This window comes from Pieris brassicae, chromosome 5 (genome assembly GCF_905147105.1).
Source record: "Pieris brassicae chromosome 5, ilPieBrab1.1, whole genome shotgun sequence".
NCBI lineage: Eukaryota > Metazoa > Arthropoda > Insecta > Lepidoptera > Pieridae > Pieris > Pieris brassicae.
The window spans coordinates 10,314,756-10,422,124 of NC_059669.1; the positions used below are offsets into that span (position 1 = coordinate 10,314,756).

Here is a 107,369-nt window from a genome sequence, read left to right on the forward strand (position 1 = left end):
TAATTCGTCCATGTGTTATAGGCCTACTGACAAATGATTTAGGGTCTAATATTTTTTTGTGCTAGATGTTTTTGTGTGCTTGCTTTACTGTGGGTCACTGCATGAAAGTTGCTGGCCGTAATCCTGCAAGGTCGATGGCTTTGCCATTCTGTAGATTGATACTGTTGTCTGGTACTTTTTTCAATGTCAAGTATTTTCTCCGGAGACGGGTTCTTTAACAGTAAGTCTGTAAGGAGTTCATCCTTTAAACTTTTCTGTGTATACTGATGGTCATTTTCAACAGCATATGTATTAGCTGGCCTGATCGTCTGTAGAATGGGCATGGTTGTGTTACCATAGGAAACTGCCATGTTTTTTATGTGGTCATTGTAGTTTTCCATCATGTCCTCTTCTTTAAGCGGCAAGTAGTTAACACTCCGTGTCCTTCTGCATGGCAGCTTTTGTGCTTGCTTGGGGGAGTCAAAATAGACCTTCCTGGGTCTTTTAAAGTCCATTAATTTTTGGGTGCAAACTTGATGTAATAGCATGGTTTTTGTACGTACCATGTCTTCAACTCCATGTAGTAGCACCAACACATGTTTGCAATGGGCCTCTACTCCGCTCCCAGCAGCACATTCGCAGTGGCTTTGCTCAATGGAACCATCGTGGTTTAGTTTAACGTCAACTACATAAAATATTTTCTTCATCTGTGCTTTGCACTGGCCTTGGATAAAGATGAAATCACCATCAGCTACAGCACGAGCGGTTAGCAGAAAACGTTCTTCATACATTTGTCTGCCTTTCAACTGTGCTTGAAATCTGAAACAATAGCATATAATTTAGGTGTTTTTGGAAAGTTCAGTGCCACTTACGCTATCCGAATATTCATAAATATAGTGGATCAAAGAAAAAATCCTGTAGTTCCATGTTTACCTTTCAACAAATGCTTGAATAAGTTGTTTTGTGATCGGAAGTAGAGGCGTGTTTCCGTTTATGTCACGGAAATATTCAGCTGGAGCATTGTAGACTTCGTCTTCCTCGACTTCTTCAGCGCCAAAATTGGCATTCCGGTCATAGGCTTCAAACCTATACCACAAAAAATCGTAGTTAGCATCCAAGAATGAAAAAAAATAAGATGAAAAGATACAAACAACAATATAACCAAAAATATTCAAAGTTTAATTTTGTCTACTGACCTTTAAATCAAAACAGCTTTTTTACCAGCTGCAGAAGCTTTTTAACTCATCCTTTAGCTGCGGCACCGTCATAAAGGAGTACATTTTCGTCACCAAAAAGCAAAAAGAGAACTCAATGCGAAAGGTAAACAAAACAATATGGCCGTGACAAGGATCTCGCTGGTGGCGACATCTATAATTAGGTCTGCGTTTTGTTCCCCATTGAATCTCGAGTCTGTAAATAATAGTAATAAAACTTTATTCATGACAGAAATGGTTGAGACAAAGTAGATAAAACGTGTGCGAGATTATAATTATTCCGTATTTAAATCAGAGAGTAAATTGAATCTCTAGACAGTTAATTGAATGTCGATATTCATTCAAGTCGCCAGCATTTTGATTTAAATAAAGCAGCGTCGAACACGTTTAACTATCTGTCTGACCGCAAGCCAGCGTGTTGATCAACAATGTAAAACAAGATGGTAAAACAAGACTCCGCCATGATTATATCATTTGTTATTGTTATTTCGGTGTGATCGTGAACAACTGAGAGCTTGGAAATTCCGTGTTTTGCTTTATTGTAAATGGTTAGGTTAGGTTAATCTTGTTGCCTAGCAATGTTTAGGAAACTCGTTAAACGTTTCGTTCACTCACTTATCTGACGGAACTTTAGCGACTTGATTGAATATCGATTTTTAATTAACTGTCTAGAGATTCAATTAATTCTCTGATTTAACTACTTTACTGCGACACATGGATCATGTTTTAAACATTTAAAAAAATATCTTAGTGTAACATCTAATCAAACAAAAGCCGTATAACAAGTGTGTCTGTGCAAATCCAAATCAAAATTATTATGCATTTGTGTAACATTTATATTTGTTATAAATATTTTTACGTACAGACCTGTTGACCTATTAATAACGAATACTCACTCAAAAAACCCGAAGTTTTTGTTTTTAAGTAACGTTTATGCAGACAATATATAATTAAGACGTCATGTGACGCTTTGTACAACTAACTTATACGTCATATGAAAACAAGCTGTATTACGTTCAACGACTGATAATTATTTAGTTATATTTATTGTCCTTGTATTAATTAGTATATATTTTCTTCAGTCACGTTTCTTTATTTTAGTTAGAAGCGCACAACTTCTTTCACTCTCCCTTCCTCTGTCTTCAGCTACCCCTCCGCGCCTGGGTTAATCAGGGTTGTCTGGTGTCAGCACAAGAAGTTTTTCTACATTTTCTGGAACTCTGCGTGTCCAAAAAAACTGATGTAACAAAGTCTTAAATGACTAGTTTTTACATTTGGAATTTATCAATAAATATTAATTCGAGCTTAATGAGAAACTAGACTCATAAAAGCCGGCAATGCACTTGTGAGCCGTCTGGCAATGTAAGTGTCCATGGGTATCACTTAACATCAGCTCCTACCCGTTTAACACCTGATATAAAGAAAAAAATATGATGTTACAAGTTTGATACACAAACCCATGGCTAATATAAAAAAATAAAAATTAAGAAATTTAAGTTATATTATGAGGTCTTTTACTTGATTCCTCTGTAAAACACGGTTTATATCATTCTCAATTTAGCATTAATTAATTCAGTGTTTTCAAATAATCAGCGTCCATGATGGCATTGGTTTTTGCAAAGATCGCAAAGCAGGAATGACTGTTAGTAACAAATTATAGAATACATAATCTTGACATGTATGCAAATATAATTTGTTCGGTAAAACCGAGCACCGTTGGGATATAAACCCACGTGTTAAACTGGTTTAAGGAAAACGTGTTGAATATAATGATTGGCTCGATATGCCAAAAATAGAACGAGTTAAGTATCACTTGCAGCGGTTAAGAGTTGGATGAGAGAGTCGAGATCGAGATCTGCATTTGTTTTTAAACACACATGTCTAAAGTTACATCTTGACCAAATGAAATTGGTTGGTGATCTAAATTTTCCACATTTTGTTATTTTTTATTTTATTTTATAATACTACAAACTGTCATTATTTTATTTTTATCGCACACACTGTTTTATTGATTTTTTGATCTTTAATGTATATATATATTCTACGGTTTCAATACATGTATGGAAGAAGTATACTAACATTACAATTGTTGACCTATGCGCTGCATTGCTTAATTTGTCAGAAATGTGCCTAAGTAAGTAGTTTTATTCTAGGAGTACATTGTCTTCACATATAATTATATAACTAATGTATACAATATATTGTAAGAACTATTTTAAAAGAGTAAGTTGAAGTCAAGTGTAAGTATGAAGTTTATTTCTCATTCTTCTCCACACGAAACTACCTTTTGGTAGGGGCAACTAGAATCATCTTTATTTTATTTTATTAAAGTATTCCTACAGCTACTCATTATTGAAAGATTTGCATACACGTTTGTCGAAGCCAAGTTGTTTATATGCTTTCTCTGTTATATTAGGTCCTTACATATGAAATTGGCGTATTTCGTACTGGCCACTTTAATCTCTTTAATCTCTTTGGTAAGGAATTCCAAATTCAAATTTGTACAGCTATTTACTCATATATTTGTACTTCGATGACCGTCATTCATTCGTTTTTTCTTCTGCTTTTTCTGTTTGCGTCACTCATTTTACAAAATGGAAAACTTAAAGTATCGCATAATTTACGAGTACGAGTTCCACCGTGGCACTAGTGCTGCGGAAACGACTCGAATGGTGAATGATGTGTATGGCGATCATGTTGCAAAAGAAAACACAGTTCGTTTTTGGTTCCAACGTTTTCGTTCTGGAAATTTCAAACACGAAGAACAAGCCCCGTGGACGGCCTGAGACCCAAGTTGATAATGAAGTATTGAAGGCTATTGTGGAAGCGGATCTATCGCAAACTACGTCCGAGTTAGCTGCAGGCTGCGGTGTTGATAAAACTGTTTTAATTCACTTGAAGCAAATTGGGAAGATTAAAAACCTTGAAAGGTGGGTACCTCACGAATTGACTGACGGCAAACCGGCAAACGCGCTTCGACTGTTGCGTTACATTACTGAACCGCCACAATAATGAAGGTATTTTAAACCGAATCATTACCTGTGATGAAAAATGGATTCTTTACGACAATCGGAAGAGCTCAGCGGTGGGTGGTCAATGGTTGGATCCTGGCCAGCCAGCCAAATCCTGCCCCAAGCGAAAATTAACCCCAAAAAAGTTACTTGTAAGCGTTTGGTGGACTAGTGCCGGTATTGTTAATTGCAGTTTTCTCAAATCTGGCCAGACTATTACGACTGATGTCTATTGTCAGCAATTGCAAATCATGATGGAAAAGCTAGCGGCTAAACAACCTAGGCTGGTCAATCGCTCCACGCCACTGATAATTCACGACAACGCTAGACCACTCACTACACAACAGACGGCTACCAAATTAGTAGAACTTTAATTGGAATGTCTAAGACATCCTCCGTACTCCCCGGACCTTGCTCCAACAGATTACCATTTTTTTCGAAATTTGGACAACTTCTTGCAAGGGAAAAAATTTAACTCTGATGGGGCAGTCCAAATCGCCTTCACAGATTTGATTGATTCCCGTCCGACTGTTTTTTTTAGTAAAGGGATCAATGAACTACCTATGAGATGGCAAAAGTGCATAGAAAACAATGGTTCATACTTTGATTAATTAAATATTATATATTATATTTAAAAATATTCGACTTTTTGTTCCTCCCATACAAAACGCCAATTTCATATGTAAGGACCTAATATTATCGATATGTTCTGAGAAGTTTTATTAAACGTTGAAATGTGCCATTTTAGGTGGTCTTATTGGAATAAATGATTTGGATGGACTTTCGTTACCTTATACAAAAAATAGGTTACATAAGTAATTAGGCAACGGGCGGCCTTATCGCTAACAAAAGATTTCTTCCAACCCTTAATGGAACAATAAAAAAAGGAACACCTACAGAGGGTGAAAGTACAGAAGCGCATAACTAAAACAAAAAAGAACAAATTAACATGGAACAATAACTACATATAACTAAAATAAAGTTAACCCTAAAGAAAAAAATCCATTAAAAAAATATATATATACTAATAATAATATGTATAAACAAAAATGTACAAGCTTATCCAAGTAAAATTTCACACAAACATTCCATAAACTACTGTTTTATCAAAAACGTGTTAACATTACATTTTCGGTGTCATAATATTAAGTAAGAGTTAAATAAAATAAAATAATATAATTCCAATGAGATGACTTTCAATGATTCAATTTCAGGGAAACACAGATGTCGCAAAAACGTATGCGCGTGCCGCGCACGCATACTAGTTACGGTTTTTCCCAACAATGTCTTAAACCAGCATTTAAATAATCGTGAGAAACTAGATACATTATTAAATTTAAAACTCTTATTTTTTCTTATTATTTTTGTCTACAAAGAATCCTCTTACGTTTAAGTTAATCATCATTTCAATCAATCGCGGGTCTTGTGTTTATTTCAAATTTATCAATTATTATTTTTATACAACAGGAGGAGGTTCATCTGATGTTAAGTACCGCCGCCCATGGACACTATCAATGCCAGAGGGCTCGCGTGCGTTTCCGGCCTTTTAAAAATTCAAGCCCTAAGTCAAAAACTGCCTTAAAAAATGCTCAGTTGTGGACAGGCGGATGTCGAGGTGATACGGGTGGAATTTGGTATTCTGCTTCGACTTCCGATAATGAAACTCAGCTGCAGGTATTAATCCTAACAACTTCTCTGAACACTCTCTATGGTAAATGCGGTAAAAGATGCACAATGACCCTACATCTCTAGGCAACGGCAAAGCCACTCGGCGAAGGATTAGTCGACAATTCGAACCGCTTTTCGTTAAATTTAACTAAACAAGTATAAAGCTAGTATTTCGTTTCTCGTACTTTACAAATCCAGAAATAAATTCGCGATATTGGGATAATATACAATTTAATCAGTTGAATTTAACGACTCGGTCATGTAGAATAAATAACATGGATGTCGGTTATGTTCTATATATCAAAATTCGAGAATGGCTGGAGCGATTTGGCTAATTATAGTCTTGAAATATTTGTGGAAGTTCACGGAAGGTTTAAACAAAAATACTAAAACGAAACATTGCATTTTCCAATGAACACCGTTCCTGTGAAATTAAAACTCACATTTAAACGCCTTCTGAAATGTGTGTTTCATAGCTGTAGGTATGAGGTCTGATATTTTTGGTCTGATTTAAAAACTTTTTATATAGATTTGTCACAGAAATATTCAGGTGGTACGAAGTTCACCGGGTCATCCAGTTATTAATAAAACGAATGAAAAATTCTGATGATAACCTTCCTATACATGCGTTTATATATTCTAGGCGTGTGTTTTCTTTTAGACATTAAAGTTTGACATGTTTGAAAACTGTTTAACAACTATGAATGAATTGTTGTAAACGGTTGTTTTTGTGCCAAAGGGTAATTTACCTTATCATTACTAATAAGGGATTCCCGTTAAATTACCGACTTACTCACATATGTACTTTTATTAAGGAAAGTGCTCACAAATAGGACAAGCTATCTAAGTTTTTAGTTTTAGGAACCATCGCCTTTGTATTTACTATGCCAAGTTCCATTATGAGCTAGGTTAAGATTGTTGGCCTTATATCCGTAATATCTACACAAATTATGTGGTACAATTAAAGAAATAAAGAAAATATAAACTTTATTATACGCAATATACAGAAAATTCTGGTAAAATAAAGTGCATCAGCCTCGACACTCAGATTTCCTGTGTTGTGGGCAATCTCTTTCTTTTGACATGTAAACTGTCTTTTACTTTATGATTTCTACATGACACAAATTGACTTGCTTTTTTATTAAAAAAGGGGCGAGCTTTACTTTACATTTATATATTAAGCTGAAACGTAGGTGTTTTCATTTAAGACAATAATCTAGTCTTACTATTATATATATATAAAACAAGGTAAATTAACGGAGTTAGAGCTACGGATTCTCGTTACGTCAGTATTACGACAAATACTGACTCATAAATGACTTAAATATTCAAGTCATATTGATGTTGCTCCAGACGAGTTCTTAACGCTCACAATGAAGACGTGTGTTGTGTTATTCACCTGCTTTGCGATCGTTCAATCGCGGAACATCGGTTCGATTGAATCGAGTAGTGTGAAAGTGATCCATAGAAATATAGATAGTGTAGACTTAAGTCTCCAAGAAATGAAATCAGAACCTTTACATAAAGTTGATGATGGGTTTGTGAAATTGCATTTATTGGAGAAGATGAGAAAGTATAGAGATTTAAAAGTGATTCTTGAGAAATCGGATACCAAGAAGCTTTTACGAAGGAAGAGGGCAGGTATGGTTGTTGGGCGATGTGCAAGAGGATACAAAAGAATGGGACCTTCTTGTAAAAAAAATTAAGTAGGTATTTTATTGTTTACTGTTAAACTTCATGATTTAATTACTTTTATCATTAATTCATCTCGAATTTATTGAGTAGTCAATTTGTAAGCTTTACGCGTATAGCGCAACTTTTAAATTTAAAATTTTCGCTCACTCCAATTATAGTAATTATCTATTTTTGATTTAGTTTTTCTTCATTCTCTTTAAACTTAAAAACATAGTCTATGCATCACATATTAGTAATACTAATTAAACGTTTGCAATTGTATAGAAATAAATGAGACAAAACATTTAACTGGGGCAGTTATGTTTTTAAAATATGCTATTTATATTTTGAAATATATAATATTGATAACAACAACTTCTTTTAAATTATAGAAGCGTTCTCTTCAAATCACTAACCAATTATTTATTATTTCTTTCCAGACAATGATGGATTATCAAACTTTTTCTAGTCATACTATCACGCCTCTGCTAGAACTATCTTAATTAATTTATTTATTTAATATTTATTGAGTAGTCATTACTGGAGATGTGTTCATAACATACTAGTTTATATTGTTATTTAATTATATTTATTTTATTTGTTTAAGATGCTAAAAAAGACAATTCATTAATAATTCTATATCATCGATTAATTATATATCTTTTAAGTTGTAGTTAATCGTTTTAGCATTTCGTCATTGTTATGTATAAATAATTATTTTGAGTTGCTTGAAAGACATTAGCGGCTTTACTAGTTGAGAAAACTTTTATACTTTTTATTTTACTTGTCTCAAGTGTAAATAAATCTATAAAATTGTAACGTGATTGTCTAATTGATAATTGTGTGTGATTTACGTTGTGTTGAAAGGTCGTGATAAAAATCTGTGATTTTAATTACTTTATAGTTAATTTTTTAATATTTATTCAAAAGAAAATACTCTCATATAGTAAGTTAAGTCCTGCCAATACATTGTAAGTTTTTGAAAGTATTTATTATGTGGTAAATGGAATAATTACATTTTTTTGTGATTATCTTTAATCCTTAGTAAATGGCTAATATAAACAATCAACAATACTTATTTGCTTAAAGATTAATAATTATTGTTGATTGCAGACTCTACGCCTTGTTAACATTACATAGTGGTCTTGATAGTTGATAATATATTATTTTAAACATAACAATTATTTTATTTCTGTAACCTACAATAGTTTAACATATAACCATACTTTTAAATAAACTATAGACCTCATACAAAATTTGTGGTCTACAGTGGGTCCTGGAGGACACTTAGGCCTCTTCTAGCTCTCGCCACTTATTTCTATCCCAGGAAGCTCTAATCCATACACGTTCACCGTGGTTTTTCCATTCCCATTCAATGTTGACCTAACAACCTCTTTTTCTTCTTGGATCTCGATGCTGCTATTCAGTAGAATCACGGCCATTTCTCACGACTTGCTCTTGTCACGTGCCTGACCATGGCCATTTAAGCCACGTCTTATATATATGAATACCATCTTCCACTCTTGTAATAATTCTAACATTGTCTGCACTTACATGCTCTTTAAGTTGTTCGTGAAACGCCAAACGCAAATAATGTATTCTCGTATTAAAAAAATAAAATCGCCATATTTAATATCTATAAAATAAATCACTGTATTTTTCTGCATAGTTTATGGAACAATAATATTGAATGCCCCTAAACAATTAATCGCTTTAAATATTAAACTTAAATGTACCCGATTATAGAACTCGTACTGAGCTTTTTCATATCTTGGTACAAACTATGCTTGAAATAATATTATTTTTAATCTATATAATAAGGATTACGCGTGCCTTGACTTACGCCCAAAAGTAATAATGTATCCTCAATCTAAGATTATAGGCAATCTTGAATTCATATCGAAACATCGATCTCCTATCTGCATGCCAATATGACACATTTGCTACCCGATTGTTTATTCGACGATAGATTGCACGCAATCTTTTGCGTGATCCTTCCCTCTCGACCGCGTTTCGTTAAATGCAATATGTTTGTTCAAGCATACTGAAAGGTTGCTGTTTTTGGAATGAAATAAAATCAGTAGGACTATGTATCTATAGTAACAAATATTTTTGATTGTACTCTAATAATAATAACGTTTAAACACTCTATTTATATTAATAAATATGTTAATTTATGGTTTTTTTTTTGTGGTTTTTTTTTTTTTTTTTTTTTTTATAAAATAGGGGGCAAACGGGCAGGAGGCTCACCTGATGTTAAGTGATACCGCCGCCCATGGACACTCTCAATGCCAGAGGGCTCGCGAGTGCGTTGCCGGCCTTTTAAGAATTTGTACGCTCTTTTCTTGAAGGACCCTAAGTCGAATTGGTTCGGAAATACTTCAGTGGGCAGCTGGTTCCACATAGCGGTGGTGCGCGGCAAAAATTGCCTTGAGAAACGCTCAGTCGTGGAACGTCGGACGTCGAGGTGATACGGGTGGAATTTTGTATTTTGCCTCGACGTCCGATGCTGAAACTCAGCTGCAGGTATTAATCCGAACAACTCCTCTGAACACTCTCCATGGTAAATGCGGTAGAAGATGCAGAGTGACCCCACATCTCTACGCAACGCCAAAGGATCGAGCCGCTCGGAGAGGGATTGGTCATCGACGATTCGAACCGCTCTTCGTTGGATACGGTCAAGTGGAAGGAGCTGGTACTGGGGAGCCCCCGCCCAGAGGTGAGAACAGTATTCCATGTGGGGCCGTATTTGCGCTTTATAGAGTTGCAAGCGGTGGCCCGGAGTGAAGTACCGTCTCGCCTTGCTGAGCACACCAAGCTTTTTGGAGGCTAATTTAGCCTTTCCCTCCAAATGACCGCGAAACTGAACGTCGTTCGATATGTCAACGCCAAGTATTCCGATGCTGGCTGTGGCTTCAAGAAGAGTGTTTTCGAAAAGAGGAGTAGCGAGAAAGGGTAATATGATTTTAATACGGAACGGTCGAACGTTTCATTTTTATGACAACTGACAATGTCAACTCTTGGCTTCATGAACTCATGAAGCTTTGTGGCCTCTATTTTGTAAATAAATGTGTGGTTTGGTTTGGCAATGCACCTATTTACTTAACCAAATACAAAAAAGTAAAAGTACAAAAAAGTGCTGATGGCGCTCGGTAACGAAAACACAAACAGTAAATTAATACTGGAGTGTCACGAAGGAAAATACACGGATGGTTCAAAAACAGGGTGTGGCCGGCGCTGGTATTTTCTCCTTTGATCTCAACATCAACATACACCTACCTCTGGGCACACAAAGCACAATTTTCCAATGTGAATGTGTCGCTCTAACCGAAGCAGCCAGAGCCGTACAGTGTGTTAATGACTTTTGCATTAAGCTCATATCCGACAGTTCATCCGTGCTGATGGCGCTCGGTAACGAAAACACAAACAGTAAGTTAATACTGGAGTGTCACGAAGCACTGGAGGTAATAGCTCTAACAAATAGAGTTACCTTACAGTGGATAAAGGGGCACAGTGGCTCTCTCGGCAATGATGCTGCCGACGAGCTTGCGAAAAGAGCTCTGGTATGATGCCTACTGGCCCGCATCCGCTCCTACCCTTGCCCTTCTCGCTAGTTCGAACCTGGATTTGCTAGAGATCCGCTGAACTCCAGAATCAACGATGGTCGCGAAGTGTAGATTGCAAACAGTCCAAAATGGCTCTGCCGGCTGTGAACCCGCAACTTACTAAGCGACTTCTAAACCTGAACAGAACCAATCTCAAAACAATGATAGGGACAATTACGGGCCATTGTCTCCTTAATAAACATCTTTTCGTCCTAGGCGCGACAGACAGCCCCCTGTGCAGAGGCTGTTTCAGCGCAGACGAATCAGTAGTAGTATCCAGGTAGTCCTGGAATGCGAAGCTGTGGCTAATCAACATACAAAAATCCTCGGAACAGTGAGGTCTGTGCTTCTGGAAGGAGTTTGAGGCTTTTACGAACAACGGACCGACTACGCGTCTAAGTGCGAAAATTGAGTCCACCCCACCTCACCTCACCACCTCTACATCAGTGCTGCAGAAACGGCTTGAAGGGTTAATGATGTGTATGGCGGTGGTGTTGCAAGAAAAAACTGCGTTTTTGGTTTCAACGTTTTCGTTCTTCAAATTTTGACCTTGCAAAACGTGGACGTCCCAAAAACAAAATTGATTACGAAGAATTGAAGGCCATCCATTGCAAACTACGGATGAGTTATCTGCGGTGTTAGTGATAAAACTGTATTAGTCCAATGAAAGCAAATTAGGAAGGAAGGCACTCTTGCCGTAGTTCGTGTTCGTGAATTTTTGTTAGTGATTTTTCTATTTGGTATAGTCAGATCATCATAGACATGGATTTGGATTTTTATTATTATTTGAACAAATTATAGATGACAAGTAGACCATTTCCACAAAATATTCTTGCTGTGATTAATGTACATTTAGTTCTTACCTTATTTGTTACCTTTAGTAGACACTGTTCTATCCCTAGTTTGTGATATATTTTTTTGACGAAACAAATTACAAGTGTGCACTATATGACTCATAATAAACTGATATTAATATACAGTAATTAAACGGTATACTTTACAAGCTTGTTCGAAAGTGTTGTACATGAAACAAGTTCAAAAAGCAAGCAATGTGTGTTTTTTACATTAAAGCAGTGTGGTGAGGGTAACATTAAAACAAAATCGTAAACCAAGGTGCGGACGTGACTAATAATACAAGTCGTTAATTTGCACTATTACTACATAAGAAAATTTCAATAATTTTCAAATTTATCACATTCAACTTACTTGAGACATAAGCGGGCCAAACCCTGAAAAACCAAAACCGTTTTATGGCCCATAATGTTATAAGTATACTTTCATTATTTATAAAAGTTGACTACTTGACTACTCACATATGTACTTTACTTAAGGAAAGTCCTTACAAATAGGACAAGTTTTCTAAATTGTTTGTTTTAAAAACTATCTATCAGGTTTGATAATTACTGTCCCAAGTTCTTTAATGAGCTAGGTTAAAATTTAGGGGTTTAACTTATAATTCCAATATCTACACATTTTATGAGACAATTATATTTAATTATGATTTCATCACGTCACAGTTACACAGTGTAGCTATTAAAATATGGAGGATAAAATACTAATATGCATAGATAAGTGTATAATTAGTTTGCTATTTCCATTTCAGCGCATGTTTCCAATGTAACTATCGTTTATAATAATCCTAATTTCATACTGTTTGTTACAATATTTAAAAGGCAGGCAATGCACTCGTGAGCCCTCTACCATTAAGAGAGTCCATGACCAGCTTCCTGCCCGTTTCTACAAAAAAATATTATTATTTTTTATTTAAAAATCATTCGTAGTATCGTGTTTAGGATTAAATCGAGGGCAGATTTAAAATTGCGTACTAAACTAAACAAAGCTAAGTGCATAGAGCTAAATAAATAATGTATTCTGTTGAATACCCATTTTCACCTTAGATTTAGATTTTGTTTGGCGTTTGACCACTATGACAGAGACTACTTTTACTAATACGATATACCCACTGTTGTGGACCTCTATCCGAATAAGGTAATTTAATGATTCGTTAGAGCTGTGGATTTTCATTACGTCAGTATTATGACAAATACAAACACATAAATCGCTTAAATATTCTAGCCATAGAAACGACTGTTCAGACGAGTTTTAAGCGCTCGCAATGAAGACGTGTGTTCTGTTATTCACCTGCTTTTCAATCGTTCAATCGCGAAACATCGGTTCGATTGAATCGAGTAGTGTGAAAGTGATCCATAGAAATATAGATAGTGTAGACTTAAGTCTCCAAGAAATGAAATCAGAACCTTTACATAAAGTTGATGATGCGTTTGTGAAATCGCATTTATTGGAGAAGATGAGAAAGTATATGGATTTAAAAGTGATTCTTGAGAAATCGGATACCAAGAAACTTTTACGAAGGAAGAGAACGATTATAACTTGTGAAAAGTGTGCACTGGGAGAGACATTAATCCGTATTGGTAATGGTAAATCCATGTGTGTTAACCTTTAGTGAGTATTTTATTCTTAGATATCGGAAGTTAAGCTAGTCATAATTTAGATAAAGCCAAAATCTAGTTAACGATTTAACTACTTTTATTATTAAATGCTCTCAATTTTTTTGATTACGCAATTTGTATGCACGCAACATTATGTAGTATCTGATGAAATGGTTCTTTTAAACATACTTTATGCACCACATATTAGTAATACTTATTAAACGTGTGCAATTAATGAGCTAAATATATAATAGTGATGACACCCCCCCCCCCCTTATAATTATAGAAGCGTTCTCTTCAAATCACTAACCAAATTTTTATTATTTATTTCCAGACAATGATGGATACCTCATCAACCTTCTTCTAGTCATACTATCACGCCTCAGCTAGAACTATCTTAATTTATTTAATATTTATTGAGTAGTCATTACTGGAAATGTGTTCAGAACAGTAATTATTATTGTTATTTTATTAAATATATATTTTTGCAAGATGGACATAAAATGGGCATTTCATTTCCTCGTTTGCTTTCCTCATTAGCGATTACAAGTTAAAAAGGCTTTTTCGTTTTTTATTTGTGTTGTTACGTAGTACCTTTTTCATCAATTGTTCATTGACCAATTAATAACCAGTGTGTTATTAACATGGTGTTAAAAAGGTGGTGATAAAAATCTGTGACTTTAATTACTTTATAGTATTCTTTTAATACGAAAGAAAATACTCACTTATAGATTTAAGGCATAGTTATTGTTAGGCTTGGTTAGACCACCAGCGCAATTCCAGCTTTGGTATTAAATTATTTTTGTATTGTTGATTTAGAACTATCCGCCTTGTCGATATTACGTTTTAGTAGTAGTAGTAGGTAGTCTTACTAGTTGAAAATATGTGATTTTAAATAAAACAATTACTTTTTTTACTCAAACATAATTCCACTTAATCTCCGGCGAAGAGTCGAGAAAACAGCGATGATAATTTCTGGGACGTACAATGTCATCTTATAAACACTCTCAGAAAATATCCCCTCCCGTTTTCCCTCTCGTATTACATTATCTCCAAAATAAAAGCTAAATCTCTACCAAGTTACTTACCCTAAAATTCCCATTAATTCCCCACCTTCGTAGGGTAAACGTAATGAAAGAAGTTGTACTTTCATTTATATTATTTCATGTAAGGTTCTAAGAATCTTCTTTTGTATCCTTTCGATCATTACCTTTCGTAAGGGGACCATAGAACCTGGAACAGTGCCATGAAAAATGGCATAAAATTGAACTCTTTTGGGTGAAGGCGCACGTTGGCACTCCGGGAAACGAGAGGGCAAACGCTCTCGCGGGAGAAGCCGTCGGGGAGACAGGGACGCGAATGGGATACGATGCGTATCTGCTTTCCTACTTGCGACGAATGACAATACTTCAGACTATAGATACCTGGAACAAGAGCTATGTGGGGGGCGAAACAGCCACAGTCACAAAAATCATTTTTTAAGATGCAAAAACAGCATACAAACAAATCAAGACAAAGCGTTTCGCACCTCACATGACGCAGATCCTGACTGGTTACGGGGCTTTTGGACACTATTTACACAAACTCAAACTGAAGACTGTGACGACAGAACCGACCAAACGGTGGCTCATTTACGTGTTGACTGTGCAACATTTGCCAGGTGCGATCTGGAGCTCGAGTCTGGCATGAGGGTATCCCGGCATGGGCTATCCGACATGTTGCTTAAGCACAGATCGCAGCTAGAAAAATTCTGCGGCAAAATTGTCAAACATGTCACTGATATTAATAGCATGAGGTAACGCGGGTGGCGCCGGTCAGCGGGCTTCGACTCATAAATATCATATTTCCGGAGTAGTTGTCGCCCGGACTCGCCAGACGCGCGAGACGCCAACCCTCTAAGTTAATAATGTCCCTTTTTAAGAAAGCTTCCCTTCGACACTCCCCTGCTACCTAGTTACTCGTTCACATATTTGACTGACTGCGTGCCCGATAGGCTAGCATGTCGGAGTCATTTATTTAAAAAAAAAGAAAAAAAGGGGACCATATGAGGCAGCTGGTTTCGGGAAAACAATCTGAATTAGGATCGTTTTAATATAATAACTATCGTTTATAATAATCCTAATTTCATACTGTTTGTAACTATATTTAAAAGGTAGGCAATACACTCTAGCATTAAGAGAGTCCATGACCAGCTTCCTTCCAGCTAGCTAAAATCATTCGTATTATCGTGTTTAGGATTAAATCAAGGGCAGATTTAAAATTGCGTACTAAACTAAACAAAGCTAAGTGCATAGAGCTAAATAAATAATGTATTCTGTTGAATACCCATTTTCACCTTAGATTTAGATTTTGTTTGGCGTTTGACCACTATGACAGAGACTACTTTTACTAATACGATATACCCACTATTATGGACCTCTATCCAAATAAGGTAATTTAATGATGCGTTAGAGCTGTGGATTTTCATTACGTCAGTATTATGACAAATACAAGCACATAAATCGCTTAAATATTCTAGCCATAGAAACGACTGCTCAGACGAGTTTTAAGCGCTCGCAATGAAGACGTGTGTTCTGTTATTCACCTGCTTTGCGATCGTTCAATCGCGAAACATCGGTTCGATTGAATCGAGTAGTGTGAAAGTGATCCATAGAAATATAGATAGTGTAGACTTAAGTCTCCAAGAAATGAAATCAGAACCTTTACATAAAGTTGATGATGGGTTTGTGAAATCGGATTTATTGGAGAAGATGAGAAAGTATATGGATTTAAAAGTGATTCTTGAGAAATCGGATACCAAGAAGCTTTTACGAAGGAAGAGGGCAGGTATGGTTGTTGGGCGATGTGCAAGAGGATACAAAAGAATGGGACCTTCTTGTATAAAAGAAGTAAGTATTTTATTGTTTACTGCTACACTACACTGCTACACTTCATGATTTAATTACTTTTATCATTAATTCATGTCGAATTTATTGAGTAGTCAATTTGTAAGCTTTACGCGTATAGCGTAATAATAACGCGTATAACTTTTAAATTTAAAATTTTCGCCCATTCCAATTATAGTAATTATTTATTTTTGATTTAGTTTTTTTCTTCATTCTCCCTTAACTTAAAAACATACTCTATGCATCACATATTAGTAATACTAATTAAACGTTTGCAATTGTATAGAAATAAATGAGACAAAACATTTAACTGGGGCAGTTATGTTTTTAAAATATGCTATTTATATCTATACATTCTATTTATATTTCGAAATATATAATCTTGATAACAACAACTTCTTTTAAATTATAGAAGCGTTCTCTTCAAATCACTAACCAATTATTTATTATTTCTTTCCAGACAATGATGGATTATCAAACTTTTTCTAGTCATACTATCACGCCTCTGCTAGAACTATCTTAATTAATTTATTTATTTAATATTTATTGAGTAGTCATTACTGGAGATGTGTTCATAACATACTAGTTTATATTGTTATTTAATTATATTTATTTTATTTGTTTAAGATGCTAAAAAAGACAATTCATTAATAATTCTATATCATCGATTAATTATATATCTTTTAAGTTGTAGTTAATCGTTTTAGCATTTCGTCATTGTTATGTATAAATAATTATTTTGAGTTGCTTGAAAGACATTAGCGGCTTTACTAGTTGAGAAAACTTTTATACTTTTTATTTTACTTGTCTCAAGTGTAAATAAATCTATAAAATTGTAACGTGATTGTCTAATTGATAATTGTGTGTGATTTACGTTGTGTTGAAAGGTCGTGATAAAAATCTGTGATTTTAATTACTTTATAGTTAATTTTTTAATATTTATTCAAAAGAAAATACTCTCATATAGTAAGTTAAGTCCTGCCAATACATTGTAAGTTTTTGAAAGTATTTATTATGTGGTAAATGGAATAATTACATTTTTTTGTGATTATCTTTAATCCTTAGTAAATAGCTAATGTAAACAATCAACAATACTTATTTGCTTAAAGATTAATAATTATTGTTGATTGCAGACTCTACGCCTTGTTAACATTACATAGTGGTCTTGATAGTTGATAATATATTATTTTAAACATAACAATTATTTTATTTCTGTAACCTACAATAGTTTAACATATAACCATACTTTTAAATAAACTATAGACCTCATACAAAATTTGTGGTCTACAGTGGGTCCTGGAGGACACTTAGGCCTCTTCTAGCTCTCGCCACTTATTTCTATCCCAGGAAGCTCTAATCCATACACGTTCACCGTGGTTTTTCCATTCCCATTCAATGTTGACTTAACAACCTCTTTTTCTTCTTGGATCTCGATGCTGCTATTCAGTAGAATCACGGCCATTTCTCACGACTTGCTCTTGTCACGTGCCTGACCATCACCATTTAAGCCACGTCTTATTTTCCAAATACCATCTTCCACTCTTGTAATAATTCTAACATTGTCTGGACTTACATGCTCTTTAACGGCCAAAACTAATATTCAATCTCAATCCAATTTTAGCCTACTTAGATCGACAATTCAATCCATTTCTACAGAAAAGCATGCCAATATTCATATCATAGATTGAGTTACCAATCTATTTTTTCAACCAATCCTTCAGAGGACCGATCAGAGATTAAAGATTGCCCTCTGTATGAAAATTAGTGTTTACACATGCCAATAACCTATATGTCTATTTTGACAGTTGCTCAGATTGGCCAAATCAATTCCGGATAGCTATCGGAGAAATTTGTTGGGTTATGGGTTATGGATCGGTATTACGATCATCCAACTTCATATTCATTAGTAAAATGTGTTCATTTTCGTCGTCCTCCAGTTCTCGTGATAGTGATTTGGAAGTTTTAATGCAATTACCCGATTGGGATAGTGAAGTTGTTGGTGATATATCATCTGCAATTGATAAGCTAGCTTACGAGTATGTTTTTATACACCAACAGATTACAGAAAAATTACATGAAATTGCTGGATTTCCTAGAATTGTTGCCATTGATTGCACTCATTTACGAATTCAATCATCATGTAAGTAGTTTATATATTATTTAACATTGTACATTATAGTATGAAGTTGTTATAATAATAAGCAGCATTATTTTCTTAGGTGACGTAATTGGTCAATAATATCGTGATTGGAAAGGATATTTCTCTTTAAATGTACAGGCTGTGTGTGATGCAGAAATAAAATTTATTAATGTTGTGCCCCATGGCCTGGTGCCGCTCATGATGCAACAATTTTTGAAAACTCAGTTCTACAAGTTATTTCAAATTGATTCATAAGAAGGTAGATCTTGATAAATGTGCCAACTAAATTAACAGGTATATTTGTTTATAGCTTAATATCATACAGGTCTACTGAGAAATCACTGGATGGTTGTTAATAGTGCTTGCTCAAATATACCATATTTATTAACACCATTTCTCTGGCTGACCAGAGATATGATGAAGTACACATTAAGAATAGGAATACTATAGAGAGGTAAATATATAGTATAATTTAAAGTATTAATAACTATGCTATGTCAAAAAGTTGCAAGATATGTGTCCCAAATGAAACATGATATAAGGTTAAAATATTTGTCTTTTTCAGAATATTTGGAGTATGGAAATGTCGCTTTAACATTGTATTTATCACTAGCTAAAGTTCAAGCTATTAATATTGCCACAGCTGTTATGCAAAATATTTGTAAGGTTTATAATTTGTAGATATACCGGCAGAAGTTTTAGTTCCAACACTTGATACAATTTCAAGTGAAGAAGTTAATGAAGGAAATCAAGACATAACTGAAAGAACAAGCCTTATTCATTATTATTTTGGGAAAATTAATATAATTCTAGCAGAAACAAACATGTTGTATTTAAATGTCCTTTTGTATATATAAAATAAGAAAAGAAACTCAGTTAAAATCTTAATAAGTTATGTAGTTAATCTACCTATAAAATTAAATTATTATTTATTATAACCATGTAATGTAATGAAATATTATTAATAAGAAATAAAAACATAACATAATATAAAATTTATTTCATTATATTCTTATATATCACTAATATGTAAACCAAAACCTATAAAATAGTAAACTATACTATGCTAATTAATAATATTCTCTACAACCAATTACTTCCTTAACTTTTCTATTTTTAATTAAAACATTTCTAGCTAAGACTAGTTTTTCATTAGTTCTAAGTTCTTTATTTCTTAATATTAAATGTTTGTTTTTAAAATTTACATTTATTAAATTAGTCTATTAATTTTTGTTTAGGCATATAATATTCTGCTATTGCTATATTTCATTTTTTTTTCCTTCATTTATAGCTAGTGGCGTTGGTGGCTTTCTTATTAATTGTTTTACTTTCTTGTATTAGGTTATGTTAAAACGTGCATTGCTTCTTAGACAGAGGTCGACCTTTTACCTAATAAAACACATTTATATAACATTAATATGACAAAACACTCAAACGCGGGAAATCAGCGTCATGCAAATAAAATAAACCAAATACTTACGGTTTCAACATCCATTATGACAGAGATTATAGTTGTATAATTTATAATATTATGTTAATTTGTACTTAAGCAAACCGCACTTATATTTAGATTTTAGAAAATAGCGGGCACGCCCAAAATTAATAATGTATCCTCAATCTAAGATTATAGGCAATCTTGAATTCATATCGAAAAATCGATCTCCTATCTGCATGCCAATATGACACATTTGATACCCGATTTTTTATTCGACGATAGATTGCACGCAATCTTTTGCGTGATCCTTCCCTCTCGACCGCGTTTCGTTAAATGCAATATGTTTGTTCAAGCATACTGAAAGGTTGCTGTTTTTGGAATGAAATAAAATCAGTAGGACTATGTATCTATAGTAACAAATATTTTTGATTGTACTCTAATAATAATAACGTTTAAACACTCTATTTATATTAATAAATATGTTAATTTATGGTTTTTTTTTGTGGTAATATGATTTTAATACGGAACGGTCGAACGTTTCATTTTTATGACAACTGACAATGTCAACTCTTGGCTTCATGAACTCATGAAGCTTTGTGGCCTCTATTTTGTAAATAAATGTGTGGTTTGGTTTGGCAATGCACGTTTTTACTTAACCAAATACAAAAAAGTAAAACAATTAATAAGAAAGCCATCAACGCCACTAGCAATACATTAAAAAACGATGAGTGGATTCGCTTGGCTTAGCGATTAAACGCCACCTCTACCACTTGTCCCAGGATATTGCCGCAGGAACTTCGTCGAAAATGGAAGAATAAGAGTAGTAATAGAAGTAGTAAAATAAGGATGAAATAACCAGAGCACTCGTTACATGTGGAGTATCATCAACCCTGATAGGGTGGATAAACAACATCCTAAAACAACGAGCTATACAGTTCACTGTTAATTCCACAACACGGGGTATTGTCAGCAGAGGCTTTCCACAAGGTGGTGTCCTATCGACGCTACTGTGAAACCTCGTAGTTAACGAGCTTATCACAGAACTCAACGCTGGCAATCTCTCATGGCACAGTGGGATATGCGGACGACATAGCTATCTTAATATCGGGGAGCTTTGAAAGCTCCCTATGTGATCTCATGGGATGGGCTTTCAAAGTAATTGAGATATGGTGCAACAAGCACGAGCTATCTGTCAACCCATCAAAAATAGAGTTAATACTCTTAACAAACCGGAGGGTTCTGGGACCACACAGGCTTCCAAAACTCTTCAACACTGAACTCAAACTCAAAAAAAATAAACTACTAGGTGTGATTCTGGACAGTAAACTGCTCTGGAACAAACACCTAGAACACAAACTAAACAAAGCAACGATCGCCTTCTATCAATGCAAAAATATGCTAGGCGTGAAATGGGGCCTATCGCCTAAAATAACATTATGGCTATACACTGCCATAATCAGGCCAATGCTGGCCTACGAAGCCCTGGTTTGGTGGCCAATATCTGAACTTCAAACGGCGATCACGAAACTGGGACGCTTCCAAAGGCTTGCCTTGTCCGCTGCAAGGGGTTGTATGGGAACAACTCCGACCGCAGCAATGGAGATAGCCCTGCAAATCTTACCTCTGGACCTACACATACAGCAGGAGGCAGCCCCAGCGGCCATCAGGCTTATGGTATTGGATCTATGGGGAAAAAACCACTACAGTTCACACACAGTGATTCTCAACAGGGCAATAGAGTACCAACCTCTTATAGCTGCGCCATGTGACAGAATCACTAACCAACTAATATTCAACAAGAAATATCTTACACAACTGAGAGAAGAGGAGCAGGATCAGTCGCCCCTGAATGAGCTACGTATATACACTGATGGTTCAAAAACAGGGTGTGGCTCAGGCGCTGGTATTTTCTTCTTTGATCTCAACATCAACATACACCTACCTCTGGGCACACAAAGCACAATTTTCCAATGTGAATGTGTCGCTCTCACCGAAGCAGCCAGAGCCGTACAGCGGATGGGAGTTAATGACTTTTGCATTAAGCTCATATCCGCAGTGCATCCGTGCTGATGGCGCTCGGTAACGAAAACACAAACAGTAAATTAATACTGGAGTGTCACGAAGCACTGGAGGCAATAGCTCTAACAAATAGAGTTACCTTACAGGTTACCTTACCATAAAGAGACACAGTGGCTCTCTCGGCAATGATGCTGCCGACGAGCTTGCGAAAAGAGCTCTGGTATGATGCCTACTGGCCCGCATCCGCTCCTACCCTTGCCCTTCTCGCTAGTTCGAACCTGGATTTGCTAGAGATCCGCTGAACTCCAGAATCAACGATGGTCGCGAAGTGTAGATTGCAAACAGTCCAAAATGGCTCTGCCGGCTGTGAACCCGCAACTTACTAAGCGACTTCTAAACCTGAACGGAACCAATCTCAAAACAATGATAGGGACAATTACGGGCCATTGTCTCCTGAATAAACATCTTTTCGTCCTAGGCGCGACAGACAGCCCCCTGTGCAGAGGCTGTTTCAGCGCAGACGAATCAGTAGTAGTACCCAGGTAGTCCTGGAATGCGAAGCTGTGGCTAATCAACATACAAAAATCCTCGGAACAGTGAGGTCTGTGCTTCTGGAAGGAGTTTGAGGCTTTTACGAACAACGGACCGACTACGCGTCTAAGTGCGAAAATTGAGTCCACCCCACCTCACCTCACCACCTCTACATCAGTGCTGCAGAAACGGCTTGAAGGATTAATGATGTGTATGGCGGTGGTGTTGCAAGAGAAAACTGCGTGTTTGGTTTCAACGTTTTCGTTCTTCAAATTTTGACCTTGCAAAACGTGGACGTCCCAAAAACAAAATTGATTACGAAGAATTGAAGGCCATCCATTGCAAACTACGGATGAGTTATCTGCGGTGTTAGTGATAAAACTGTATTAGTCCAATAAAAGCAAATTAGGAAGGAAGGCACTCTTGCCGTAGTTCGTGTTCGTGAATTTTTGTTAGTGATTTTTCTATTTGGTATAGTCAGATTATCATAGACATGGATTTGGATTTTTATTATTATTTGAACAAATTATAGATGACAAGTAGACCATTTCCACAAAATATTCTTGCTGTGATTAATGTACCTTTAGTTCTTACCTTACTTGTTACCTTTAGTAGACACTGTTCTATCCCTAGTTTGTGATATATTTTTTTGACGAAACAAATTACAAGTGTGCACTATATGACTCATAATAAACTGATATTAATATAAAATAATTAAACGGTATACTTTACAAGCTTGTTCGAAAGTGTTGTACATGAAACAAGTTCAAAAATCAAGCAATGTGTGTTTTTTACATTAAAGCAGTGTGGTGAGGGTAACATTAAAACAAAATCGTAAACCAAGGTGCGGACGTGACTAATAATACAAGTCGTTAATTTGCACTATTACTACATAAGAAAATTTCAATAATTTTCAAATTTATCACATTCAACTTACTTGAGACATAAGCGGGCCAAACCCTGAAAAACCAAAACCGTTTTATGGCCCATAATGTTATAAGTATACTTTCATTATTTATTAAAATTGACTACTTGACTACTCACATGTGTACTTTACTTAAGGAAAGTCCTTACAAATAGGACAAGTTTTCTAAATTGTTTGTTTTAAAAACTATCTATCAGGTTTGATAATTACTGTCCCAAGTTCTTTAATGAGCTAGGTTAAAATTTAGGGGTTTAACTTATAATTCCAATATCTACACATTTTATGAGACAATTATATTTAATTATGATTTCATCACGTCACAGTTACACAGTGTAGCTATTAAAATATGGAGGATAAAATACTAATATGCATAGATAAGTGTATAATTAGTTTGCTATTTCCATTTCAGCGCATGTTTCCAATGTAACTATCGTTTATAATAATCCTAATTTCATACTGTTTGTTACAATATTTAAAAGGCAGGCAATGCACTCGTGAGCCCTCTACCATTAAGAGAGTCCATGACCAGCTTCCTGCCCGTTTCTACAAAAAAATATTATTATTTTTTATTTAAAAATCATTCGTATTATCGTGTTTAGGATTAAATCGAGGGCAGATTTAAAATTGCGTACTAAACTAAACAAAGCTAAGTGCATAGAGCTAAATAAATAATGTATTCTGTTGAATACCCATTTTCACCTTAGATTTAGATTTTGTTTGGCGTTTGACCACTATGACAGAGACTACTTTTACTAATACGATATACCCACTGTTGTGGACCTCTATCCGAATAAGGTAATTTAATGATTCTTTAGAGCTGTGGATTTTCATTACGTCAGTATTATGACAAATACAAACACATAAATCGCTTAAATATTCTAGCCATAGAAACGACTGTTCAGACGAGTTTTAAGCGCTCGCAATGAAGACGTGTGTTCTGTTATTCACCTGCTTTTCAATCGTTCAATCGCGAAACATCGGTTCGATTGAATCGAGTAGTGTGAAAGTGATCCATAGAAATATAGATAGTGTAGACTTAAGTCTCCAAGAAATGAAATCAGAACCTTTACATAAAGTTGATGATGCGTTTGTGAAATCGCATTTATTGGAGAAGATGAGAAAGTATATGGATTTAAAAGTGATTCTTGAGAAATCGGATACCAAGAAGCTTTTACGAAGGAAGAGAGCGATTATAACTTGTGAAAACTGTGCACTGGGAGAGACATTAATCAGTATTGGTAATGGATTTACAATGTGTGTTAACCTTTAGTGAGTATTTTATTCTTAGATATCGGAAGTTAAGCTAGTCATAATTTAGATAAAGCCAAAATCTAGTTAACGATTTAACTACTTTTATTATTAAATGCTCTAAATTTTTTTGATTACGCAATTTGTATGCACGCAACATTATGTAGTATCTGATGAAATGGTTCTTTTAAACATACTTTATGCACCACATATTAGTAATACTAATTAAACGTGTGCAATTAATGAGCTAAATATATAATAGTGATGCCCCCCCCCCCCCCCCTTATAATTTTAGAAGCGTTCTGTTCAAATCACCTTCTCTACCTTAGAAATTCTTCTTGATGATGTATTCATTATTTTAGCAATTTTTCTTTTCTCTATACCGGTCCATCGATCTTTGACACAACTGTAATTTTGTATTCTTCACTTTAGCGGGCTCCCAAGTTATAAATCCATATGAAAATCACCGGTAGTTGAACCCGCGTACCAATTTGTACCGAACAGGCAAATGATCACGTGACTCAAGTCGTTCTAGTCGAAATTAGCAAAATATATATAAATATTATTTATATACCATTATAAATTTCCTGCTTGTAGGCCAAAGTGCAACGGTCATTATTTATTTATTCACAAAAACACACACATGACATGCACAATAGAGCTACTGTGAACACACTGCGTACATAAAACAATGTCGATGGTGCCAGGGACAGCTTTTAGAAGGCGCAATTTCTTTGTTAACGGGGATCTGTGCAACAGACTGGTTCTGGCCCTTATCGCAAACAACCTTAATCTTTGCTGATGCACATATCCCCCAGGTACAAAGGAACCGAGTTCTTGACGAGCACATCGTTTGCTCACCACCCCCCAAGACTTTAAGTATCTGTAAGCCATCCATCTTTAAGTTTATCTGTAAGCCAAATATAAGTTCCGCCTTGTTTCTATGTATGTTTCTTGCCTGGAGGAAAACAGGCAGGCACACTTGTAGTTAAAGCTCACCGCCACCCATGGACACTCACATTGCCAGAAGGCAAGTGCGTTGCCGGTTTAAGAATTGGTAGGATCATATCATAGATATAGAAAAAACTAAAGTCGAATTGGTCCGGAAATACTTCAGTGAGCAGCTGGTTTTATATAGTGTAAAAATAATTATTTTAATATACCATGACTTCACTCTGAACTTGGCAGTTCTACAGATCATTGAAGCTATCTAAGTATGTTTGATGTAATGTTACAGCAATGAAGATACAGATATCGGAAGACGTGAAGCGTGCTTTGGACAGAACAGGTCTTTTTGTTACAAGCCCGAGAGGAATGATAGAAGTGAAGGTAGTAGTTTATTCCACAAATAAATAACTACATTTAGTTTCGTCTTGTCCAGTGATAAGATTATTCAATTCGCCGAATTTAAGCATTACGCAATGAGGATAGTTATATAGAGGTTTTTCCCATTATAAATGTTATATTAGTTAATATGTATGTTATAGCAACTGTTGATTAAATTCTAATTTTATATTTTCACTAACACGTTCCAGCTGGCTGAGTAGTCATGCGTTGAAAGGTAAAACAATGCAGTAACTTGACGTATCAAACTATAACAGTAATGTTGTAAAACTTAACAATAAATGGCTGCTTCTTCAGGCCTCTCATTTTATTTACAGATCTATAAATGCATTTATAGATATAACTTTGGAGGTAAAAGTCCGCTTTGAATAAATAATACCTTAATTTTCTTTAAAGCACTTATTTACGATACAATAAAGTACTACAATACGGCTTAAAAATAATTTGATAATGAAGGTGTATTTTGTCAGGGTAAAGGCGAAATGATGACACACTGGTTAGAAGGACGAACAGGGCCTTCACCTGCCCGTCCGACAGCATCCCTGGATTGCACGCCCAGCTTCCTCACCCGGATCCACTCCCATGGACGAGCCTCGCCACGCTACCAGCCTGACATACGATCTTAAATATTACTTTAATTATTGCGATGTTTACATATTCGATACTGCTTTCAAATTATTCAATTAACACTTGGCTGGAATCTATAACTAATTCTTATGATTAAATACAATTTCTGAATACCAACAATCAATATTGAAATCGAAATCGATTTCGAACTGTCAATAAAGCCTGCTCTATTAGCTTCATTACGCTAATACAATGAAATAATATTTTTTGTCTAGGAGGTTGAGATGTGACTTTTAACATAGAATATGTTATTTATCTAATATTATTAGATTAACTATTATATGTTTAGTAGTAGTATAGTAACCAGACGCATCGCATATTAAAAAAGAATTATACAGCTTTCGCCTTCGTAATAAAACTGTTATTTGATTGTGCTTCATGTTAATGGTAAAGAGATAAAAAAATAAAGTAAACCTATTTTAGTAAGGATATAATCATCCTGTTTTAATTTGAACGTCCCAACATAAATTAATATCTTGAATGTTATATAACCGTGTATTAAAGAAAAGTTTTATCTTGCAACTGCATAAGACTATGTATGCAGAAACAAATTTAGTCAGAATGTGACAGTAATTTATTTTAATACAAATGTTTTTCTAGTAGTTCGTAAAGATGATTGGATTGGACATTGAAAATCTGATATAAATATGTTATTATATAAGTTAGATTATAAAATATAATACTTTGATGTGACAACATCGTTTTTCTTGAAAGCCTAATTAAAATATAAATTCAAGTACCACACTAGGACCGTTAGTCCTGGCTTCGATGTCTGGTGAATAATTATTACGAAGATTATGAGTCAAACACACGTTTAAGGCGTGTCGGTTTTCTCACGATGTTTCCTATCGCACGAGCAAATTTAATTGCATATGTTGATAGAAACGCAGCCGGGATTCGAACACTATTCTAAAGAAGTATGTATAATAAGTCAAATATAACTTCCTTCTAAATATTACATTATTGATTTACGTAGGATAATTTTTCATTAATTTTTCAGTCTATGACGCGATGAATGAATTATATTTTACTCATGAGTCAAATATGACGAATTGAAATGAAAATTATTATCAATCTCTGCGTCAATTTGAATGGCTCTCCAGCGTTTCTACATTTTGCTATATAAAGTATGTTAGAGCTAATTACAACATTACAAGCAATTTTAAAATAGACAATTAGATTATTTTTTATGTTATCGTTACAAAGAAATAAAAAAAACCACTGAAATTTTTGTAGTTACAACGCCAGACGTTGAATTATTATGCACATTCTGTATATAAATATTATTATATACTTATAGAGTATTCACTCTTTTCAATCGCCAAGTTTTTATTTCTCAAAATGTTTGTAAGCTGCAACCATTACACCATGTTCCACATGACATCTTAAGTAAATACACTGATACAGAGGCGATATAAATAGGCATTTATGATGTATATGTCGCAGTAAAGTAGTTAAATCAGGGAGTTAATTGAATCTCTAGATAAAAAAACAATATTCAATCAAGTTGCTAAAGTTCCGTCAGACAAGTGAGTGAACGAAACGTTTAACGAGTTTCCTAAACGTTCCTAGGCAACAAGACTAACCTAACCTAACCATTTACAATAAAGCAAAACACGGAATATCCAAGCTCTCAGTTCTCAGAAATAACAATAACAAATGAAATAATCATGGCGGAGTCTTGTTTTACCATCTTGTTTTACATTGTTAATCACGCTGGCTTTCTGTCAGACAGATAGTTAAACGTTTTCGACGCTGCTTTATTTAAATCAAAATGCTAGCGACTTGACTGAATATCGACATTTAATTAACTGTCTAGAGATTCAATTAACTCTCTGATTTTATTACTTTATTACGACATGTATAACCTCATCTGTTCGAGACTACTAAAACAATCAAATGAACAATGTTTCATCGTCTTCATATATTTTTTAACCTATTAGTTTCATATCCGAACGTCAAGGCAGAATATAAAATACCATCCGTATCACCTCGACGTCCGTCGTTCCCCAACTGAATGCTTTCTTAAGGTAGTTTATGCCACTCACCACCAATATGTGGAACCAGCTGCCCACTGAAATATTTCCGATCCTATTCGACTTAACTGGCACGATCTTTTCTTGAAGTACCATTTCAAGCAAAGTGTGTGCCAGTTCTGAAAATACCTTCAAAGCCCTTGCGAGCCTTCTGGAAATGTGAGTGTCCATGGGCGGCGGTATCACTTAACATCAGGTGAGCCTCATGTGACATTTAAATAAAAATATTACTTAGTAGTCTTAGGATTACCCCCATCGGGAGTCGATTCCACAGTTCGCTAGTTCGCAAAAGAAAATGTCCAGTGAAGTAGACCGTGGAAGACTTCCAGTTTCAACGAAGGCCAGTCACCGATTAAAAGACACTAATTTCTCAGGAATTTAAAAGAATGTGAAAGACGATGCGGATTTACAACGGTGTCAATGTCAATCGCTGGGGCTCCCCGACCTTGACACGCGATGAATTCCAAATTTAAATACGTAAGTATTACTCCCACGCACATGAATAACAGTAAATGATTTCACCTTTACGAAAACATAATAATATATCTGACAATATGTTTATACCTGTAACTTAAAAACTTTCCTAACATTTCATTTTGGTAGGAGAAAACAACGAAAACATTAATACACAATGGGGAAGAATACTGACTTTTTATCCCGACAGAGGGCGTAAAGTCGAGTGGGCCTAAATGATCTGTCAAAGCTGTCAAACTCCATACATTTTTTTGGTTACGTTAGCGTTACTTTGTCTAAAATGACGTTATGTGCTGCCTTTGGTTGCAAAAATAAAGGAACTCATGCATTCCCGAAAGATACTAAACAAAGAAAGTTGTGGGAAAGGGCCCTAAAACTGAAAAATTGGATTCTTCTATATTGCCACAGGTTCATTAATTCGTCCATGTGTTATAGGCCTACTGACAAATGATTTAGGGTCTAATATTTTTTTGTGCTAGATGTTTTTGTGTGCTTGCTTTACTGTGGGTCACTGCATGAAAGTTGCTGGCCGTAATCCTGCAAGGTCGATGGCTTTGCCATTCTGTAGATTGATACTGTTGTCTGGTACTTTTTTCAATGTCAAGTATTTTCTCCGGAGACGGGTTCTTTAACAGTAAGTCTGTAAGGAGTTCATCCTTTAAACTTTTCTGTGTATACTGATGGTCATTTTCAACAGCATATGTATTAGCTGGCCTGATCGTCTGTAGAATGGGCATGGTTGTGTTACCATAGGAAACTGCCATGTTTTTTATGTGGTCATTGTAGTTTTCCATCATGTCCTCTTCTTTAAGCGGCAAGTAGTTAACACTCCGTGTCCTTCTGCATGGCAGCTTTTGTGCTTGCTTGGGGGAGTCAAAATAGACCTTCCTGGGTCTTTTAAAGTCCATTAATTTTTGGGTGCAAACTTGATGTAATAGCATGGTTTTTGTACGTACCATGTCTTCAACTCCATGTAGTAGCACCAACACATGTTTGCAATGGGCCTCTACTCCGCTCCCAGCAGCACATTCGCAGTGGCTTTGCTCAATGGAACCATCGTGGTTTAGTTTAACGTCAACTACATAAAATATTTTCTTCATCTGTGCTTTGCACTGGCCTTGGATAAAGATGAAATCACCATCAGCTACAGCACGAGCGGTTAGCAGAAAACGTTCTTCATACATTTGTCTGCCTTTCAACTGTGCTTGAAATCTGAAACAATAGCATATAATTTAGGTGTTTTTGGAAAGTTCAGTGCCACTTACGCTATCCGAATATTCATAAATATAGTGGATCAAAGAAAAAATCCTGTAGTTCCATGTTTACCTTTCAACAAATGCTTGAATAAGTTGTTTTGTGATCGGAAGTAGAGGCGTGTTTCCGTTTATGTCACGGAAATATTCAGCTGGAGCATTGTAGACTTCGTCTTCCTCGACTTCTTCAGCGCCAAAATTGGCATTCCGGTCATAGGCTTCAAACCTATACCACAAAAAATCGTAGTTAGCATCCAAGAATGAAAAAAAATAAGATGAAAAGATACAAACAACAATATAACCAAAAATATTCAAAGTTTAATTTTGTCTACTGACCTTTAAATCAAAACAGCTTTTTTACCAGCTGCAGAAGCTTTTTAACTCATCCTTTAGCTGCGGCACCGTCATAAAGGAGTACATTTTCGTCACCAAAAAGCAAAAAGAGAACTCAATGCGAAAGGTAAACAAAACAATATGGCCGTGACAAGGATCTCGCTGGTGGCGACATCTATAATTAGGTCTGCGTTTTGTTCCCCATTGAATCTCGAGTCTGTAAATAATAGTAATAAAACTTTATTCATGACAGAAATGGTTGAGACAAAGTAGATAAAACGTGTGCGAGATTATAATTATTCCGTATTTAAATCAGAGAGTAAATTGAATCTCTAGACAGTTAATTGAATGTCGATATTCATTCAAGTCGCCAGCATTTTGATTTAAATAAAGCAGCGTCGAACACGTTTAACTATCTGTCTGACCGCAAGCCAGCGTGTTGATCAACAATGTAAAACAAGATGGTAAAACAAGACTCCGCCATGATTATATCATTTGTTATTGTTATTTCGGTGTGATCGTGAACAACTGAGACCTTGGAAATTCCGTGTTTTGCTTTATTGTAAATGGTTAGGTTAGGTTAATCTTGTTGCCTAGCAATGTTTAGGAAACTCGTTAAACGTTTCGTTCACTCACTTATCTGACGGAACTTTAGCGACTTGATTGAATATCGATTTTTAATTAACTGTCTAGAGATTCAATTAATTCTCTGATTTAACTACTTTACTGCGACACATGGATCATGTTTTAAACATTTAAAAAAATATCTTAGTGTAACATCTAATCAAACAAAAGCCGTATAACAAGTGTGTCTGTGCAAATCCAAATCAAAATTATTATGCATTTGTGTAACATTTATATTTGTTATAAATATTTTTACGTACAGACCTGTTGACCTATTAATAACGAATACTCACTCAAAAAACCCGAAGTTTTTGTTTTTAAGTAACGTTTATGCAGACAATATATAATTAAGACGTCATGTGACGCTTTGTACAACTAACTTATACGTCATATGAAAACAAGCTGTATTACGTTCAACGACTGATAATTATTTAGTTATATTTATTGTCCTTGTATTAATTAGTATATATTTTCTTCAGTCACGTTTCTTTATTTTAGTTAGAAGCGCACAACTTCTTTCACTCTCCCTTCCTCTGTCTTCAGCTACCCCTCCGCGCCTGGGTTAATCAGGGTTGTCTGGTGTCAGCACAAGAAGTTTTTCTACATTTTCTGGAACTCTGCGTGTCCAAAAAAACTGATGTAACAAAGTCTTAAATGACTAGTTTTTACATTTGGAATTTATCAATAAATATTAATTCGAGCTTAATGAGAAACTAGACTCATAAAAGCCGGCAATGCACTTGTGAGCCGTCTGGCAATGTAAGTGTCCATGGGTATCACTTAACATCAGCTCCTACCCGTTTAACACCTGATATAAAGAAAAAAATATGATGTTACAAGTTTGATACACAAACCCATGGCTAATATAAAAAAATAAAAATTAAGAAATTTAAGTTATATTATGAGGTCTTTTACTTGATTCCTCTGTAAAACACGGTTTATATCATTCTCAATTTAGCATTAATTAATTCAGTGTTTTCAAATAATCAGCGTCCATGATGGCATTGGTTTTTGCAAAGATCGCAAAGCAGGAATGACTGTTAGTAACAAATTATAGAATACATAATCTTGACATGTATGCAAATATAATTTGTTCGGTAAAACCGAGCACCGTTGGGATATAAACCCACGTGTTAAACTGGTTTAAGGAAAACGTGTTGAATATAATGATTGGCTCGATATGCCAAAAATAGAACGAGTTAAGTATCACTTGCAGCGGTTAAGAGTTGGATGAGAGAGTCGAGATCGAGATCTGCATTTGTTTTTAAACACACATGTCTAAAGTTACATCTTGACCAAATGAAATTGGTTGGTGATCTAAATTTTCCACATTTTGTTATTTTTTATTTTATTTTATAATACTACAAACTGTAATTATTTTATTTTTATCGCACACACTGTTTTATTGATTTTTTGATCTTTAATGTATATATATATTCTACGGTTTCAATACATGTATGGAAGAAGTATACTAACATTACAATTGTTGACCTATGCGCTGCATTGCTTAATTTGTCAGAAATGTGCCTAAGTAAGTAGTTTTATTCTAGGAGTACATTGTCTTCACATATAATTATATAACTAATGTATACAATATATTGTAAGAACTATTTTAAAAGAGTAAGTTGAAGTCAAGTGTAAGTATGAAGTTTATTTCTCATTCTTCTCCACACGAAACTACCTTTTGGTAGGGGCAACTAGAATCATCTTTATTTTATTTTATTAAAGTATTCCTACAGCTACTCATTATTGAAAGATTTGCATACACGTTTGTCGAAGCCAAGTTGTTTATATGCTTTCTCTGTTATATTAGGTCCTTACATATGAAATTGGCGTATTTCGTACTGGCCACTTTAATCTCTTTAATCTCTTTGGTAAGGAATTCCAAATTCAAATTTGTACAGCTATTTACTCATATATTTGTACTTCGATGACCGTCATTCATTCGTTTTTTCTTCTGCTTTTTCTGTTTGCGTCACTCATTTTACAAAATGGAAAACTTAAAGTATCGCATAATTTACGAGTACGAGTTCCACCGTGGCACTAGTGCTGCGGAAACGACTCGAATGGTGAATGATGTGTATGGCGATCATGTTGCAAAAGAAAACACAGTTCGTTTTTGGTTCCAACGTTTTCGTTCTGGAAATTTCAAACACGAAGAACAAGCCCCGTGGACGGCCTGAGACCCAAGTTGATAATGAAGTATTGAAGGCTATTGTGGAAGCGGATCTATCGCAAACTACGTCCGAGTTAGCTGCAGGCTGCGGTGTTGATAAAACTGTTTTAATTCACTTGAAGCAAATTGGGAAGATTAAAAACCTTGAAAGGTGGGTACCTCACGAATTGACTGACGGCAAACCGGCAAACGCGCTTCGACTGTTGCGTTACATTACTGAACCGCCACAATAATGAAGGTATTTTAAACCGAATCATTACCTGTGATGAAAAATGGATTCTTTACGACAATCGGAAGAGCTCAGCGGTGGGTGGTCAATGGTTGGATCCTGGCCAGCCAGCCAAATCCTGCCCCAAGCGAAAATTAACCCCAAAAAAGTTACTTGTAAGCGTTTGGTGGACTAGTGCCGGTATTGTTAATTGCAGTTTTCTCAAATCTGGCCAGACTATTACGACTGATGTCTATTGTCAGCAATTGCAAATCATGATGGAAAAGCTAGCGGCTAAACAACCTAGGCTGGTCAATCGCTCCACGCCACTGATAATTCACGACAACGCTAGACCACTCACTACACAACAGACGGCTACCAAATTAGTAGAACTTTAATTGGAATGTCTAAGACATCCTCCGTACTCCCCGGACCTTGCTCCAACAGATTACCATTTTTTTCGAAATTTGGACAACTTCTTGCAAGGGAAAAAATTTAACTCTGATGGGGCAGTCCAAATCGCCTTCACAGATTTGATTGATTCCCGTCCGACTGTTTTTTTTAGTAAAGGGATCAATGAACTACCTATGAGATGGCAAAAGTGCATAGAAAACAATGGTTCATACTTTGATTAATTAAATATTATATATTATATTTAAAAATATTCGACTTTTTGTTCCTCCCATACAAAACGACAATTTCATATGTAAGGACCTAATATTATCGATATGTTCTGAGAAGTTTTATTAAACGTTGAAATGTGCCATTTTAGGTGGTCTTATTGGAATAAATGATTTGGATGGACTTAACTTTCGTTACCTTATACAAAAAAATAGGTTACATAAGTAATTAGGCAACGGGCGGCCTTATCGCTAACAAAAGATTTCTTCCAACCCTTAATGGAACAATAAAAAAAGGAACACCTACAGAGGGTGAAAGTACAGAAGCGCATAACTAAAACAAAAAAGAACAAATTAACATGGAACAATAACTACATATAACTAAAATAAAGTTAACCCTAAAGAAAAAAATCCATTAAAAAAATATATATATACTAATAATAATATGTATAAACAAAAATGTACAAGCTTATCCAAGTAAAATTTCACACAAACATTCCATAAACTACTGTTTTATCAAAAACGTGTTAACATTACATTTTCGGTGTCATAATATTAAGTAAGAGTTAAATAAAATAAAATAATATAATTCCAATGAGATGACTTTCAATGATTCAATTTCAGGGAAACACAGATGTCGCAAAAACGTATGCGCGTGCCGCGCACGCATACTAGTTACGGTTTTTCCCAACAATGTCTTAAACCAGCATTTAAATAATCGTGAGAAACTAGATACATTATTAAATTTAAAACTCTTATTTTTTCTTATTATTTTTGTCTACAAAGAATCCTCTTACGTTTAAGTTAATCATCATTTCAATCAATCGCGGGTCTTGTGTTTATTTCAAATTTATCAATTATTATTTTTATACAACAGGAGGAGGTTCATCTGATGTTAAGTACCGCCGCCCATGGACACTCTCAATGCCAGAGGGCTCGCGTGCGTTTCCGGCCTTTTAAAAATTCAAGCCCTAAGTCAAAAACTGCCTTAAAAAATGCTCAGTTGTGGACAGGCGGATGTCGAGGTGATACGGGTGGAATTTGGTATTCTGCTTCGACTTCCGATAATGAAACTCAGCTGCAGGTATTAATCCTAACAACTTCTCTGAACACTCTCTATGGTAAATGCGGTAAAAGATGCACAATGACCCTACATCTCTAGGCAACGGCAAAGCCACTCGGCGAAGGATTAGTCGACAATTCGAACCGCTTTTCGTTAAATTTAACTAAACAAGTATAAAGCTAGTATTTCGTTTCTCGTACTTTACAAATCCAGAAATAAATTCGCGATATTGGGATAATATACAATTTAATCAGTTGAATTTAACGACTCGGTCATGTAGAATAAATAACATGGATGTCGGTTATGTTCTATATATCAAAATTCGAGAATGGCTGGAGCGATTTGGCTAATTATAGTCTTGAAATATTTGTGGAAGTTCACGGAAGGTTTAAACAAAAATACTAAAACGAAACATTGCATTTTCCAATGAACACCGTTCCTGTGAAATTAAAACTCACATTTAAACGCCTTCTGAAATGTGTGTTTCATAGCTGTAGGTATGAGGTCTGATATTTTTGGTCTGATTTAAAAACTTTTTATATAGATTTGTCACAGAAATATTCAGGTGGTACGAAGTTCCGGTGAACTTCCATCGTCTTCCTTCGTCATCCAGTTATTAATAAAACGAATGAAAAATTCTGATGATAACCTTCCTATACATGCGTTTATATATTCTAGGCGTGTGTTTTCTTTTAGACATTAAAGTTTGACATGTTTGAAAACTCTTTAACAACTATGAATGAATTGTTGTAAACGGTTGTTTTTGTGCCAAAGGGTAATTTACCTTATCATTACTAATAAGGGATTCCCGTTAAATTACCGACTTACTCACATATGTACTTTTATTAAGGAAAGTGCTCACAAATAGGACAAGCTATCTAAGTTTTTAGTTTTAGGAACCATCGCCTTTGTATTTACTATGCCAAGTTCCATTATGAGCTAGGTTAAGATTGTTGGCCTTATATCCGTAATATCTACACAAATTATGTGGTACAATTAAAGAAATAAAGAAAATATAAACTTTATTATACGCAATATACAGAAAATTCTGGTAAAATAAAGTGCATCAGCCTCGACACTCAGATTTCCTGTGTTGTGGGCAATCTCTTTCTTTTGACATGTCAACTGTCTTTTACTTTATGATTTCTACATGACACAAATTGACTTGCTTTTTTATTAAAAAAGGGGCGAGCTTTACTTTACATTTATATATTAAGCTGAAACGTAGGTGTTTTCATTTAAGACAATAATCTAGTCTTACTATTATATATATATATATAAAACAAGGTAAATTAACGGAGAGTTAGAGCTACGGATTCTCGTTACGTCAGTATTACGACAAATACTGACTCATAAATGACTTAAATATTCAAGTCATATTGATGTTCCTCCAGACGAGTTCTTAACGCTCACAATGAAGACGTGTGTTGTGTTATTCACCTGCTTTGCGATCGTTCAATCGCGGAACATCGGTTCGATTGAATCTAGTAGTATGAAAGTGATCCATACAAAGATAGATAGTTTAGACCCAAGTCTCCAAGAAATTAAATCAGAACCTGTACATAAAGTTGATGATGGGTTTGTGAAATTGCATTTATTGGAGAAGATGAGAAAGTATAGAGATTTAAAAGTGATTCTTGAGAAATCGGATACCAAGAAGCTTTTACGAAGGAAGAGGGCAGGTATGGTTGTTGGGCGATGTGCAAGAGGATACAAAAGAATGGGACCTTCTTGTAAAAAAAATTAAGTAGGTATTTTATTGTTTACTGTTAAACTTCATGATTTAATTACTTTTATCATTAATTCATCTCGAATTTATTGAGTAGTCAATTTGTAAGCTTTACGCGTATAGCGCAACTTTTAAATTTAAAATTTTCGCTCACTCCAATTATAGTAATTATCTATTTTTGATTTAGTTTTTCTTCATTCTCTTTAAACTTAAAAACATAGTCTATGCATCACATATTAGTAATACTAATTAAACGTTTGCAATTGTATAGAAATAAATGAGACAAAACATTTAACTGGGGCAGTTATGTTTTTAAAATATGCTATTTATATTTTGAAATATATAATATTGATAACAACAACTTCTTTTAAATTATAGAAGCGTTCTCTTCAAATCACTAACCAATTATTTATTATTTCTTTCCAGACAATGATGGATTATCAAACTTTTTCTAGTCATACTATCACGCCTCTGCTAGAACTATCTTAATTAATTTATTTATTTAATATTTATTGAGTAGTCATTACTGGAGATGTGTTCATAACATACTAGTTTATATTGTTATTTAATTATATTTATTTTATTTGTTTAAGATGCTAAAAAAGACAATTCATTAATAATTCTATATCATCGATTAATTATATATCTTTTAAGTTGTAGTTAATCGTTTTAGCATTTCGTCATTGTTATGTATAAATAATTATTTTGAGTTGCTTGAAAGACATTAGCGGCTTTACTAGTTGAGAAAACTTTTATACTTTTTATTTTACTTGTCTCAAGTGTAAATAAATCTATAAAATTGTAACGTGATTGTCTAATTGATAATTGTGTGTGATTTACGTTGTGTTGAAAGGTCGTGATAAAAATCTGTGATTTTAATTACTTTATAGTTAATTTTTTAATATTTATTCAAAAGAAAATACTCTCATATAGTAAGTTAAGTCCTGCCAATACATTGTAAGTTTTTGAAAGTATTTATTATGTGGTAAATGGAATAATTACATTTTTTTGTGATTATCTTTAATCCTTAGTAAATAGCTAATGTAAACAATCAACAATACTTATTTGCTTAAAGATTAATAATTATTGTTGATTGCAGACTCTACGCCTTGTTAACATTACATAGTGGTCTTGATAGTTGATAATATATTATTTTAAACATAACAATTATTTTATTTCTGTAACCTACAATAGTTTAACATATAACCATACTTTTAAATAAACTATAGACCTCATACAAAATTTGTGGTCTACAGTGGGTCCTGGAGGACACTTAGGCCTCTTCTAGCTCTCGCCACTTATTTCTATCCCAGGAAGCTCTAATCCATACACGTTCACCGTGGTTTTTCCATTCCCATTCAATGTTGACTTAACAACCTCTTTTTCTTCTTGGATCTCGATGCTGCTATTCAGTAGAATCACGGCCATTTCTCACGACTTGCTCTTGTCACGTGCCTGACCATCACCATTTAAGCCACGTCTTATTTTCCAAATACCATCTTCCACTCTTGTAATAATTCTAACATTGTCTGGACTTACATGCTCTTTAACGGCCAAAACTAATATTCAATCTCAATCCAATTTTAGCCTACTTAGATCGACAATTCAATCCATTTCTACAGAAAAGCATGCCAATATTCATATCATAGATTGAGTTACCAATCTATTTTTTCAACCAATCCTTCAGAGGACCGATCAGAGATTAAAGATTGCCCTCTGTATGAAAATTAGTGTTTACACATGCCAATAACCTATATGTCTATTTTGACAGTTGCTCAGATTGGCCAAATCAATTCCGGATAGCTATCGGAGAAATTTGTTGGGTTATGGGTTATGGATCGGTATTACGATCATCCAACTTCATATTCATTAGTAAAATGTGTTCATTTTCGTCGTCCTCCAGTTCTCGTGATAGTGATTTGGAAGTTTTAATGCAATTACCCGATTGGGATAGTGAAGTTGTTGGTGATATATCATCTGCAATTGATAAGCTAGCTTACGAGTATGTTTTTATACACCAACAGATTACAGAAAAATTACATGAAATTGCTGGATTTCCTAGAATTGTTGCCATTGATTGCACTCATTTACGAATTCAATCATCATGTAAGTAGTTTATATATTATTTAACATTGTACATTATAGTATGAAGTTGTTATAATAATAAGCAGCATTATTTTCTTAGGTGACGTAATTGGTCAATAATATCGTGATTGGAAAGGATATTTCTCTTTAAATGTACAGGCTGTGTGTGATGCAGAAATAAAATTTATTAATGTTGTGCCCCATGGCCTGGTGCCGCTCATGATGCAACAATTTTTGAAAACTCAGTTCTACAAGTTATTTCAAATTGATTCATAAGAAGGTAGATCTTGATAAATGTGCCAACTAAATTAACAGGTATATTTGTTTATAGCTTAATATCATACAGGTCTACTGAGAAATCACTGGATGGTTGTTAATAGTGCTTGCTCAAATATACCATATTTATTAACACCATTTCTCTGGCTGACCAGAGATATGATGAAGTACACATTAAGAATAGGAATACTATAGAGAGGTAAATATATAGTATAATTTAAAGTATTAATAACTATGCTATGTCAAAAAGTTGCAAGATATGTGTCCCAAATGAAACATGATATAAGGTTAAAATATTTGTCTTTTTCAGAATATTTGGAGTATGGAAATGTCGCTTTAACATTGTATTTATCACTAGCTAAAGTTCAAGCTATTAATATTGCCACAGCTGTTATGCAAAATATTTGTAAGGTTTATAATTTGTAGATATACCGGCAGAAGTTTTAGTTCCAACACTTGATACAATTTCAAGTGAAGAAGTTAATGAAGGAAATCAAGACATAACTGAAAGAACAAGCCTTATTCATTATTATTTTGGGAAAATTAATATAATTCTAGCAGAAACAAACATGTTGTATTTAAATGTCCTTTTGTATATATAAAATAAGAAAAGAAACTCAGTTAAAATCTTAATAAGTTATGTAGTTAATCTACCTATAAAATTAAATTATTATTTATTATAACCATGTAATGTAATGAAATATTATTAATAAGAAATAAAAACATAACATAATATAAAATTTATTTCATTATATTCTTATATATCACTAATATGTAAACCAAAACCTATAAAATAGTAAACTATACTATGCTAATTAATAATATTCTCTACAACCAATTACTTCCTTAACTTTTCTATTTTTAATTAAAACATTTCTAGCTAAGACTAGTTTTTCATTAGTTCTAAGTTCTTTATTTCTTAATATTAAATGTTTGTTTTTAAAATTTACATTTATTAAATTAGTCTATTAATTTTTGTTTAGGCATATAATATTCTGCTATTGCTATATTTCATTTTTTTTTCCTTTGCTACTTCTCTTACGAGCATTCTTCTTTAAATTCTTTCATTTTAGACGAAGACGAAGTTGCTGCGGCAATATCCTGGGACAAGTGGTAGCGGTGGCGTTTAGTCGCTGCGCCAAGCGAATCCACTCATCGTTTTTTCATTTATAGCTAGTGGCGTTGGTGGCTTTCTTATTAATTGTTTTACTTTCTTGTATTAGGTTATGTTAAAACGTGCATTGCTTCTTAGACAGAGGTCGACCTTTTACCTAATAAAACACATTTATATAACATTAATATGACAAAACACTCAAACGCGGGAAATCAGCGTCATGCAAATAAAATAAACCAAATACTTACGGTTTCAACATCCATTATGACAGAGATTATAGTTGTATAATTTATAATATTATGTTAATTTGTACTTAAGCAAACCGCACTTATATTTAGATTTTAGAAAATAGCGGGCACGCCCAAAATTAATAATGTATCCTCAATCTAAGATTATAGGCAATCTTGAATTCATATCGAAAAATCGATCTCCTATCTGCATGCCAATATGACACATTTGATACCCGATTTTTTATTCGACGATAGATTGCACGCAATCTTTTGCGTGATCCTTCCCTCTCGACCGCGTTTCGTTAAATGCAATATGTTTGTTCAAGCATACTGAAAGGTTGCTGTTTTTGGAATGAAATAAAATCAGTAGGACTATGTATCTATAGTAACAAATATTTTTGATTGTACTCTAATAATAATAACGTTTAAACACTCTATTTATATTAATAAATATGTTAATTTATGGTTTTTTTTTGTGGTAATATGATTTTAATACGGAACGGTCGAACGTTTCATTTTTATGACAACTGACAATGTCAACTCTTGGCTTCATGAACTCATGAAGCTTTGTGGCCTCTATTTTGTAAATAAATGTGTGGTTTGGTTTGGCAATGCACGTTTTTACTTAACCAAATACAAAAAAGTAAAACAATTAATAAGAAAGCCATCAACGCCACTAGCAATACATTAAAAAACGATGAGTGGATTCGCTTGGCTTAGCGATTAAACGCCACCTCTACCACTTGTCCCAGGATATTGCCGCAGGAACTTCGTCGAAAATGGAAGAATAAGAGTAGTAATAGAAGTAGTAAAATAAGGATGAAATAACCAGAGCACTCGTTACATGTGGAGTATCATCAACCCTGATAGGGTGGATAAACAACATCCTAAAACAACGAGCTATACAGTTCACTGTTAATTCCACAACACGGGGTATTGTCAGCAGAGGCTTTCCACAAGGTGGTGTCCTATCGACGCTACTGTGAAACCTCGTAGTTAACGAGCTTATCACAGAACTCAACGCTGGCAATCTCTCATGGCACAGTGGGATATGCGGACGACATAGCTATCTTAATATCGGGGAGCTTTGAAAGCTCCCTATGTGATCTCATGGGATGGGCTTTCAAAGTAATTGAGATATGGTGCAACAAGCACGAGCTATCTGTCAACCCATCAAAAATAGAGTTAATACTCTTTACAAACCGGAGGGTTCTGGGACCATACAGGCTTCCAAAACTCTTCAACACTGAACTCAAACTCAAAAAAAATAAACTACTAGGTGTGATTCTGGACAGTAAACTGCTCTGGAACAAACACCTAGAACACAAACTAAACAAAGCAACGATCGCCTTCTATCAATGCAAAAATATGCTAGGCGTGAAATGGGGCCTATCGCCTAAAATAACATTATGGCTATACACTGCCATAATCAGGCCAATGCTGGCCTACGGAGCCCTGGTTTGGTGGCCAATATCTGAACTTCAAACGGCGATCACGAAACTGGGACGCTTCCAAAGGCTTGCCTTGTCCGCTGCTAGCGGTTGTATGGGAACAACTCCGACCGCAACAATGGAGATAGCCCTGCAAATCTTACCTCTGGACCTACACATACAGCAGGAGGCAGCCCCAGCGGCCATCAGGCTTATGGTATTGGATCTATGGGGAAAAAACCACTACAGTTCACACACAGTGATTCTCAACAGGGCAATAGAGTACCAACCTCTTATAGCTGCGCCATGTGACAGAATCACTAACCAACTAATATTCAACAAGAAATATCTTACACAACTGAGAGAAGAGGAGCAGGATCAGTCGCCCCTGAATGAGCTACGTATATACACTGATGGTTCAAAAACAGGATGTGGCTCAAGCGCTGGTATTTTCTTCTTTGATCTCAACATCAACATACACCTACCTCTGGGCACACAAAGCACAATTTTCCAATGTGAATGTGTCGCTCTAACCGAAGCAGCCAGAGCCGTACAGCGGATGGGAGTTAATGACTTTTGCATTAAGCTCATATCCGACAGTGCATCCGTGCTGATAGCGCTCGGTATCGAAAACACAAACAGTAAATTAATACTGGAGTGTCACGAAGCACTGGAGGCAATAGCTCTAACAAATAGAGTTACCTTACAGGTTACCTTACCATAAAGAGACACAGTGGCTCTCTTGGCAATGATGCTGCCGACGAGCTTGCGAGAAGAGCTCTGGTATGATGCCTGCTGGCCCGCATCCGCTCCTCCCCTTGCCCTTCCCGCTAGTTCGAACCTGGATTCGCCAGAGATCCGCTGAACTCCAGAATCAACGATGGTCGCGAAGTGTAGATTGCAAACAGTCCAAAATGGTTCTGCCGGCTGTGAACCCGCAACTTACTAAGCGACTTCTAAACCTGAACAGAACCAATCTCAAAACAATGATAGGGACAATTACGGGCCATTGTCTCCTTAATAAACATCTTTTCGTCCTAGGCGCGACAGACAGCCCCCTGTGCAGAGGCTGTTTCAGCGCAGACGAATCAGTAGTAGTACCCAGGTAGTCCTGGAATGCGAAGCTGTGGCTAATCAACATACAAAAATCCTCGGAACAGTGAGGTCTGTGCTTCTGGAAGGAGTTTGAGGCTTTTACGAACAACGGACCGACTACGCGTCTAAGTGCGAAAATTGAGTCCACCCCACCTCACCTCACCACCTCTACATCAGTGCTGCAGAAACGGCTTGAAGGATTAATGATGTGTATGGCAGCGGTGTTGCAAAAGAAAACTGCATTTTTGGTTGCAACGTTTTCGTTCTAGAAATTTTGATCTGCCAAAACGTGGACGTCCCAAAAACAAAATTGATTACGAAGAATTGAAGGCTATCCATTGCAAATTACGGATGATTTATCTGCGGTGTTAGTGATAAAACTGTTATAGTCCAATAAAAGCAAATTAGGAAGGAAGGCACTCTTGCCGTAGTTCGTGTTCGTGAATTTTTGTTAGTGATTTTTCTATTTGGTATAGTCAGATCATCATAGACATGGATTTGGATTTTTATTATTATTTGAACAAATTATAGATGTCAAGTAGACCATTTCCACAAAATATTCTTGCTGTGATTAATGTACCTTTAGTTCTTACCTTACTTGTCACCTTTAGTAGACACTGTTCTATCCCTAGTTTGTGATATATTTTTTGACGAAACAAATTACAAGTGTGCACTATATGACTCATAATAAACTGATATTAATATACAATAATTAAACGGTATACTTTACAAGTTTGTTCGAAAGTGTTGTACATGAAACAAGTTCAAAAAGCAAGCAATGTGTGTTTTTTTACATTAAAGCAGTGTGGTGAGGGTAACATTAAAACAAAATCGTAAACCAAGGTGCGGACGTGACTAACAATACAAGTCGTCAATTTGCACTATTACTACATAAGAAAATTTCAATAATTTTCAAATTTATCACATTCAACTTACTTGAGACATAAGCGGGCCAAACCCTGAAAAACCAAAACCGTTTTATGGCCCATAATGTTATAAGTATACTTTCATTATTTATTAAAGTTGACTACTTGACTACTCACATATGTACTTTACTTAAGGAAAGTCCTTACAAATAGGACAAGTTTTCTAAATTGTTTGTTTTAAAAACTATCTATCAGGTTTGATAATTACTGTCCCAAGTTCTTTAATGAGCTAGGTTAAAATTTAGGGGCTTAACTTATAATTCCAATATCTACACATTTTATGAGACAATTATATTTAATTATGATTTCATCACGTCACAGTTACACAGTGTAGCTATTAAAATATTGTGTATAAAATACTAATATGCATAGATAAGTGTATAATTAGTTTGCTATTTCCATTTCAGCGCATGTTTCCAATGTAACTATCGTTTATAATAATCCTAATTTCATACTGTTTGTTACAATATTTAAAAGGCAGGCAATGCACTCGTGAGCCCTCTACCATTAAGAGAGTCCATGACCAGCTTCCTGCCCGTTTCTACAAAAAAATATTATTATTTTTTATTTAAAAATCATTCGTATTATCGTGTTTAGGATTAAATCGAGGGCAGATTTAAAATTGCGTACTAAACTAAACAAAGCTAAATAAATAATGTATTCTGTTGAATACCCATTTTCACCTTAGATTTAGATTTTGTTTGGCGTTTGACCACTATGACAGAGACTACTTTTACTAATACGATATACCCACTGTTGTGGACCTCTATCCGAATAAGGTAATTTAATGATTCGTTAGAGCTGTGGATTTTCATTACGTCAGTATTATGACAAATACAAACACATAAATCGCTTAAATATTCTAGCCATAGAAACGACTGCTCAGACGAGTTTTAAGCGCTCGCAATGAAGACGTGTGTTCTGTTATTCACCTGCTTTGCGATCGTTCAATCGCGAAACATCGGTTCGATTGAATCGAGTAGTGTGAAAGTGATCCATAGAAATATAGATAGTGTAGACTTAAGTCTCCAAGAAATGAAATCAGAACCTTTACATAAAGTTGATGATGCGTTTGTGAAATCGGATTTATTGGAGAAGATGAGAAAGTATATGGATTTAAAAGTGATTCTTGAGAAATCGGATACCAAGAAGCTTTTACGAAGGAAGAGAGCGATTAAAACTTGTGAAAACTGTGCACTGGGAGAGACATTAATCAGTATTGGTAATGGATTTACAATATGTGTTAACCTTGAGTGAGTATTTTATTCTTAGATATCGGAAGTTAAGCTAGTCATAAATTAGATAAAGCCAAAATCTAGTTAACGATTTAACTACTTTTATTATTAAATGCTCTAATTTTTTTTGTTTACGCAATTTATCACATTCAACTTACTTGAGACATAAGCGGGCCAAACCCTGAAAAACCAAAACCGTTTTATGGCCCATAATGTTATAAGTATACTTTCATTATTTATTAAAGTTGACTACTTGACTACTCACATATGTACTTTACTTAAGGAAAGTCCTTACAAATAGGACAAGTTTTCTAAATTGTTTGTTTTAAAAACTATCTATCAGGTTTGATAATTACTGTCCCAAGTTCTTTAATGAGCTAGGTTAAAATTTAGGGGCTTAACTTATAATTCCAATATCTACACATTTTATGAGACAATTATATTTAATTATGATTTCATCACGTCACAGTTACACAGTGTAGCTATTAAAATATGGAGGATAAAATACTAATATGCATAGATAAGTGTATAATTAGTTTGCTATTTCCATTTCAGCGCATGTTTCCAATGTAACTATCGTTTATAATAATCCTAATTTCATACTGTTTGTTACAATATTTAAAAGGCAGGCAATGCACTCGTGAGCCCTCTACCATTAAGAGAGTCCATGACCAGCTTCCTGCCCGTTTCTACAAAAAAATATTATTATTTTTTATTTAAAAATCATTCGTATTATCGTGTTTAGGATTAAATCGAGGGCAGATTTAAAATTGCGTACTAAACTAAACAAAGCTAAATAAATAATGTATTCTGTTGAATACCCATTTTCACCTTAGATTTAGATTTTGTTTGGCGTTTGACCACTATGACAGAGACTACTTTTACTAATACGATATACCCACTGTTGTGGACCTCTATCCGAATAAGGTAATTTAATGATTCGTTAGAGCTGTGGATTTTCATTACGTCAGTATTATGACAAATACAAACACATAAATCGCTTAAATATTCTAGCCATAGAAACGACTGCTCAGACGAGTTTTAAGCGCTCGCAATGAAGACGTGTGTTCTGTTATTCACCTGCTTTGCGATCGTTCAATCGCGAAACATCGGTTCGATTGAATCGAGTAGTGTGAAAGTGATCCATAGAAATATAGATAGTGTAGACTTAAGTCTCCAAGAAATGAAATCAGAACCTTTACATAAAGTTGATGATGCGTTTGTGAAATCGGATTTATTGGAGAAGATGAGAAAGTATATGGATTTAAAAGTGATTCTTGAGAAATCGGATACCAAGAAGCTTTTACGAAGGAAGAGAGCGATTAAAACTTGTGAAAACTGTGCACTGGGAGAGACATTAATCAGTATTGGTAATGGATTTACAATATGTGTTAACCTTGAGTGAGTATTTTATTCTTAGATATCGGAAGTTAAGCTAGTCATAAATTAGATAAAGCCAAAATCTAGTTAACGATTTAACTACTTTTATTATTAAATGCTCTAATTTTTTTTGTTTACGCAATTTGTATGCACGCAACATTATATAGTATCTGATGAAATGGTTCTTTTAAACATACTTTATGCACCACATATTAGTAATACTAATTAAACGTGTGCAATTAATGAGCTAAATATATAATAGTGATGACACCCCCCCCCCCCCTTATAATTATAGAAGCGTTCTCTTCAAATCACTAACCAAATTTTTATTATTTATTTCCAGACAAGGATGGATACCTCATCAACCTTCTTCTAGTCATACTATCACGCCTCAGCTAGAACTATCTTAATTTATTTAATATTTATTGAGTAGTCATTACTGGAAATGTGTTCAGAACAGTAATTATTATTGTTATTTTATTAAATATATATTTTTGCAAGATGGACATAAAATGGGCATTTCATTTCCTCGTTTGCTTTCCTCATTAGCGATTACAAGTTAAAAAGGCTTTTTCGTTTTTTATTTATGTTGTTACGTAGTACCTTTTTCATAATTTTTTTCATTGACCAATTAATAACCAGTGTGTTATTTAACATGGTGTTAAAAGGTGGTGATAAAAATCTGTGACTTTAATTACTTTATAGTATTCTTTTAATACGAACTCACTTATAGATTTAAGGATTTAAGGGAATATATACTTGAAACTATACTGTATTATGTTTCAATGTAATTTTCGTCTAACATAGTCATAATTTGATATTAATCTGACCTTGAAATCCTAAAAATGGTGAAAACTACTTACTGTTTAAAGTAGCTTATTATCCTTATTATTTTATAAAATTTAAAATAAAAATTATAACAATTAATATTAACAGAAAACTATAAAAATATTCACCTCGCCTAAAAACCTCTAAAAATGGTAAAATTATTATTATACACAAAAATATAAATAAATTACTTCTGTAAGAACTTTGTTATAATATTAAAGAGACTTGTAACTTCTAAAAATAAAATATTATAGATTTAATTAAGGTTAGTATAAAATAATGGTTAAAATTAATAATAAATTAATTCTGTAAAAAAAATAAACTTTATAAAAATATTTAACTCACCTAAGAGGCTCTAAAATGGTAAAATTATTATTAAAAAACAATAAGTCCTGTAAGAACCTTGTTATAATATTAAACTGACTTAGGACTTCTAAAATAATAAAAATATTATAGATTTAATTAAGCTAAATTTTAAAATAATGGTTAAAATTAATAATAAATTAGAGACAATTATATTTAATTATGATTTCATCACGTCACAGTTACACAGTGTAGCTGTTAAAATATGGAGGATAAAATACTAATATGCATAGATAAGTGTATAATTAGTTTGCTATTTCCATTTCAGCGCATGTTTCCAATGTAACTATCGTTTATAATAATCTTAATTTCATACTGTTTGTTACAATATTTAAAAGGCAGGCAATGCAGTCGTGAGCCCTCTACCATTAAGAGAGTCCATGACCAGCTTCCTGCCCGTTTCTTCAAAAAAATATTATTATTTTTTATTTAAAAATCATTCGTATTATCGTGTTTAGGATTAAATGTATGTATGTATGATTTTGTTTGGCGTTTGACCACTATGACAGAGACTACTTTTACTGTTGTGGTCCTATCCAAATAAGGTAATTTAACGATGCGTTAGAGATGCGGATTTTCATTACGTCAGTATTATGACAAATACAGGCGCATAAATCGCTTAAATATTCTAGCCATGGAAAGGAACGTTCAGACGAGTTTTAAGCGCTCACAATGAAGACGTGTGTTCTGTTTTTCACCTGCTTTGCGATCGTTCAATCGCGGAACATCGGTTCGATTGAATCGAGTAGTGTGAAAGTGATCCATACAAAGATAGATAGTTTAGACCCAAGTCTCCAAGAAATTAAAGATAAAGAACCTTTACATAAAGTTGATGATGGGTTTGTGAAATCGGATTTATTGGAGAAGATGAGAAAGTATAGAGATTTAAAATTGATTCTTGAGAAATCGGATACAAAGAAGCTTTTACGAAGGAAGAGGGAATGTGTGCGTGTTGGGCTATGTGCAAAAGGACACAAAAGAATAGGACCTTTTTGTATGAAGTAAGTATTTTATTGTTTACTGCTACACTACACTGCTACACTTCATGATTTAATTACCTTTATCATTAATTGATGTCGAATTTATTGAGTAGTCAATTTGTAAGCTTTACGCGTATAGCGCAACTTTTAAATTTAAAATTTTCGCCCACTCCAATTATAGTAATTATCTATTTTTGATTTAGTTTTTTTTCATTCTCTCTTAACTTAAAAACATATTCTATGCATCACATATTAGGAATACTAATTAAAAGTTTGCAATTGTATAGAAATAAATGAGACAAAACATTTAACTGGGGCAGTTATGTTTTTAAAATATGCTATTTATATTTATAAATTCTATTTATATTTTGAAATATATAATCTTGATAACATCCAACTTCTTTTAAATTATAGAAGCGTTCTCTTCAAATCACTAACCAAGTATTTATTATTTCTTTCCAGACAATGATGGATCATCAACCTTTTTCTAGTCATACTATCACGCCTCTGCTAGAACTATCTTAAATAATTTATTTATTTAATATTTATTGAGTAGTCATTACTGGAGATGTGTTCATAACATAGTAATTATTATTGTTATTTAATTAAATATATTTTTCTGCAATATGGACATCAAATGGACATTTCATTTCCTCGTTTGCTTTCCTCATTAGCGGTTACGAGTTCAAATTGCTTTTTAGTTTTTTTATTTCTGTTCTTATGTAGTACCTGTTCCATCAAGTGTACATTGATCAATTGATAACCAGTGTGTTATGAACGTTGTGATAAAAATCTGTGTGATTTTAATTACTTTTTAGTATTTTTTACTACGAAAGAAAATACTCACTTTAGTTTAAGGCAGATTTATTGTAAAACCAGGATAATTCCAGCTTTTTGGTATTATTTTTGTATTGTTGATTTAAAACTCTACGACTTGTTAATATTACGTTTTGGTCGCAGTAGTCTTAATAGTTGACAATTATTATATAATATTATATATATATGATTTTAAACATAATAATAATAAATAATTGTTTGTGAAAAATAAAACTTTATTTTTACTTTTGCTTACAAGCATAATTCCACTCTAACCATAAAACCATTTTGAAGAATGTTCAAATTTATCACATTCGACTTACTCCAGATCTAAATGGCAAAGCCTAGCAGTTGATGTTTTCGGATCTGCGGCCTTGGTCACGAGAAGAGACTGCTGCAATGAAGAGTTCGAGATGTAATTAATGTACCGGAAAATACTATCCAAAATAATCGTAAAAAAAATTGAAAATGAATGGCGATGCAACCGTTTATATTTATTGAATCTATTTCGTAATCAATTTTTTTTTTATAATTCTGTGCCTGACACGTTGGGTGTTGGTATGCGTTCCTTCGCCGTACGAGGATTCAATACGCACATAGAAAAGCCATTGGTGCAAATTCGAGGTTCCAAATTACGACCTCAGGGATTATAGTCGCCCAGTGTACCCATGATATTGACATTTATTTATAAACAGCTTATGTATGGCCTAATTTTAACGAAAAATATATAACATTATACAATTAAAAAAATTATAAAATTACCAGAAAGTCTTTTGCTAAATATTAATATTTTCTGAGTACATTTTTAAATAATAGTATATTACCGCCTTACGCTTCACAAATAGGACGCACTCCGGCGAAGGATCTAAAAAACTTTTAAGGAAGCGGGGAATGGCAGCTTGTTGATGCTGGACAGTACGAGTCAAATACAGAGCAAAAAAGTTAGCGGTGATAATATAAAATTCCCATCAAGAACTTTGTAGGGTAAAGGTAATAACAAAAGTTGTACTTTATTTTATTTAACGTTCTAAGGAACTTCTTTTCACCATTACCTTATAATACTTTTCGCAAGGGGACCATATGACGCAGCTGGTTTCGAGTCTACTACTAATGAGGAATGTAGCGCCCTTATAGTAGTGTCTGAATTAGGATTGCTCCTTAACTAACCTCCTAAATGCAGCATCTGTAATAGGCCGAGTATGCCCCGCAAAAGAGAGAAACACAACAAAAAACGCCGCAGTATTATTCTTCAAGTATTCATTGGAGAGCCACTACAGTAAAAATTATCTCTTCAGCAGTAAGTATACACAAAACTTCTATGCATTTGCATTGCTAGCTACCGAACTGAATTGAATGACAATTACAACTACAAGTGTATGGCCGTTTTAATATGGATTCACTACAGCATTTCACAGCAACGACTATGTGTATGCAGTTAATTCATTAAAATATATACATATCTATCAGACACAAATTAGTAATCGGATCTGATTTTAAGGAATTAGAGACAGTATTTTATTTATTAGCACTTTTTCTGTTCAATTTAAATCGATTTTATTAATTTTAAATTTTGCTTCGACTGTTCTGTGTCTTCTACTAGTCCGACATCACAATTATTATACTCGGGTCTAATTATGCCACATTGCTATAAGATATCATATTTATATGACTCTAGTTAAGCGTATTTATTAGAGGCGAATAGAGGCTTGAGTCGAAATTTATTGACTCGTTGTTATATTTTTTGTGTCGCCTACACTAATCTATGTTCCTAGCAATTATATTTTTTTAAGGCACCGATCTCTACTTACTATTTATTAGAGGCTTGAGTCGAAACTTATTGACTCGTTGTTATTTTTTTTGTGTCGCCTACACCAATCTATGTTCACCATCCTATGTATGTGTATATATTTTTTTATATTTCTCTACTTTTATATTTTTGTATCACGTGACTACAAGTTTTTGACATACGCGCTACACATTTTGATTTTCGTTGATACTGGGGCCAACTGAAAGACTCTTATAGGAATTAATTTTCGTTTATGAACAATAACTTTACATTTAATGAAAGATCACCTACGTATCCTAAAGATCAAAGTCTAGTTCTATTATTTTCCCAGACGCATGAGACTTTTCATATAAATAAGGTAAAATAACGGTGCGTTAGAGCTACGGGTTTTCGTTACGTCACTATTACGACAAATACTGACTCATAAATGACTTAAATATTCAACTCATGTTGAAGTTGCTCCAGACGAATTCTTAACTGTCACAATGAAGACGTGTGTTCTGTTATTCACCTGCTTTGCGATCGTTCAATCGCGGAACATCGGTTCGATTGAATCGAGTAGTGTGAAAGTGATCCATAGAAATATAGATAGTGTAGACTTAAGTCTTCGTAAAATGAAATCGGAACCTTTACATAGAGATACATTACAAGATGATGGGTTTGTGAAATTGGATTTATTGGAGAAGTTGAAAAAGTATAGAGATTTAAAATTGATTCTTGAGAAATCGGATACAAAGAAGCTTTTAAGAAAGAAGAGATCGGGTATTCTTCTAGGAAGATGTGCCAAAGGTTATAGGAGATTAGGGATGAGTTGCACCAAACTTTAGGTGAGCAGTTGATGTTTTATTTCGTATTTTTCTTTAGTTTAGGAGAAGTAAGAAATTGTGGGTCTATTAAACTTATATTTTATTGGAATAACTGTTGAATATGATCGAAACAATTTTGTTTCCAGTTGTTAGGCAGATGGATAAAATTTGCTCCACGCAACACACGTTACGGGACTAAACAGCTTTCAAAACAATTTTTTTTTTGCAAACACTAACAAATAATTTTTTTTTTACAGATAATGTCGAACTTCTCATCAATCTGTTTCTAGTCAAATTATTATGCTTCATCTAGAACTAATTTAATTTATTGAATATTTATTGTTTATCATTACGACACGACGACGCCTAAAATAGTTTTAATTAAAAGGCAGTTTTTGCCGCGCACCACCACTATGTAAAACCAACTGCCCACTGCAGTATTTCCGAAGCAATTCAACTTAGGGTCCTGATTGTACCAATTCTCAAAAGGCTGGCAACGCTTTGTCCGAGTTTGGACTTGTCTGGTAAAACCAGGAAAGTCAAAATTTTCGTTGGAATCTTTTGTGATATGTTACCAATAGCTGCTAAAGCTAAAAGCTTAAATATTATTTAGCCTCGCTATGTATAAAATTATGTGATAGGCATTATTTTGTGTATATATTACGTGTTATTGTTATAATTAATAATTATAATACAATAAATAAATAAAAAATGAAACTTTTATTATTTCGTCAAAATTAGAATTGTTTTTAAGAGTTTGTAAATCACATCTTATTCACCAGATATTAAACTAGATTAATCAGGGCTGCCATTTTAGAGCTTCCAGACAAGCTTGGTTTTATACGGGCTACCTCCCTAGTGAGTGGATTCTGTTTTAAGGCGCAGAATATTCGCCTTTTGTCATCCTCAGCTCATTTGCAGCTCTAGGTAGTGGGTACGCGAAAGCGTGGCTGAAGCAGGTCCCAGGGTGGACGACTAGGACGTGGATGTCTACATAACACAGTAGATGGTTTTTTCTAGGCAATACTGACCTTACTCCATCAGCGATTCCCACCAACACCATCCACCATTATTTATTAATTAAAGTTCAACACATAATATATAATTCTACATTTACAATATGTTTTACAATCTACCTTTTGTAAACAAAAATTAACATTGTACACTTCCAATTTAAAATTATACTGTTTAGATATTTAGAAAATTATTTTATATTAAAATTACAAGTAAAACAGAGGATGAGGCATTTAACAATGCTTTTTTTACTACCGAATATGTTAGGCTCTGCGTAAGTAGCGATTATTTTATTATATTCGCGAAGAATTCGAATGAGATGTACTTGGAGGTTAGTTTTTAATAAACATATAAGTAATTAACATACTTAATACTAATACTTGATCTCGCTCAATAATTATGAATGGGAAATCCCACACTAATGAATTTTATCAATACGACGGCATGTCGTACATTGTGGTAATGTGCAATTTGATGTGATCTCTGCGTTCACTGTCAAACTAGGAAGCTTACAGGCACATTGGTTGCCTTTAAGGTGATATACTCATCTATGGCCCATGGCCTTAACAAACATGCGAACGAGTTTAGCTCTTACCGCCTATAGTCATCTACAACTTGCGGCAACGTAACGTAAGCAACGTTACCTACCCTAATGAAAGTGATATATATTTCTGTTACATTGACCATTATAAGTCGGTTAATACCTCAACGCCATATAATTCAATTTTTTATGGAATTAAAAAATCATACATCTACAAATTGTTCATACGTCCGAGCTATCAAAATGAGAATAACGTTTGACACGTGACAGTTGACAAAAATCTCGTAAAAGTCGCGATGCTTTTTCTATAGTATTGGTTCACAGTCCCACGATATAGTATGCCACTTCGATGTCCTGTGATGAAATTGTAAATGAATCTTTCTTAAAAACATAAGACACCTCAGTAAAGTCTTTACCCCACGCAAAATCTTCAAGAACGCTATGTGCGTTGATCATCAATATTCAGGTCAAATGAAAATGGATAAAAAATATTTAATACAAAATAGTTTTAATTCTGATTAATAAAACAAATAAAACGTTCAATTGGATTTATTGAAAACAAGAGTAGAATTGAGATACTTTCAGACAATTTAAAAATACTGGCCCTCGCTCAAAAGACACCAAATACAGGCTGTATAGCTAAAAACATCTACTACTTAATTTTGATTGTGGTTACAAAGTACTATTTAAAACACCAAGTCAAGTCTTTATAATTATTTAGAGAAAAATAATTAGCGAAAATTATCTGGCATTGTCATCATTAATATAGATTTCTCTAGTATTTTTCATATCTAAAATGGGCTTGTGTCCAGTTTTGGACCTCTACATATTCCAAGTACTTAGCAACTCGAACGTAGCCTCGCTCAACCAAGGACCTAGTAGCCACTTTTCCTTTAATTATCTGACATGTGAACCATATGAAAACTAAGGCAATCTAACTTTATGATACAACAGGAACAAAATGCGTAAAGATAAATAAACCTAGTATAGTGAATATAAATGGAAATGCGGTATCTCGGACACAAGAATATAGCGTCAAAACATTACAGAACTCTAAGACTGTTAATGAGCATTACCGTAGTTTAATGTATTCACTAGTATTGTAGAAAATTAAGTCAACATAATATTACTTATCAGCCAAAATTATTGTACAGGCTAAATTGTAATTCATGTAAAGTCGCACTCTCTTTTGTGAACGTCTTTGTAGAAAAAAAAATACTTGATACAGCTTTGACTAGAAAACGAATTATGATGAAACTGTTTTGATCAGACAATTCATATTTATCGATTTGAAGTAACTATTAAACTTCAGTGTCTTTTGTGGTAGACCTTATTAAAAATAATACTTCAGTGGCGCTATATGGGCCTTGGCCAAAGTTACATCCGTTTCATTGCAGGTGGGTGAGCAGCCTTCTGTGCCTGACACGTGTCGATTTTTGGGTCAGAGACATGTTGATATCCTCACGATATTTGGCTTGATCCTTTAGCTTGAGAGCAAGTGTTTATTGAGCACATAGAAAATAAAAACTAGGGTTGCTTAACTAGTCTTTAAGACCTTATTAAAAGTTCTAAAACATTTTGGTCGTAATCCTGTAATCGTACACACTTGGGGCTTTCTATCTTCTCATCTTTCTTTCCTAAGAGCCAAAACGTCTCCATTACGCCCTTTCCCTGAGAACATTAACAACTTATTTTATTATAAAAACACTATTTACACCATAGTTAATTTAAAGCGTTTTCACGATATAGTTATAAACAATAATAACACCAAAACATTAAAAAATATAACGATCCAATTTGGATCGCGTTTCTGTTTGTTGTTTGTCACAGAGGTTTCCACACATTATTTTTAAAGCAACTGTACGACAAAATATAACCATTAATTTAAGATAGGATTAAAGTTATTTTTCAGCTTATGAATATATATAATAATCAATGGCGCCTTAACCTTTTTAGGTCTGGGCAGATTTCTGTATTTGTTTCATGATCATTTGTTAATCTAATAGGCAAGAAGGTGATCAGCCTTCTCTGCCTGACGCTCGTCGACTTTTTGGGTCTAAGGTAAGCCGGTTTCCTCACGATGTTTTCCTCAGCGAATGTTAACATGCAACAACGCATTTAAATGCGTACATAGAAATAAAGTCCATTGGTGCACAGCTTAGGATCGAATCAACGACCTCAGGGATTAGAGTCGAACGCTAGGCCAATACTGTACAGTTTAGTTTATGAATAGATGAACTTAAATCGCTAAGTTACCCTTAAATTATTAATTAAAGACTATAATGGTGTTAAATATAAAAATTTTGACTCTTTTTTCGACTAATTAATTATCTACGTAATTGTTAGGAATGTATTTAATCGTTAGGACTGCGTGTGATGTGTTTTTTGTTATCGTTTACGCGTAAACTGTTGAACCGGTTCGAAAGGTGAAGATATAACGACCTTGGGAAATAATTATTTTAATTTTTTATTCTTATTCTGAGATTCTTAACTAAATGTGTACAAAATATGCAGGCACATGTTATGCAGGGAAGAAACTATATCAAAACCCTTTATTCTAAATTAAATGAATCATTCAATTGTCAAGGAAGATAACTTTAAACAAGGATAGTACCATTTCTGTTATTATGGTTATGTTCCTAGCCAGTTATGGTAAGCTTCAAATATCGTTGCCATGAAAAACCATACATATCCGTACACGCATGTTTTTGACAATTAAGAATTGCCAAAAACAAAACAAAACGGAAAAAACGATCGCCAGCTCGATTACGGAGAAACTCGTCGGGTCTGTTGGGAACTCTCGCGCCTTCCATTAGAGAACTCTTTCTGCTGCTATTACTGCTAAATGTCTGCTATTTCTGAAGTATGAAGGTTTAGATTTTTTCATTGCCTTTTCCATATATCTATTGTATTGTAACTAGACTATGCTAGATCGAATTGTCTGAAAGACATATAGGATTTAAGCGATTGATTTTTTTTCATTAAGTTTATATTATAAAGTTCCAAAAACTAACACACTTTCACTTACTCATAATTAAGATCCTACACGATTTTAGTTTCACTAGATTAAACACTTATAGTGCTTCTTTTACTTTTTAAATTGTTTTAAACAGTACACTGCACCACAGAATAATTGTAATCTAATAATAGTAACCCACAACACAGGTCCTCCCGGAGCTCTCAGTTCCGTCATGAATAAAGTTTTATATATATATATATATATATATATATATATATATATATATATATTATAATTATTTTACCTGAACATCAACTAGTCCTCGTGACTGTACAATGTAATTTCCAATCTCGTCGAGTGCATCTTTGGTTGTCGGGGAAATATGAATTTTCATTGCTGAAAATATATTACATATTTTAAACTAAAAACTAAATAACCTCAATTTTTCTGTGGCTTTAAACGATGGACGGTATTCATAAAATGCATCAGGCTAAAGTGGTTGGGACATATGCACTGAATAGCGGACGACAGAACCCCCAAGGAGGCAAGAGAAATCCCGAAGCTGCGTTGGTGGGAGGGTGTTGTTAAGGACCTCAAAACAGTAGGGGTTCGAAGTTGGACTGAGGCTGGGGCTGTATAGCCATTGATGATAATATTGACCTCATTAGTTAACTTATTGTTACGTTTTGTAAATACACTGTACACCTAATATAAACAGAAAACTATATACATTTTGTGAACTATAAATGCATTGGCAAAAACTCAGATATACAAACATAGTAAATATGTAATAATAATTCTACATCGCAGAGAGATATTTTGAGCGACACTTTGGAGCTTATTTGGCAGACGTGTTGTTTGCTTGCTTTATTAGAAACTTTGTACTTATTACAATCCCCAAAAATGAGTAAAAATTCGAAATTGAAAACAAAAATTATTTTTTAGGATACTTATAAATCCTTCAACTTTAATAATTGCGTTTAAACTAATGTTAAAATTATATTAATAAATTATAAAAGTCACAAAGTATAATCACTAAAGTCTAACGTCTAGTATACGTAATTCAGTGTTCTATAACTTAGGAATTAAAACCGATTAATAATGTACATTTAAAATGTTATACCTTTATTAGTAGTTTTTTGTTTGTCTCTGTTTAGTAGACATTCCAAAAATGAATCTTCGTAAATATTCTATACAAAAAAAGGTTTTATGGTTGTTAGCAATACCTTCCCCGGTACTCTCCATACGGCTAGCTGTATTAATAGCGTCGCCAAATAAGCAGTATCGTGGCATAGTTGTCCCTACAACACCAGCCACGCAGGGTCCCGTGTTCACGCCAGCTCGAATACGAAGAAACTCCTCGGGTCTGTGGGGAACTCTGGCGCCTTCCAGACTTCTCATTAGAGAGAGAGACATGTCTGCTATTTCTGACGCATGTAGGTTCCCTAAAAGAAAATTCAAAAACAGATTTAATTAACAGCTCTGACCTTGCTACCTCAACATAAGTTACGTGTTCCATTTAACCCTTTTTCACAGTTTATGAATACATATTTACCACGCATTTTTAAAAGAAATTTTTAACGTTTGTTACAGTCCAGACCCATATAATTAAATTTTGTAATGTAAATTCAATCAAGGAAATCATTTAACAATGCAAATATGGTAAAACCACTAATGTTATGTATAGAATTTATAAAATTACTCATTTTAAATGATTAATCGACCGACGTAAAGCAATGACATCTTTTTTTCTAAAATTAAGTTACAAATTATATCCTCGACAGTGGTCTAGTAGGAAAATAGGTGTCAAGTGTGTATGCAGTCTTCATAGTATTGACTAAGCCAATTTTGGTTAATACTTTTAACCAAAAATACCATGGAATAGATATCGCCTCTGCCATTTTAATCTACATAATATATTTCAACACGCGGCGTTAGAAATAGATCAAGAGCACGTTGTGGCATCTTTTTTTACGTCTCAACTATGTATAAGTTTCACGTGTCAGTGTTATCACACTGATCCAAATTGGGTTTCAGTAAGTCCATATCTTTATCGACAAGGGCTTGAGGTTTGCTAATTGGAATACATAAATATCATTAAGTCTTGAAATAGGTCCGTGCTTAATCTTTATCTTCAATAATTTGATCGCGCTAAGTATCACACGGTAAAAAGTTGCTTTGTATGACTTTTTTCTCGATTCTTGTAGGTCATGTTAGCGGCGCCGCAAAATTTCTTTCAATCTCATGTCATTGGCCTCTTTGCCTATGGTGATGTAAGGGCCTTCACTTGATTAGTCCAGCGATTAGTGGATCGGCCACGAAGTCTGGTTGACCTTGCCGGTCACAATATGTTTTTCTAAATTTGCTGTGTGTCCATAAAAGATCGAGATGCGACCACCGCATTGTTTTGTTACCAAACAAAGTGTCGAAAGTTTTTTAGACTGCAACCGACTACTATAGTTACTATAGTTTCCTCGCCTCTAGAGCATCTATTTCTCTCCTATCAGATGTTCATATTGTCGATTCAGCACTATAAAGCGTTTTTCCAATTATCAGTTACCATAACATTGACAGGCACTGTAGCATTTCAGTGCATTACAAAATACAATTTCAAATAGCAATATTGACTCCAGCCCCTGGGTGCAGTAGTGTTGTGGCACTGCTGAATCAATGAACTTTTATTTTTATGTGCTCGCTATTCGCTCATACATAGTGTGACTTAAAATCGTCATATCAATTCTTTGTCTATATAAACAATGAAAAATAATACATACAAACATATCCTTAATATTGTAAATTTTGTATTAAACATATTTTTTGGATGCTTACGCAGGGAATAAAGTATGAATCTCCATTTTTAAAGTATAATTTTACATCAGTCAGCTTGTCTTTATTAATTTCATGGCTCAATTGTTAAACCAAATTATTACGGATTAATCTACGGATCTTCTAGACAAGTGGCTCCCAACGTGGGGTTCACGCCCCACGGGGGACAATTTGATTTTTTTGGGGTTATTCGAAAATTTATTAAAATTATTTGTAATACGAATTTCAGTTTTCAATTATTCCAAGCCCTTAACAATTTCCTAGTCCAATTTTTCAATTAAATAATATAACAATTCAATTATTTAATTTCAAAAAATATGTATAATAATGTTATATAAGAATTTTAGAAAAGCTTTAACCCCATGCCTTATAGTGCCAAAATGTTTTTAAACAATGTTCTAGATCGAGACCGTTGTAAAAATGAAACTCGACACATCTTACTCAAATCATTATTATCGTCTCGCATCGAATACGAGGCATCATTATCGTCTCGCATCTCGTCAAGGTGCCTTTCATATTTACAAATAAATAGAGAATTATATCGTATTCCGCACATGATAATTCGGTAGATTATTGTCATTAGTATAATTTGGTTTAACAGGAAAAGATTACGACCGCGCTCGACGTCAGCTGTGACTGTTTCGGCAACCTTCAACAACACCCTGGTTAAACGGAGGACAAAAATAAAAATCTATTATGTTTAAGGAACTATATAATTACGCCTTAGTTAATATTACTAGTGCAAACGTTTTAATTAATTGAAAGAAAAGTTAGAAACTTAAATTCTTAATAATTTCACTATTGTCTATATTTTCAGTAACTTTATACTCAATCAATAGTAACTCTATTTAATTATAACCAAGATATCTAAAATTATATTTAAAAAAATATATTGATTTGGGTGTATTATATAATTAGGAAATGTAGCATTTGATGTATTTAATGGACGACTCTAATTTGGAACTCTAAAAGTGAAGTAGCTAGTGAGTTAAAATGGCGAAAATAATATAATACTATGCCAAGAGACACGGGCGATGTGCGGTCATCGAAGAATGAAAAAGATGTTTATATATTCTTAATTCGGTCTATGTAGCCGATAAAGTACTGTATAGCTGAATGTACGCTCTCAAAATTATGCTAGAAAAATACTTACCATTCCTCTGTGGAAGTCCAGATACTACCATATAAGCGTCTCCTATTGTCTCCACTTTGTAAACATTGTACTGCATAATTTTATCATCGAACATCCTGAAATTATATAGACTTTATTTTAACAAAATAATCTTTATTTCTATATTGTATAGAGCAGTGTTAGCCTAGTGGCTTCAGCGTGCGACGTTCGTCCCTGAGGTCGTAGGTTCTATTCCCGGCTGTGCACCAATGGATTTTATTTCTATGTGCGCATTTAATTTCGCGCATTAGGCCCAGAAGGCTGATCACCTACTTGCCTATTCAATTAACAAGTGATCATGAAACAGATACAGATATCTGAAGCCCAGACCCAAAAAGTTTGTAGCGCCATTGTTTATTACAATTATTATAGGGTATTTAGAACTTATACTCTAACTTCGTTTTCAAGTAAAGAAACGAACAGTTAAAGGTTAAATATTTAACGAATTCAGAAATGTATTAATATACAAAACAATAATATCATTTGTTTTATCAGTGACCACCGAAATGTATTTCTAAATAAATTACATGATTTCCTCTTTCCTAAATACACACAAATAGTGTTCACATAATTATAATTGTAACGCTACGAACTCCCTCGACGTAAACCATAGTACACTACGGCCACGCGTACACGCAGAGCACACATACAAGCGCGGGGCTGCGAAGTCTCACCAAGCTCGTGGCACCCATCCACATATCCTCCTCCTCCGCCTTCCGAAAAAAAGGCTTGTCGGAGGCCGAAACCTTTACTTCGTACTTCCCTTACTCAAGTGAAGTTCGGTCCTGCTCTTCAGGCGATGACCACCCCGGGACGGCCCAAGCCGTTGCAGCAAGCAGGAAACGCCCTTGCGCAAGTCGTGATAAAAACCCCCATTACGACCGAGCTACACTCAAAACAGCCCGACATAAGCTGTCAAGGTCCTTAAGACCAACATCGAGATTCCATTTCAAAAAAAGTTCGTGGCATTCGCTAGCTAGACGTCTGCGAGAACGATGGGCCTCCAGGTCGTCTGCTCATGGATCTTCAGTGGCTTTTATATGCCCCGCGTCACTAAGTTAAGCCTTAGATAGGTGAACATAAATTGGCGATACCCCGCGTCCTCGCTTACGGTTAAATTTTAGGTTACTGATATTGTATGTACCTAATGTAATCAAATTTGTGTTGGTATTACCTAACCAAATATTTGGACAGCAGCTGGTTAATAAAACTGGTCATCTTTGTAGGAGACCTTCTCTACGACACTACCTATTACAACTTTGTATGAGATATTCAACGTTCTACTTACTTATAAAGCATATTGAGCATATTAATCACTTCCATGGGCGTGCTATTCGCGGATATATTCGTGAATCCAACGATATCACTGAAGTATATAGTGACTGCGTCAAAAGATTCCGCGGGCACGGTCCTTTGCGCACGAAGCCTCCTTAATACTGGGAGAGGCAGCATCCTTGATAACAGCAAGTCACTCTTCTGCTTTTCAGCCATCAATTTTTGTGTACTTATTTCTATTGACTCTGTGAATTTCTGGAACGGTGAAGCGGTATTTGGTAATTTAAGGGCTTGGTCTTGAAGCGTGCGAATTGGAAGTTCGAGCCTCAACTGTACAGCAAAGCATTCGATAAGTAACTTTGAGCAAAAAATTTACAAGTGAGTCAAGCATCACTTACGCTGTAGACTTTTTTTTACGAAATAAATAAAAGTCCCATAAAAGATTTCGCAGTGTAATATATAATAACTTAACGCCACTGAATCATGTATTATGCAGTGGTTAATATATTATACCGCTTTACAAGGCAGAGTATAAATTTAACAGCGCGCACAAGATAATACAATAATTTTTAAATAAATCTAGTTAATAGTGAAATTTTATAATTAATACAAGCGATTATCAATTATACACTACATATTAAATGACTGAATACGTATATTTATTTTTTCGTAGAGTTAATCACAGTATCTTGTGTATTCAATATTTCTTTGACATTATAGTATTGGCTTAGTATATACTATAGTAAGATAGTAGACTGTAAGATTAGTGTATCTATTTTTGTGAAAAAATAAATTTATATTATGCTTATTGCCTGCCCGGCCTCACACACTGGAGAATATTTATTTAATATTCAGGAATGTTGTAGCGTTTTAATGATAAAATAATTTTTGAAAACGGTTTAGTAAGTTTTGTGTTTATTCCTTATAAAAATACAATTCCTGTCTATAATATAAGTCTAGACATATAAATGTCCCATCTTCGATTTAAACTAAATGACAGATAAGACCTACCCGAATAGTGTTAATTGTATACCGCAGTAAAAGTATCAATAGTGGTGAAACCAGCAACACAAGTATCAAAATAATGATCCCAAAACACAGTGTCCTTCTCGCCGACCACATTTCACTATTCACAGATTCCCTAAAAATATAATTAGTTATATTTAAGACTAATAAAAATTTACTAGTATATGCTTTTGGTTTTAGCAATTGTCTTGAATAGGCATTCCTTTGTTGTGGAAACTATAAAGAAAAATAATGTTATGGGGTAATAAAACCCCGTAACATTATGACGTTTATTTATTTTTGGAGGATAGACGGATTTATTAAGGGTATTACTTTTTGCAGTTATTTAGCGTTGTGTGTTTCTAAATCTGTATTTAGAGGTTCGAGATTTAGAGACATGCAGTTACAGTTAAATTTGCAACTTTTCAAATGTATTATGAGTAAATAAAAATTTAAATTCCCAGCCGCGGGATGTGCATCGCGCGATTTTTTTTTAAAAATGGCGCAGAATTTTTTAAAACTTTAAAATTAAACGATTTCCATATACAAAAGCAACCGTGGTATAAATACCACTACGAAAGCAACTAATGTAAAATAACTGTACTATGTTATATAAATGCCTTACCTAAGATAAGTCCACAAATCGTCCTGTACATCCCTCAGCTGAGCTAAGTGGCTAATCGTTTCCTCAACAAAGTAGCGATCCGAGCCTTCCTCGAACTTTAAGCCGTCTCTTGATTTGTAGCTGGAAAAATCTGATTAAATTGAATATCGAACGAGGATTGTAAACTTTGATTGGCAAGGTTTTGAATTTATTCTTACATTACCTAATTCAACATTCAGGCGACGGACGTTTTTATTGTGCTCTGTGCATTATTAATATATTTTCTGTTGACGTGCATAAGTGTACTTGGTTACCTATATGAATAAACCTAATCTAAGTTAATACATTTTTTTTCTCACATTGGTTGCCTGGAAGAGATCGCTCGAAAGCGACAAGGCCGCCAGTTGCCTTCCTTTTCATTTAACTATGTTTTTTTATATTGTAATGCAACGAAGTGGTAATAAATAAATAAAGTAATTTTGAGTTTGAGATTTAATAAATATCATTCTCTTGAAACATTCTGTCAATATCACATTAGTTCCATACAAATGGCGGAACACATGTATTAGATTTTTTCCTTCAGCTAGGATCTGAGGAACCTTTATTATTCTACGGTCTTAGCTTAAAAGGTTGAAGATGGTCTCCTGCATTGTTTTTCTTTTGCTTGCGTTACTGCAGACTTAGAACTAAAAATCCGAATACATTCGGCTTTCAAATGACCTAAGGGCATATTGTTGGACACGTTACTACTAAGATAATGTTACTATAAAAGAGTGGGAGAAATGTGATATGACCCAATGAGAGAAAATATAAAACAATTATGAAATAGGAACAGTAAAAGTATGATGTTGTGAATTCAGTCATAGTATTGAATCAATTTATTCCTAAAAGTGTGCATTTGTCCAACTTAGTATACAATCATCAAACGTAGGATGTATATTGATTGATTTCATTCAAATAGAGTCTAGTTTCAACATGAAAAAATATTGTATTGAAATACTGTTGTTACAACAAAATCACGTTAGCACGAGATAGCAGCTCACCTTATCAAGAGATTGTCAATTACACGTGCGTCTAAGCCCTCTAAATCCAGATACTGCTTAGTAGATTCCAAGTATTCCAGGGTCAGCTTTAAATGGAGCTGGAGGAAGAAGTTCTTCGTCTCCAAGCTTTCTAGAACCAATGGGTACAGAAACGCAAGCGAGAGTTCCTCCATTGACTTTAAGATTTCATAGCATGCTGTTAACTGCCTGAAAGTATTTTCTAGATGTAAGTGATTCGTTTATATCAAATAAAAATTGTAAGTACAATACCAATGGATCCGATGGTGTTAGTAAAATTGACGTCAAAGCTATTTTATGAATTTAATAGTTCTTCAAGTATTGGGTTTTGAAGCGGTTTGGAAATATTTTGCTTTCGGAGAGTATCGTTCAATCGAATTTGTTATCACAAAATAAATATTGACCTAATGGCGAATAGTAGGATTTGCTTTTAATTTAAATATTTATATTTATATAGAATCGTAAAATATGTCAGTAAGATAAATAGCACAACAGGTAACGCGGGTCCCGCAAACTCATATTTATTATTATATTATGGATATTTCAGATGTAGTAGTCGCTCAGACCCGGTCGGAGACGCCAGGCCCTCCTGACCTAAGTTTAGGCTATTAAAGTCCCTTTTGTCCCAGTTTGAAATTTGACAAAATTGCTGCCCAGCGGCGCTGATCTAACTGACCGCATGCCTGATACAGGAGCCATAAAAAATAGTTATATTGTCGCTATTGTTGGAACCCAGGACCTCCGTTATTAACACTAAACCAGCTGAGGTAATAGTAAGAATAAGATGAAAACAGCAAACAAAATGAGGTCACACAATTTATGACACACTAAAACTTCATGTAAAAGTAGCTGAAAAACAAAGGTAAGTTTGTGCGAAATAACGAGACAGATCTTAGTCTATTTTTGTAAGCTTTCAATTGCCCTTGTCCCGATTTTCAACTTATGTTCTCCCTTTCGCATTCATAGCACACACTCTTTTTAGGAGCTCGGCAACTAGGGATTAACAAGTTAAATCTAGACTGGTGTTAAATTAAATTCGTACAATGCATGACGGTTCAGGTATTAGGCTGAAAAGTTCGCAGGCTGACATTGATCTACTAGTATTAAGTTAATATGACAAGACAAGTGTATAAATTTGTCAACTGTCGTACTATTAGTTTGTGAGATATTTTGAGTGTAGTAACTTTTTTCTCTCTCCCTAAAATATGGCGAAGGGGCCGATGGCTGGCTATGCGTCATGCTCGTGAATGGGTGCTACTTGTGGTGACTGGTCGTAATTGAATTCGTGTATGCGGTGATGTTAGTTATTCCAACTATTTATTTGCGTGATGTTCCCACCAGAATATAAGTTCGTACTCCTATTTCACCATGCCTCCTGCTGATAGAGGATCTTTGACAATCTGAGACAAATCTTTGTTTTTAATTTATTTTATTATTATTTATTATTTAAGATGTCGTGTGGAACATAATGTAATGGTGGCAGCTCCTTACAAACGTTGTGTAAAACAAAAAAACTTGGCGTTTAAAAAGAGAGAGTTTATTACCAGTTCTTCTCTTCCGTTCTACGCCCTTGATTTGAGAACTGGCAGTAAACACAAAACACATGAAAAGCAACTAATGAAGCCAAGAATGAGGTAACAGTTATAAAAATTAACTTAATGGAAATAATAAGCACGCATGTTAATAATCATATAAAACAACATTTTCTGGTTTAAGCCCTTTAAAGCCTGTTTCATTTAAATGTAAGCTAATGTAATAAAGAGCTTTATTAAATATCATAATTCCGAAGCTTTGTGGCTGTTGGGAATTTGTACGCATAGTTTGCTATGTGCTTATTAACTTGATCCTCTGCATAACAACTAAGCCTTCAGGTAATAGGACAGACGGGACGACAGACTACAGATATACCATAATGGAAATGCTAAAGCATAGTTGGACTTGGTTTTGCAGAATATGTAATGTACGTAATATGAAGTCTCACTCGTTTCGTTTACGATAAACGAAAAATCTTCAAAAAAAACAGAGATTTCTTTTAAAAAAAATTTGATCGCGGAAATAATTTAAATTTAGTCTTTGTGTTATTTTAAAAATCACATAATGAAGTGAACTACCTTCAAAAACCTTTTGTGTTTGACACTGTGTCTTTAGGTTATCGTTAAATTTACAAAAGAACTAGTGCCAATGTCAAAAATCCGCTTATTATAATAAATCTTTAAAAAGCTTCTGTCGATGAATAAAAAAATAAAATCACATAATTTACAAAGTGTAAATTATGTATTTAAGTTTTTACTTACATTAGCTACTGCTTTATGTAACGGTCTATAGCTATTAAAATAAAACAAATAATTTCTATATGTATCTTGCAATTTTAGTACAGTGTTTGTGTATGCATGCTGGTATTATAATTAATCAATCAGAGCAAGCAACAACATAAACTTATAAAAACAAAATACAATTTTAATTATAGGACTTAAAATTTTAAATAAAAACTCTTTCCCGAATTAAAACACAATTTAAAACTTATTTGTTTCTCGCGTATACAAACTATCTAACATTTCTTAAAATGAAACACTTAGCCTATGTTTTATAAAACTTATAGCGTAACTTTTGACGTATTTTAGAAACAAACCACAAAAATTGGAACCTTATATCAATGCAAAAAGATTCCAATTCACTTACCTCCACAGGTTTGATGATGTAGCCTTGACACTCTTCATTATGTACAAGAGAAGAAGAGAGTTGATTTGATCGTAAATAGATGCTCTGCTCGAACGGTCTGGACTTTTTGAATTTCTGCAGAAATGCATATTCATTTTTAAATACAGAACATTCTACAACATTCTCAAACAACAATATGATACGCTTAGACTGGAATATGAAGTAGGGATAATTCTCGATAACTCTCAACCATGAATCACTCTAACTCATTTCAATCCCAATTTTAGCCAGCTAGAGTAGACAATGAAACTTATAATGCTAGTAATTTTATCGTTTATTACTAAGTAACACGATAAGCAATAATACAATAATTGTGTTGATTATATATAATTTAAAACATATTTTTCTTTGAATTCTCCAGACAAGAATGTCAAAAGCAATTTCTACTTACCCTATTGACATCACATCTTCCCGGTATGTGCTGCGTGTTAATGGTTAAATAAATTAAATATCTTTCATTCAACCCTATTAATGTCACACATCTGAGATGAATTCCACCCGAGAACTGACGGAAGTAATTTCCAAGTATCTATTCGTGAACGCTTCATTATGGCCAGGTAGACTGAGATAAAAATAGATTTATAGGCGTTTTGCATTATTTACAGTTAGAACACATACTTGCCGATAAAAATGATAATCAAAACGGACGTATAAGTATGTCACATACCCCATTTACGAGACAAACAGAATAAAAGCGCGCCCGAGCGATGCATGATAAGCTTCGTAAAGGGCATAAATCTTGCAGCATTGTGGCTGCCTCAAAGAGCCTGTCTTATCTTGACTTCTTAAGAAGATCTATCAAAGCTAATACAAAATGATGGGTGAAGGAAAAAAGAGTTTTAGTAGAAATATTAATAAGTCCGATAAATTATTATTATGATGATAAACTTTTTCAATTATGAAAATCGAAATTTTGAAAGTTATCAAAACTTTATTAGTCATATTGTAATGATATTCATAAATTTGTTTCATAAATTTTATGCAAATAACATCAGCTCGGTTCATAATGCAATTACTGTGGACCGGCACTACGGATTTAAAATTGATGATCTACGGATTTTATATCTTAAAACTGCATTTTATAAACAGTTATGATATAGAAGATAGTTCTTAGTGCAATTTCTTTAATTTACGCAACGCAAACTTTTCACACCGAAAGATGTCCTGTACGCACATATGTACAAAAAAATCTAATAGTGTAAATCATTCTCGACTCCACTTGAATACACAAAAAAAATCATCAAAATCTGTCCAGCCGTTTAGGAGTATAGTTACGAACACATGCACAGAAGATTTATAAATATACCAGATGTTTATTTGCTGTATATCAAAAATCAAAAGTTTTCGAATATAAACGAAAAATGATTTAAAGCTCTACGGGGATCTGGTTGTTGACAAATCCCCATGATATATACTGAAAAAAACAAGGGGACACAATTATATTATTTTCTAACAATTCAGCGGAATATTGCAAACACCAACTTCACAATGGATAGCAATCATATGGCGTAAAAATATTCTGTATTAAAAATATGAAATACTTATCTATCAACTATGGACGTCTCTCGCTATGCACAACTGCTGAAGGTGCGAAACACCGTTATGTATATGAGATTTTCAGTTCCATACTAAAATACGGCCAAATGTTTACCGAGTAAGTTAACAAGGCATAAAGAACTATTGTTTATTACGTAATTTTATTACGATAAAATAGAAATAAATCCATTGGTGCACCGCCAGGTACAGAACCTACAACCTCTGTAATAATCAAAAATAAAATAAGTAAACAGATATTAGGCAACCTGGCCAAATAATAATGGCACCAAAGGTAGTAAGAAAAAAAACGTTAATACATACAAGGGACTTAAGGGACTTCGAATAATATATACATTATATATATTTTACTAGTAAAATAAATTACATTGCAAAGACTTTTATTCTTAAGTTAAGAAAGGCTTTAAAGAAACCATTTTTAAGTGCACTTTTTAGTTTTTTAATCTTCCTACTAGATAGGTAAAGAGCTTTCTCGTGTTTTAATGGACACTTCTGCTCCACAAATCAAGATAATCTAAATGGAAGAATATATCATACTAGCCTATCATAGCATATCTGCCTAGAGATTTTTATTAATCAATCCGATTATTAAAAGATGGAAGGAGTTTTATTGCAAGTTCCAGTGCTTTCTTCGACTTCGAGTTCTAAATATTAGTTTAGAGCTATTTCATTTTTCTGACGTTCATAAGTGTATCTTCATCATCAGACGGCAAGACAAATACGATATACCACCCATATCACCTCGATGTCCGTTGTTCTATAATAGAGCGTTTTAAGGCAGTTTTCGCAGCGCACCACCACTATGTGGAATCAGCTGCCACTGAAGTATTTCCGAACCAATTAAACTTAAGGCCACGAAAAGAGCGTACCAATTTTTAAAGGGCGTTAATGCCCTTGCCAGCCTCCTGGCCATGTGCGTGTCCATGGGCGGCGGTATCACTTAATGTCAGGTGAAACGGCCCTCTGTTATACAAACAAAAAAAAGGATGCGATTTTATTTATGTAAACACTTTGATTAAACGCAACGTATAGTCTATATAGTATATATAGTGAAAACGTTTTGTGACCACAACAATAAAATCCGAACTAATTTGCATACATTTAAAGGCTATCACAATGAATCAAACACGTATTGAATTTTCATACATTATATGAAACGACCTATTATCTTATTGGTATTAATATTTATGACACCATAACAATATTTTCATATTTATTCAATTGGATTGTTTCTATTGGCACTGAAATGAATCGTTGTTTACTTACACTGTTTTGTTTTTATAACTGCGAACGAAAGAGCAGTTTTCCTTGTTAATAATCAATACTTATCCCATATCGTGCGTTCGAATCACGGCCGTGCACTAAATAATGTTCTTGCTATGTGCTTGGGTAGCACTTATGAAAAAGGCATCAAGAGGAAATTGGCATAGCACTAACTCATAAGTCATTGACTTGTGCTGACAGAAGGCTTATCACCTAATTGTCTACAACTTTTATTATCTCTATCCGGAAAAGGAAGGTCACCTCAGATTGTATCACCAATATATAGCGTTGTAACGTTATTACTGTTGTTTTCCATTTAATTATCGGAATATATTGTTAATTAAATTATTTTGATAAACTTTTAAACAAAAGTTATTTTATTAATATTATAAATATGTTATTTATTTTATTATATCAAATACGAAGCAGTTACCGCTTAGAGGATATTCTTACTCATTCCCAAGGTCGAAAATGAGCTAGATTTTTAAAATTCCCTCTGCAGAAACCAACCTAGGAGTTCAGGCACATCTCTTTCGGATTCTTCGCGATTGTAACGGATTAAACAGTATTTATCCGAAGCTGGACATAGCCCACTGTCTGATCGGTTTTAAAGAAAGCATTGTTAAGTACCTATCTCGATCCTAGTATACTGTTTTGGTAATATTTTTTGTGATGTATCAATAAATATATTTGATAGATATCAAAAGTTAACCCGACGCTCTTGAGTGAATGAATGAGTGATGTAAATGAATGAAATGAATAGTATTATAAATGACTCAAATAGATATTCTTTGGATTTCAAGTTACAAGTAATAAGAAATTCACTTACTATAGAATAATCTTGAGCTTCTCCGGTAGTGTGTCTTGTATGTGTAGCAACTTCTGGTCCGTCGACGAAAACACTCGCTCCAAGTGTATCCTAAAATTAACATTAAACAGAGGCGATTACAATAGTCGCGTCGAGTTTCTTTCCGCTTTTACTTGTCTGTACATAGCCCTTGTTTTCAAAGCTGGAAGATTTGTATGTCCATATGCATACCGCTGACATTTTACCTACTCTTATTAGTAAATTTGACTTAACGTAAATTAATTATTATTCTTTAATTAGGCTCTTTTGTGACTCTATGTGACTTTTGGGTGGCTCAGTCAAGAGACAATTCGTTAATCAAAAGAAATAAGTCTAATATGTTACCTACATGAATAAAAATAATATTTTGTTCGTGATTGTATTAAAAGTGATAATATAATTTATTTATGAAGTGCCTTCTTGAGTCACAATCAGCTGTACAGCGATCAGGTTAACTTACCAAGATATTTTTATACGTAATATAATAATAATATGCACTACGTTTTTGCATAGTATTTAGCCAACTGTCTCTTTAGACGTTTGTAATATTAAGTTTGTGGTAGTAAAGTTTCGATTTTGGTCTTGAGTTTGAACCTTCGCTGTGAACCTTTGAATTATTCTATCTATATGCGCAATTAACAACAAGTGTTATAAAAAACAGCCCGAGAAAACCAGCATGTCCCACCAACAAATCGAAGAATTGTTAGGCACATAGGCAAGTGAGCAGTGTTACCTTTTTTTGGTGCCCCACATTAGGGTTTCTAATTATTATGCCTGTGTAACATACATAAATTCAAATAAGAAGGTTTTAAAAATAAATTACTAGGAAAAAAAAGTCAAAGTCAAAAATTATTTATTCATATAGTACGTATTCATATATCACACTTATGAAACACTTCTCAAATCAAGGACGTAGAACGAAAGAGTAGAACTGACAATAAACTCTCCGCACTTCTTTTTAATCGCCAAGTTTTTTTTTGTTTTACACAACGTACAATGTTTTTAATGAAACACGGTACGTAAATTTTCAAAATATAATGAAAATCCGAAATTCAAATTCCTAATAATTAAAATAAATTGTCGAATAGTCCCTTAACAATCAAATTGCCCCCCTCATCTATCAAAGGGTCAGTCGTTTATATAAGATTAAATATGACAAGATTAGCAGCAAAGTACGCGGTAGTCAGCAAGTATGGTCTGGGTTAAATTTAGTTACCTCACTGCAGTGACACCTGAAGTTAGTGTTGGTGTTGTAGCGCCAAACTTTATATCTACGAAGTAATATGATTATAGTCTTGTTTAATCCAATTAGCCATTTGGTTTCATGGTCAAATTCCTTCATAAAGTCTTATCGTCGTCGCTTTATCGCTATTTAGCAATCATATATAGTTGCTTCTAATTATTGTTTAATTTTAATCTTACATTTTAGTTATTATAACATCTAATTTTTAATTTTTAGTGCATAGGCAAATAAATATTTAAGTTGCCGCCTGGTAGATAGTTCTGGTGGAAAGCTGGTGCTTTCATCGCTCAACGAATAAGTATCGCAATACAGTGGAAATGCTGCCAGCATCAAAGGTACGCTGCCACAGGGACCAACCTTTTTATTTAAAGAAAACAATCTTTTAAGAAAACACTTTTTAACGGATTGAAGCTATGTATTATTATTATAAACTTATAATTGTTTACATAATTTTAAATTTAATTTTTTCCGACGTTTCGCGTCCTTTACAGCGTGCGTGGTCACGGTGACTGAAGACAAAAGGTGTTTAAAAGTTGTTTCATAATATACATATTTCAGCAACACATTTGAGTTTCATTCATTTAGGAAGTAATCACTGCAATGGACACATACTCGTATATCTGCCTTTATAAAGCATATTAAACACGAATATTAGCCATATTAAATGTGAATGCTGAAGTATAAACTTCTCATTTGGCTGTCCCAGAAACATTTGCTTCATGAAATTATCAAAAGCTTATTGTTGCTTCAATTGCTTAACATGAGTTGTCTACGCCAGACATTGGTTTACCATCGCTTTAGCGAACATTAAACGTTTCATATATTTTTGATCGCTCGCTTTAAAAATAGAAATAGATTGTTTACAGTTCCATTGTTTTAAAATGTAATTGAATTCGCATTTCTTGAAACAATATAACCGTAAAAGAGCGTACCAATTCTTAATAGGCCGGCAACGCACTTGCGAGACCTTTGAGAATGTGAGTTTCCATGGGCGGCTGTATCACTTATCATCCGATGAAACTCCTGCCCGTTTACCCCCTGTTACATAAAAAATTAGCTTTTATGCAAAGCGAAAGTTATTTAGATTATAAAAATATTAATGGAGCAATATTCAACCGTAAATTTTTGGCAACTCATCTCACTAGCACCTGTTTACAGTATTGATTTTTTTACTAAAATTTGTGGTTTTCTTGCAATCTTTTCCATATCTTTTCAATACAAAACGAGTAAGAGAAAATTCCTTTGTTTACCAAAATGTGCAATACGTATGCATAATTATCAAAGGCAGACCCATTTGGCTAACATCGTCCTTATTATGTAGTCTAAAAATAGAAAGGAAATCTCACCGATTCGACCTTTGTTCATTCACCCCCTGTACCAAGTACTTGGTTACGGCAACGCGTTCATCCTGAATCGCCAATACAGACTCACAATGTAACAAAATAGCTGCCACCTGTAACAAAACTTTAGGAAAAGTATAGTATTTCTAATTATCTGTAATAAACGCTGTGTATATCATTGAACAGAACTGTATTATAACATTCAATATCGGTCAGAAATATATGACAGTAAAAATTATTTATAAACTGACCAATTTATTTTAAATTTATTTATGCATATACGTGTGCAAAGTAGTAAGAAGTGTTCAATGATTTTTATCAATAACTCAATCTAAGAGTCAAGCACGAAATGTTTTTATGTCACTGAGATGTTGCTTGCGCGTCTTTGTTCACGTGCAAACAGAGTTATTACAAGATCTAGATTATATGGCGAGAAGTGACGTTATTTCACAATCACTAGATATTTTCAGAGAAATAAACTTTCGTTTTAAATTACTAGAACTATTGATAAAAAGCGAAAAGAGACATGTATAATGATCTAGTATTAAATTTATCCAGATTATTTTTAAACATACCTTGTGGTCAAGGAATAAAGAGGCATCCATAGTGTGTGACAGTTGGGCCATGGCTGTGCAGTTTTGAAAGACAAGAGCAGCATGAGGTACAAAACATAGCACCAACATCTGTAGTAGAAATATTTTCCGTCCTCGCCTATAAAAATATTATTTAACACGTATATTTATTTGTCAATAATAACTCACATAATACAGTAACAGTAATCCCATAAGTTGAGCGTGAGATTTTCAACCGCACGCTTCGTTGGTTGGCCACCAATAAAAGTTGGTATATACATAATTAACAACATACGGTGAGGAAAAATATGTTAATTAAACCATCATGTTTTAGACCTAAATTCAGAAGGTTTAACAATCTTCGTAATGGGGCACGGGGCCCCATTACGAAGATTAGGGGCTTGACGGCATACATAAGATTCTTTGTTACATATTCATTTTTATTGTTACATATTTCTTTACAATTTTTCTTTACATTGTAGTTTCAGTTAAATTCTACTTCTACGCTGTTGATTTTCGTAGACGCGGATTAGCGTGTAGCGCCTACGATCAGTATATAATGTCTCAAGTACTTTTTAGTTAATCCGGTTAGATTGTCAATTTTATAGATAAGAAAGTTTATAATCGCTTATATGAGATTGTGTCATTTGTACAGTGCCTGTGTGCATTAACCAAAAACCCTCAAATTTAGAGAACATTTTGCTCGTTATGTTCTGATTTCATTTGAACATTGACCAAACTACTGATACGGCTCACGAAGCTGTTTCATACTTTAATAGCTGAAGCTGCAACACACCGACAGCTCAAACGAGTAATTTAAATATGTATTATTTGAGCATTGACCAACTGTTGACGTGGCTCAAGTGGTTGTAATTAATTTTAACAGCTAAATGTACACCAACAGCTTACAAGAATAATATTATGTATGTGTGAATAGGTGTAATAATTATTTAAGATATTGTTTTATAACAATAAATCAGATTTGAAAATTGCTCTATCATTAATTTCTCGCTTCCTCTTAAAGTGGCGAAGACTCCTTCAAGCCCTTAATTAGCGTGGTGAGCTTTGACATAACCCCACCACCTTGAAACTTTGATCCTACCCGTAGGGCTCCGTCTGTTACCTTAGGTCTCTTGGTGCTAACATCCCGATCTTATTTATATATTCACTATTTATGTGTTATGGTACGTCTGTAGGGCTTCGGTCTCCGAAGGGTTGTAAGCTTCTTAGGTCCCATATATTTAGTTATCTAGTGCAGCTTGCTAATACATCCACTAACACATACACAATACAGATACTCCTGACATTTATTACATATAAATTTAAACACACATTTAACAGTCCACTGGCTGGCAAACTATATAGGAATTGTTTGAACATGTTCGGTGAGTGTACACTTTTAACAGTATTAGAAAACCTATTGAAATATTATGCTGCCACGTAAGTAATGACCCACTTTCCAGATTTGTACATCGGCTTGGGTAAAACCAAATGACTAGTCCGTTGAGTAATTCGTGTGGTAGCGCTCTTTGCTATTAATCTATATATATATATATATATATATATATATATATATATATATATGTTTAACGGTCATTATCTGTGTAATAAGTTGAGCTTGCCAGCCTAGTGGAAGGTTCGATCCCCGGCTGTGCACCATTGGACTATCTTTCTATGTGCGCATTTAACATTTGCTCGAACGCCGAAGGTAAACATCGTGAGGCTTCGGCTTGCCTTAGACCCAAAAAAGTCAACGGCGTGCGTCATGCACAGGAGGCTGATCACCTACTTACCTATTAGATTGACAAATAATCATGAAACAGATAAAGAAATCTGAGGCCGTAAAAAAGATAATAGCGCCCGTGATTTATTTTCTATGTAACCTGTGGGATAAATATCTCGAATTTTGATTAATTTGCTTTGTTGTATTTCTATTAATTTTGTCATTGACCTTAAATTCGAAGAGGTAATCTAAATGTGTTTAACTAAAGTGTTTTATGTTGTATAATGCGATATATGTGGAATACGCTGGACTATCTTGCGAAGGCAATCAATACGCGACAATAGATTATATGTGTACGAGCTAAGGCTGTACATTTTGCTCACCCAGGCTTTCTTAGCTTTATAAGCGTGGCGATTTCCTAAATCGTCGGAGTTACGCCCCAAGAGTATAGCTCTCTCTTCAATGTGTTGTTGCATTGCATTCATTCGTTTATAGCAATTAACTAAATCATGAGAGATACGCCCCGAGTGTATAGCGAGACGTAGGCACTCTCTTCAACTGTTACATTGCATTCAATCTTTACATAGCAATTGACATTTCATTATTTCGCTTATATACTATTGCCGTACGCGAGTGGTTAATATCCTAACCGTACAATATGTTCGATTAGGATATTAAAGGGCTATCTAATTTTAGGACATGTTTTATGTATGTTATGGATTGACACATATAAATGAAAAGGGAACGATTTACAATATAACTTATGTAAGGCATTATTTATAAACATAAAATATGATAGTACTTACTCAGTCGCCAAATTGATATGTAAACAGCCAACTTTGACTGGAACTAGCTGAGGCCCATTGCGGTCAGACGGCGTAGTACAATGAGATGAACTCTCGATTCTGAGTGTATTTGATAGCATTGTTCTATAAAAAATATTCACAGATTAGCATAATTATTTCATTTTCTCTAAGCACACTTACACTTCTTGAATAAAATAGGTGCCAGTTCTTAAATTGAACTCTATGGTTTTGTGTCTATAAGCGGCGATATCACTCAAAATAAGTGATCATCTTGCCCGATTACCCTTTGTTTTGTAAAGAATATGTTCAAAATAATTCGCTGTCAGCATCTAAGAATGTTTTATAACCATTATCAGAAAATAAAAGGTCCTACTAAACAAGTATCACGTTTTTGGGCTGTCCTTGTCAGGTTCTCGATGAATCTTAAAATACAAAAGATTTTACAGAGTTCTGCTTTATACGGAACAAGAAAATATAATGGCGTTTAAGATGGAACTTGGATGGAACTGTCCAAATTAATTAAATAATAAAGACAAATAAAATATGTTACAAAATAATTACAATTTTAGACTATTGAATGATGCTACTATAACATAATTATTAATTAACAAAAATATAAAATAGTTTCAAGAAGATGAAATACAAATATATTTTTAAAACTAATAACGAGCTAAAGCCAACGTAGACAATTTACCTCTCAAACTCGGTAACAAGATTAAATATTCAATTTCTTTGAATACGTCCAAGATTTACCTCATATTCGGAGACAACAAAGAAGTGTAAATGTTGAAAAACATCTCGCTTTTTTTGTCGTCGCCCACTTATGTGTTCCGAAATTGTATATATTATTTGATGTAGAAATAACTGTATGTATTTTGAATTAGAAATAACTGTTAATTAATTAATTCATTCTATTAGACATTTTTAAATTTGTTTAAAATTTTCTATTTATTAATTTCTAATTGTTATTAGTATAACATTTAAGAATATAGTAAATACTGTATCTTTTAATATGAATTATTTCTCAATAAAATTTATAAGCCTTTATAAAACAAGTTAATACAACAATTTTTTTTTATTTCGTATATACTTACCAAAACTCAGTTTTGTATCGCTCAGCCTGGACATACACCGACCAATATTTAAGCCTTGGGTTGTTTAAGCTATCGCGAAATAAGGTTAAAATGAGTATTAAGAATATCCAAGGCGCAAAACCACCTGAATTGTGTGCAAGCCCCACCTTATATAGAACAATTTTTATTGTTTGTTTCCTTTTGTAAATATGATGGAAACATCTTTGGCTATATTTTTACTGTATTTGATTGTTTTTATATATAATATTTGTAAGCTGTAGGATTCAATAAATAAAAAATAAAATATTTTTATTATGGAATATAAGATACAGGTATTCCACGTTATTAAATTTGTATTTTCATCGGCAAAGAAAACAGAGGGTGTCGGCCGAGAGTAAAGGCCGGCGTAAAAAACTCTCGGTACTCTTTTAAAATAGCAAATCATGATACAAAATGTCTAACAATACTTATTGTAAAACAAATATTGCAAATTTATTAGAAGTAGCCTGTCTAGCACTAGTCTCAGGCCCTTTATCAACTGGATAACCGTTAACTTTACAGTAAGCCTTTTTACACAGCTTTTCTTTAATACATTTCTAAAATTTATTAAAAGGCAGAGATAAAAGAGCCTCTGGGATTTTATCAAAGAAAAGTATCCCTTTTCCCAAAAAATAGTTACTAACTTTAGATAGTCGCGGTTAGACGCGGAAATTGCAGCCTGCGTTTATTCCGAGTATTAATATTATGCGTATGTTCTACGACATAAATAAATATATTTAGAAATTAGAATGAAAAGATGTTTGTTAAATTGAGTTATAATCGTAACATATGAATGTAATTACAGTGTCAAATTAATTTATTAATTTTTTTAAGATGTTGGTATAAGCAAATGAATCTAACTAGGTAGTCATTAGTGGGTTTAATGAGGGTACACTTCTGGATTTCTTTGGCCTACACCCGTATTTGCCATCGTAATTACGTTCAAACTTTTCGCGGAATATACAAATTTACTCCTAATTTATCTAATTAAAAAGGTTTAGTACGGTAATTGAGACGTATGATGTATATATACGGCTCCACCTTAAAACAGCTCTAAAGTTTATTCTACATATTTTTATCACTCGGTTATGGTGAACCATGCAGTAATGTGGTGACGCCTGCTAATTATAACAAGGGAAATTAATTAAAACACCATTTTGTGAAATGAATGAAAGAAGGTACGAAAATTTACTTGACCTTACCACGTTTGATTCGAACAGATTTAAAGCCATTAATAACACAAATATATAACAACGATGATAGTAATAATTCTATTACAATTAATGAAATTCTGTAATAATCTTAGTAGTAATAAGGTCAAATGAAATAATTGTTTTATTTGTATTCATGTCTTTGATAGTAAAACCCTTTTTTTTAAACTTTATCTAATTTAACTTAATTTAACCAATGACTGTAAAGTTGGATATAGTAGATCATTTTCCGAAAAAAAAAGGTCAAAAAGTTAGTTAGTACGATAGTTAGTTACGTGTGTACACTAATACACGCACACATTCTTATAAAGGGGTCCATAGCCATATGCCTCCCTAACTTTACTTGGGGTATTATGTAGTACATACAAATAGTAAAGAACCATAGAAAAAAATGGAGCTGTTTTGAGGTGACGCCGTGATTCGACAAATTTAGCGGATATCAAATTCTTGGTCACATCATTAAAAAAGGAAGGAAAAATAGTAGCTTTTAACAAAATTCTGTCTTATTTCTGTCTAATGACTATTATTATAGACGTAGTGGTATTATATAATTGTCTTCATCGTTGTTTTTAAATAAAAGTGAAAACTTAAATTTCCTGTTAATATGTGAAAGCAAAGTGTATCTGAATATTTTTTGTAGTAACACGCCGCCCCACACACACACATCTCTACACACGCGCCGACCGCTGCGCTACTTTCTATAGCATATTCCTTTTGTCGATACCCAGACAATTTTAACGCTCTTTTGGCGCACTTTTTTATTACATAGGCCAAACGAGCGCAAGGGACAGCTCTAGGCAGATAGCACAGCCCATGAACACCTATTTTAATACGTTGCTGGCCTTTGAAGCTGAAGTAAACTATTTTTTAAAACGTACTAAGGCTACTAATAACTTGTACTAGCCGTCCATAATAGGATGGTGATATTAACTAGTTTCACGAAATGAATAAGCTTTGAATTTTTTTTTTTGCTTTTTTCAATATTATTTATTTACAGCTCATAAATGGCCAAATTCTAACTAAAAATCTCATAAAACTAAAATAAAATACAAAGGCTATTTACAAAATTTACAGTAAATCTCCTGCTATCCTCTAATCTTATATATATATATTATATTCTGACAATGTTGATTTAATATTGACTTAATTGATACTATACAAACTTAGTATATTCAACAATCTCACCTCTTTCGGTATACTGTTACATGAGTTGAAGAGGTTTATAGACTTCATTATACTTAATCAACGCAGGCCAATTTTCAAAGGCTTTTGTTCTTACCAATTTCCTTGGAAATTTAAGTTAGACAAAGATATCTTGTCCCTTATTTTGCACAATTTAAATTTATATGAAGAATTATTGCCATTTGCAGGCATGTACTGCAAATAAAAGCCCTGGTATGCTCGTTATAGCGACCTTCCAAATCTTAATATAGAGGTCGTCGCCAGTAATAATATCGCTGAGCAATGAAGGCTCTATAACCGTGTAAAATTCGTGCTATTTAGTTTCCTGTCGCCATGGGCCTTTTGAATAAATGTTTAGTGATAGAACGGGACAAATAATATTAACAACATTGCATTGAGAAGTGAACACTTTCTTTTAACAACAATTGTTTTCACGAAAAAGTTGTTTAACTGTCCTATGACAATTCCAATAAAAAAATATGTGTATATTGAAAGATATAGTTTATAATAGTTAGCTATATGTAACAGCGATGGCACTGGAGTCAGCTGCCATTGTCTTTATACATATAATCTGTCATGTTATACATAAGCTCTGTTATATGACGTGACAGCCCGTAAACTTACAACGTCAAAGTCTAATCAGTTTATGGCCGTTAATACTTGTTTTTATTTTTGCCAATATTATATACAAATTACCGACTATTCGATAGTCTTTAGAAATAGTAGTTTCATAGTAATCATTATTATTAATGTCAAAATTAAATTAGTTCAATACCGGTAATACTAGTGGTTTATTTGATTTGTACATAGATCTACAAATGAACGTTGTCATTATCATTATTAGTTGTAATTTATAACTTTAAAACTTAAAGTCAATATATAGTGCTGTTTGTGTTTTTTCGAATTTTATGTACTCGTTCTGTGACCGAACCCGAATCGAGTATTAAACGAGAAATTAACGATTATTCATTTGTCGATAATATATAATAATAATTATTAATTGTAATTTATAATAACTTTAAAGTCAATATATATTAAAGTAATCTTTGACACTCGTTCCTACGACTGTTGTTTGACTTTTTTAGAATTTTGCCTTAATACCGATAATTATATATGTATATAATTTGGGTTGCTATAAATACAGGTACTGGTTGGTGCGGCCCTCAGCCAAGCAACGCTCGCCAACAGCGAGATTCCATTTTAAAAAAGCGGCCCTCAGTTTGATTAGGCAGAACCAAGCAGAAGTCTTTAAAAATAGACTCTAATGTTGAAATTAACCGGCCAACAAACGGTCCTGTTTTTGATAAAATTACATTTCTACATTCCATTAATTGTTCATGTTCTCGTTTATTGCTTTGTTAACTCGATCTCTGTCTACTTTCTTGTCGCTAGACGACATATTCCTATCATTCATTGTCAGTTACAACCTCTGACTTTCTACCTGCCTCTCTCCATGCTTAATTTTCTTCTGCGACACTTTACTCTATAATTAATTCACCACTCATTCATATAAAATTGTTTTTATTTATTGGTCGAAAATTGAAAGACAATATTTTTACCTTATCAAAGAAAAAACATATGATATGATCATTAGTTTGTTTGTATGTTGATATGTAAAGTATAATAAAACTAATTTGATTATCTGTCTGCGCAGCAATCCAACATTCATGTGACGTGGCTTTATCTGAAAAAACAGACCAAGAGGTGGAGAATTTTAAAATGAATTGACGCGCTTCGCTCGATTGTGACTGGTCAAACGAAATATGAATCGCGCCGGACGTCTGTATAGAGCTCTCAAAAATCAAACGACTCGACTCGACAACGAGAATCAACTTCACATTCTCTCACTGTATTAGCCTTTACAGATATACGTAACTTTTAAAAGATATACACACGAACATTTACTTAGTTACAAACAATACATACACTATCCTTACTATAAGCCAAAACGATAATGTCAAAAATAAAAAAAGGTAAACTGCCACAGGGAGCAAACTTTTTGAATTTGTTTGGTTTTCTTTTTAATTAAGTTAGGTTAAGTTAAATTGTAAATATTGTTGTTTAATTGTATTAAACAACAATATTTACAATTATCTATATACTCGCTACTGTGAATTTACCGTGCAAACAAAAGATTGTACGAAGAGTTACAAAGCACCAAGTTCTTGGAGAACACTTGTTTATCTTATAAATAGTTTTAATAATAATAATCCAATGTCGCTACAACCCTAATCTGAGTCTTAGCCTCAGATTGCCTCTCCTTCTTTGATCATATTATTTTATTAAAATCCAAGTTCGTGATTAATTCTATATGATATTTCGATTATATTTGCCTTCACTGTAAGAGCAAGTGATATAATTAAAAACAAAAAGAAAGAAAATTAAACAATTTTCTTTTAGAAATTCCGAATCACACATCAAAAAGGTATAGCTGTGATTTGACTATATCCCCACAGGGTTGAGGCCAACAAGCCTATTTATGTATGGATTTTTATATGTTTGTCATTTGACGTAGTGAAATTATTAAACATTAATTTAAAGATAATTTGCGGTTTAATAGCATAATCTGCTGGTTTTATAGCTTAGTCGGCCACTTTTATAGCGTAATCTTCTGGTTTAATAGCATAATCTACTGGTTTTATAGCATAGTCGACCACTTTTATAGCGTAATCTTCTGGATTAATTGCGTAATCTTCTGGTTTTATAGCATTATCTACTGGTGTTATAGCATAATTTGCTGGTTTTATAGCATAGTCGGCCACTTTTATAGCGTAATCGTCTGGATTAATTGCGTAATCTTCTGGTTTCATAGCATAATGTACTAGTGTTATAGCATAATTTGCTGGTTTTATAGCATAGTCGACCACTTTTATAGCGTAATCTTCTGGGTTTATAGCATAGTCGGCCACTTTTATAGCGTAATCGTCTGGTTTTATAGCATGGTCATATTTAACATAATACATACATTTTATAATAAATCATCGAAATTTTTAGATACATTTGAAGTTCAAATTCCATATAGGTAATATTAAATGGCGGTTGAGCTAACATAATGGTCTCCCATAACTCGGCACCAACACGAAATTACGGAAACAGCCTGAAGACATATTGTTCTAATTAAATCGACCTAAATTGTTACGTATAGGTTAACTATTTTGAGCGTTATATATTTATTAACAACTTTGTTCCATTATTATTGAAATATACATAAAACAACATACAATGCACATATGTGCATTTACATACTGCATAAATATATAAAAATAGTTTACCGCGTGTTTTTATGATACAATTTAAAGCTGTTTTTGTTGTAAGCCGGAATATCTGGGTTCAATTCTCGGTGAAACAAGAATTCTTTCGGTTATTTTGAACACTAACTGATTACCTACATAAATACCCAACAAAACAGTGGAGAAAAACATCTGACTCCTGCTTTCTTGGCAGTTTAAGCATTACGGTGAAGGAACAATGTTATAGCAAAATACGTTTTCCTAAAAGACGCGTCTGCAGTAACTAACGTGTTTAATCACAATATACAATTGTTTATTTACTATATTCATAACCTACATACTAATAATAATTAAAAATTGATAAAGACTAAAATAAATTTAAAAAGTCCCTGTGGCAGTGTAACATTATACAGTATTTTATTAACTTACATAGTAATAGTAAAAATAATTAAAACAAATATTGTACAAGTTTGTACCTTTAACGCTGGCAGCATTTCCTCGCTATATTGCGATACTTATTCATTGAGCTAGGAAAGCACCAGCTCTGGGGTCACTGGTACTATCTACCAACATAAATCTTTAATTAGCGCCTGTGCACTTGAACCCCACGGCCCAACAGTCTCTACTTCAAAAGGAACAAAATCAAACTTGGAAGTTTATTTTTATGAGTGCACGTTAGTGCTAAACCGTGGTAAGTCAAGAAATGGAACACAGAAACATCTACCCATTAAAATAGACTGTAAGTGTTATTACACTTTCTTTTGTTACATATCCTTTTTAATAAATAAGCTTAGTTTTAAATTAGTTATTAGTCGTAAGTGAGCAGTGTTGGCCTCGTGGCTCCAGCGTGCGACTCTCATCCCTGAGGTCGTAGGTTCGATTCCTGGCTGTGCACCAGTGGATTTTCTTTCTATGTGCGCATTTTAACATTAGCTCGAACGGTGAAGGAAAACATCGTGAGGAAACCGGCTTGCCTTAGACCCAACAAGTCGACGGCGAGCGTCAGGCACAGAAGGCTGATCACCTGCTTGCCTATTAGATTAACAAATGATCATGAAATAGATACAGAAATCTGAGGCCCAGACCTGAAAAGGTTGTAGCGCCATTGATTATTATTATCATTATTAGTCGTAAGTGAGGCTATATCGATTAAATTGTGTTGTCCTCTGCGAGTTTATAAAAATATATTTTTTCCGGCACAAAATATTCCGGTATTTAGGTTTCATTCACATATCAATCAATCACACGGTTAGTTGTGCAGTTGACACAATCGAAAATATATTATAGCATTACGGTCAATGCGTTGTATCCATTTACGAAAACACTCCCAGAGTCGCCCTTTAAATTAACTCTAACTTCCACATGCAGCTTAGCGTTGTTCGTTTATTTTGACATGAATTGCGAACAATTAAGTTTTCATGTGGGTGGGATACATCAAGTTAGAGGTAAGGAGGGACCTTACTATCACATTATATTTTTTTAAGGTCCCTTAGAGGCAAAATATTTACTGCGGAAATATTGGAGAGACTAATAAACAAATAATCACTCTCGGCGTGGTAAGCGATGACAATTGCTGGCAGTGCCTCGGGCGTGTACGAACTTACTTAGAGAAGCACTATTTACGCGTGTCTTGCGCACCCTAAATGTTATTGCTTATGAGACAGATGTTTTTATTTGCACACTGGCTGAGTTCACAAGAATTGCATTATTTATAATTAGTTAAAAATGGTTTAGATTTTAAGTTTTTACTTGTTATGTTTATAGTTTAGTTTTCTATTGTATTAGTATTAAGTTACTGTAAAAATAGGAAATAAGGAAATAAATAAATAAATTTTGCACTGTCGATCACCTGAAGAGCAGTACGGAAGCTCACTGGATTGAGCGAAGTACGTAGTGAAGGTCCTCGCCTTACCTGGTGAAGGTTTTTTAACCTAATCTCTTTTTGGTTATTATTACTGTTAATATATAATTTTAGCATATAAATAATTTGTTGGTAGCTACTGTGATTGGGTCATCCGGATCCGTTAGTGTCGGGGCCTCCTTCGGGCCTTTTTTGTCCTGAAGAGGTAATAGTCGATGCTTTTATACACCAATGGATTGGGATGGTGTTTATACGGGTTGCAGACCAAGAGCTAAGCTAAGTAAGTTTAGGTTACCTCGCATAGCTGACGCAGTTTTCCATACTTGTTTGCAGACCACATAGTATGGAAAACTGTGTAAGCTATGCGAGCTAAGCTAAGCTTGCTTCTGAAGAGCAAGAGAGAGTCTTGTCGAAGTGCCGTGTGGACACCAACTTAGTCACAAATATAATTGTGTTTAGTAGTTTTTGAGTTGATAGCGTAAACAAAGACAGAATTGGCAGAGGATTTAATATGTAAGCATGGTAGACATTTTAATTAACAAGTGGACGCACGTAAATATTTGGGTTAAAGTTATTCAACTTAACGATGAGCAAGAGTTACGATATAAAGAAAAATCCATTGGTATAACTTCAACTAGTTCTACATAGTTGCGCGGGCGTAGGCATTGTACGTTTAAGAATGGCAACCATGGTAACACCGTTTGGTACGGTATGTACGATATGTCAACACGGTTTCACAGAAAGAGAGGATTGCGTAGTTAAATATACGTAGTAAGGAAGGGGAATTTGTTTGTATGAATAAGAAATCCTTATTAGTCTCAAACCGTCAAATTGTTTACTCTGGTATAAAAAGATATAGACACAATAAGACTATTCAAACCGTCTTTTATCTGTCGTCTTTCCAATAAAATGCGACCATACATAAATAGCTGTAAATAAATAAATAAAATAAATTACCTTTGGAAGAGCACACACCACACACACGTACAAATATAAATACGTTATTACCTTATTATTTGTCTTCGCTAAGACTTATTCTCCAAGACATCTATCTCAATACGCGTAAACTTACACGTTATATTACTTTGGATTTTTCCATAAAAATATATTTTATTTTTCATAAGAAAAGTTACAAGCGATTCAAAGTATTTCTTAACAAAAGTTACTTCGCTAATGACACTTAAAACGACAAAGTGTCGAGACATTCCAAATTTAAATTCACGACTTCGATCGTTATTAATTATAGACTTCCAAAAATGCCGTTTAAATACCTGCTATAAATTCGTAGTTCACTCACGTTTTCGGCATATGTTGGAACTCCCAAAACCTCCTAGCAAGACAAGTAATTGATAAGGATATGAAATAAAATATATATATACCATGAAATAACGCAACGATTTAATACATTTTTGTAAATTGTAAAAAGCATTTAGTTATGTCAACTCCTGCACGCATTCTCCCTGGAATCAACTTCAAATTCGCCTAAATATCGATTTAAAACACCTAAAAATTTTGTTGTACACTGAATTTTATAGCTATAAAATACCTAGTCCAGCCATAAGTTCTGTTACAATTGAAAATGCATTTTCTTTAATGAAGTAATGTTATATTATTAAATTTTTTACCTACATATTTATTAAAGTCAAGCAAAAAATATTCTATTCGATATAGCCAATGTTGGCTTTTATACAGGCCATTAATCTGTTTGGCCACGATCTATGGATATACGCAGTGTTTCAAAGGAAATGTCGCCACAGCTTGCTCCAAAGATTTTTAAGAGACTCAATGTCGCCGTCTCGTTTAGAGCAGGTCCTCTAATATTGTATAATTGCTACGAATGCCTTCGGACCGACCCATCTGTCATCAATTTCTGTTTTGTGCCGAATCTGTGCCTCCATTATGCATCACCAAAACAAACCTATATCAGCGCCAGTAACAGTGAATAATGTGACTGACTATATTACGATTTGATCACAGATTATTAGCCATTGATAAAGGCACTTCATTATAAATATAATGTATAGTAATTGAAAGGATAAAAAGAAGTTCATTAAAACCTTATATGAAGAAGGTACTTCTTTCCTTACGTTTACCATACGAATTTCTCGATTTTAGGCTTTGTAGTAATATTGTATGTATGTATGCATTTAAAATACTCGCTAGAACTTCGTATAGGTTTTCACAAATTTAAGCAAATACTAACGAAATGGAAAGCGCATTTGCTGAGAGAGATTATGCGACTATACGTTCCAGACAATTATCACCGTTGCCGGAAATATAATTTCTTTGCTGGGTGTTCGACTCGTATAGTCGAACGTCAATAAGCTCACATTCCTCGCTTACTATCGCAGCTTAAAAATTTTCTCAACTCTTCGCCGGCGAGCGACCTATTTGTGAAGCGTATGGGAGGGGAATATACTATTATTTTAAAAAGTACTTAGAAAATATTAATGGATAGCCAAGGTTTTTTTAGTTAAAATTATTCGAAACATAAGCTGCAATAAAATTTTACATAAAATATGATTCTAATACATACTTTTTATCATCATCGCATAATATATTCTTAGATAGAAATCCCCCGCAAGCTGGACCTAGTGAGAGGTTATAAAAAAGGAGTGGAACAGCGGATTGGATGTAGGCCGAGCTACGCTCGCCAAAACAAAAAAAAAGGATGCATCAACATTCTGCGTTTGGCTCTCGGACATTAGAGACGTTTCGATTGTGTTTAGTTATTGTTATATGTATTAGTTTCGGCTTTTAGTTGTGTTAATTAATATTTTTGTTCAGTTATTATTTCATTGTGGTAGTTAGTTACATAAAATCATTTTGTAAGGAATAAAACTTTCTAGGTTGATTAAGTGCTTTGTTTTCTTTTTAATATTTACTGCTTTTGATCCATAAGAATATGTTATCCAACAAGAAACAAAGTAGCGAAAATTGCACTAGCTTTATTCCAATTCTTGGTATATGGATCGAATAACCATTAGAACCGGAATCTCTGTACGCAAAAAAGCAAGGACTAATGGAATAAATCTATTTTTATGTAACCTTTTACTGTATATTAATTACTTCATAATGAAGTATAAATTTAAAGCAAGTAAAGACTCTTGGGCCGTGGGGTTCAAGTGCAGGCGCTAATTAAAGACTTAAGTTGGCACCTGGTAGATAGTACTGGTGACTCCAGAGCTGGTGCTTTCCTCGCTCAACGAATAATTATCTCAATACAGCGAGGAAATGCTGCCAGCGTTAAATGTACACAGCCACAGGGACCAAACTTGTTAAATTTGTTTTAATTATTTATTTTTATTATTACTATGTAGGTTAAGAAAATATTAAACACTATACACGTGATTGTTATGTTTAGGTTTCAATAAACGATATCAAATATAAAAAAGTATATATTAAATATGTAACGTTAAATAACCATAAAAACAGTTACATAATATCGAGTTAAAATACGAAAAATGTAATACAACGTGATTGTTTAATTGAATTCAATCCCCAACTGGCTTCTTACCAATTAATATTTTATTCGTCTAGCTGTAATCAAAGTTAGTGTTTACACGCTCTCTCTCTAAAGCCTGACGTTCGAATATCCGCTGTGCACCATTATAAAAATTGCAAAAACAAATGTATTCAAATTCAGGGTTGACTTTCGTATATCAAACCACCTCTTTTAAAGCAATTAAAAGAAAGGATGAGGTTTACCTAGTTGCTACAAAAACATCACTTAAAAAACATTTTAATATTAACAAAAGCAAATGTACGTACATCTCATAATGTCAGGACGGATACCGAGTAAAGTAATCTCATTTTCAAATACGACTTCTGATGCACTTTAAAAACATCTTACAATTGGAGAAAATAAACATACCGTAACTTATTGAAACAATATGAAGAGTAGCTATATTTGGTACAAAGATGTTTTACTATGCGTTTGTCAAAAATGAAAGTAAAACATTTTTATAAACGATTTTACATAACGCGCGCTTTAAAAATACATAAATTCATTTTGTTATTAACTGGAGTATGTGTTTAAATATGAGAGCAGTGTAGGCCTAGGCGTTGGCATGCGATTCTCATCCCTGAACTCGTAGGTTCGATGTCCGGCCGTGCAACAATGGACTTTCTGTTTGCCCATTTAACATTCGCTCGAACGGTGAAGGGAAACATCGTAAGGAAACCACCTTAGACCGAAAAAGTCAACCTGTGTCAGGCTGATCCTCCGCCAATAAGGCAAATGATCATAGTAGGTAGGTAGGTAGGTAGGTGGATTCAATTTCCGCACTTAGACACGTAGTCGGTCCGTTGTGCGTAGAAGCCCTGGCTAATTTAGCCAGCCCAACTCCTTCCAGAAGCACAGAAGTCTCCCGGGCACTTCACAGGCTTCGCGGAGCGACCTCACTGTTCCGAGGATTTTTGTACGTTGATTAGCCACAGCCTCGCATTCCAGGACTACGTGGGTGACTGATTCCTCTGCGCTGAAACAGCCTCTGCACAAGGGGCTGTCTGTTGCGCCTAGGACGAAAAGATGTTTGTTAAGGAGACAATGGCCCGTGATTGTCCCTATCATTGTTTTGAGATTGGTTCTGTTCAGGTTTAGAAGTCGCTTAGTAAGTTGCGGGTTCACAGCCGGCAGAGCCATTTTGGACTGTTTGCAATCTACACTTCGCGACCATCGTTGATTCTGGAGTACAGTGGATCTCTGGCGAATCCAGGTTCGAACTAGCGAGAAGGGCAAGGGGAGGAGCGGATGCGGGCCAGCAGGTATCATACCAGAGCCTCTTCTCGCAAGCTCGTCGGCTGCATCGTTGCCGAGAGAGCCACTGTGTCCCTTAATCCACTGTAAGGTAACTCTATTTGTTAGAGCTATTGCCTCCAGTGCTTCGTGACACTCCAGTATTAGTTTGCTGTTTGTGTTTTCGTTACCGAGCGCCATCAGCACGGATGCACTATCCGATATGAGCTTAATGTAAAAGTCGTTGACTCCCATCCGCTGTACGGCTCTGGCTGCTTCGGTTAGAGCGACACATTCACATTGGAAGATTGTGCTTTGTGTGCCCAGAGGTAGGTGTATGTTGATGTTGAGATCAAAGGAGAAAATACCAGCGCCTGAGCCACACCCTGTTTTTGAACCATCAGCAAATGATCATAAAACAGATACAGAAATCTTAGGTTCAGACCTGAAAAGGTTGTAGCGCCACTGATTTATTTTATTATTAAATGTGTATCTTATTTGTGTAAAACTTTATTATTCATATTAAATATAAGATTATATATATATATAGACCGAACACTTATAGAAGTCTGATTCGGTCGAAGTAGCCAGAAGTGTGTTTAACGGTTAACTTTTTTTTTAAATCATTGACATACATTTGAGAAACAGACACAAGAAATTTGCGATACGTATTTAATAATTTACTGTTAGTAATGCTAAGCAGTTAGTGTACTGATAAACAGTGTTGGTATGGCAGAAGCTTGGAATTGAACTCTCATACCTGAGGTCGTAGGTTTGAACCCCGGCACCAATCCAGTTCTCTGTCCATGAATCTAATAATAAAAACGTCGCAAGGAAAGCATACCTTACACCTAAAATCACCTATTTGCCTATTACAAAATGCCGTCGTAGTCAAATCACGAAATCTAAGGAATCTAAGGGTTGTAATGCCGTTTATACTTTACGGTCTTAATCAAACGCAAGCCATCTGGCATTCATCTCATCACTTAACATCAGATGAGCCTCCTGCCCGGTTGACGCCTGTTCACAAAACACCATACCATAAGCTATAGAATGAACACCTTTTGTAATACACACAATCAATTTTCGCCGAACTTGTAGGTATTGAAAATACGCTAAGCAAGTTCTCTTCTAATTGGAAATTCTTTAAGCTCGCAGCCAGAAGTTACGACCATATATAAACGATAATTTATAACGATTATATATTGAATTTATGATTTTTTTGTAATACTTTAGATTAAGGTTCTATAATTTTGTTTTATAACATTTGTTTCTGCACTTCTTGCACACGTCATTTTTCTTTTTTAGTTTGTCTCTTACTAGGGTTGCCTGGAAGAGATCGCTTATTAGCGATAAGGCCGCCCGTTGCATCCCTTGTAATTTTTATGTATTCTGTTATTTGTGTTTCTTTTATTTTTAAAGCAACTGAATATGAATATAAAAAAAGTACTTTAAGCTTTTTTTAAGTAATTGTTTTAAATTTTCTTTCTTTCTTTCTCTAATAGAAAATAAAATCAATTAATTAATCCTATTTCTAGCCTCTTATTGTACTTGGACTTGATATATTCAGTCTAAGGATAATATGTAAATCCTTAAAGCTATATAATATGACATTACCTTTTAGACACACAGTAAAACACTTTACGCTAAATCAGGACTCCGTGGTTAACACTAATGCCTAATCAGACGCCGTAGAAAATATCAAATCTGCCCAATGCCTAAAGACATTCTCAGTAATTACTTTTCTTGCGCAATTATATTGGGTAAGTCTGGGTAACTATGCCATGAGTTCATCCATGTAAATGTAATGAATTAATTCCACAAGAAGGGATATGAGTAAAATTGGACAATCATTAATAATCCTTCATATAACTGGGGGCAAACGGGCCGAAGGCTCGCCGGGTACTAAGTGATACTGCCGCCCATGGATACTTACATTGCCAGAAGGCTCTTTAGTCTCAGAACGGACCGCTCTTATCTTGAAGGACTCTTCTAATTATACTATTATAACTTCATCTCTTGCTGTTAAATTATGTTTACGCTATGATGAAATGAGACGAACTAGGTCTTTATCTAAAACGGTTAAATTACACTGATTATTTTTTATAAACAAGGTGTTATATCTGTTATTTATTACATAATCATAAATAATATCAATCCTGAAAGCGGCTTAGAATGTAAAAAATGTGGATCTATTTTCAGAGCGTATATGAAATATTTCTGTATACAGCGGCTTACAAAACTATTTGTAGGAACCGAACGATTATGATGGTTAAACGAAAAACTCCATGACAAATTGTCAACCTACAAAATAGTGACAAATAACTGTTTGGTAGCCACACAATTTTACATTAAAATAGTATGCCCTGAGTCCATGTCTTGTTTCTATATGTTCTTAACATGAAAGGCACACAGTTGTCACAAATTAGAGCATTATATTCCAGATAAAAGTGATTGCTTACAGTTTTATATTTGCTTTTCTTTTTGAAAAATTTATCAGCATTGACGTAACTCACACACTATTTGACTGTATGTTAATTATTTCTTTATTTATAAAGAATAATGCAAAATCTATAGTTGCAATATTTGTAAATGTGTGAGCACCATTAACCTATATAGTAATTTAGTTATCTTATTTTATTTTATCTGTATTATTGTCCATTCTACTCCATATCAAAACTACCTTTTGGAAAGGTCAGCTAGAGTAATTTTTTTTAATATCTTTAACTTGTAATATTGACGTTGCATCTAGCATAACCCGAGCGAAACGATGAAGCAAGTCAATCCAAACGTGATGATCAGCCGATTTAAAATAAAATGTATGAAAATAAAAATATGTATTTCGAACAAATAGATTCTAAATGAAAGCTTTTAGTTAACTACAACTCAAATTATGAAGATGTTGGCATTCTCTACTTGGCCAAAGAGAGTGTGAGGAAATATTTTGAGAGGCGGGAAACTGACTTTATTTAGCAGTACTAGCTTTTTTCTTTAAATTTTAAAAAGTCGTTTGTTTGTTTCATTTCATTTTTTTTATCTGTTAATTAACTGACTTGTATTTTCTCAATGTAATCTGTTTTGGATTTGTATATGGTCTACGAGTTTTCTTTTATAATATGGATATGTATAACTGTAAGATTAGTTATAAATAAATAAAGCGAAAACATCTTATTTCCATTTAACTCACGTTCAAATCACACATGTGTTCCTCGAAGTCTGTGATGGTTTAATTAAAAAAATGGATGTAGTTTCATCATGAAACATAAAGTTAGCGTATTCTAAAGGTTTAATCTTTACTAAGTTTCTTCTTACTTAGGCTTAAGAGAAAAAACAGTATACGAACATTGTTTACCGGAGATTCTTGTATCGGTTGCTTGATAATTGTCTTTTAGAAAATCATGTGATTAGCTTTTTGTGCTTATTGGGCCTAAGGCCCAATTGAGTGTTACAAGTGTTAGTAAAGGCAAACTTAGAACACAACTGGGGGGTATTTCTAAATATTTTATTTTTTTTATCTACTCCCGGACGAGGTTTCTCCCTGGACCGTGGGAAGAACTAGCTCGATTGAAAGACAGATTTTTTATTCATATTAACAGTATTTTATTTATTTTAACTTAATTCTAATGCTTTGTTTCTAATAATCTTACGTATTGGATCAACATTTTAGAGCAATAACTTTCAAGCATTTAAATCTAGGGGTCTAAACGAAGCGACTTAGGGGCCGTCAGCAGTGAAGATTTGACTATAAATAAATACTTTTCTCGCTCAACCAATAAGTATCGCAATACAGCGAGGAAATTACAGCTGCCAGTACGCGTTGGAAAAAAAATACCGTCACATTTTACGGTTACGCGCCATCATTTTCTTCTCCCTACCACGGTTGATTCGAAGAAATTCGAAACCACTAATAACAAAAATATATAACAACGATAACATTGATAGTAATTATTCTACTACAGTTAATGAATTTCTGTTATAATCCTAGTAGTAATAAGGTAAAATTAAATAATTGTAATATTTGTATTCATGTCTATGATAATAAAAGCCTTTTGTTAAACTTTATGTAATTTAACTTTATTTAACCAATTTCTGTAAAGTTGCATATCACAGTAGATACTTTTCGAAAAATTAGGTCATAAAGAAGTTTCACTTATTACGTGTGTACACAAGTACATGCACACATTTTTTTAATTAATTTTAGTGACACGATGAGCAGTGTTGCCCTAGTGGTGAAGCCACTGTGTGTCAAACTCACTGTAGTAGGAAAGCATCGTGAGGAAATAGGGCTTGCCCAGGTTGCCATAGGACGACCGCGTGTGTCAGGCAAAGGATCACCTACTTGCCTATTAGATAGGCCCAGACCTAAAAAGGTTGTAGCGCCACTGATTTTATAACACATACTTAAAATAATAATAGTACCAAGTTACATTTTTACACTAATTAGCGTCGAGTAATTGGTATTCCGATACGAGCTTAGTTGCAAATGCAATCAGCATTAATAACCTTATATTTACTATATATCAAAGGCATTTACTCGGCATTGCCAAGGGACCGCAAGGCCTGGATCGGGTTCGATTCCTGATCGGAAATTATTTTGATCTTCGCCTCAAATGGGACAGACTAGACATTCACGGACGGAGTTACTTTAGCAATTGAATTGTCGTGAAATACTTTTGGGTAGACTTGTAGAAGACTCAACGAGTAATATATCAATTCTAGAATGCTGAGAACCCTAATAGCCCATAAAAACGTGTGTGGTCTCAAAGAATTTTTAGATATTAAAAATTTAAATAGAACACTTTCATGAAATGCAGACTTACAAATTTGTTATATAATCTGTAGTTAAGAAATCTAGTTTTCGCCCAAATGATTTAATTTATTTCTTAATATATATAATTTTTATTTTACTATATACTTTTACACACAAATCTTCCAAGACTCTTTTAATTACACTGTTAATTTTTACTATTTTTATTTCTACTATTTGTTACATTCTTTTTATTTTTTTGGCGTATGAGGCGCAAACTAACTGTTGTGGTCTGACAACATTACCAGTGCTATGGAACGTCACAAGACACACCTTTAAAAAAATCTAATTTTCGTTCTTTTTTGAATATTATTATTTTGTATGTTTCGTTAGGAATAAATGTTATGTCTATGTCTAGGTTCGCGCTACATTTTACAATATTTTAATATTATTCCTTTATAAAAAAAGATCCCGAAAACATCAAATTTCAAACACAAATATCAAATTGTCTGGATTTCTCCATGATCCTATTTACGAAAAACCTCCTTCAATGTCCGATAAAATTTATTCAAAGATAATTAAACATTTAATTAGCATATTTTTAAGATTAATAACGATAATAGCATGAAACTGACAGCGCTGCTGCAGCAGACTAATTCTAACTAAAATATTAATAAGAACTCAGAGGAAAATTTATGGGGCATTAAACATTTATGATCTAACGTTTTCCAGGAGTCAAGTGAAGGCAGATACCGGAAATAGTGACTATTTGAACAATTTCGAGAATGCGTAATACCTACCTATATATTCTTGGACATGCTAAAATATTTTCTGCTTAGAATTAACAACAAACTCCGAAGCCTACTAAAGGATAAGTTCCTGGAGTGGAGGAAAATTGTTTCGGTTTTCGTTCTATACTACAATAGTTTGACATCTCGTGACTTAAGATATATTTTAATGACCAATCCTACTGAAGGCACATGGAGTTTCAGTTTTTAGTTTTTCGAGAGACATCTAGTAAAACAGAACCAGAAATGTATCTGTAATAACTTCTTCAAACAATAATATTACAACATCAGTTTTTTTAAATAACAGTACTACTAAGCCTGAAATCAGAAAAGTGTTCTAAACCTAGTTAACAAAGATACGAACCAAACTGACGATATAATTCGCATATGTATTTTTAAATGACGCTTGGGTCTTTGTATACCAGATTTTCTAACACCAGTCTCATATCAAATCTAAATTTTAAAAAATACTTTTAAATATTTAATTATGTTTAAATCGACATTTTACTATCAAATATATTTTATTTATTATTATAGATACTTGATTCGATTGATACCATGGTATACCATAGGGTGGGAAAACGACAAGACGAAAGACGAATCCGAGCTATTGATTGTCATTGGACGAACAGACATGTTTTCGCGTATCAATGAGTACTGGGATTTCAAAATCACTTTACGACTGGCCCACACTACCGCTAAGGTTTGATAATAACAGCCAAGCGTTAGTGTGTTACGCCTGCAATCATTTTTTTGTTAAGCCCCTGGGCTATAGATGTTGTTTACCAATCACAATAAAGCGAACGGGTGGTCTATTCTTCAACATTCTCACAGCTCAAGATAATTCAATACAAATATCGTATCCATATTACCTCCAAACGCAACATCATTTCGAAGGAGATAAGCAAATCGATTGGATTTTTAAGATCACATTAAAATGCACACTCAAACACTTACACATTACATTCCTACGTACACCTCAATCAATAAGTTATTAGTAAGTTATCTGGCTCAATATGTTTTTCGTATATTGTGTAATCCGTTATGGATATGCTTTGCATTTAAAAATTGTATGTATAATCTTTAAAAAAACAGCTGTTGTACCAATAAACTGTTAAACAAATAGTAAATAAAACAAACGATTAGCTGTTTCGTTTGCTTATGACTGGTCAAAATCGTCACCACCCGTATCGGTGTCACCGGCACGCCGACGAATCGCAATCAAACGACACGCGTCATAGTTTAGTATTTTGTTTTAAACAGCCGATAATGTATATAGAGTAAACCCCATGTAACGTCCCTGGATATAACGATGAACTCCCTAAAGCGTCTAAAGTTGGTTGGTTTAGCCTGTCTTCCATACAATGATACACTCTACATAACATAACACCCATTCAATAACGACAACAATAGAGTAATAATGTACTTTTTAAGTTGCTAAAATAAGTAAAACTGCGCAGCTGTATAAGTTATTTTGTCGCTTTATTATCCTAGCCCGCAATAAACTCGTGGCGATCCACGCATCATGCATACGAACTTTCTAAGAAATTCGTTCTTTTGTTGACAAATTGGGATTGCTTGTGTAGATTGTTGGTGACCATGCCTAATAAGTAGGAGTCGTCGATTATCTACACGTTATCGTATTCTTAGTTGTTCACCAACTTTCAAATTGTTAACATGGTTAGTCAAAGAGAATCACTGTGTATTGATGAAAAAGTTTTACTGATTCACGCAACGAGAAAGAAGATAAACAATGTTGGCAAACGTTTTCGATTTAGTCGCTCTACCGTGTCCACAATATGGAAATAAAGAAAAAAATATTCTAAAGTTGAGGGCGAGGGGAAATCTCCAAAAAAATTTAAGATCAAAAGAGCTTTGGTAGCAGCTAAATTATAATAAAAATACTTCGTTTATCACCGAGATGCCTCAATATCGCAAATTATGAATAAAATAAGTGTACTTTTACAACAAAATTACTGGTGCAGCAAAAGACGTCAGACAAAAATATCATTTCAGATTCTTTTTTATGTACATAACTACTAACACTGGTCGCAAATAAGCCTTTTCTTTTTCTAATTCTGATTTATCTTCCCACCATTTAACGACAACTCTCTCTAACGCCAAAATGCGCAGTCGTTTCAGTGTCGTTGTAAAGAGTTTACACTGTATTTGTATCAATTGTATTTTTTTCCTCATTAGTTTATAAGGAATTCAAAGAAGGTGAGTTCTGAGGTGTAGTCCTTCAGACATCAAAGTTAAACCCCTTAGTAGCTTTTTGGTGTTTTCTGTCCTTTAGTTGATATATAATATTTAAAGCAATACTTTCAGACGCTTACGTATTTTCAAAATTATAACAGTTTTGTTGTTAATTAAAAATGATATTTATTAAATTCACAAAACGCTTGCATAATATTGAAATTTGGTTTAATTATAAATTCAAATTGTATATATATTCCTGAACAATTTAGAATTCGTTAACAATTGGACAGTACGCCCAATTTAAACAGCCCCAAAATATCGTTTGTAACAGGAAATTTCAGAACAACGAAATGAAGGCTTCATTGATTCGACACTCTATGGCACATTAATTTTCATAAGTTCCGTTTATTGAAATTATTTTGGCAACGCTATATCTGAATACAATGGATGTAATTTAGATTTTAAATTATTTGGCATTGTATTATTTTAGGTATTTCATAAAATTATGCCCTAACAGTTCACGTGTATTTAAATGAAAATAAGTGTTTTATAGAAAGGTTAATAAACCCTTTAACTTCCTCGTGGGACTTGGAAAATTTAATAATTGTTTCTAAATAATGATAAGTTTAGTAATAGTAAATATGACAGGATACGATAGGTATACCACTGAACAAGCTGGGCATAAAAGTAACAGACGAATTTAAGGGAAATAATGTTCAACATTAGGTTAAGAGGCATCTTTCTGGGATTTGCTGTAAAAGTCATACAAAAAGTTGTTAAAAGAAATAGATAGTAGTGTTTACTCATCCGGGTTAGCAATACCATACGTAAGCTATTTAATACCTCCGACGACTACATAGTCGGGAAATTATCTAGAATTATATTAAAAAATATATATTATAAGCATTTTAAATAAGAATGAAAAGTATAGTGTCTTCACACACCAATACACACACGCACAACGCACACAGAATACAAAATACCCTTATTTATAATAATAATATAAGTTACGGAAGAGCTGGGCACAAGTAATATTTATTTACTATACTTGCATATAATTTTTATTATTATATGGTATAAAATAAACAATTTTAAATTTTTGAATTCTGAATAATGTAAAACGAAACGACCGCGCCTCTCGCTCGAATGTAATTGGTCAACCGGAAGGACGAAGCGTGACGCGTATATATGATTGCAACGACGCTATGGACCAAATATAATCGATCGGAACGTGTCATCGAGCATGCCACCTTTAACTTCATACAGTTACATTTAATTGATGGTTCGTAAAATTATGTTTATAGCTATGACATTTATACAACTGTTTTGCCCGCTTTGGTTGTCTAAAGGGGTCGTTTACAAAAACCCTTGATGTTTTCATCAATGCAAGACTTTGAAAATTTTAGATTTCTTTCTGACTTAAGTGAAAAGACAAATAGTTGATGCTCAGCTTCCGCACTTAGACTCTCATTGGGTCCATTACACACCTCCAGTACACCTTCTTTATTTCCTCGTTCCAGAAACATTGAAGTCTTCTAAGTACTTCGTAGGCTTCACGCAGCGAAGACAAACAGTCATCATCTATATTAATTAGTCTATAAGTGATATAATATAAAAGATTTATATAATAAGTTTTATTTTTATTAAATACTTTGCTTTACTTTAATAAGCAATGTGAGTGTCCATGGGCGGCGGTATCACTTAACATGATATGCAACAGCCTCCTGTCCGTTTGCTTTAAAAAAAATCATTTTTTTTTTAAAGTAACAGGATTTTTTTATATTAAACAAATAAGGCCTGCTCGGAGATGACGTATCAATCTAATTGTGAAAGAATTTTAATCACGGTCCACTAGTCTCCTTGGACATTCTCAATGCCAGAGGTATCGCGGCTGCGTTGCTGGAATTTAATTATTATGATTGTATTATGAATTAACACTAAATAGCAACGTTGAACCGTAATTGTACTTGAATTTGTATAGTTCAGAATAATTCATGAATATTTACGTAACATTAAATGTTCTAGGAACTTTAAATACTCTAGGAGCTTGAAGATTATATAAAAAACACTAGACTTAGCGTATATATTTGTATAATTCTCCGTGAAGTCCAATAGAGTAATTTTAACCGATGACTTGTATAAAGACGTTATCTATTCATTTCATAGGATCCCAGAGGGCCACGCCGCTAAGCTGTTTTGAACCAAGAACCACACGCCGCATTTACCATGGAGAGAGTTCAGAGGTGTCGTTCAGAGCTACAGTATCCGACGTCAAGGCAGAATACAAAATACCATCCGTATCACCTCGACGTCCGTCGTTCCACGACTGAGCGTTTTCTAAGGCAGTTTTTGCCACGCACCACCACTATGTGGAACCAGCAACCTACTGAAGTATTTCCGAACCAATTCGAGCGAAGAAAAGAGCGTACCAATTCTTGAAAGGCCGGCAACGCCGACTTATAATCCGATGAGCATGCTCGTTTGCTTCTTATTGAATAAAAAAACAGAATTATTTTTATATCTCCTCCAATGCGTTTCGAGTATCCTAATGGTTAATCCGATTCTATTCCATTGTCAGATCAAAAACAAATGTCTTAGGCCAAAAAAACATGTACAGCAATTCCCTGGTCTGCCTTCCTTAGAATAACCGCCGGCGTAGTGTCCTTCGAGTGGGTTGTATAATATTCTTTTAGGTTTTTATCTTGAATTGATACTAACAAACACAAATACGTATTAGCGCGCCAACTGTGCACGGTTATTTCACACTACCTACACTTAATGTTTCTTAATACATATTTCGCTGTACCTCGCAATATCCTTAGTAGTTTTACATATAAATATTGCAACTCTTTTTATCACATTGTAAACACAATTTAACGAAAAGAGTAACATAGTATGTCGGTCATTATATTTTACAAAAAGGTACGAACCTGTAGCTAAGTTCACCCATTGATCTCATATGTTCAGTTTACAAATGAAACGAGAAAAAAATATAAAATAGAAATGCACTTTAAAAATGGACGAAATCATTTTTCATCCGATACTAATTCGAACGGAAATGAGTCCGATGTTTATCAAACGAAAGGAAAATAGAACAGCAATGAAAACAATACCTGTACAACATCTATAGAAAAACCTTTTTCATTCTGCAACAAAAACGTTTAAACATTGATATAAATTTCAATATTACTTGTAACAGTTAAAGATTTTGTTATAAATGTTATTAAATGCAAGGGAAGGGCTCAATCTATTAGACTTAAAGATAGATTGTCTGGGGAATTTATGTTCAGTGAAAATGGGCGGTAAATATTTTAAGATATCATCTGTGCAATAGCTATTTTGTTCTTCATACTATTCAATTGAAGTTACTTACCTGTGGCTTAAGGGAAATGACAAACAGTTATTATCTGCATTAATTAACAAGTAATTAGTTATTATCAGTTTGATTATTATTAATACTAGCTTATGACCCGAGTTAAGTTCGGTCGCGGTTGGAGGGATGTTCAAATAAATAAAACACTTTGTTGAAGCTGTAGGTTAAAATACGAGCTTACTAACTAATATAACATTAGGCGTAGTGGGTTTGCGACGCTAACAAAAAACTAAATTGACTTATTTAAGAGATTTTCAAATCTCTGTACATTTCAATATAAGTGTTGTCGATCTATTGGACATTATCGGAAACGAGAATGTTATAGTACAATTTATGAGTAAAAGCAAAGGGCACTTAAACTGACGATTATACAACGACTGATTACAAGTTATTGGCTACAAGTGTAAGTTGATTGCTTACATTTGATTTGCACTTCTAATTATTTACTAAAATATATATGTAACTTTATGTTAGGTTACATAAATCCCGGCTGTAGAAAACGAATGGCGACAAAATTGTACATCTACTATGTATGAATTTATTGTCAAACATCCTAATCTTTCCTGTAATGTTAATATAGATGATGATGATTATGAACATAATAGTATAAAGCCTCGTAATTGTACTTTATTATATGTACATCAAAACAAATTCTCTTAAATTCTTTATATTGTTATACGATAATCGATTTTATCTGAAAAGCCAGCACGAACTTCGTTCCGTGAAAATTTACAAACAACACTTTTTGCATACAAAAAAAATATTTTTATTTGTTTATAAAAATAAATAAATAAGTGGTGCTACAACCTTTTTTAGGAAAGCGATATCGAAGTGAGACAAACGGTACAGAGACAATAAAATTTTTTATAAGTAATGTTATAGACGGCTACAAAATTATTAGACAAACCTACCTCACAAATGATGCAGATCTTAACAGGACATGGGGCGTTTGCTGAACAGATTTAGCTTGAAGTCAGATCCGTTACGTACGTGCGACTCACAAACAAGTCAAACAGTGATACATCTCATTATAGAATGTTCTGTATTTGGAGCCTCCAGGTGGGATCTAAAGCAACAAATCGATATAAAGGTAACAACCGAGCATTTACCCGAAATATTAAGAAACTTAAGATCGCAACTGGAAGATTCCTGCAGTAAGGTAGTGAGATGTATCACTCCCTGCAACAAGAGCGTAGCAGAGGTGAAACCTCCCCCACTAGCCCATAAATATAAAATAGAAATATGTAGTAATATAGGAAATTTCTTAATGTATGTATGTATATATATGTTTGTATAAAATAAGATCCCACACCACAAGGTTCGGGGATAAAAAAACCTCGTTTTGACCAGGGCCTCATACTTCTGTATCTGTTTCATGATCATTTGTCAATCTAACAGGCAAGTAGGTGATCAGCCTCCTGTGCCTGAAACGCAGAGTCGACTTTTTAAGTCCAAGGCAAGCCGGTGTCCTTCACCGTTTGAACGAATGTTAAATGCGCACATAGACAGAAAGTCAATTGGTGCACAGCTGGGGATCGAACCTACGACCTCAGGGATGAGAGTTGCACGCTGAAGCCACTAGGCCAACGCTATTCAAATATTCTATGAATTAAGTATTGATTTCCCACACAAAAATATACTGTATTTACAATTTACTTAACCATAATAATATTTAATATTATTAAAAATTTACTTATTCCATTAATTATTGATTTGTTTTGTTGCTAAGAGTTACAGAACAATAAATCTTCAATATTGGTACAGAATAACGAATAACCAGCCCTTAACGATACTACGTGCTTTACAACAATTATTAACTTTGGGTTTGCTTTCTTCTATAGTTATGGTGTGTCAAAAAAAGTACAAGCCAGACGAACACGGCATATGAGACAGGGACATATTCTATGATCTAAAAATTGTTGATATAAAATATTCAGTAAACAAGCTCCTTTGTATCTAAGAACCCTTAAAAATATTAATAACTTTTTACTTTCTGAAACATTCACAAGCGTACATTAACCAATTGCCAAAAGTTTCATAAAATTTGTACGTCTTCTTACGGAGTTTTGAAAGCTTGTAACCCTTTACGAAAAACAACAATGTGACAGAACAAACATCTTGATACTTTGCAGTGTTTTTCTTTGAAAATGAAAAAAGGAATCTTTTGTTTAAGTATTTATACCCAATTTTCAGGCTTGAATAATATATTATTGATCACGTACTCGAAGAGAGTCTAGAGTAAAATTGGAGGTGTTTGTTTTGAGTTTTCCGGTCCTTAATAATAATAATATATTATTATTATTACAAACATCAACCCACAAAGTCAGAATAACGAATTTTTATTAATTTCTGCGGAGCTACAACCCAAATTATTTTGATATGACCTCGGAGAGTTCGTGGTTGGTTACACGGAAGGCAAAATATCACGTGGCGAACGGCCACCAACTAGGTGTACCGATAAATATAAGACTCATCGTGTTCAAAACTGTACGCTGTAAAAGGTGCTGGACAGAAACCGGTGGAAACAGATCCGCTCCAGATGTTGACGACGACGGTCAGACGATGAGCTACCGACTGAAGAAAGTGATTTCAGAATGCAACTATAACAAAAATAATTAAGAAGTCTTGGTTAAGTATATTTTTATTTAACGTCCTAGTATAAGTAACAATATAATTATGTGTTAGATAGTATATCGTCGATGTTTACGCAAAATGAAAAAAAACAGAAACGAAAAAGCCCCTTTTAGAGAGCTTACGTTTGCGTTGAAACGCTTGAAGTTAAAAAAAACCTATTACGGAATTGTTTCTTGTTAAAAGTTCACGATATGTCAATCTTTTTAAGTGAAATAAAACAATTTGTATGATTTTGATTCTAAAATTCCAAATTTCAGTAGGCATAATGTTTATGCTCAAGTATGCTATTCAACATAAGTATTTAATGATATCATGTAATTGTAATAAGTATCTTATTAGATATTAGAGTTGGGCGTGCTTTGTGACTGACAATAGATTATAGACTTGTGTTATTTGTCAAAAATACTTCTATTTATTCATTATTGTTGTTTCTTTGCATTCGTTTATGTTGTTTCCTTTTTGTCTTGTGTTACTAGTCTGTGCAAAGAGATTAATTATAGGTATCTAAATGTTTCTGTGTTAAAACAATTGAACGAAGTTATAAGATAACCATAATTATAATATAACTGCAACAAGACAATATTCTAATACCATGCGCGCATATACAAGGCTGTAATTATACCGGGTCAAATCTATTTTATAATCCTCTTTATGCGAATTCTCAAAAGCGATATCAGGCTTATTCAATTTAAATGAATTGGTATAAGAATAATCGTTTTTAATTTGTTATAACGCACACATATTACATTAAATTGAATTTCTTTCACGGAAAATGACAAAGGGATTAATCCCCGCCAAATACGTTAGATGTGACACTTCAGCTATACGTATAATATTACTATAGGAAATAATGAGGTAAAACAGTACCTGAATTTCATAACAACATACCTAATGTGTCTATTATATTAAGAGATAATAATGAAAATGTGTAATCACCTACGAGATTTAGTTAAGTACTGGTTTGTAAGGAAAATAGCTTTTTAGCCATAGAATCAGACTTACCAAAGTCTTCAATACATTACTATAGTTTAGTAACTCTGAAAACTGATACAATTACTCTCATTAAGTCGTAAAGTTAAGATTAGTCTTAGTAATAAAACTTACCTTACAATTCAATAGGCGTAGATCAAGCACAACACTTCAAACAAAATATACTATAATAATAAAATTAGGCCGAAAACTAATATTATTAATAGCATAATTAACGTGTTTATACATTAATAGAATTTTATGTATACCGCTCGCGCGGCACGAGCGCCTGGCTTGCGATTCTCAGCAAAACTAACGTAAGAATGAATGGTGCTGAATTGCTCGAAGTCCCGGGATGCGAGAATGTATGATTGTATGGGGTTGTTTACACAGCTACGCCCACTACTACACAGATATACTACTATATTGATATAAAAATGGTAACGCCTGTTAATATAAGTATTTAAATTTAATGTCTATACGAATTTCCTTTGTTATTAGTCTGTCCTGGATTCGATCGGCTATATTTTTTTAAAATAATATTTGTGTGCTATTTATTCATTGATGTTGTTTCTTTGTATTATCTTTAGATGAGTAACTGATTAAAAAAATATAGCTGTATTTTTATCTAATAAGTCTTTTGTTTCTTGTTATTTTACTATTGTAATAGACAATTCATTAATAAACGTAACGTTCTTATGTGAGTAAATGTAATGTTATTAATAAGATTTAAATATATTTAACCGTAAACGAATATTATTTTTAAATATCTGCAGTAAATTCTGATTTGACTGTAAATATATAAAAACACACATTTCTCTTTTTAATATTAGTATAGATTCCTCATTCTAATATAACGTAAATCTTTTTTTTATCCATATTATCCATATTAACTACCGATTTTGTGATTGTTAAATATAACTCTTATTTTTAAACACTTTTTTTAAATCCTAGAGGATCGCTTCATTTGAACAATGGTCCAGTGCTCTCAAATTTTGATATAAAAAATTACAAAACGGTTTGACCAATATATTTATAACTTTATGCGTATTATTTTAGATGAAGCTTTTTTCTTTTTCATATTTGATTTTTCAGTCAATTTTTCTGTACCAGCTGACAGCCTACCGTTCACAGCGTATCATAAAATCATTAACAAATTCATATAAACGAAAAGCACTACCGAATTGTTAAATATCTGGAATATGCATTCTTTTTTTATTCGAAACAATGGCATTACTTTTTGTTATTTTAAAATTGAACAAGCCGTGGTCTTTTAAAACGTGATTACAATGTTTTGGGTTTGAAAACTCATGTCCATTATCTAAATTAGACAATTACGAATATAAGCATAAATTTATAATAGTATTTGTGTTTCTTTTAACTAAGACTTATTTAATAGTATTTTACAATCTCCGATTGCCGTACTCGGCGTTAACCACGGAAGTGTGGAATAGTACTTATGAGTACGCACAACGGAACTATTGAGAGTCTAAGTGCGGAAACTGAGTCCACAAACCAAATAGTACACATGAGTCTCTTAGCGTAAAATCACTCAAAACCTACTTAACCGTATCTTGAAGTCTTGTATTAATCTTAAATGCCGTGGTCTCTTGAAGATATATTGACTTACTGAAAGTGGGACGATCTCTTTTCTAATAGATACTTGACCTTGTGAGATTAATGTTTAGGAGAGAGACCTTATAGGCACACAAAGAACTAGAGGATTTATAAATAAAAGTCAAAAGCTTTAAGAATTCTAGACGCGCATTTATCGAGTTTCGTACTCATATTACCCTCTCGAGTTGAGAGTATTTCTATAGAAAAATCTCTTATTGGCTAAATAAGACGTACTTTAAACCTAGTAGATTTCGCTTGTGCGTCCGCATTTTGACTGTGCTGATTTTATTATGTTTAAATTGATACGATGAAAGAAAACAAAACTATATGAGACATTTTTAAAGTCACGCACATGAAGCAAATAGGTCTACCTATTTACTGAACAGTTAATCCAACGTAAAGGGACAGACAGTCTTACCAGTGGCTGTCCCTAAGGCAGTGGCTATGGAGGAGACAATATAACCTTATCGGAGCCTGAACATTTTTGTTCGCGCGTTTCAGGGTATGGTGTCATCGCTATGATTGTACCTGTAGATTGTATAAGGTCACATGAAATAAAATATCA

General features: G+C 33.8%; 1 protein-coding gene and 3 long non-coding RNA genes across 5 annotated transcripts; 3 read left to right on the top strand and 1 right to left on the bottom strand.

Annotated features, from left to right (window-relative positions):
• The first annotated feature begins 18,389 nt into the window (after nt 1-18,389).
• Nucleotides 18,390-19,343, top strand: LOC123710357. Of its 2 annotated transcripts, none has more exons than XR_006753819.1 (3): nt 18,390-18,626; nt 18,937-19,080; nt 19,308-19,343. It is a non-coding gene; the product is annotated as an uncharacterized LOC123710357 (long non-coding RNA). The 2 variants fall into 2 exon arrangements; XR_006753820.1 differs by lacking the exon at nt 19,308-19,343 and adding an exon at nt 19,192-19,268.
• A 5,113-nt stretch (nt 19,344-24,456) lies between these two features.
• LOC123709946 lies at nt 24,457-27,376 on the top strand. The gene is made up of 3 exons (XR_006753778.1): nt 24,457-24,805; nt 26,022-26,113; nt 26,599-27,376. It is a non-coding gene; the product is annotated as an uncharacterized LOC123709946 (long non-coding RNA).
• Nucleotides 27,377-39,140: 11,764 nt separating this feature from the next.
• Nucleotides 39,141-40,094, top strand: LOC123710163. The gene is made up of 3 exons (XR_006753800.1): nt 39,141-39,377; nt 39,688-39,831; nt 40,059-40,094. It is a non-coding gene; the product is annotated as an uncharacterized LOC123710163 (long non-coding RNA).
• Nucleotides 40,095-55,064: 14,970 nt separating this feature from the next.
• Nucleotides 55,065-105,397, bottom strand: LOC123709512. The gene is made up of 15 exons (XM_045660904.1): nt 105,323-105,397; nt 77,144-77,266; nt 74,618-74,753; nt 74,049-74,155; nt 71,442-71,531; nt 68,187-68,216; nt 67,757-67,870; nt 65,060-65,266; nt 64,038-64,157; nt 63,419-63,548; nt 62,421-62,662; nt 61,115-61,209; nt 58,362-58,580; nt 57,440-57,531; nt 55,065-55,847 (listed from the first exon to the last, which is right to left on the bottom strand). The coding sequence occupies exons 2-15, from the start codon at nt 77,260-77,262 to the stop codon at nt 55,725-55,727; spliced, it is 1,824 nt and encodes a 607-aa protein (XP_045516860.1). The 5' UTR covers nt 77,263-77,266; nt 105,323-105,397; the 3' UTR covers nt 55,065-55,724.
• Nucleotides 105,398-107,369: the final 1,972 nt, after the last annotated feature.

Coding starts and splice junctions, on each gene's coding strand:
- LOC123709512 (XM_045660904.1), bottom strand. CDS start 77,262: ATGCTATCAAATACACTCAGAATCGAGAGTTCATCTCATTGTACTACG. Junction 58,581..61,114: donor TGGACTTCCACAGAGGAATG/GTAAGTATTTTT, acceptor ATTTTCTTTTAG/GGAACCTACATGCGTCAGAA. Junction 55,848..57,439: donor GAGGACTAGTTGATGTTCAG/GTAAAATAATTA, acceptor TAATGTTCTCAG/GGAAAGGGCGTAATGGAGAC.